Source organism: Ptychodera flava, chromosome 22 (assembly GCF_041260155.1).
Source record: "Ptychodera flava strain L36383 chromosome 22, AS_Pfla_20210202, whole genome shotgun sequence".
In the NCBI taxonomy this organism is placed as follows: domain Eukaryota; kingdom Metazoa; phylum Hemichordata; class Enteropneusta; family Ptychoderidae; genus Ptychodera; species Ptychodera flava.
In genome coordinates, this window is record NC_091949.1 from 266,866 (window position 1) to 411,044 (window position 144,179).

Genomic DNA, 144,179 nt, shown 5'->3' on the forward strand with positions numbered 1-144,179 from the left:
TATCAAAGAACAGTGCAATAGCAAATTCCATGTCGTTCTCCACAACCTGGATGAAACACAGTGGACCAGCGCGATTTTTCGTTCCTGTTGGCAACCCTGGAAAGTTTAATCCATATGATATCAGTGGAAAGACAATAGGTTTGTCCGGAATCGAATTTGAACATTTGTGCTACATATTGTCAACACCGTTTAACACATTTTACTTACTGATGAACATACATACATACATACATACATACATACATACATACATACATACATACATACATACATACATACATACGGACGTGTAGAAATGTCAAGTTATTTAGTTACTCTTTGCTTCCAATTGTTTCTGAGTCAGCTGTGTTGTACATTATTGTACTCAACATTCCATCGATCAATCTGTCCTGTTTCTACACATCAGTGTGATGAAATGAAGCCAAGGAATGCATCCATGATTTTCAATCTAAATTAAATCCATACACTTTGGTTATCCGTATATCGGCAAGTAATAATACAAATATTTTACCGCCTCAAGGTTTCCTTAACGGTTGGTACAGTAATCCTCGATGTCTCCTTGCCAGTAAAGCGAATGGAACTGAAATAATCACATCGGAACAGATGCAGTTCTTCGGTGATAAGGAGGAACTGTTGTCTAAACTAAAAGGGATGTGGTACAAATATCACTTCAACTCGAATAAAATGTAGTTTAACTGAAAAAGAATTAAACTTTTATTTGGTAAGTTTCTATTAAGGTAGAATACGCCTCGGGGACACCTATTCGGACTCTCAAACTTTTACAATTATTTTCTGATCTACCACCTGTGGGGGGTTCATTTTAACGCTCTTGGAGAAAGAAAAATTTTCACCGTCTTAGTTTTACGAAAATCCAAAATTTAATTTTTCCCCCCAAAGTTAACACAGGGATAGCGGCCATTTTGGATTTCAAGAATGGCAAAATATTGGGAAATTTGTTTCGCTAGTTCAAAAAATTTGCACGGTGACCCCTGATTTTTATTTTTGATTTGGTAAGAGAATGGTTGAAACTTTCGTTTAGGAAAGTTTGAGCAATTTTAGTTTAAGTCTTTCACCATCGAGGCGCATACTACCTTAAGGAAAACCACAGGGCTGCCCTCAGAAATTTGACGACAAATAACAACTTGAAAATGATGCCTACTTCCGATCGATTTAATATGATAAATGTAAGCTTATAATTGGCTGAACCACTAGAGAATGTATACTTTGCTGTACATTCTATATGAAATTCAAGTCAACTTACATTTTATATACAGTTAGAGTATACGTTTGATAATGCGTTTATGGTCAAGTGACTCAAAACTTGAGATAGATACAATTGAGGCAATGCCAAGTCGATTCAAACAAAGTCTTCCTCAACCGGGCTATATCAACACTCAGCTGTCCAGCTTAGCATTTGAATGAATTTTATAGAGTGCGTACTTGATGTCTACATGATAGATTCACCGTGAACAGACATGGAAAATCGATTAAGTTTGCTAGTCCTATCTAGCAAATAGTGTTTGAGAACTTTTTAAATTTTCATCAGAGTTTCGGTTTCTCACTTAGAATATCGTCGCCAGACCCCTTTATTTCAATTTGGAGGACCAAGTTCTTTCTGTTTTGTTGTTGTAAAGATTGATGCTGCCTTTGTACTGTTGTGGCCTGAAACCGATGTTGATGATGAATATGCAGGCATGCTAAGTGGGACGCCAGCTGGACTCGAGCCTATCGGCGATGTTGTCAGTTGTGTCGATGGCCTGCAAGTTGGGGCGCGGAAGGACAGTGAACTGGTGACGTGGTTTGATAGCGCCTTCAGGAGACTAAAAGAGACTGGTAAATACGCCAAGCTTTGTAAGAAGGCCCAGCTTGAACACGGTGAGAGTCCACAGTGTTCCAAAGATATTGCCCGCTCATGTACTTCACAGTACTGTTTTCCGATGCGGTTTTATGTCATGACTAAAACGAAGGGCAGACAATGGAATAAAGGTTTTAATTTGATATTCTATCGGACTTTCTTCGTAATGCTTTTAAAGAAGCATTGACGTTCCTGATTTACACTACTCTGCCATATTTATTTTCTCTTTCCTTTTTTCCATGCTCAGGAGCAAAAGGACGAATCGACCGCGTACTATAAGAAGAGAGAGACGAAGTTTTCCTCAGCATCGATTGCGTCGAGAAATCAAAAGTGCAAACGGACATGAAGATCAGAGCTTCCGTTAACGCAAAATTCTGCGTATTTCGCGCATAATTACTCTGCAGTATAAACGCAAAGTAAATTGACGCTTGCGTAATCCGATACGCATTAAAAAAAACGCAGTCTCCGTAACAACGACATGAGTACACGTTATTTCCCTCCAATGCGCAGTTTGTCCGTGACTAAAAATGAAATGTTTGCTTATAAAAAATGTTGATGATTTTGCAATATTTTGTCCAACATTCTATCAATTATGTAGCATCAATTGTTTCCTTCAAGGCTGTACCAATAAAAATATAAGATGTTCAATAGAGTTCGTCGTTATAATGTTCTTTTTTCCGTTACGCCCAATGCAAACCTTTAAACCCTGAGGATCTCCGCGTCGAATATCAACAATTTTAGGATAATTTCACGCGGACTTAGAAATAATATTTCTATGGCGGTCTGCACGCCTCTTCACAACAAGTATAATGCGCTCTTTCCGAATATTGCAAAGTTGGCTATAATTGCAGCCGTGATTTCAGTCTCATCTGTCCCATGTGAGCATGGGTTCAGTACCCAAAACATGATTACAACATCGAAACGTAGTTGTCTAAGTGAAGATGTCATAAACGATCGATCTGATGGGGATAACCAATAAGCAGTCATGATTAGCAAACGACTAATTATTGAGTAATTTGTTTAATCCAGCGCTGCAAATAAGCAGTATTAAACCGCACTTCCGGTTGGAACTTTTCAAGGGACATAATCGGTCTTTGTTATCTTTTTATGCTATCAAGAAAACTTAGATACTTGCATATAGTCACTCAAGGTACACAGTGACGATGGTACGTAACTGCAAATTTATCCAATGATGAATGCGTGCCCTTTGGACAAAATTTATTTTTTCCCTTTTCTTTTGAAGTGTTGGGTAGTGACCGATGTCCGACATGCTGTTTTATTGAATATTATATATGAACCCGTGTCTTCATTAAAAATAACACTAATTCCTACCCCGTTGGTGTTTTAGCCCCGTACACCGAAGTGAATCTGGCTTACTCCTACTCCCTTGGATCCAACCTTGACCCCTCCCCAGGCTGAAGAATTTGACCAGTCCCTACGTAGGCCCTACCCTCCCCAGGCTGAAGAATTTGACCAGTCCCTACGTAGGCCCTGCCCTCACTGAGTGTTATGTTCAAGACAATTAGCCTCTCATCGAAAGTAGTCGCTTTTTCCACCAGCGAAGGTAAAAGTGGAAAGGTGCCATGTAAAAATTTGAAGGTTTCATATCGTTAGGCTGCTTATCGTTTGGCGTGGTTGTACAGTTAATCACCCCCATGTGGGGTTGATAACGGAGTATGTCCATTACAATGTGCGCGTGGCAATATAGCGACAGTCAGTGTCCATTACCACTCGCGTGGCAGCAGACAGTGCAGTCATTGCCACGCCACTGGTAATAAGCGATTAAGGTCTTGCCACGCAATGCGCGAGGTGGAACAAAAATAGATCTCTAAACATACCCGCCGGAAAATCAACTTTTAAGGTGAATGTCGATTGTGTCTATTTGCATCGTCATGACTTGCAATGAAACTTCATGTACAAAGGTATGATGTTGCATTCGCAGTTTTGATTTTGGATTTACTGAACCTCTACTCGGTACTAGAAATTACACTAGTAACGCTGTTCGGCCTTCGGCCACACACTTTGATCCCGGGCCTTCGGTCGACTATCCGAGCAACGCTGCACGCACCTGTGCCTTTACTTACACCATGGAGCTAGAAACACTACAGTCCAGCTCCTGCAAGGCGATTCCCGTATACTGTACATGTCCAGCTGGGTAAATACCATAACCAATTCATATAACTCAACTTTAAATCATTGCATAGAGCATTACATATATTTCTTACAAAAATTGTTTGACGCATTTCAAGTTTCCTTCGGCGAAACAGCGCCAGCTTGTCAGTTCATACATTAACTTTCTATGTTTTCAGTAGCTCCCCGTCTTTTTCATATTCGTATATGGTCTGATCTGCTCTCAATGAACGCAGAAATAGTATTGTGTCACGTGCTTGCAGCGAAGTCGCACTTTGTACAATCAGACAGCTGAAAGACACACACAAATAACTGTGTGACATCTAAGTTAGTAGTCTTTCCTTGATTCTCTCTTTCGTTCTGCTCTCCTTTCTGCTCGATGTACTTAGTAGGTCAGGCCACTTCTGATCAGACTTTGAACCACTGTCGCCTGTGTCGCCTGCTGTGCGACTAGGCGCACCATAGACGTGTGTATTCGTATATAAACACGTATTAACATTCACGAATGCACACGGTCTTGTCTCCGCCTTTTCTTCGTTGTTCTACATTTGGAAAAGAAAAAAGCCTTTGGTAAGGAGACAATAAGAAAGTCCTTATGCGATTTTGAAGCAGGCAAAACGAAACGAGCTCTTAAACCCCCCCCCCCCCCGCCCCACCAGGAATTACGTTTGTTATTTGTCAGCTTTAATTATTGACGATCCCTAACATCCGGTGGCACAACTGACACGATTACACACTGTTACAACTTGCCGATCAGTTTTCTTTCATCTACTTAAAATATATGATATCCGTCATATCTTTGGAATCATGCCAGAAAATCATCCATTCCATACAATACTATCAGCAAAACTCGACTATAAAAATGCACTTCTATATGGCCTTCCAGCAAGCTACATCAGACCATTGCAGCACGCCCAAAACACTGCGACTGGAATAGTTAGTCAATGAAAGAAGATTGACCAAATAATAAGAAAGAAATTCACTGGTTACCCATTCAATACAGTATTCAATACAAACTAGTACTCACAATATACAAAGCTCCAATGATCTTGCTCGGAGATACTTAAGTGATCTCATTCAAATGAAAATATCACCACGCTTACTTCGCTCATCTGAAATTGCTCCTCTATGTCCGTAAATGCAGAGATTAAATTTATGGAGAATGTGCTTTCTCACGAGCTGCTCCACTCCTCTGGAATAAACTACCATTTGAAATAAGGACACTTCCTACGGTCAACATGCTGAAAAAACGTCTGAAAACCCATCTTCTCTCAAGATCATTCTGAAATTACCACAGTTGTTCCCAATTGTTGATTTTTCTATTATTTGATAGACTGTTTTTTTATTGACCTTTACTAGATTGTTTACTTTCTGATATTTTTATGTTATTTTTTATTTCAATATGCTATTTATTGAGCCTTTTCCTTTTGCTTAGTTTCCCTTTCTACAGATGATTTTAATGTACAGCGCCATTGAACAATTTTATTGGATTCTTGCGCTTTATAAATTTTCTTGATTGATTGATTGATTGATTGATTGATGAGGACGATCCATCAAGAAAAGATAATTTGCCAATAAATTCTATCATCGGGAAAATAGACACACCCAACTTGCTCAGTTTGATTTGAAGTTGTAGGCCCTTCACCGAATTATCAGTCACGTGATCACGCGAACACGTAAAAGCCAAGTAGCTTTACAATGGTGGTCCAGGATCCCTGTTTTTTGATTAGTGGGTGAGTTTCAGTATAACATTTGCTTTATCGCCCTTTTTACAAATTGATAAAAAAACTGTTACTCACCTTTTGTGTAAGTAAAGGAAATTTGGAACCGCCTATCCAATTGGATTGAGTATCTGGAGTCGGACGCAGTCCTATTCTTCGGACCAAAAGTTTGTATAATCTCATCTTGAAAGTGATCCAACGTTTACAACTATATCTAACTTCTATTGTCTGCCCAGTATTTTAGCGCAGGCTTTGAGTTGGATTCTCTCACAGCCCTTCTCTGACTTGGTACACTCTGGTGTATGTGGCTAATGTAGCTCAGCTCAGTATTAGCTGTACAGCCACGAGGCGGCTGAGCTAGGCCGGCTTGTGCTGAGCCAGGCTATACAAGAGCGTAGTCAGCGAGGGCCTACGAGAGAGTATAACTTTGTCAATTGAGCATATCAGCATTCCTCTCTAACCTACATAAAAATAATAGCTTGGTAAGAGTTGTAGCACAACATAATTCTTAAGTAGCAATATTGTTCTAGCATTCTAAACTGAACACAACGAGTCCTCCCTTAAGGAGGTTATGAAACATGATGGACCTGCACTTAACTTGGCTGGAGAAAAGTACACGTAAAATGGAAGTACATCATTTTAATTTTTCTGTACAGAGATAATAAAGTTGTCTTGAATCTTGAATCTTGAATCTTGAAATAACATGTGTTCTCTTATTGAATTTGTAATTGTATCATTTGGCAAAGAAATCGATATTAAAATAGCATTCTATTCGAATTTTTGTCAGTTACACCGCATAGTTTGGTCAAGCTACTAACTACTATGATCACAGACGGAGAGAAAAAAGCACCATGGGCGAGTCATGTGGCGGATTAGTATTGTCCGAATTTAGAAAGCTATATAACAACTGTCACAGTTCATAAATACTGTAAAGCATTATCACGGATACGATGTTCCAGTAACCAGCTTGCTATTGAATCAGGTCGTATCAAGGGCCTCGATCGCACAGAGCGACTCTGCGAAATTTCCCCTGAATATTGTTGAGGACGAATTTCATTTTTTTTCGAATGTCCATTCTTTCAAAATTTAAGAGAGAAACTTCTGCCATGTTGCGCGAGTAAAAATCAAAGTCAACAAACCCTCAAAAGGCTTTTTACTACTAAAGATAGCGAAACTCTTTGTAATTTAGCGAAGTTTATTTATAAAGCATTTGAACTAAGGAAAGAAGCTATGAAAGTGTAAGACCAATACTTATTTTCTTTTCCTCTTTTCCTTAGCTTACATTGTAATACATTTGGTGTAATCAAGATATGTATTAACATTTTCTGTCATATGTTCAAAGCAATGGGTGGGTGGCCTGAAAGCTAATAGTAACTAACTGAATTAATACTAGTTGCCAATTCAAAAGTTTAGGCGTGGGATTAAAACCTTCATTGTTATTGTCAAGTAATTTCAGCGAACAACAGTTGCAATTTTTCTTAATTTTTTCTTTTTGCAACTTTCTTTTGGTAATGGAGCTATTTAAATTGTTTTTCTGCATTTAAAATTACAAAATCCATCAATTGCTGACTTCCTCGCCTAAGATCGTAGGGTCCGTGTCTGAGATCTCAATGCATGCTGGGCATATTGTCGCCCTCAATGCAATAATTTACATAATTAATCGATCGATGGACCCAGCGACTATCGATTGACCATAGTAGCTACCGCGCTGCTGAGCGTGGCCAAGATGTAAATTGATGTAGAGTCCTCAAGTTATCTCCCATCAGCAGATCGGAGGTGACATCAATACTGTGTTATTAAACCGTGACATTATTCGGCCAACCATTTTTGGTCCGTGGCTAACGGCGACCAAGTAAAATTATAGTATTTCCTGATATCTACTAACTCGATTTTAGACGTAGTTTTAATTCAGATATTGCATGTTATGGTACTCGCCGTTCAGAATTCGACGCGATTTTCGGATTTGGTTTTGTCGTTATGATCTCGAATTTCAATTTTTTAATTGAGAAATCAAAATCAGAAAAACAGAAACGAACAACGTTAAATTTTACACGGGTGCTAGGGAGTCACGCAATAGATTGTCTCATTTGCATATCAACAGTGTCGCGAAGATCAGAGAAAAGCGATCCTAATTACTGTAATGTCTTATACTGGGCCTATATATTACCTTTCAATGAGTCAGCAAAAATTGAATTGCGGAAATGCCTATTGATGTGTGGGACTGGCACGGTTCTACGGGGATTTTAAAATCTTCCCCGACGCAGTTGACGCCCCTGCTGATAGAAGCTTAAAGAAAGTCTCGTACTGCTTCTGAGTGGCCAAACTAAGTCTTGACAGAACGGATGTATGTTGTCTAGTATCGGGAATAACGCGACGAATGTGCTCGATAAAGGTTTGGCAATACCGACCACTAAATTGCCAAGGACTAGAAAGTCGGGCGGCGAGAATAGGCGACAGGTGTATCCGATAAAGAGCTGACAATTTTCCGTCATAAAGACTGTGAATAAGGATGTCAGGCGGCGGGGGCAAGGTACAGGTGTCCGGAAAAAGACTAACAATCTTCGGTACCACAAGTACGGGTATATGAATGGCGGATGGGGGCGATTGGACGACAGGTGTGCTAGTAAAAGGGGCGACAAATTTCCCCTACTTAAAGTGCGACGATTGGAATTGCATTAAATGAGCTGCCGAGGACAGGTATGCAAAGAAAGATGTTGAAAATTCGTCGTACAAAAAGCGCGTAGATTGGAATAGCTGTCTACGGGCGGCAGACCACATGTGTGCCCGCAAAAGGGTCGTCATTTTCCGTACCAAAGAATATGTATTGAGATAGTGGTGGAAATTACCGGCCGAAGGAATATTTGCCGCAAGACTAGGACCAATTTCAGTGAAAAACTGGTTAAATTTCTCTACTATATTGGCTTTACCTGTCAGGAGCGTGTCATCGTCACCCTTTAAATGTTTAGGGGAGGAAAGTTTATTACTATTATTGTTAAGAATTTCATTAATAGTCTTCCATGTTTTGTTCGTGTTACTGGAGTCAATAAGAAATTTGGTACAGTAATAACGCTTTTTTGCTATCTTTAGTAACTTTGTAAGCATGTTGCGATAAACTCTGTAGTTATTGTTGATGTCAACATTCTTAGGTGATCTTTTCAATTTAGTGAATAGCTTGTGCTTTGTCTTTATTGAAATAGACAACCCTTTGTCAACCAAGTTTAGACATTGGTTTATGCTTGATTTTGTACTGACGGACAGGGGCATGGTTTGACGAAATGCTGCAAAAGAGATCGCAAAATGCCTTATAGGCATCATTGGGATCGGCACACTCATAAACTGGTTCCCAACTAGTACTATTCAAATCGGAGAGAAAGCTTCCCGATCATAGTGAGAAAAGTCAGATTTGAAGAAAGAGGCATCATTAGAAAAGCTATGCTTGAAATTTTCAATAGCTGCAAAGATTGGAAAATGGTCACTGATGTCAGTGTGAATACAGCCACAGTCAATAAAATTGTCTGTTATGTTAGTTATCACATGATCAATTACGGTCGCTGAATTCGTAGAATCTCTAGTTGGATGTTCAATTGTCTGAACAAAGTTGTATGTGTTTAACATAGAGTTGTAGTCAGCAACAGGGCTAGTATTCATACTGACGTCAATGTTGATGTCTCCTAGAATAACGCAACTTTGTTTTTTGAAGACAAATATGCAAGACATTTGTCGAAACTATCGAGAAATTCTGCAGAGGAGTGTTCGGTTTTCTATACACAACACCAACAACCATCTGTTTACCATTGGTGAATGTTTCTATGAACAGCGACTCACAATTAGCAATTTCTAAGTTGTTAATGTGTGAAAAGGACAAAGACTTGTGAATGTATAATGCAACTCCCCCACCTTGTGAATATTCACGATTACAAGTGATAAGTTGGTAGGGTTGAATGTTGAAAAGTGAACAATCGGAGTCCTTACGTAACCATGTTTCAGACAAAGCAACAACGGAGAAAGTATGATTCAAAATGCTCAGGAACGAAACGAGATCATCATAGTGTTTTCCCAATGATCGTACATTTACATGAAGAGCTGAGAAAGATTGATATGGAATAGTATCAGTTTTTACTGTCGAGAAAACATTGTTTCTATATTTACCTTGGTTAAAGTCATCGACAGATATTGAAGTGCAACTGGATTTAACAACAGAGTCCTGTGTAGTCGAGTCCATAAATGAAAAAAGCGAGCGTTCTCAAGTCAAGCGGCTAATAGCTTGCAACGACGATATGATGATCGCATCTGAGGTGTCATCCTTTCGCGTGTATATCTTCCCATTATTGGTCCAAATATACCTCCACTTTAGGTGTTTACGTCTGTCGTTAACTTGATGGAAGAGTCGCTTCACCGATGGACTTAGATTTTCGTTAATAAAGATGCTATTCGTTGCGTTGTCGTCAAGATGTAGGTGGGTTGGTGTTTTGCCTTGAAGGTTTCTTCTTGAGTAATACAACGTATTTCTAACTGAACGTCTTACAAATTTGACGATGATAGGCGGTGGAAGCTGTCGTTCACGTTGTTGTGAATGACGTCTTGGAAGACGGTGACTGATGTCAATATCGGATGACGTTACGTCGACTCCAATGGCAGCTGCGATCTTGATTACAATATTGTCTGTGTCTTCGTTGTTATGCTGAGGAATACCATGTATTTCTAAGTTATTTCTCCGGCTGTACTGCTGAAGTTCGTTTAATTCGTCCTTGGTATTGCCCAGATCTCTATGTGCTGCTGTCAATTGATCACGAAGAGCCGCGTTCTCTTCCTTTGTATTTGCAATCTCGGTTTTCAGTTCTTTCATTTCTTCTTTCATTTGTTCAAAAAACGTATTCATAAAGTCAACTGACTTCTGTAGCTCGGTTAGGCGTTCTTCCACACAGGGGATCTTGTCGATTTTTTCCCTGAAGGCTGTCAGCGCTTTCATAATATCGGCAAGCTGGCATTGTAGGTCTTTGTCTTCTCCATGAATGGGTACAGCAGGATTGGGATTTGAAGTTCCCGCGTCAGCCATCTTGCTGCGCTTGGAATCTGGGCTGGCTTCACTACACGAACTTACATAGCGGTTTTTCTGCTTACTGCCTTTCCTTTTCGTCATGTGGGACTCTTGTAGAGGTTAGTAGGGTTCAACGAGGCATACAAGTAAGTTAGCCATGTGTTTGTGACTTTCACTCTCGAAAAATAAGAATGTAAAGCCGGAGCCCCAGAGGTGACGGTCCGCACTCTGCAACGTCACACTTTAAAGTTTGGCAACACCGACCACTAAATTTGGCGAGGAAAGTCGGGCGGCGGGAATTTTTGTGACACGTGTATGGAGCTGACAATTTTCCGCACATAAGTGCGTGAATAAGAATGTCAGCGGCGACCAGGGTACCGACCACAAACATTGGCTAGGATTAGAACATCGGACGGCGGGAATTGGTGACAGGTGTATCCGATAAAGAACAGACAATTTTCCGTACATTAGAAGGTGACTAAAGCTTGCGGGGCGGTACCAGGGTAACTGATTGTCCGGTAAAAGCCTGACAATCTTCGGTACCAAAAGCACGGGTATATGAATGTCTGATGGCGTCGATAGGGCGACAGGTGCGCTAATCAAAGGGGCGACTAATTTCCGTACTTAAAGTGCGACGATTGGAACTGCATTCAATGGGCTGCCAGACACAGGTATGCCAGAAAAGATGTTGAAAATTCGCCGTACAAAAAGCGCGAGGATAGGAATTGCTGTCAACGGACAGCAGACCACATGTGCCCGCAAAAGGGTCGATAATTTCCGTACCAAAGAATGTGGATTGGAATGGCTTTCAGCGGGCAGTTAGAGAAAGTTTTACCCAAAAAAGGATTGGCAATCTGCCATACCTTAGGTCCGTGAAATTGAATGACTCTGAGCGGGCAGTTTGCGATAAGTTGCCCGGTAAACAGCTGACTATCTTCCCTACCTACAGTGCGGAAATTTCAATGGTCATAAACCGGCAGAAGCTGACAATTATGCGGCTGCATGTAGTACTACCAATCTCCGGTCAGAAAAGTGAATAAAGACAAAAATGTAAAAATTTTATTCTGCGTCTACATTTGCCACAAATGGAAATATCTATACCTGCCAAACATTAATTTAGATTGAGTTTCTTTTTTAAACGAAATTTACCTTTCAGTGAGCCCGCAAACATTAAAAGGCGGAAATGCCTATTGATGTAGTTCTACGGGGATTTAAATCTCTTTCCGGAAGCAGTTGACGGTCGTGCTGATAGAAGCTTAAGAAAGTCTCGTACTGCTGAACGTGTCATTCATCGAAATTTGATCCAATTTTAATGAAAATGGTCAAGTGAACCGATGAAATCATGAAATTTACCCATATTTCGACTTTCATTCTCTGATTTCAGGGTGATAAAATGGTTGGCCACGGATTGTTATTGACTTGAAAATTCATTTATTGAATTATCTGGCCAGTGGCATCGAATTCAAATTCAATAATTTGTTCAAGAAAAGCTGAGTTATTCTACGCACATGAAGAAGACAGAGCACGCTTTACCGTTTTCTGAAACAACAGAATTTAACAATTGGTTTTGACTTCGTCTCGAAAGCTGCGTGACACTGATGATTTTCCAAAAGACTCTTTGAGGTTGACGACGGCTCCAGATGTTTACATCAAGGTAGGCTCAACGTCAACATAAACATCTGTAATCTTTCAATGGCTCGATGCGGTCAGAGCAAAATGTATCTTTTATATTCATCTGCCCAATACCTTCTTATTAAGTCACGGCTACCTTCCTTTACATTTATACACGGTTTTGTCAATTTCTAAGATGATGTGTGAAGTGATTATATGAATTTATGTTGCAGTTATATTCGCGCGTTTCTTGGCAAGGTATCCTATACTGTTTTCTGCATACCGATAAATAAACGCGTGTATATCCATTCATATTCGTTTATTTCAATAACAACTCTGCTCTTGTATGTCGAGACAAAGGAGTAGTGTGATGTCTCTTGGCGTGATCCTGTTACTTTTGTTCAATTAATATGCGATTTTGGGGAGACTGGCTTTTCTGCATGCTACAGTGAAAAGGAAAAACTTATTCCTTCAATATTCCGCTATTAGAGTAAAATATACTAACAGTTGTGACAGAAACGATAACCTTTCTGATATCGATTTTGACAGCAGACATTTTCACAAGTTTAAATAATGTCTTCAGGTAGAACGCGCCTCGAGGACAGATATTCTGACTCTCAAACGTTTACAATATTCTTTTAGCCTACAACTTGTTGCTTGCGTAATAATAAAGTTTTCACCGGCTTAGTTTTGTGAAAACGAGAATCTTATTTCCCTAACTGAGATGACACAGTGATGACAGCCATTTTGAATTTCAAATATCGGTAAGTATTGGGCGCGTTGTTTCTCTAGTATTGAAATTTGTACGGTAAACCCCGATTGATATTATTGATTTTGAAAGTAACTGGTTGAAAGTTTGTTCAAAGAAAGTTTGAGCAAAGTTTGAATCTTTCATATTCGAGGCGCGAACAACCTTGAAATTAGCTTTAAGCACTGATACATGCTAATTCTGTTGCGTGGTTCCTCGGGACGACATCATGTCACGTGGTTTTTCCCCGGAACGACATCATGTAACGAGATTCGTTGTCCGGATTAAATATGTCGGGGTTTTTATTAAAAGACGATATTCAAGGGAAACAACTTGGAGAGAAAAAAACATGGTCACGTGACCATGTTAACCCATGGGTCGCCATACCGAGCACACCTGAATTAAACAACATTGCAGTATTTCAAGACATTGTCAGATTTGATTGAAATGTGGTAAACTTGTTGCTTTTGTTTAATTGCGACAGATCGTAATATGAGAAGTGTTGACAGACATAGTAAAATTGCATACATTTGAGAAAAGATTAAAGTTCAACTTCTTAACTTAAAATATTTGTATTTTTTCTGTGTATTCAGAAAGAGTAATTAGCAGTCAGCATTAGAGACACATTGCCTCAAACAAAATAATTTAACATATCCAATTAAAATGTACATGAACTGTAAAAAAATTGCAGGATATTTTAAGTTTTGAAGAAACACATTGTTAAAGTTTAATTATAAATTAGTGTTTGTTTCACGATCTTGTATGCTATTTCACATAACCTTTTTTTGATAATTTTTTGTTTTGCGGTTGAAATATTATTTGCAGTTATATTATTGGGAAAATATAGTCTATTAGTCACTGGACGGCCGAAATCTCTAGATTTGTTCACATTTCGTTTCTACATCCCAAGAAATGTATTGTTGCTAACTTTCAAGTCATTTCGATTAGAACTTTCTAAAACTTGATCGATAGCCACTCTGAAATATTAAAGTCTTAGATCTAGTCTCCCATATGCCTTAACATACCCACGTATGAATTGCTTTAAAGTCAGGGAGTTTATCACGTCGGTTGTGCAGCTCTATTAGATGTAACTTTTGGTTGATTTACCATTATATTTGTACTGCTTTTAAAAAGTGTCTTTATCCACTCTGAAAATCATGCCGAAATGCAGAGCGTTCATCTTGTATATATAATATAGAAATAACGTTTATTTATGGGCAAGGGCGAGAGGAAAGCGAAAAATTAACGGGCGAGGCTTGCCGAGCCCGTTAATTTGGCTTTCCTCGAGCCCGCGCTCATAAATAAACGTCAATGGTCAGTGCGGAGTCTGTTATTTCCATTATATTATCAACGAACCGGAGAAAATCGTCAAAATTTGCGAAAATTTTCGGAGCGAACGACAACTGGGCCCCAGAAGTGAGCAATACGCGACGCGCTGTCACGCGCGCTGTAAAATATTGGCACATCTGGAAATATTTTCCGAAAAAAGTATCTCAACCTGGCCCACAAGTGCTCCATTTTATTTTGTATATTGATTATGATAATTTTTTTTTTACGTTTTGGCTGTAAAGTTACGATACTTTGAGTTGTTATTCTTATTATTCATATTCACGGGCATATAAACAGACCATTACTGTGTATTTGTGGTCAGTCACGTGGTTCAGCTCAACCAATCAAAATGCGACAGGCAGGGCATGGTAATATAATGCATAATTATAGTTTTATAACACGCCACATGCTCATTCCCTGTTGCTATTCGCCAGAATACGTCACGTGACGAGAAAATAGCTATGTCTCGTCCCCACTGAGAGTGATGTCAGAGGGTATGTTTGAAAACACTATTTCCCCTGCGAAATAGTTTTTGCCCAAATTTGGAAAAGTGCAAAGACTACTTCTCAGGGAAATAGTGAACATAGTACTTGACTATACGCATAGTCGTCTGCAGCTTTGAAGCAATGGTGGGTGACAAAAACGTGACGAGCACCCGGGATGCGCGACGAGCCTCTCTCTAAACAACAAGATTCTCCTTTTCAACAGTGTAGGAACTTGAATAGCTCATCGAAGACAGAGATTCAAGTACAACCAAGGAAGTTGCTAGGTATGCTGACGATATTTTTGTGAAAACATTGGTACTACTGTTGAGAAATCACCAAGAAAACTTGTGACAATGGATTGTTGCGGAGCGTAATATCAAAACACATTAAAAACTATAACATAAAGCAATATGAGCATGTTGTGTGTTATAAAACAACTCTAACTTTGTCTTTATTCGGGCTATATCACAGTTTATTATCCCTTGTGGCCGTGCGTTACCAGAAAAACATCGGTATACCCCGTCGGTCGGCCTCGGGGAATAGCGGTGTGTTTCTAGTAACGCACGTACGGCCTCTAAGGGGGGGGGGGTAATACACGGGGGCGCTATAGCCCTAGGTTAGTAAAATGGTTTTTTTAGCATCATAGTATTCCTTGTGACCACCTAATAGGTCTTTTAAAGCGGACAACTGAATTTAAGTCCGGACCAGGAGATTGATTCACAAAAAACTGCATCAGTAACGAAACATTGAGTCAGCAAGATTTTTATACACTGTTCTGCGACGTACGGTAAGGCGAGTAATATGGAAATAGACTCGTTTTATAAAATAAAAAAAACTGGATCAGTTCACAATTTTCAAGAAGACAATTTAGACATGTCATCGTTCACACATAAGGCGTCAAAAAACTGTGAAAATGCCAACAATTGAACCGATGAAACTACTGGTCCTGGTCGGGATATACTTCAGGAATACAGTATAACCTGTCCTAAATCACATGCCAGTAGTGGGGATATTTGTGAACATTTTTGGAAGGGTTTCACTGCTGTAATTGCTGTTCTTGTTGTTCGTGGCGCGCGTCATTAGAGATGTCTGTAACTTTGGTTTCCGTGTCTTCTCAGGAATGCGTCTTAAACGTTCTCACCGGTTTACAATTTCCATCCTCCTTGATTTTCTTAGTTCTACAAGGGTCACCGATTTCAATACCTGGACCACTATACATGTGTAACATTTTCATTCTTAATGCTCAGTTCACTTCACAGCCTTTCACACAATTCAAAATCCAAAGGGCAATATAATTGTGGTGTCTCTTCAGTTCCAACAACAACCACTTCATCATTACTGTTACTTTCTCCATTACTTATATTGCAAACACAGTCAGATTCAATATTCACATTAATTCCAGTCACTTTAAACTGTTCTTTTGTACCAACACCCATAGAAACAGCTAAATTACAGCAATGTTCATACACTACCTCAATACTGTTCAATGGTATCAGTCCACTTGTGCCTTCAGGTGTAACCAAGCCATTTGAGTCTCTTGAGTGACAGTCAAATGCATAGTAGATATTATATTTCTTCAATACAGCAAATACAGCTGCTCCAAAATTAACAAAACACGCATCATATTATGTTAATGTCATTGCTAATGCATTGTACAAAGACATCACAAAATTGTCTACATTGACATCTTGACCTTTATACCTGTGACAGATTCTCCAAGACTTGACTTAAACTGTGTGTCAAACAACTCAATAGACAGTGGTAGTTCTGTGACTAAAAGATAAACATCCATCACTGTTGGTGACTGCTGCACACAACCATACAATTCATTACCTGTTTGCAGTATTGTATCCATATCGCATGTATTCCACATTTGCACATTTTTTATTTAACTGTACTGTACAGAAACATAGCAATTAGCAACACACTGCCTCCCACTGTTCTCACCAAATTGAGCATGACTTTGGTTAAAACTGCCCTGCACTAAATCTGAGCATTCGATCTGTATGTTTACCTTCTCCCTGTCAATCGTTTTATCAACTTTAATGTCACTTTCATTCACTCTCACTTCATATTCAGTATAACTTGCAATTTTCATTGCCATACTACTCATTCCATGTTATTTCCTTCCTTATATGAAATAGGTCTTTCCCATGTACTTACATTGTCAATTATAAATAGCTTTTCTTCTCCTTGATCATTAGGCATTATCTTCCTGTGCAACGCAACAACATCAATGTTACCAACATCATCAATGCAATATCTCCTATGTGTTCGTCATCCTCCTTTGAATCCATAGCTACAGTATTACAATTGTCATTAGAATCTGCAGAAAAACTATTGTCATTCATGGCATCAATAATTATAATGTCATTTCCAAGTTCATCTTCAGTTTCATTCATGGCATGCTACTTTCAGTGTTATTTTCAAGTTCATTTGCAATGTATTTGAGTCCTGAAGGACAACATTTCCAGAGCTATTCTCCAAGTTATTCATGTCCCGAAGGACAATATTTCCAGATTCGTTTTCCGAGTTATTTAGGTCCCGAAGGACATTTAGGTCCCGAATGACTGTATGATCTTGGTCAAACAGGTCTGATTGGCCCTGATTGACAATTCCAGTGGTTGGTGGGACACGACCCAAAGCCAACCTCTTCTTCAGTGCATCGCTGCTCTTCCAATTTTTCTTGCGAGACATCTGAAAGATATTTCAACATAATATTAGCATGACAACACACAACAAAACCTATAATTAGCTATTGATACTGCCAAATGCCTTTCTTGACTGTGATCGCTTTTGTATAATCAACATCTGCACCAAGTGTCATCATATTTCAATTGCAGTCATTCAGGATATATCTAATTACCGATCCCTAATAGGATAGTATAATGCATCTTTACAGTTGGTATAATTACTTTTCAGATCAGAGCACCATCAAGGGATGTCAAACAATTGGACATTGAAGTTTCCATAACAGCATCATAAGGAAAATGGCACATTTAGTTCATTGTCTACTTTCACCGTATTGTGACAGAAGTATAGCCTAACAATGCAGACATAAATATGACCCTTTGTACAAGAGTTATATTCACTCATACTTTATTCTACAAGGACGCGTTCTTAATTTTTTTACATATGTACAACAAATTATATGTCTTAGGACTTAATGTCGTCTTCAAGATTACCATGCTACCATAATGCCTTGCAGACAATAGGTGTAGACGGTCAGTGTCTGTGTCAAGCAGGGACAGATGTGTGTAAACCCACAAGACTGTCGCATAAACTAGACAACTCATACAATCTCAACTGCTCCACGTCATTTCACTAGTAAAACACAAATATAGCGTCTAACATACACACAGAAAAGCCTGTACTGAACTCTTCACAGTGTTTGATTTTATTCTTTGAAAAAAATAAGATCCCAAAGAGACAACAAACAATTTTAGAATAAATAATACTGACATTCATATTGCTGACAAGTGTTGCTTTTATTCCCATACCACCCTCTTTCTTTAAGCTATGGCCAGTAGTTTGTGTAAATGCATGATTCATATTTTTGAAGCTACACATGTAACCTAAACATGTACGCCAAACGTGTATGACTATACACTGTAAAAGTCTGCACATTTGACATTTTAGACGCATTAGCGTTTAATAAAATGTGACTTGAGATCCTAAAATGATATACACGTTAAACATTTTGACATGTTAAGTCTGTACAGAATTTGCTCTATATAAAATGTATTAGTGTGATGTCACAGGTAACAGGGCAGTGTACTTCATCAGTTTCCATTCAATAACACAGCACTGCACATACACTGAGCTGTTTGTTTGTTTGTTTGTTTTTTCCTGGTTCCCCTGTGATCGTATGTCTGCATTAGTCAGGGGTATGATTTGTGCGTCACGACGGTGCGGTATACTGGGTGTCGCAACTGTGTTTGCTATTGTTGTTGAAGCAGTTGATGTGGTTTTTTTTGAAAATGGTTTACGAATATAAATCAACAAAACTGTAGAATAGCGGTTTGATATATTGCAAAAATACTATCGTCAGTGGAATGTAGTTTCATTTTGTTGGGACGTACGTGTACGTACCATCGTGTGCGGACGGAGGCTTTGTTACCATGTGGGTGTCGTATCCTGTTTGTTTTTGCTGGCAAAAATCAATGCACCATTGAATTAGTTGATGACACAGATTTTTGTTGAACTCCTTTAAATTTTCCCTAGAATTTGTGATTTTCATATTGCCATTACAGGAACTAAAGTTCCCCGGTAGTGTATTGTGGTAGGTGGAGGGGATATGAGCGATGGCGACGCTGTAAAGCTAGGAATGTGGCCGCGGTTATGACATACTACGTGACTGTACGTATGTCGTGTTTGGCGATGTATTATAATTCGTTTATGTCTCAATGTCTCATCTATATATATTATATATATATATATATATATATATATATATATATATATATATATATATATATATATATATATAAGACAGACAGACAGGCAGACAGAGGAAATGACACAATGTTTTCTATAGTGTCTGTGTTATTTCAGGTATCGGAAAGTTTAAGTGTTTTGTTATCAAATTTGATAAACATTGTGAATTTATAACCATTTAATATTTATCTCATTTGATTTGACAGCAAACCAGTAGCAATACTGTGGAAAATAGGCAAACATCCTGCTATACACCTGGAAGTTGTTGTGATAACACCATTGAAGTAAGTATTATATTTGTCAAGTATAGAAGTGTAATTTTTATAAGTGTATTTATTATTTGATCATCAATCAGTGAATCTTTTTGAATAAAAACAAGCGTTCAGTGAGTGGTTACTTGATAAAATGTAAATAAGTGCCCTATCAGCAATGTGAGAATAAACCGTGTGATTTTCATTGACTAAAACTATTGTTACATTGAATCTTGGGACTTTTAAACTGTTTTTCAAAACTTGTGATAGACATTTGAAACTTTATGAATGTCTGACTCTGATGAACAATGAATGTGAACATTGCTCTGATCATATTTGAGTGTTTGTTTTGCCTGTGAGAGTGCATGTTTATTGTGTGTGCTAGCTAAGGACCAGGTCATGTATAAAAGGGCACCCTCATGACTTACTTGTTTATTGGAACAATTTATAGTTGATGTGGATTTAGTTAAAGAATAACGTTGGCACAATTCCGCGCTATGTGATTTGGTATGGTAGACCGGGGTTAAAAACCCCAAAATACAAACAACTTTTCATATGTTAGGTATACATTTTTTTATCTTTGCATAGATTTACAATTTTTTACTTTTCACAATTTTTTGACACTTTCAGAGGTTTGTTGAATCCCTTGGTGGAGATAAGATGAAAGAGGTTTTGAAGAGTATCCTTGGCCAACATCCAGGCATTGCAGCATCTGTCATTGAACTAAGTCAGTCTACCAGTAGCATGCAGTATGACACTCCTAACATGGTGTAGGTGTCAGAGATGTCGACCTACGCCTACAGCAAGAGAAATGATCTGCTGTGGACATAGGTCATGCATCACAATGACACCAGGTTGTCGTCTAGTCTGTGGAACAGGAGAGGTGTTGCGTACAGCCATTGCAAGTCGGTCATATGATTTCGTTTGTACTCCCATATATGACAATCGTTCCATGCGACATGCAGGCTACTGTCAGTATGTCGTGGGAGTATGGGCGACTAGGAAGAGGAAATCGTGTTGTGTGCCCGTCTTGCGTTGTTTGGATGATTAGGGACAAATTCCCATCCGGGGACGGTTAATATACAGGATTCCGGGATTCAAGAGGGGTGAAATTTAATTCTAATCAAACAAGGGTTTCAATATATTTTAGCTGTTAACTTTGATGATTTTGCAGCATAAGCTTATTTTCCCTCTGTATTAAATTTTTTGTAAAAATCCCTGAAACTTTGTGGAAATACCTAAAATTCAATATTAATTAAACAGTGCAATTACAAGTTAAAGATAAGGCTTTCAATATATTGTGGAAGATTTCAATTTATCTATAGGATCAAGTGTATTACATATATACTGAAATTAGCTCCTTATTAGATAAGATTTTTATTGTACAGCATAAATAGAAGTGAATAGTACATATTTATTTCGTATCAAGTGGATTTATTAATAATCGTTATTTATTTACTTGTTTTAAAATTAAAAAGTATGGTGTTACATTATCATGTTGTCTTGTCTGAATACTATACTGATTTGACCTAAAAATCTATGCAATTATTGCTAACTTGCATTTCTTGTACATGCCAAGATTATAAATTTGATTCCAAAAATAAATGCATAATTTTCTGTCTTCAAAAATAACATAAGTGACCTCAATATTATTTATTATGCGGCAATCAGCATATTTCATATGGCATAAATATAGAGACAGTTGACAAATAAACCACTTGTCTAATACAATGTGTAAAAAATCCTGTTAATAACACGGCCAGCGCTACATCTGTAGCTTGATAATTTCTCGCAGACATAAAATATGGATACTCTTATATAACAAATTTTATCAGCACTCTAAAAGATGTAATTGTAAAGTACTCCTAAGTGAAGCTAAATTTTTATTTCGGTCACTTGACCTGTGCCATCTAATGACTACATATTTCATCAAAGTTACAACAATTTAACTCTGCATACTATTTTTCAAGTAAAGCAATCAAAACTTTTTAAGGTTTCCTTCACTAGAAGCAGATCATTTCTCAGGCCATTGTGAAGGAATTATGTGTGAAAAAAGATTTAGAGAAGAAGATTTTTAAAGTATTATTTTCCACATTTCTCAATGACCTTTGAACTGTGCTATACTATGCAGCTAAGCTATGGCAATGGCTTATTCTGACCAATGTAAGAGTCCGGGAGGGTTATTGTTAATGAACATTGACCCGTAGAGGACCAAATTCTATTCTAAAATTTTGGGATGCCCTCTGACCTTTGACCCTGGAAAAAATACTGCACCTCATTAAACCTCAAATATACATATATATGTGCATAATTCAGTAACCACAAGTGCTACCTGCTTCATATTTGGTATAATGGGAGACTTTATGATGGCACATCCTCTACTTCATTAAATGTGCACATATCTACTTCTGGGCTTACCAATAGAGATAGGGGTCTGTTTTTGGTATGTAAGTATAACTATGGACTGCAATATTTTTGACAAAATGTCACATCACCCTGATGACCTTTGACCTTAAATATACATATATGTCCATAACTCAGTAACCGCAAGTGCCTAACCCTTCATATTTGGTATGATTGGAGAGCTTATGGCAGCATATCTTGTACCTCATTAAATATGTGCATATCTAATTCTAGACCAACCAATTGATATCGGGTCTGATTTTTTGTACATAGCAATGACTGTGGTATACTAATTTTTTGAGAAAATGTGACATGACCTGAATGACCTTTGACCTCAAATATACATATCCGGTATATCTCCATAACTCAGTGGAAAAAAGTACTACAGCCTTCATATTTTGTATGATGTAAGACCTTGTGGTGCCACATCCTGTGCCTCATCAATTATGTGCATATCTAACTATGGGCTAGCCAATACACCAGATGTCTGATTTTGGTACACATGTATAAATTTGGGGAAAAAAATCTTTTTACCACAATATCCAACAGGCCCGCACTACCTTTCATCATCAATATGCCTGTAAATGCCTATTAATAATACATGCGGATAATAGTTGTCATGTGACATCGGTGACCTCTGGCCTCATATATGCATATATGCCTAAAAATAAGTAGCCGTAACTTCTACACCCTTCATAGTCAGTAGTGAGGGACCTTATTACACCACCACCTGTACTTCACTAATTATGTGCATTTCTCATTTTGTGCTAGCCGATAAAGCTGCAGGTCTCATTTTTGGTAAACATGGATAAAGTTTTGAACATGTTTTTGTCATAATCCTTAAGAGACCCACACAATCTTTGACCTCGATTCATGAAATGTTCCTATCAATCAGTAACGAAATTAAAAGTGCGACAAACTTTTAATTTCATTGTTTGTAGCACCCATCAGCATTGGAGTTTTATCATTGCATGTACCACCACTATTTTGTGGTTCAAGATGACCTCATTGCCTTTTTGTCATTTTCATTGTATGAAATGATACAGGATATATTCCTTGGATCTGGTAATTTTCATAGATACCTTGAATGATAATGATTATTGGACCTGATTTGATGTCTATTATAATTCGAGTGTTATCCTTATCATCCTGGTACCTTTTGCCAGTGTTTGCAACTGCTTGGGCCCCGCCAACGCTGCTTGCGGATTTAATTTTTAGTCCTTTGGGCCTTTGGCCCAAAGTACTAATGTGATGACGCGGCCTCTGTTGTTGCATACAGTGGGCCGTATGCTGTGGACGCAGGTATCTCAGAAACGCTTCAGTAACTTTTTCTGAAATTTGGTCTGGTGGTCACTTTGGCATGTATCTCAAACGGTCTTTTTTCTTTTTTTGATTGAATCATTTTAAAGTCACTTTTTTAGCTTTTTTGTGAAAACCACTATTTTCAATTTTTCCTCAAAACCACTGATTTGATTATTGTGATATTTGGCATGGGTGTTCGTATAGTTGAAATGCCGTCAGAAATGTTCAAAATTTGGTGATACATGCCTTGTATTATTTTTAAACAATATTTTTATCCATTTTTATTTTATATTTACTTGATTTTGACTCGCTTTCGTTAAAGCTACCGTCTGCGCATGCGCACAACTCTAGGACAAAATCTGAGTTGAGAATCGAATCAGACGCCATCATGTTTCTCGGTGTGGGCACATTTTTTACTTTGTGAACGTTTCACTGTGCATTTCAATATATTCTATAGTTATGACGTTGACAGTGATGCACTTTTGCGGCTGTCGTGTATTTTTTGGTACGAAAGGCGCCTTTGATCGACTGAAGAATGATGGTACCGGCAGGCATATCAGTTCTAATGAGGAAGTAATCCAATGGCCCGCATAGGTCAGGGACTCACTTAGGGGAGAACCACTTGATTTGTGGGGGGGGGGGGTATGGAGGATTTTGAGAAAAAAAATTGTCACCAGGTGAAATAAAAGAAAAAAATAAGCCTGTAATGGCTTGAGAAAAAAAATTCTCATAACAGACAGAAATAAATAAAAAAGGAATTGTCATAATGTAGTTGAAATGAGCAAAATTTTGGAAATTCATTCTCACGTGTTCTTTGCTAGCATGCTGCCATAGGCAGCGCAAATGTTTTTACCACAAGCAATTCTCATGTGGTTTTTTTTTCCCAGCACTTATGATATAGCATTCACTACTTTACACCTCAGTGCACTCGATGTTTTCCTTCCCTTTTCTGACCCAAGAAATCATATTTCTGGATTTCTGTTGCAATATCTCAATGGTACAGGCAATATCTAGATGGGACTATTTGACTTCTGTACATTGTGAAAATTTAAAACACAAGACAGGAGTCAATAACTAGTGTAAAAACCAATATATTATTCTCTCAACATAAATATGTTAGAAAGATTACAAGTTGTCAAAGAAAAATTGAGGAACAACAAATATAATGAAATACAATGTGTGAGCCTTGTTTCTCTGACCACAAAAGATAACATCTCCCCTGAGAACTTAAAAGGAATTGACTGTTATAAAGAAAAGCAGGTATAGTACTGATCACTGTTGATTTGCCAAAAAAGTGTTCTTAATTTAAAGTTGTATATATACTAGACTTTCCATTTTGTTTTCATTCGTTGGAATGTAAAATGAATATATAAAACCATCCTGTGATATGTGAAACACTGGCTTAAATTTGAAAAATTGCACTGCTACTCCATTTGATAAAAAATTGATGCAGGTGTGACAGTTGAAATTAAAAATGCTGTCTCTCTGACAAAAAAGTTCCCATACCCACTTCCTGCATACCCCCCCCCCCCCCGAAATCAAATGGGTCTCTCCTTAATTTGCGCATGCGCATATAACAAGTTAGCGTTGTTTTGCAAGGACCAGCTCCTGGGAAGGACTTTGAAAAATCAAACCGACGCTGTCTTGTTTCTCGGTCTTGTGCGAATTTTGACGTTTTGAAGCTTTTAGCATTTATTTGATGATGTTTTGTAAATATGAAGTTCACGGTGATTGTATTTTTGTTGCTGTCATGTATTTTTTTGGCACGAAACGCTCCTTCGTTACCGGCGAATCCATTGCTTTAGCGAGGCAATCCCACCGGCGGCCAGTTAGTAATAGCTGGGTGAGAGCGAGAGAATTCGCTCTGTCCTTCTACCTCCATGTCATAACAAACTAGCGTCGTTTTATGTTGATGTACTGTCCTTTCGACACAGCGATAACTTTAAGTTTTCTGTTGCTTATTTTGGGTAATTTCGACAGTTGTGCATTGATTTTGACATCATTGTTGAGGACAGTGTGTGCTTTAGACTGTCGACAGTCCTCGTGCCTTCTTTTGACCGGATCCGGAGTCACTTGCGGTAGTAATCCAACGTAGGCGATCGAGCGCCGAAGGCGCAAGGTCGAGTGCCGAAGGCACGAGCTTGTATAAATACCGAAAGCTACGCGAGACCAAGCAGTACAAGCGACTGGCGAGAGTCTATGTGTGCTTATGTTGACCGATCTACGCGCACTTCAGAATCACGGCATAATCCGACATGGTAATTTGGCATGATCATCAGATCATACATGATCCGAGATTGCACTTTAGCAAGGTCACGATAACTAATGTTGTTTGTTTCACTGTGGTTTAATACCTATAGGGCCTATTTCCACTAAAAGACTATTACATTAGAATTTCCTCCTGGCTACTTTGAAATCGTGCACTGGCATGCATGTAGTTGTCAACATCACTATGCTTGAATGTAGTAGACTCTTACTATGAATATATCGACTGTCACTGCATATTGCATATGTGTGCAAGTCACTCCATATCATATCAAAAAATGTAGTATTGCGACGTTTGAGCTGCCACAAGCCAGAATTTACAGTTTATGAGAAAGTTATCTTACATGTAAAACTCAGTTCTACTGTGAACAAAATGCAAGTTATGTTGCTTAACTATGGTGAATAACATAATATTTTGTACCTATCACCGTGTCAGAAAATCAGAAGGAAACAACCACTCAGACAAACTCTGGTCAGGATGATACTGTCCAATTTTAATATGTCTCTCGGCACACACTAGATACTCATGACTGTAAAACAACATTTCCATATAATTGTATATTCAGTTTTTATATTTAGTTTGCTTTTCACCATATTCTATGTCCTTCCCTGCACTACATAATTCAAAATTAAATATTGTTTTTGGCCTATACATACTTGAGGGGTAAGCTTATTTAGTCTCATACATTAAAGATGCACTGTTGACCTTCAGAGTCAAAACTTTTTATCATTGTATTGTAGATAGGTGTACACTCCAAATACTAAGTACAAGTGTGGTGAGTGTAACAAGCAAATGTTTTTTAGTCAATGGCCCAAATTTATTTTCTATTTGATGGACAATAAATACATGTGTAATCAATGCCAACATTCCAGTTTAAGGATGTACGATCGGAAAAAGTAAAAGTAATGTCAATTTTTTCAAATGAGGTTTTTTGAATACCTACATATGAGAGTAGTCCAAAACTTGGAAAAAAAGATGGGGTCACCGCGCTTGTTTTTTTAAAAAATGACATTAAAAATTCGCAGTTTTTCACAAAATCACTAAAAATCAATAAAACAGGTCATCATTTTCATATTTATATCATGATTGCATTTTTCACGTTTACACTTTCAACAAATAAAGAAATTATAAACTTAAGCTACTTTGAAGGTTTTACTTACATTAAAATTGAGTTAAAAAGTCATGATATTTAGTTTTTAACCAAAATTGCAACAAATATGCCCCAAATTTTAGACATGGGAGAGGGTTATTTATTAATTATTAATAGTTTCTACTAATGTCAATTTTCTCAAACTTTGCCAAAATATAGCTCTTTTTGTGAATTTTTCAAAACCACATTTTGTTTAGTAGGTCACCGAGCTCGATTTTTCATAATTTTGCAAAATCTAACTAGGATTTATAGGTTCTGGCGATAAACCATGCTCTCCCGGATTCGTCGCGCGAGGGCGCTCTTCGAATGCTGATGACCTGCAATGGCTACCTGCAGTGGCCTTGTCCAGGTATGGTGATGATTAATAAAGCCTACCTGTAAACGTTAATGAGAGGGAAATGACAGAACATAGCAAAGACTTTTAGGTTCTTCAATTTTTTAGAGTTAATATATTAATACAGCACACAAACAATCACGTAAATTTATTGCCGTGACGCTTATCGGTGGGGATTAGGCTGACTTCGCTGCAGGCTAAGTTTTCACACACTAGGCCTACGTGGAGCCAGGAGCCGAGGCCGTGAACTTGGCGTTTCCCAAATACACGATGACAATCGTAAAGGCAAGCCCACAACTGACACAAGTGTCAAGATTTTCGGCTAGTACACTCAAATCGACAATGCGACGGCCATTCTTCCATTCTCCGGTAGGTCTACTAGCGACACTATCATTGAGATTATAGGCCTAACCACTACCTCATCTTTTATTGCGAATCAGACGTCACACTTCTTTCTGACTTACGCTGTACAGGCTACGGTCATGTTGCATTTTTTTTATCATTTTGCTGAATTCTCGTACCTTCCAGCGTGTTTTGAGGGCACGCTGAACATTTTCTCGTCGCGATTTTCCTTGAACTGCAGACGACGCAAAAACGTTCGGAACGTCACTATGCGCGCGTGGTTACTATGGATACATTTCTGCGCGGAAATCGGCGCAGTACGCTAACATTTTTCCGATCGTACATCCTTAAGTAATTTGGTTTAGATTAGCCATTGTCCATAATATATTACAATAGTTTGTGGCTAAATTTTCTCCCCTTCTGTATCATATAAGTTCACCGTTTCCTGTTTTAGATATTGTTGATCCTATTGAGTTCCATCTCTTATTCTTGATTCACTTTCACATTAACTTTCATTTATGTCCAAACAATTTGACTTTTTGCCAGATTTCACATTTATGGCAAATAATAAACAGTAAGGAGGCACAAAGGACGTCGGTGCCCCCGGGCCCCATGTTGTTGTTATCACAGTAATTTTTACTCAGACTGAAAATGACAAAATTGTCCCAAAAACACATCATTATTATTTTCTACATCATATTATCACGCTACTATGATGGTATCTAGAAGAACCTAGAAATCAAATTGCAAATATGACATTAAAGGGATACAGAATAGCTAAGCGTACCCTGCTAGCATGCTACACTCATCAGGATTGGTCCCAAAATTGTCTAAATATTGTATGAAATGATACAGGAATCACTGTAGTAAGTCAAAGCCGGGAATGCTGTCGCTAAAGTATTTCCACTAGCAATTTTCAAGAAATAAATTTGACCAACATGTCAAAAATTGCCCCTAAAATTTTATATTGCTAATTTTGTCATACTTCCAACAATTCGGATAGGTAACACCCTTAAAGAACATCAAATCGAAATTTTAAAGCGATTGGGCAAGCTGTTTCTGAGAATTTTTACCCCAAAATACGACCAAAATCACCAAAATAAATAATGTACTCTATATATATAAAATTCTCAAAATGTGACAAATCGGAAAAGCCACATTCATGCAGTGAAACCTGTCTAAAACGAACCTGTCTTTACTGAAAACATACATGTCTATTCTGGACAGCTTTTAAAGTCACTTTCACATAGAACACTATGATTAATGGATCTCTATAAACCAGATACCTCTTTATACTGAACAGTTTTCTCATTCCCTTCTGTTTTCAGTTTAGACAGGTTTTACAGTATTTTGAAATCTTGATATCTGTTCACTGACTATTCAATGTGTCTGCACAGGAGGGATGGGTTGAATGTATGGCGCAATGTGGCAAGGATCTTCCTGAGAAAGAACTGTTGGTTGTTTTATACCCTTTTGGTCTATTCTACGTTTATGCAATACGAGCGCAGTGATGACAGGCAAATATGAGTAGGTCTACTTCTCCTTGACTGGTACTGCTGTCCATCTATTGGATCTCTTGCTGTATTTTCTTGCATTGTGCAGTTCACCGGATGTAGTTGTTGCTTGTTTTCTATGTAAGTGATGGTTATGGTCAATAGCTGCAAGTAGGACCCGAGCTTTCATATTTTCAAATCTGAAAAGAATAACAATAGAATCATCAACCTCCAAAAAATAAATGATTTTGAAAAACATGACAAGTTAATAGGCCACATTCTAGTCATTGACGTGTGGCAGAAATGATAAAGCAATATGATGTTTTTTATGTAATTTTTTTTAATTACGATGGAATGTGATAGATATTTTCCATTTTTTAAAACCAGTAAATGAAAAAATGCAAAAAAGTGTTGATGCAGGCAAGGACCAGAAACAATTTTTTTGGATTAATTCACCGACTGTCATATACAATAGAAGTCAGCATGTATTAAAACTGTGTTACGGAACATCCATTTTGAAAGTCTTGAGACACCAATGGTATTCTGTTCTTATGTGTTACAGGCAAATAAAATGTTCATATTTTTGTTATATCCAAGTGTGTTTGAACTACAAGATTAATATCAACAATAAATAGTATTATTCACAGGACAAATAAGGTTTTTGTTAAAGATTGAATATGGACTTGCTTTGAAACTTACTTGTATGATGTTCACGTTGAGGCATACATGAGTAATGTGTTATGAAAGGATTCTAGGTGTCCCGTGTGCCTGTTGAGAAATATTCAAAAATATCAGAAAATGGCTATTTCAATTTTTAAAAAATACGCCAATGACATGGTGTTGCTCACATTTGATCGGAATTGGTACATACATGGGTACCAAAGATCAACAATGAATGTTCTTTCTATCTGTTCAGTGCAGCAAAATTCTACTTTCAAATTGATGTTTTGACAACGATTTCTGCACAGCACAACCAAAATAACAAGAATAACTGAAGCAAACAAGTCATCGTTGATGACACAGTCCCCACTTGTTAATGGGTACTTTGTAATTATAAGTCCTCAGAGAGGATAGAGTCCTCTTAATATAATTAGGTCTGTGATAAAAATACTTTGATACAGATGGCGCTCAATGGCCAAGAACGAGTTCCATGGTGGTGAAAACATAAAAACCAATGTAGGCCACCATCCTAATTACAAAAGGTCATTATATGAGTCAATTAGGAATTACACCCATTTTCAGTATTAGATAGCGAAGCTGCCGCAGTGAACTGCAATAAAACTGCTTACACTAATTAGTTTCAGCTGTAGCCGTGGCCACTTTGTTGTTGAACAAGGCTACTTGATACAGACAAAAAGTCTGCTTGTACAAAGGCAAAACTAGCTCTGTCTGAGGCTCGGGTTGTAAATGAGAGTGCTCAAGATTAAGATACAATGTAACATTACTATGCACTGGTCCATGTACAAATCTTTTTTATTTCAACTTCCCCAGACAAACTATCTGCGTGGGACATACAATGTTGTTGACTTTGCCAGCTAGCTACAGCTGAAACTAATTAGTTTGAGCAGTTTTATTGCAGTTCACTGCAGTGTCTTCGCTATCTTTTACTGAAATGGTAATAATCGACAGGATGTTGCCAAACATTTTTGCATACTATTCTAACACTTACAGATCATCACCGGTACCATATTTCATAAAGTTTGATGCAGTATTTACAACACTACAAGATCCATATTTGTATCAAGTTTCATCAAATTTGACGCAGTATTTGTCGATATATCACTCAAATTAGGAAAGTTCATTACATATGAAATTACAAATTAATTAAAATGACACTGATAAATGTGTTTTTCACCGTTCAAGCCATGTGAACTTCACATCTGTACAAAGTTTCATGAAATTTGACGCAGTATTTCTTGACATATCAGCCTAATTACGAAAATTCAGTGATTGACATGATACTGCTACAATGCCTTGAAACAAATTGATGTGCATATGTATGAAATAGGTCAATGTCCTTGTACCAACTTTGAATGACACTGGTGGAAGTATGTCTGAGTTATGGCTCTGTACATGAAAAAATCTTTACAAAATCGCCGCCACGCAGCCATATTTGATCTTACTGTCTAAAAAATCACCATGCATATGTATGACATAAGTCAATGTCCATGTACCAACTTTGAATAAAGTCTGTTGAGACTTGCCAGAGTTATGGCTCTCGACATGAAAAAAACATAACAAAATGGCCACTATGCGGCCATATTGGATCATATTGTGAAAAAAATTGACATACATATGTATAATATTAGTCAATGTCCTTGTACCAATTTTGAATAAAATCGGTTTAAGCATGTCTGAGTTATGGCTCTATATATGAAACATAGGGCCTATGTCCTTGAAGCTACTATAGACATGGATACAAAATTAAGTATTCCTGACTGTATGAAATTATGTCACTTAACTTAGGTCATCACAGGGACCTGCATACCAAATATTAGCTGTCATGCCAGTGGTTTTGCAAAAACGAGTGACCTAACAGTCGACAGAGCTCTGCTATGTTATGTAGAGAATAACTTTTTGCGATACATGTATTGATGAGGAAGGTGGATATCTTTGATAGCTCATTTCAGGATGGCCTCACCAAAAATGGCAAATAGGATAGAAAATATGTAAAACAGGAAATGGTGAACTTATATAATGCAGAACGGGAGAAAAATTTAGCAACAAATTATTGTACCATAAGTGGACAATGGCTAATCTAAACCAAATTACTTAAACTGGATTGTTGGCATTGATTATACTCATGCAAGGCTCGAAATTAACTTTTTTCCCTGGTAGTCCACTTGGCTACCATTTTCTGAAGTTGGTAGCCCAGTGACAAGGTCTGGTAGCCAATGCATAAATGAAGAATTTTTTGTAAGGGATTGTTTTATTTATATCTAGACGATGAAAGATTTATTTTTCATGATTATATCCAGGAAAGTTACACTAGAGCCGTGTTGATCTTGACTGATACCAATATTGTCAAGGGTAGCACAGTTTCAGCTTTCGAAGACAACAGTCTCCTTCATCAGATGTACTTGCAGAATCGACAAAGAAGCACAAGGCAAAATGCATTGTGGGTAATGGACAATGCCAAAGGAAAGTGTCAAAGTAAATCAAAGGGTTCGAGCAAAGGTGTGAAAATACTGTATGTTGAGTGAGGACAATGGTAGGAACAACTGGGGCAAATCACAGCCTACATATTTATTTGTAATGTGTTAAAAATCTGTAATCTCGATTGAGTGCTTCTTTGACGCAATCGAAATTTTGTATGATTTTGCGTTCTTTAGTCTCTCTTCGGATGGTGCTTTTACCATGGATCTTTCACAGTACGGCCACACGGAAATCATTGATAGAATGTCCAGCTAGGTAAAAGTGTTGAGCAACATGCAGGTTTATATATTGTGTTGCTCTGTTTGTCAAACTTGTGATTGCATGCTGATGCGTTTCCGCAGTGGCTGTCATGTTCGGCCAATGTATACAGCAGATGGACGTTCAGGTGATGCATAGATGACGTTGGTGGAGTCACAGTCATATGATCCATTGATGTTGAAAGTCTTCTGATTGGGTCCGACTACAATGGTGGCGGTATTGATGAGAGGGCACAGTTTGTATTTGGTTTCATTACAGGGTGTTGTTCCATGAAATTGGATGGTCGTAGGGAATTTACTGGTAACAATGCGTTGTTTGAGGTTCGGAGGCTGCCTGTAAGCTATGATCATTTTTGCTGGGAAGACTGTTGTCTTCAAAAGCAAATGTTGCAGTAAAACAGTTGATCGACAGTGTGCTAGCTCTACAAAGATATTTACATCTAAATCATCCTTCTGTACAATTTATACCAAGAACAACCGATCAGGATGATGTTGAAAATTACTTCAGTCTACAGCGAGCAAAAATAAGCGGAGGTACAGTTGAACAGTACATGGATTGCAACAGCACATTAAGTACATTGTTTCTAATTAAAGCAGAAGAAAGTGATCTGAGACGAGAATACTTTGGATGTTACAATAAAGCTGCTCTTCCCAACTTTGTTTTAGTACCTCTACAGGGAAAGACCAATCACTTGGCTCGGATCACATAACATCACACAGCAAACTGTGGTCAACTGCAGATGATTCCAACACATCTATCCAACACCATCATCAAAGTCTGTCCACTTGTTCCACAGTAATGCTCAGCAACTTCAACTGCTCCGTCAAGCCCGTCTGATAATTAAAATTATTCTAAGACTACCAAAAGTTCACATTCAATTTTATCACCATACTTTGTCAGCAATCAATCTAAGTACCAACCGAAACAGTCTCCTGGAATTTCTAACCCATCTAGATTACAAACTCTGTACCCATTACTACAATGGCCCATCTTGGAGGAATGCAACATATAAAGAGTCAATGGAATTGATGAAGAAAGATAGAGATATTAAACAATGGTGGGAAAAACTGCTGAACTCGGCAAATGTGACACCATCTTCAAACGATCACTGTGAAAGTAGCATACAGTTACTATGAAGGTTTGTGAACAAATTTGCACAAAGAACATGTGTTACCTACCTTGCTAATGACGGTATGAACCCAACACTGAAAAGTACTGTGATCAGGAAACATCTGAAGGAGACCAGCATGGCAGTTGGAGAGATTCCCAGTGCAGATGATATGTATTTTAACTGTGGTGTTAAAGGACACTGGTCAAAACAATGCAAAGAGAAGGAGAAACATGAATCAGAGCTGATTAAACTTCAAAGACGTTACCTATGTGGAGAGCTAGGTCACCTGAGAAAAATGTGTCCAAAGATGCACAACATATCTGACAAGGTAATTCATTCCCAATACGTGTATATGTAGTTCTTTTCAATCTATTCTTACTCTGTACTAATGTAATTAATGAATTTGGAATGAATCTCTGTGTGAGTTCCCATCTTAAATCCTTAAACATGAGATTCTTCATACGTTCATGCATACAAGTCATGAACATTATTGAAAATAATCACATCTAGGCATTCTGACCAAAGTATATATATATATATATATATATATATATATATATATATATATATATATATATATATATATATATATATATATATATATATATATACCACATGACTGAGCTACTAATAACTTCTCGTTCTTGAATTGATGTGAAGCTGGTGACCTCCACACCCTTACATTGTTTCCTTATATATTTGTAATATGTTCAATCTATATGCATATATGTATTTAACAATAGTTATTAAAAAAAATTCAGAATCATGGGACTCCGGTGGCTCAAATATTACAACTTCCGTCATTAAAAGCTGAAGAACTTATAGGGGCGAATGATGATGGAGAACCTGACATGGCCACAAAAGACAGCAGATCCTTCAAACAATGTTCCCCTGAATGGTTTGAAGCAAGAAGACACAGTACTAGGGATTTCCCATAATACATAATGATTTGTACCAACGTAGATTCCCCTGTAAAGTCTACCATGTCTCCCATGTGTAGCCAATTCCTGGACCGTTGTAAACATTCTGAAAACATACTTTTAAAAACACCTTTCTTCTCAATTCCCATTTCAAAGGATTAAGAAAATTGTGCTTGATTGAGAGAAGAGAAAGGATTTTTGTAAATTTTCCCCCGATTGTGTCCTCAGCCGTACAGAATAAAGTGATGGAAAGTAGGGAGACTAGTTGCACCTGTTTTATGAAACAAAGGGATATTGATTTTTTCCAAACAGAAAAGACAAAAGAAATTTACATGCTAACTCTTTTTCAGAGAATGACCCCTTCAGTTGGTCATAACTTGCTTCCCAAAACTGTGACATTTGTAGTACCTGCAGAATGTGACTTTTATGGTTATTTAATGGTTTCTTTGAAATTTATACTACAATATTTCAACGTACTTTTAATAAATATAATTAATCAATTATCGTGAGATCTCACATTGCTTTTATACAGAACTGAAGAAGTTATAAGAAAACTAACGTCGTTGGTACAAATCAAACAGCATTGATGTGGGTAATTTATTGTACCGTGGAAGAGATCATGTAACTGGAAGCACTGCTGCTACTGCATTGGGTAAATGATTTATGTATAAAATAATTATTTAAAATTCAATCTCAGAGTTTGACAGAACTTCATGTTCTCTGCAGATGATCTGTTCCATACAGAAGTTTTTTTGTGTGGAATGAACAGTGTATTCTACCACTGCATTTTCACAGATGAACCAAAAATACAGCAGAACACTCAGCTCCACAATTGAAAATAGCTTCAAGATTTTCTATCGGTGTTATTTAATGAAACTAATAATGGCTATCATTATACATCTGCCATCGAAAACAATAGAATCAAATGTTCCATAAAAACAAATACTGAATGCGCGTTCCATAATATTTTTTAAACAATTTCTAGGCATCTGTGTTTCCTTTGAATTCAGAGAACGTTTGAAATTGTCAAAAACTAAGAATTTCTTCAATTAGTTAAAATTGCAAAATGATTAATTATATGGTTATTACGAAAATACAGCAAAATGTGTACAAAGACAATTAACGCAGCATATTGCCCAACGCATGCATGCAGTGGAGGGAGATACGCTGCGCTAATTGTCTTTGTACATATTTTGCTGTATTTTCATAACAACCTCATATCTTTTATACTAATTTATTTATGTATATGTAACCATCAGACACTTACCTGACATCAATTCTCTTGAACCTGTTACTGTAAATGTAACATGGTATTTCCATCTAACCACTGTTTTGGTTCCGTTTTTCCATAGGCTGGAGAGGAAAAAAATCAGATAAATGAGATGTACGACAGTCTGAGGAAGAACAAAGATACGCATATAACACCAAATGCAGCCATGAAGTGGGGGAGGATGTGCGAAGAATCTGCTGCTGTCACATACACCCACTTCATGAATGTTTTGAAATTTGTACAAACAGGATTTGGGTTAATGATTCTAATGACTGGTTAGGAGCTTCTCCTGATGGTATAGCCAATGATGAAGTAGTTATTGAAATCAAATGTCCATACACAAATGGTAAACTATTTCCATATAAAAACATTCCTGTACATTATATTCCACAAGCTCAATTAGAAATGTATGTGACAAACACAGATGTATGCCATTTTGTTTGTTGGTCTCCTAAAAAATCTAACATTTACAAGGTGAAGAGAAATGAAAGTTTTATCCAACTACTATTAGAGAGTCTAAAACTTTCTGGGATAGTGCCAAAAGTGGAGAACCTGTAAATTTGACAAAACAGAGTGCTTTACTTAAACTGCAAACAAAACAAATTGTCAAAGAGAGTGAATTTATGGGGCCCCTCATTCAGAACAGCAGACATTGCTAATCACAAGCACTTCTATGACTTCTGTAATACGGATGTGCACATGAGACAACCTGAAAATTCCAACATAGTTAAATTGGCTGTAGCTTCAGGTTTCCAGTCATACTTATATGATTCGGGAGGTATTGGCAACTCTGATTATTTTATTGATACTTTCTTGGAAAGTATGTACAATGTATTATGCCGACAATCCAAAAAAATTCAAACCACTTCACACCAAAGAGAAGTCATGTCAACATTCATGAAATCCTTAATTCTCAGCTTAGAAAGAAAGTATCACGATAGCAAAATGTTACTTTGGCACTATCTACAGAATCACACAAAGGAAGGTAAAGCAGCATTTCAGATTGGCAACATGGCTCCTATTGCTACCATTTTTAAAAAGTTCTATGAAAATATGGGTGACAATGAAAGACACACGTTTTTCTTGAAAACGTCATTATATACACTACATGATTGAAGTATTTTTACCAGTACGCGCGGTTTCCTATCGTACGTTCGATCGGTACGCGTAGCGTCTTTATCACGTGATAACCAGACGTCGCGTACGTGTAGCACAGACGTTCCGAACGTCAAACAACATTATTACACCTCACGTATTATCCAGGTACTGTGATTGGCTGAGCCTTACTCACGTGATATAGAACGAAAAGTGATAGAACATGGCTTAGGTGATATAGCCCTGTCGCGTGCGCTGATATAGCCCTGTCGCGTGCACTGATATAGCCCGCTACCACGTTCTGGAATACCGCGCGTCGTTTCGGCGCGTACGCGTACCACATCATCGATCGCGTACATTTGCTCGGTATTTTCTGTAAAGCAATAGCTTTTGAAAAGATAAAAGAAATTAGCTCGACCTGAAGTAGATGATATTTAGTAAATTAAACGAGAAAAGCTTTAACAACACTATCTTTGATTTTTAGGGGTTATTACACGAAGTTTGGGCGATACCGCGTCGTATTCGAGTGATGTGTCCGTATTTTGACGAGTTGCGCAGCAACGAGTCAAAATACGGACACATCACGAGAATACGACGTGGTATCGCCCTAACTTCGTGTAATAACCCCTTTATCATACATGCATGCTTTGGTTATGACTGTTTTCCTACAGACGCTCCGAAATTAGCAACGAAATCAACTTGAAATCGACCTTGCTTCCTCCAGGCTGTACTTATAAAAAGTTGGTTGCTAAGGAGTGATGACAACCGTATCACTTCTTGATATTATTCCGCTATTGGGCCATTCCACTGCAAAGGAGGATTTATGGAGCACTTTTACAGCAAACAATTTAAATATTACGATGTCGACACAGGTTTTCACAATTTGAAGAAGATTTATTTTTAGTTTAAAATGACGGTGGATGTAAAACATAGGCGGGAATCCACAAAATGGGTGTGTTTTTGTGTTTTAATACATAACCTCATCCCTGCGTGAAAGTTATGAAGCCGCCAAAATCGGGTCAAAATACTCGCGCCACGCTCAAACTCTTATCGTGTATGAACAGCTGAGAGCACAGAGCAAGCAGCTCTGCGACATCTATGAATGCATATACAGTGGATATAAAACCCGTACCAGTCAGTTTATCTCGAAGAATTATACATGTTCCCAGACGTCAAATATGCCGAATTTACCATCTCAGTAAGCGGATTAGTGAAAACATGAAGTGAGTACACTGTAAGCTGTAGTGTCGTAACTCGTTCGTGATTTTGTTGCTGTACGAATAAAAGTACATTTCAAAGGTATTTCCGTCGTCTGCTCGTATATTTTCCTTCCTGGCTTGCCTAAATAGAACTAAACTTCCTTTGACAACCGAAGCGAAAGTTTGACTTTCCCTAAATGGCACATTGTATCTGAAACCCGCACCGCATCGGTGCCACCAGATACGATCATGACCTGTGAACTGACAGGTACAAATCGGAAATATCATGTGCACCTTCAACTTTGTCTGTCGCGAGTATTTTCAGTGCGGTTGGATTTTCGTGGTTCATTTACGACTGTAAACGATGTAATTCACCGCCCAGATTAAGCTCATCAACAGGAAACTTGTCTTAAACCGATTCTATCATGATGCTCTGTCAACCGATATCTTTACGTGTAATGATACTTCCATGGTGTAAATATTCAGCAGCTTAGACGACACGAAAACACTGCACCGTGCACCGCCACAGGACCGGCCGTGAATTGACAGGTGTCGGCAAATTATACAAATTTTCAATACGTTTGTTTGTATGTTTTTGGTACAACTGTACTTGTGCCTAGGGCAATGCCCATGAAGTGACTGCAAACAACAGAATTTTGACCATAATCATAATGACGTTTCGGATTGTCATTTGTCCTATTCGCTCAGCTGTTTTATATGTACATATACCAACGAAGGTCATGCATACAGCAAAGGTCACGCGTCCGCGTCACTGTAAGTAGTTCGGTTACATTGAAAATATAATTCGTATTTTCACTAGTTAAAATATGGGCTCATATCCGTACCGTCTGAACAATAGAAGAATGGCAATACAGGCATAGCATGTATGATAATAGACGTTACTTCAACTTCATGTAGCGTTGCGATCGAGCAACACATAGAACGTTTCACTGTGGCGAGTCTCCATCGACGGCACACAGTCCATGTAGCCGACAATGAGATGCAAATGATATGCGGTCAAGGTCTCCTCAACTAACTTTCAGCTGGTTCTTCACTTTCTACTATTTTTATATTGTTTTTTACAAAGGCACAGACTTATTCTACCTGCAACTTAAAACTGATAGCGATTTTGTAGCTCATTCTTTACTATTTTTCATAGTTTTTGGTAGCCGGTAACAGACACTTCGTGTTCGTGTCGGCTACATGGACGATCTGCCCGATCGACACTTGACTGCATTCTAAGCAAAGTTTCAAAAACAAAAGTGTTTGTTCGGTGTAATAAAATTAATAACACACGCCAGCACGGGCATGATCACGATTTGTTGCCTGCCCTCGGGCTGGTGCTCATGACGATAATATTGATGATACCCTCGCCTTCGGCTCGGGCATCATCAATATTACCGTCATGAGCACCATCCCTTGGGCGGGCAACAAATCGTGATCTTGCCCTTGCTGGCGTGTGTTATTATTTAACTTCTATATACACATTACGTGTATTATCATATACCAATGACTGTGTCCGTGTCTCCTCTGACGCGTCGTGACGTGGAACGTAAAACATCAGTCTGATACGGCACGTTATACGTCATCAATTGTTGTTTATTTCCGGGGACTTTTTTCCCAAAATTGCGACCTCTGAATCCGCAGAAATATTAATGTGATGATTTGAAATGGATATGCTTACGGCAACTACTGTTGACAATTTCCCTTTGCCATAACTGGTAATAAAATTTAATTTAAAACTGACAGTCAAGCTTAATGCCATTAAATTGGAAAGCACCAAGAAATTACCTTGTATCATAAGATTGTACCTATTAGACCTCCCTAGGTGGTTTCTTTTGAACCATAATTGTGTACTTAAAGGGTCTTCATTTATGACATCACATAAGATGACCCAGATTTGACCTTTCAGAAAAATCTCAAGTTTTTCTCCTTTTCCCTTGTATTCTAACTCTGCTTGTGAAAGTTTCCTTTGATATAATGGTTTTTACTATCAAACTGAGTAATTGCAGGCCAAATTTTGATTCAAGCAAAGTAGGTAAAACTTGGACTAAGAAGGACGGCCGGTACGCGGGACTCACATAGGCAAATTTAAGCCAGGCCTCAGTCTATTCATGGTCGTCCATGATGTATTGTAGCACGGTCCGTCCATGAGGGACCGTGATTGCAGTATCGAACAGCAACAATGTTTGCTTCACGTACCAGGGAATTTGTAACTTTGTAGAAAGGAGAGTAAAGTGTTTCAATACATTGTAACTTTGTAGGGAGGAGGGTAAATTGTTTCAACACCTTACAGCATTTTATTGTAAGATGTAGTTTTCTGTTGAGGAGGCATTGTGACATGATTTCATGAGAAGAAAATAATTGAATTTCTCATTTTTTTTATTTCGTTTGTTAATAAAAAGTCATTTTAATGTTTTTAGATGCCTTTAAAATTTCAAAACCCGCTAAAAGCGACTATTTGGCCAAAATTCAAACAAAAAACACGAAAACCAAGCTCAAATCATGGGCTATTTCTGTATGAATACTCTCAGTCTCTACTCTCGCAGATGCACGATTTTTGCACCCAAATTTTTCACTCATTTTCGTTGGTATGACTTTGAAACTCCAGAAAGCGATTGAATAGAAAGGGTTACCTTGAATTATTGAGATTTTTGCTGATAATTTGCCAAATTAAATGAGAAAAAACACTATGAAAATTTCCACACGCTTACACACTGAGTGTTTCAGAGGCCTTTCATGTTCGTGTGGTACAACATGTGATCATGGAGGTAGTAGGAGACTGAGGTTTCTTGCACGGTCGCGCCAATGAAATGGGAAGCTGAAATTTTCGCTCGTAATTTTGCAAATGAAATCGTAAATCCACTCAAAACTTCGTATTTTTTTTACATATTTGAAACCCATGAGGAACGTAATTCATTCTCCCCTGCACAGTAAAAAGGAGATCGAAACGACATGCATGTCAGACAAAGACCAGACGCACGCAAGATGTCCATCCACATCCACCAATCTCGTAATTTACACTGACAGAACAAAAACAATTTGATCGAGCATGGACGTTCTAACGTAAATGCATCATTGTCTATGGCATTTTCATGTAAGCCAATACACTCACACGTACGCTCTAAGTTCAATTATAATGTCAATGCAACACGATGCTATTTTCGCTGATAGTGAGTGTGCAGCGTGAATGGTATGCTATGGTCATGAGATAACATTGATCACGTGGTGTGACAAAAAAGTTTTACGGAAGTTGTTGACGGAAATGACGTCAATTTTGCCTCTCCCAACTCTATAAGCTTCCTCAGTTACGTAACTTCGTCGCTAAAAATTGAAAGTGAAGAAATTACTGTTTTTAGTAGGCATATTTTCCTTGAAATACATGACCGTGTAAAGAATATATGCTAAAAGTGTTTAAGAGTAAATTTCTTTTCAAAAAATAATTTAATCTGTGACCAAAGGATTTTTATTCTTTGAGTTTACAAATTCAAACATTGCATTTTGTTCAATCATCTTGTTCAGTGCAAAATTTATAAAATGACTGAAAAATAAAAAAAATTGGCAGAATTACAGTCTTTGTGATGTAAAATTATGGGTTGACATCACGATAATTGTTAATCTGTTCAAAGTACTACTATACTATAATTAAAAAAAGAAAAGTTCATGCAGAAACGGTAACATATATTGTCCGCAATGTAGTGTTAATTTTGACTTTACATCAAAATATGCCTTTGCTGGATACCAAATATACAGGGCGAAATATTAAAATCAGCCATGTTAAGCAAAATCCACACAACAGCATTGATCCTTTTCTAATTTGATTTGCTTTGCTTATGTTATCCTTGTATGACAGTCGGTACAATATGGAACTTGAACACAACACAGTGATTAAGTATGCTGTAAATGAAATGGTGTGGCTGCATCCAGATGCAGCAATAGGAGTGCCTTTGTCTCTCACCCCTCATTTCCAACCTGTCCCATCCCTGAAAAAATAGTTTGGTCTTATATTTATAATATTAATAATTTCTGTATTTGTTAAAATGTGCGCATCTCAAAAACTTTTGATCATAAACATTTTCATTGTTTTTTATAGCTGACCAGTCAGTTAACCTGTTTATTTTGAATATTTGCGCATTTTTCCTCAGTATTTGACATTTTCAGAATACCTTCTTATTCAATTTGTCATTTTCTAAAAGTTAAAATGCTCCTTTGTGTGGTCAAGCTTTCCACAAGCATCAAATGTGGTACTTCATATAGGAAGGTCTGCCTCTAGAGGGCGGGCATCATGAACAGTGTTTGTTAGTTATTTCCTCCACATAAACTTCTGATTGTACTGTAAGCATTGAACATGGCCGACGTCCGTATTATTTTCCTGTCTAAAACTTTCACTCATTTTCGTTCATATGACTCTGAAACTCAGGAAACGATTGGGAAGAAAAGAGTTATCTTGAAATATTGAGGTACTCGCCGATATTTTGCAAAATTTAATGAGAAAAAATGCAAGGAAAACGCCGACAGGCTTACACAATAACCGTTTTCAGACTCAGAGGCATAGGCCTATGATCATCTGCAGATTATGCAACAGGCCCATATCACGTGAGGCCATGAGGAGATATCCACGCAACTCAGTACCAAACACTAGCGCACACAGAGTGAGCAAACACAAAGTGAGTACCCCTAACGTCAGCTCAGTAGTCTGTAATAGATCGTAGTCAACTAAGAACCTTGGAGAAAGGCTTAACACTGTGGCTATGCCGCTAAGTCCCTTTTGATTTTTGTCACAGCTCAAAATCGTTCTCCTGCACCTCAACCTGAACCATGAACACCCCACCAGTTTATGATATGACCCATCACAATAGCATGACGTCACAGATCTTGACAGACGGAAGTATTGACAGACGGAAGTAGTTGACACCAGCATACTGGTTTTTCAACTCTAATACCTTCTCTGTCTATAAATAGACACGAGAAGGTAAAAAACAAGGGTTGCCCTGAGGGAGCATATAAGCTTCTCACATTTTTGGAGGAACAATATTCATTTCCAAAGTGTGCTGGAAATATTGGGGTCAAAAGAACTATGCCCAAGAAGCTTCTTCAACCATCAAAAGATGTATACGAAGTTGTGACAGTTGCCTTGGCTGAAGAGCTTACAAGTACTAAAGCTGATCTGAGGAAGCAAACAGAGAGAGCTCAAGAAAAAGATGAAGAAATGCATGGAATGCTGGATGCCCTATCCACTGAGCTGAAAGAAAGCCAAGAATCTGAGCAGCTTGTTTCTGAGGAGCTCACACTAAGAAGCGGCAAGATCTCAAAAGAGTGCATGCCCGTGAGGAATATTGGCGGGGTAAATACCAGAAATTAGAAGTAGAGACAAATATAGACCATAAAGAAGGAGAAATAAAGTCACTGAAATCTAAAATCAAAGAACTGCAAAAACAGATATCGGAGCTGGAAGTTCAAGTTGATGCCCTAAGTGACAAAACGATTGAGTTGTATGATGAAACGTGTGGCCAGTACAAGCATGATTTGCAAGTCTGCATACTATATACTTTGTTGGACCACCATGTCTCCAGTAAAAATGTTGGCCCAGTCATAGAGGCATGCCTGAAGCTTGCTGGCAAGACAGCAAATCGCATTCCATCAACAACAACAGTAAACAACATGAACATCCAGCGCCTTTGGTTAGCCCAAAATCAACCTGCAGAAACATATGCACCACAACAACACACTACAATGCACACCGATGAAACGACAAAATATGGAGATCACTATGGTGCTTTTGCAGGTCGGGATCAACAAGGCACATACTATTGTCTTGGCCTGCGTGAAATGCCAACAAAATCTGCAAGCGATACACTGGACACACTAAAGGCAATACTGAGTGACATTGACAGAAGATCTACCGACACACAATCTGATATAGGAAAAAAAATATTATGCCACATTTCCAACACAATGAGCGATCGTGCTGCAATGGAAAAAAAATTTATTATAATAATGAGCTCCTCGATCAGTACCGTCAAGAGGTTTTGACAAACCACACTATGGCCAACTAGAAGAAGAGGACAGGAATTACGTCGACCATCTGTCCAATTTCTTTTGTGGTTTACACAGTCAAGTGCACATGGCCGAAACTTCAAGAAGTGTTTTCAGCCACCTTGAAAAAGAGCAGTTTGATGGCCACCCTCCATACAGCAATGATTACACCAGTGAGCCGGGCACTTTGGCATTGGTGAGGATGGCATGCAAGGCATTCTCTCGAGGTGGCGATGAAAAATCGGGGTGCCACCGTCCCTTTACTACATATCTCAAATCAAGTGGTTTTCTTCAGTCACACAATTTGCTTTCTGTTCCTCTGGTACCATACCGTGGAAATCATTTTAATATAATTCTGTTTGCAAATGCTGGCCATGTATTTTTTTTAGTTAATGAAATCGTCCAATTTCTCACCATTCAACCCACTAATAGATTCACAGAGTCTGTTTTGAGCCATTGCAATGAGTAATGTTATGTTAGTGGCTGCAGAGCACTTGGATTACTGTCCAAATTTGTGACAACACCATTATGGAATCTGATGGAGAATGCTGAAATCCATATACTGAAGATGAACACGTACTACCTTCGGTAGTGCTATTTCTCGAAGATGCAGCCCACAACATCGAGCAATTCATGAGTGGTGAGATGGTGCCATTTGAAGAGGTTCCCATAAACAAAGACCCGATCTACACACCACTAACAACATCCAGTGAAACATATGATGTGGAAACCCGCCATGTGGAAACCTCGGCCATTTTGGGAACACTCCTGCCAGCCCTTCCCAAGATGCTGTGCACAGAATTTAAAGACCATTTACCAGGAGGAGTGTTTGCAGAATGCATAGAAGACATGCACAACCACATGGCTAGCGTCGACAAGCACAACAAGTATGTTGAGAGAGTCTTTGGCTGTATGTATCAGCTACTCTGATTTAAGCCGAACATCAGCGTCTAGCTGCTGAAGCTTATACCATGTTTGTGATGAATTGAACTCATCAGTGGCTCTTGGCACATGAGGATGCTAATGCTCAAAAGCTGGTGGCAGCAGCTCGTCGAGGTGTGAAGTCACTGCGTGCTGACTTTGCAAAGCGCAAGGAAGAAATTGCTGAACGAAGATCACAGCAATTAATCAACCAACTGACCAAAAAAAAAAGAGCAGCAGCAGCGAGAGTTGGCAAGTTTGGAAAAACAAACAAGTGACATCATATCATGTGGTCTGTGGCAAAGAGCTTCACAATGAGAAATCAAAGTTTAAAAATGTTGTCAAATATTGAAACACTGGGTACATGCCAGACCATATATGTGTATTTTAGCTATCCTACAGAGTTTTATGATAAGTTATTGTTGAATAGACAAGGAGTTGCACAGTGAGCTTTCGTAGAATATGGCCAAAGTCAGAGATAGAATGATGTGTCCTTCAGAATTTTACTGTTTAGAGAGAAATAATAAAAATCTTAGCTCGACTACCCTTTGCCTTTTATGATTTGGGCAACGATAAGGTTTCTGCTTCCATTTTTGTATTTTTACTTGATAATCCATAAATTATTATTTCAATAGTTGGGGAAATAATTTTTTAATTTTATAAAATACATTTTAATTAAATCATTCATGTGTTACATTGATTAGACATTGGAAGGATGTTCTTCCACTTGTTGTTGAACCTAAGCTTGTTTGTTAGATACTGAAAGTTACATTAAATAAAACACTGTTAAACTTATAATTGTTTTCCTATTCCTTCATTTCAACAGATTAGCTAGACAGTAGAATAAAACGTGTAGTAATTATGGCTAGTAAGGGAGATGATCATGCAGGAACATATGAAGACCTCTTACAGAAGTCAGTTGGTGAACTGAGACATTTCTTGTCAATGAGAGGCATCAGTACAACAGGTTCAAAGCCAGAATTAGTGGCCAGAGCCTTTGTTGCTACTGAAGAGCGTGTTCATCTGAAACTTTCTGAACTGGAACAGAAGGAAAAACTACAGAAAGTGTATTCATGCCGAATCAAAGAGCTTGACATAGTTGATCCGAATACTATATTAGATGAAATGTGGATGGATGATGTTACAAAATGGCCAACGATTGACTTGTCATGCATATTTTCATTTATTTTAGAAAAAAAAGAGTTTGACCAAACATACATAGGGAAGTACAAGACTTACAAACCCTATTCTTATTTTTCAAGTGGATTTGTTGGTCCAATTTATCATCACTTCATATCAAATGATAGAGTAACAGTCATATCATCTGTAGTACCATCACAGCGTGTAAGAGATCAGCTGTGGTAGGTTTGGCTTGTCTTGCGCACAAGTGGAGAAATTCTTGGTGGATGGTGTGGTTGTACTGCTGGCTACTCACAGGCATGCAACCATATCATGGCAATTCTTTATAAACTGGAACACGCATCCATTATGAATTTTAATGACCCTTCCTCTACAGATTTGCCTTGCATGTGGAATCACAAAACTTTTAAAGAACTAAAGCCCCCAAAAAAATCAGTTCGATGATAATCAGACAAAGTCACCGAATCAAAGCCGGTGATGCAATAAATATCAACTCAGAATATAAAAGTAAGTTTGATCCCAGGCGAGAAGGTGAAAGAAATGTGACAGATGAACAGGTCTCATCACTTCTAGCAAAATGGAAACTTGTTTAACCAAATGCAGTCGCTTATAAAGCTTTCCCAAAGTCTGTAAACTTAAGCAGTAACTTACCACCATCAATTCAAATTCAAGCTGAAAAATATGCGGGTGATCATGACGGGGATGAGATAACCTTGGTCGATGGTTTCATTGAAAAACTGTCATTGAGTGTAACTGGTGATACAGTAATCACCATTAAAAAGGGTACTGTTAATCAATCAACAAGTGTAGATTGGCATGAACAGAGAGTTGGCAGGTTGACCTCATCATTTTTCCACGATATACACACCAAAGTTGAAGCTCTTTCAAAAAACCCAGGCAAGCCCTATACAATAACAAAGTTACTCTCCCGGGTTTTAGACTCACAATCACTTGACCATATTCCTTCTATTCAATGGGGCCAAGAACATGAAACTGACGCAAAATTAGCTCTGGAGTGTGAAATGACAGGACGGCATCATAAGTTCAAGATAAAAAATGTTGGCCTGGTCGTTGATGAAAGCATACCATATCTTGCTGCCTCGCCGGATGGTATTGCTGTTTGTAAATGTTGCTCTAAAGCCTGTGTTGAATTAAAGTGTCCCTATTCACTCAGAAATAAAAGCATTGATGAAGGGTGGGATGAAACACAGTTCCTGGAAAGAGGGGTGAATCAACTCCAGCTGAAAAAATCTCATAAATACTACACTCAAGTACAAGGACAAATGGCAATTACTAAATGCCAAAAGTGTTTCTTTTTGGTTTGGTCACCCATAGGAAAGCCACATACAGAGGAAATAAATTTCGATATAAAATTCTGGGAGAGCCCGGGTTAGATTAAATCTTTGTACTTTTTTTAAATCACATATGGCAAGAGTCCTTTTAGGTATAAGAGAAATATTTTATTGTCCCATTTGTAACAAAGTAATATTAGAAGGAGGTGAATTTGAAGATTCAAAGGAAAATAGTGTGCAACAGGGAATGCATGACATGTCTATTGTGGTATCATTGGGGATGTTGTGGAATGATTGAAATCAAAGATGATGATGATTGGGTATGTGACAATTGTAAGAAACTGCAGACTACTAGTGTTTTCCTTTATGAGAAACTTTTAAAAGTTTGTTTGAGTATTATCTCTAATATTAAATCACTTTCGTATAAAATTGTAGTTATGTACATATACAATGAATTTCCTACCACAAAAAAAACATTGTAACTGGAACCTCTGTTTCATTACATAAAATCTAAGGAAAAATATTTTGCCTCCCTGAACTTACAGTAACTATCGTATGTAAGTTTTGATATAATTTATTACTCTGCATATAGAATATAACTAATTATATTATGGTATAAATTTAAACTCATCAGTATTTACTAAGCACAAGTTGCCCCAATATTTTGGGATAGGATATGATATCTTCACAAGGTATTCTTGATCACTGTAAACTATTAATAGATATGTATTCCAATCATTGAGTATTTACCCAAGTAAGCTGATAGAGTAGGTATGTCAAAACATATTTCTAATTTTCGCACACAGGTTCCAACAGTTTTTAAAAGATTACTTAAAGATGTATATCAAAGATCTACTGCACAGTACCGGTATGTGATGCTACCCACAATTCCCTTTGATTTGTTTACTCAGACATTTTTCCTCATTCAATTCTATCAATTTCCAAAGAATTTGAAACTTAAAATTTAATTTCAAGATTATTTGGTAAAAATATGCTCTAAAATTATGTTTTGATTATGATTATGATTACATATATGTTTAAAATTCAAGTGTAAATTGAATAAGAAGTTGATGTTTGAAGATGCTTAAAGTTGTACACTTGTCAAGGTAAAGTTATCAACAACTGAGATGGTCTCATCATACTACCTCTCAGACATGCAAATTTCCTTTGTCATCATGAACACTTAAAAAAATCAATTCCCTTTCTTTTGCCAAACACAGATGTGACTTATTGTGTGGACCGAGCTGTTCTGTGCACATCAGAATTTTGCAATAAGTGATCTTTGTGTGTACTGATCATGGAGAATAGAGGGTAGTCTCACTCACTAACTGTGTACAGCTTAGCAAGATGTGAATACTACATTCTGCTTTGTTGTTTTGACACCAAGCCTTTTAGGATTATCTCTGTATTTGCAATAAATTACAGAATCTCAGAAATTTAAATGTTTTCAGTGTATAACTTGAGTCTCAATTCCATAATCAGTAGTAAACTCAGGTTTCATTTATAGTTGTGCTTGTCAGAGAATTGTACCGGGATCTATTTACAGTTAATTACATGAATACAGAAATGCAAACCACATGATAATCCAAATACATGTAACTGAAACGATTGCAATAAACAATTCATGGTATTTACTAAGTTGCCAATGTCCAAGTTCCACAAAGCATATGGTAGATGTTATTCAGAGTATAAACACCATTCTCATGAATTAGTGTGAAAAAGCCAGTTGTTATAATAGCCTAGCATCTTCATGTGACAGAGTACATATAGTTGGCTTACAGGTTATATTTTAACCAAGCATCAATATCACATCAAGGTATACTCATAGTTGGCTTACATGTTATATTGTAAGCAAGCATCAATATCACATCAAAGTATACACATAGTTGGCTAACAGGTTATATTGTACCCAAGCATCAATATCACATCAAGGTATACTCATAGTTGGCTTACATGTTATATTGTAACCAAGCATCAATATCACATCAAAGTATACACATAGTTGGCTAACAGGTTATATTGTACCCAAGCATCAATATCACATCAAGGTATACTCATAATTGGCTTACAGGTTATAGTATACACATAGTTGGCTTACATGTTATATTGTAACCAAGCATCAATATCACATCAAAGTATACACATAGTTGGCTAACAGGTTATATTGTAACCAAGCATCAATATCACATCAAGGTATACTCATAGTTGGTTTACAGGTTATTAAAGTGGTCATGTATGATCTTGTGTATCACTCACACAATGGCTCAAGAAGGTTGCAAAGAGCACAGCAAGTTTTCATGATATCATTAGTAATAGGCAATAAACTCACAGGTAATTCATTTGTCAAAATACGAAAATGTTTAATTCTACTGATGGCCTGTTCAACATATATACGTACATTTGCTATTCTTGAAGTTTCAGTGACAGCTGTGCTGGTCATGGGTAGGTTTGCAGTAGTGCTAGGTGGAATTGCCAACTTTACCTGCTTTATCATCAAGTCATCATGTATTTTAAATCCTCTGTCGGCTAACAACTGGTCATATGGGTCTAACAATGTGTAAAAATTGCTATTCTGTACAATGAATTTATCAGAGGCCCTACCCCCATAACACTCAGAGATAAATGATATCAATCAATTGGGTGAAATGCCAACTAAAAATTTTACAGTGCAATATGGTGTTTATACTCTGACCAAAATTTTGCTTGCAGCTTGAGACATGATGGTCTCTCTACAAATATTTCAGTACAATCAATGATGCATCTCACCTTGGGGTAGAAACGTCGAAAACATGCTGGTAGATTATCCCATACTGCTTGTTTTGAAGGCCATATAATTAACCACCCAAGTTCCCTACTCATTAATTTAACCCATGTAATAAAAATAGAACTCACCAACCCATCAGAAATTTGAAAACGAAACGAAGATCAGGTATTAGTAATGCCAAACGAAGACGCATCATGACCAAAAGTAATTCTTGGGGCAAAGTAAGTTTTCTTGATGGACCTGGCCTATTGAAATAAACTTCGGATGTGGAATATCTTGATGGTGTTTCTTTCACCGTTGGTTTTTCCCCCTTCCAATATTGTATATGTGCTGCCTTTGGGAGTAAATGATCGAAAATGGGAGGTATGTACGACCCCAAATGAATAAGAAATACGAGTGATTCTGAGACTCTCAGTTCATAGAAGAGTCAAAGTGCGATCACGTTTGCGACTGTAATTGAGACTCGCATTTCGCTCGGGGATGTATATTTGCGAGTGAATTTGAGACCGTGTCTGAGACTCTCATTTAACGTACAAACAGCAAGTGCGACTGTTCTTGCTACTGACATGTGACTGACTCACTTCCTGACGTAATGTGGAAGGTCCGTCGTTCGCGTGGCATCGGCACACGCTGGAGAACCTGCCAGCTCAAAAGTTCACCCTTGTTCAGCTCAAAAGACATGACGAATATCGTTTCACAACAGTCTGAACGGACGGGTGGGATCTGATCGAAGCTAAAATGTAACCGAGCTTTTATAGAAAATACTCATCTATTCATTTTTATTTTATAATATACATACTTTCCTAAAACAACATGCAAGTTAACACCTTTTGGCGAATCCAAAGATCAGTTTTGCCAGGGACTGAGTGTTCGGCAAAACACAAACATGAAGGCATTAGTTACGTAGGGTAGTGACTGCGTTTCACAAGTTTTGATAGTTTTCGTGATTTGCAATTGTCTCAGACGTGTCGGAATTGCGGTGATTATTTGAGTTACTTTCCATCAAAGACGAGTGGGGTGCGGGATTGCTGGATAACAAAGGTCTGTAAGATGTCAATCAAAAAAGGACGCGATACAGGTGTGAATCGGTAAACGTTTGCGATGTAAACATGTTAGATACGGCACAGCATTGTAATTAGATGGAACGACCGCAGTGCAGACCCGCAAGCACAGGCGCTCTGTAGCTTGGTAGTCTGCTAAATAGATCGATTCTCGGCTCGATCTATCGATCCCGTAGTCGATATGCCCACGACTGCAACCTAAACACTCATTTAGGTTGCAGTGCGGGCATGTCGACTACGGGATCGATAGATCGAGCCGAAAATCGATCTATTTAGCAGACTACCCAGTTCGAGCGCCTGTGCCCGCTGGTATGTCACTCAAGCCATAGCGCGTTCTTGCGTAGACGCTGTACCTAGAAACGCCGCCATTTCTAATCGTTTCTTCCACAGAACTGTCATGAAAAGTTCAGATTCAAGTTCTTTTAGATTTTGCTGTCGTGAAAAGTATTATTATTATCGCCTTGCCGTTTTAAAAGAGTTTTGAGGACCTAAACGACATCGTGTGTTGCTCCACTGCCATGGAATCCGATGTCAAGGAAAAGCGGTGACTTTTTCAAGTTGAATGAAATTTCCTTTCTGTTTGCATTATTAGTCAATTAATCGAAATACTTTTGTTCACAATTGATTAAACTATAGACAGTGGACTGTCTCGATTCTCCCGTCTATGAATCGATATTCACTGACTCATTCTTTCTCTTCTTTGTCGATCGATGACAGTAATTTCATCTTCAATACTATGTCCACAGTCGCTCGAGAGTTATTCAGCTCTGGGACTAGTCGCCCCATAGACGAGTATACAGAAGCGAGAAATACCTCGCTTCTGTATACTCGTCTATGGGGCGACTAGTCCCAGAGCTGAATAACTCTCGAGCGACTGTGCTATGTCCTCATTCTACAGATGATATCCAAACCTATATTGTCATTTATTTCTGACCAACGTACAAAAACTTGGTCCGATCGCCAAAGCACATATCTGACGAGATGTTTTGCGAAACAGTGAATAAATACATTGGATGAACAGCCGTACTCTATGCATTAGAGGATATCCATGTTGCAGCCTCTCCGAAAAAAATACCCGGGGATGTTTAGGCAGTAACAAAGGCGATGACTCAGTTAGTTGAATAAAAAAACTTTTCGTACATCATATTTTTATCTAAGCGAACATTTGTCGGTTTGATGAGCGACAGTACGCAGATCGCCCATATAAAACTAGTCAAAACAATTCTGCGACAATGATGGTGCCTCGTCGTGAATGTCCTTGAACCCGTAGCCGCAACCATTGTTTTTTTTAATGTGTTAAGGGGTTGATGATTGGTAGAATTCATGTATCAAAATTTGATGACACACGTGATTGAATCCTGTTATTGTTAGGCAATTGACGGTGTGTAGGGACGGCTACAGCCCACGGACCATGCATGACAGTATCAGCAGTACGAAGTACATTGCATGCTTTCTGAGAATGAACAGCTTGTTTCCATAGCTACCATGCGAAATCCGGCTTTGACAAATGTTCCTGTCCTGTCGGACGATAACTTTCGAGCTGCGTAGCTACTGTTGAGGTTCAGATATCCGAATCAATCGTGTTCGAAAGGCTTATCGATTTACAGAAAATACTAAACTTTTGTTATTAGTTAGATGAAACGTTTGCCGACGGGAACGTCATCGAGTCATACTCATTTACATATCACTTCCCAGTTCAGGCGATCTCGCTTTGTGGGTCCATTGACAAGTGAGAAAGTGCTAATTTTGACTGAGGTTAATGGATGACGTACATTTTCTTTGAGCCTCCCGGGCCTTCCATATGAAAAATATGCGCTCAATCAGTGATTGGCTTAAGCTGATACACGTCATTCTCGCACTAACAACGGTTATTGGAATAGTTCAAGAGTTATACACACCTATCCTTTTCATGCCCTCCGAAAGAGTACTAGTATTTAAGCTCATGTACTCCAAAAAGCCACTTTTGGAAAACGACTAGCTGACAGCTGATGACAAAACGCACTCAATGTGATTTCACGCTTCCTTGGTACTCTTTATACAATATTTTTTGTTAAAGTAAAATGAAAGACGAAAAAAGCTCCGTGAACTGACGATAGATTTCCGAACATCTGATGAGGTGAAATCTACTCAAATTGGCGGATCAATCGGAGCAAAGAGAATATGGTATTTCCCATTTGATCTCCGAAACGTCATCGTGGAGTTTCTCACAGAAATGAAATTTTGTTTGTTTCATCGTTCGTGCTCGATAGCTGTCGACGCGACTGCAGCTGTTCGACGCGACACGAAATTTGCAAATTCGTCGATGTATGAATTATTCGAACTATTATGGAAATCAACAGCAAAATGAGCAAGTGTTTCAATATGTTTCGAATTACAAAGCAAGCTGGACATCATGAAGTCAAAAAGTAATACGAAATTTTCAAATGAATGTGAAACTTCATGAAGGTCAAAGGTAAAAGTATATCATGACTGGGCGTGACGTTGAAGGTTCGATAAACAGTATGGCATCAACAATAGCCGATACGGCGTGTGCGTATCTGACGTTAGTCCAGTCTTTCTCTATTTTCGCTAGTTTTATGTCTTAGTACCCATTTATCGGTTTTATTCGCCATATTTTATCAATATTCTCAATGTGTTATATAAATACACCAGCTAAATCGATTGTAAGAACTGACTTACCTTTCCGTAATCATAGGCCTTACTCTCTATACCACGGTCCTCCAGGGACCGTGTCTATACGGTGCGTCATGCAACCGCGTAGTTCGAATATACATGATTGATAAAGAGTATTTGTTTTATTGACCTTTATTTTCCATAATATACAGTAAGATGAGAAATGAAGGGGAAAGAAGCTGAGGTAAGGCATACGTCGATGTCGACACGTCGTACTCCGTGATCATTTTTTTCAAGGACCTGTGTGCACGGTCCTTCCACAAACCGTGGTCTGGTGTCTCGATTGCTACTTGTTCTAGTCTCAGCGCCAGTCGCACTTGTCATGTGAAAGGTAATTGAGAGTCTCAGGTACAGTCTCAGATCAAGTCGCATTTACTGTTTACTGTAATGAATGAGAGTCTCAGATATAATCGCAAATGAGGTCGCATTTAGTATCTTCTTCAATTTGAGAGTCTCATATTCAGTCTCACTTCCTGTTTATAAGGGGTCGTAGATACCTGAAAATGGCCTCAAAAGCAGCACAGTTCTTCAGGCCAGAATAAAAATGCACATCGGCATCTCTGATAATTTGTTCTGATGCTGTACTTATTTTTATTCCTGTGTCATCGATGTCCACATTGTCTGATGGTATATCAACATTGGTATTTCCTTGGGTGTTATTGTTGTTGTTAATACTGGTGGCGGTACATTTTTCCAACACTCTGCGCTTCCTGGGGGATGACTGGTACTGTGACATATTGGTTGTGAGGAATAGTGTTGGAAACGGGTTTTCCTTGGTTGGCTGCCCTTCTACAAAATGGTTGGAACATACACGCATACCTGGACCAGGCTTAAAGTCCACCCTTCCTCTACCTACTCTAGCAACCCACTGTCTACATAGATCTTCATTTGAGGGGAAGTTATGAAATCTTAATGACCCAACATGACTACGCTTGCTTTGCCTGTTAGGGTATCTTCTGTCGTTATTACAACCCTGAATGCAGCAACGGTCTCCACCTGGCATGATGACAACTATTAACAGAAAGAAATTTAAAAAGAGATCAAGCTACACCCAACATAACCTGGTTTTTTTAGATTTGAGGCTTGAGTGGGAATCACAGATATGAAAGGAAATCACAGATATGATCATAAAATCTTTGAAATCCATATACTACACATGACTTTCATCCAAGCTTGATAAACTTCGGATCTACGCCAACCACAGACAACGGAAAAAGAGCACCAACGAAGCATGGGCAGTCTGAGTTTAATCTTCAAGTTCAATCAATGGTGAAATAGTGACTTCATGAGCTACACTACGGTACCATACCGTACGAAAAGTCCGTTGCTAGGAAGATAACTACGTAGAAATCTTTTACTATTGAAATTGTAATTCCTAAATAAAAAGAAGATGATAGGTACCTTTGTTCAGTATCACAAATACATGCAGTGTATCGCAAGTTCATCACAGACTACATGGTATAAAGGTAGTCTCGCTTGAGTTGCCAGAAATCTGACAGCTGGCCGTAATAGGCGATCACCTTTCGCGGTCACAAACAAACGGAAAATATACATGCATAAAAATTACGAATCATTAGATGAAAAATGTATAAAGTACAGCCAACTACCAATTATTTGATGTAAATCGCAAAAAAAAATACGCAAAGCGAAAAAAGTTATCAGCGGCAAACGGGCGATATACTTCCGGGTTTTCACAATGACAACAATAAAGAGAGCCGCAAGCGACCGTGTCCGCCATTTGCCCCCTGTCCAATATGGCGTCGATAACCGTGAAAGGGTCCATTGGACCGGGAGACACGCTGAGTCTCAAGCTTCCATAGTGTTAGAATGATATTTAGCAATAGTTTGACAACAAATGGAATTCTTTCACCTTGAGATAGTGACTAGAATGGCATTTCCATGCCATGGATTAAGATCTAGCTGCTGTCATGATCTGCTGGCTCAAAGAGTTTGTCTTTTTCAGATGACTGTGATTACAAGAGATGCAGTTACTGAATGACTGGTAAACTATTGTGTTCCTGTTGTGTTGCCTGATTGTCTACGGAGAGCTAGGGAATTGTTCAACTGTCAGTATCAGTTTGCCATGGGATCCATTACAGTGCCAGGATTAGAATACCCAAATCCAAAGGGAGGACTGTCTGAAAGAGTCTATTGCTATAGCAACGGGACAGACTTCAGACTGAAACCCTATATAACAGCCATTGCACAACTATATGAACATCAGCTAAATAAGTGAAAGCAGCAGTGATTGTATAAAAACAAGAACTTACTATAATTATGCTTAATGAAATTCGTTTGAGTGTGTGCCTTTAAATGCTTTCCAGTGACTATATTGTTGGTTTGATCTGATCATTGTGAACCAGTTTCATTTTTACTTTCTTTATGATTATCATCAGTAGTAGAACTATTAGTTGAAGTGAAATAAATCTCAACACAAACTGTTATGCAAATTGTAAGACAATCATTCTTTCCTGTGTTTGTTGTTTGGATAATATGAACCAGCGTCCAGGGTAGTGTTGGCTGGCTAATTAATTGACAGTCCAACTCTGGGTTACACTAAAAGATGCCTTTGCAAAACTTAATCTTCCTTTTGTAACCTTAGGGACCGTCTCAGATTGTCGCAGAAGTTCAAGAAACGAAATTTCTTCGTTTAGATCAAAACCCCCTCCCCCCTCCCCCTACAGGAAACTTCAAAAGTGCGAAATGTTCATGTCTGCCTGAGAGTACGATGGTGCATTCTGCTATAGCTACTATAGACGTATTCCCCTTGCCACATTACAATTAAAGTAATCGATCAGATTTGAGTACTAACAGGGCATTTTACCGCATAACAGTTTCATTTTATCTTACTTTCCCTTTTTGAATCTCTTGTGCTGTTCTTTGTCTTTGTGAACACGCAATTTGTACTTGGTAGGGGCAGTAAATAAGCGAGAAACTTTGACAAGGTGGCCCAGGCATGTTCAATCATATTGAAACGACTATGACCAGGTGCATAACTTTGGTTAGAGCAGATGCTTATAAATAGCACATTTTTAAAAAGATTATACTTTTTGTCTATGTATATAATTTGATGAATGAAATGTTTAGAATACAATGTTCCTATCGGTAAATTGTGTTTGGGGCACAAGCGAAATGGACAAATTTGTTGGCACAAGTGTGCAGTTTTTCTTTAATTTAAAATAAACACACGAAAACTTGTGATCACAAAATAAAAGTGCGAAAGTGAAGTTCACTAATTGAATGGAGGTAAAACCCCCTCCCCCCTAAACGAATAAATTTCGCTTTTTGAACTTCTGCGACAATCTGAGACGGTCCCTTACCTGTGTCAACAAAACTGGACTCTGTTCACTGAAAGTAGTCTCTGTCAAGAAAACCACACGGATTGCAAAGAATGAACCACTGGCACTGATGCTTGAATGCTGTCTTCTAGTTTCTACCATTCTGAGTTGCCGATTTGGTACACAGGGATAGTCAAGACAGAACATCATTGAGCTCAATCACTACCAGGGCTTGTTACAGTTCATGTTTCATTGACACTGACAGATTGTGTTGGATTGGTCAGATCCTGTTCAAAGAAGATGACAGAGACAGCCACTTAATATTATTACAATACTGCAAAACTATAATTCAAAATACTACAGACGGTATACATCCTCACTCCCCTATCTAACTACTCTGTGATTGGCATTAGGATTATGACCATCATGCAGTGTGGGATTGACTGCCAAAAATCTCTGTGATGTGCTGTGTGACACAAGCTATCCAAACCTGGTAACATAACGCAATGATATCAGGTTAGGTTTCGACACAGACTGATTTACTGAGTTTTCAATGGTTTTGGAATAGTTTGCTGTGTCACTCTCACTCTTTGTCTGTGAGGGCCAGAAGCTTTGACAAGATGAATTTTTAACTACCTTTTGATTTTCATGTTAATCACAGGCTCATGTTCTACTCTCCAAAGAATGTTGAAACTCCATTATTTTTAACTTCCCAACACTAGCATCTATAAGCAAAAAATGCAGTTATTATTGTTTATAGTTGAATTAAAGTCCAGATGAGAATTCACTTTTCAACAATAATGTGATGCAATCTAAATATGTATAGGCTAGATTAACCTGCTGAAAACTTTACATCTCCATATGCTTTGGAAACAACTATAAGAAACTGGTTGACATTAAAAAACAAGATATAGATACTAGCCCTTCATACCAGGAAACAGAATCAAGCATAAACCACTGACATCATACCACTCTCTGTACTTTTTATATGCTGTTTTACATGCTTCTGATTATGTTTACCCGGCAGCAATAGGTTGCAAAAGGTCACCATTATGTGCAATGCTTTCAAGAGGGAAGGTAGAGCTTGCTTATAGTTTGGCACATGAGTAATATTAGGGCAGACAATTTCACTAATAATAACAAATGTGCAATTTGGGCGTTAGGGCACTCACCCTTAAATCAGGTAGAGGTGTGCCCTGGACTATGAAAAACAAACTCTTCAACTTTTCTTTAAGGTAGTATGTGCCTCAAAAGTGAAAGACTTAAACTTTTGCTTAAACTTTCCTCTATGAAACTTTTGACCTTTCGCTCACCAAATCAAGAATAACAAGTCATCGTGATGACACAGTCCCCACTTGTTAATGGGTATATTTTGATTACAGGTCCTCAGAGAGGAAGTCCTCTTCATTAGGTCTGTGATAAAAATACTTTTGAATGAATTCGCTTGATACATGTCTGAGTTATGGTTCAGGACATGAAAAAAATCGTAACAAAATGGTCGCACACTGGCCATATTGGATCGCATCACAAAACAAATTGATGTGCATAGCTATGACATTGGTCGATGTCCTTGTACCAACTTTGAATAAAATTGGTCGAAACATGCGGATATGCCTGAGAAATGGCTCTGTACATGAAAAAATCATAATAAAATGGCCGCCTGGCGGCCATATTGGATCGTATCACAAAACAGACTGACATGCATATGTATGACATTTGTCAATAAGCTTGTACCAACTTTGAAAAATACCGTCAATGAAGCTGTACCTTCTCTAATGTGTGGCCAGGTCAGGTAATTGGTTGTTGGCATGGAGTTGTTGGTAAATAGTTAATGATGTAGGGGCATGAGGTGGGATATGGACCCAAAGAACCCAAAAGATGATTAAATACATCAATCAAAAAAATTCTAAGCTACAGTATAAACTGCCTAAAGATAGTTCAATGTGGGAAAAAGTTAAATAATTCAGAAATAAGAATTCACAGTCCAAAATGGTAATGACGCACTTCCTTACTGACCTGAGTGCATGTGAAATACACAACCTGGCATCTGTAAATTAAATGTATACCAAGTGATCATTTTAAGTCACTTTTAACTGTTTTAATGGATTTTCCAAAGAGTCCTGTGAAAATGATGAAAAACGCTTATCTGGTCTTGTGTTTGTATAACCTCATGGCTGATAATTGTCATAGTATTGAAAAAAATTGAAAGTGAAGAAATTACTGTTTTTAATAGGCATATTTTCCTTGAAATACATGACCGTGTAAAGAATATATGCTAAAAGTGTTTAAGAGTAAATTTCTTTTCAAAAAATAATTTAATCTGTGACCAAAGGATTTTTATTCTTTGAGTTTACAAATTCAAACATTGCAATTTGTTCAATCATCTTGTGCAGTGCAAAATTTATAAAATGACTGAAAAACAAAAAAAAATTGGCAGAATTACAGTCTTTGTGATGCAAAATTATGGGTTGACATCACGATAACTGTTATCTGTTTGAAGTACTAATATACTATAATTTAAAAAAGAAAAGTTCATGCAGAAACGGTAAAATATATTGTCAGCAATGTAGTGTTAATTTTGACTTTACATCAAATATGCCTTTGCTGGATACCAAATATATAGGGCGAAATATTAAAATCAGCCATGTTCAGCAAAATCCACACAACAGCATTGATCCTTTTCTAATTTGATTTGATTTGCTCATGTTATCCTTGTCTGACAGTCAGTACAATATGGAACTTGAACACAACACAGTGAATAAGTATGCTGTAAATGAAATGGTGTGGCTGCATCCACATGCAGCAATAGGTGCCTTTGTCTCTCACCCCTCATTTCCAACCTGTCCCATCCCTGAAAAAATAGTTTGGTCTTATATTTGTAATGTTAATAATTTCTGTATTTGTTAAAATGTGAGCATCTCAAAAACTTTTGATCATAAACATTTTAATTGTTTTTTATAGCTGACCAGTCAGTTAACCTGTTTATTTTGAATATTTGCGCATTTTTCCTCAGTATTTGACATTTTCTGAATACCTTCTTTTTCAGTTTGTCATTTTCTAAAAGTTTAAATGCTCCTTTGTGTGGTCAAGCTTTCCACAAGCATCAAATGTGGTACTTCATATAGGAGGGTCTGCCTCTAGAGGAAGGGCATCATGAATAGTGTTTGTTGGTTAATTCCTCCACGTAAACTTCTGATTGTACTGTAAACATTGAACATGGCCGACGTCCGATTTTCCTGTCTAAACTTTCACTCATTTTCGTTCATATGACTCTGAAACTCCAGGAAACGATTGGGAAGAACGGGTTATCTTGAAATATTGAGGTACTCGCCGATATTTTGCAAAATTAAATGAGAAAAAATGCAAGGAAAATGCCGACAGGCTTTCACAATGACAGTTTTCAGACTCGGAGGCATATGATCATCTCTGCAGATTATGCAACAGGCCAAGATCACGTGAGGCCATGAGGGGATATCCACGCAACTCAGTACCAAACACTAGCGCTCACAGAGTGAGCAAACACAAAGTGAGTACCCCTAACGTCAGCTCAGTAGTCTGCAATAGATTGTAGTCAACTAAGAAACCTTGGAGAAAGGCTTAACACTGTGGCTATGCCGATAAGTCCATTTTCATTTTTGTCATAGCTCAAAATCGTTCTCCCACACCTCAACCTGAGCCATGAACACCCCCACCAGTTTATGATATGACCCATCACAATGGCATGACGTCAACGGATCTTGACAGACGGAAGTCTTGACAGACGGAAGTACTTGACAGCAGCATACTGGTTTTCAACTCTAATACCTTCTCTGTCTATAAATAGACACGAGAAGGTAATAAAATCGGTTAAGATGTGCCTGAGTTATGGCTCTGTACATGAAAAAATCGTAATAAAATGGCCGCACAGTGGCCATTTTGGATCGTATCACAAAACAAATTGCCGTGCACAGCTATGACATTTGTCAATAAGCTTGTACCAACTTTGAATAAAATCGGTCGAAACATGCCTGAGTAATGGCTCTGTACATGAAAAAATCGTAATAAAATGGCCGCCTGGTGGCCATATTGAATCGTATCACAAAACAAATTGATGTGCATATCTATGACATTGGTCAATGTCCTTGTACCAACTCTGAATAAAATCAGTCGAAACATGCCTGAGTAATGGCTCTGTACATGAAAAAATCGTAATAAAATGGCCGCCTGGCGGCCATATTGAATTGTATCACAAAACAAATTGACGTGCATATCTATGACATTGGTCAATGTCCTTGTACCAACTCTGAATAAAATCAGTCGAAACATGCCAGAGTTATGGCTCTGTACATGAAAAAATCGTAATAAAATGGCCGCCTGGCGGCCATATTGAATCGTATCACAAAACAAATTGACGTGCATATCTATGACATTGGTCAATGTCCTTGTACCAGCTCTGAATAAAATCAGTCGAAACATGCCTGAGTAATGGCTCTGTACATGAAAAAATCGTAATAAAATGGCCGCCTGGCGGTCATATTGGATCCTATCACAAAACAAATTGACGTGCATCTGTATGACATTGGCCAATGTCCTTGTACCAACTTTGAATAAAATCGGTTGGAACATGCCTGAGTTATGGCTCTGTACATGAAAAAATCGTAATAAAATGGCCGCCTGGCGGCCATATTGGATCGTATCACAAAACAAATTGACGTGCATCTGTATGACATATGAAGTAATCCTTGTACCAAGTTTGAATGAAATCGCTCCTGGGCATCTCAGAGATATCTGCGTGAACGGACGGACGGACGCACGCACGCACGCACGGACGCACGCACGGACATGACCAAACCTATAAGTCCCCCTGGACGGTGTCCGTGGGGACTAAAAATCAGGGGTCATCGTGCAAAGTTTGGTACCACATAACCAAATTACCTAAAATTTATGGATATTTGAAATTCAAAATGGCCAACATCCATGTGTTAATGGAGAAAAATAAAACTAATATGGTGAAACATTTTCTTACACCAAGAGCTTTAAAATGAGGCCCCCCCCCCAACAAGCGGTTGATCAGAAAAGAGATGTAATTTGAGAGCCTAAATATCTGTGCATGAGACACGTTGTACCTAAAGTCTTGGATAATACATGTAAGTCTACATTTAAGTCCAAATAATGGCAATATAACTTTACATTTTCTACACAATTTTGGGTCAACATCATCCTTGAGGAACAACAGGGGTCAAAAGTCAGCATTTTATCAACATTTCCTTGGTCAATAAGTGCACTATTATGTTACATATAGACATTGATCTACAACTCAAACATGAGGTAAAAAGTGGAGTTTCAAATCTGCTTTACAAAATCACATACCCTTTCTGTGGCATTACCCTCCCGTTGGTGTGCAATGAGTAGCACAAAGTATCCAACTACACACTTAATATTTTTGGAAATTGGTTAATGGAACTGCTGGTAAACTTTGACCCTTTGGAAACACCCTTAAATGGGAGTTGATGCAGGGGTTTTGAAGAGACACACATGCAGACTGGAAACAATTTTTTCATCTTTTGGCCTGTTGGGTGAATTTGTTGCACTATTATGTTACATATAGACATTGATCTACAACTCAAACATAATATCTTGCCAAATCATGGGAAATATGTAATGGCTGTAAAATTGTAAACCAATTACAATTCCCTTACTGAAATTTTAGGCCTCCCGCAAACTGTTACTGCAAATTTGCCGCAAGCTTTGCAGTAAATTTGCAGCAAACTATTTGCCGCAAATATGCGGGTGGTTCATTTTTCAGATGCAAATTAGGTTTCTTGTGAACTTGCTGCAAATATGCAGCAAACTCTCTGCCGCAACGTTGCTGCAAACTCTTTGCAGCAAATTTGCGGCACAATCCTTGCAGCAAACTTGCGGCAAATTAATTTGAATGTTACTGAAAATTTGCCGCAAACTCCATACAGCAAATTATTTTATTTGCGCTGACCATTGTTTCTCGTGAAACTGGTATTTCAGAGTTTAGTTGGATAAAACACATCTTTTGCTGTCCACACTCGGCCAATATATAAATATTATTTATCCAACTTAACTCTGAAATACCAGTTTCACGAGAAACAATGGTCAGCGCAAATAAAGTTATTATAAACAAAAAGATGACAGAGAAAAAAAGGTTAAATTCAATTGTGGTACAATTTATTTTATATGCCATGTTCATTTCATGCCACATAAGTGTCATGATCATGTCAAGATTTTCTTTTGACTTGAGAAGTTTCATGTAACATTTACATTACTGTCAAAGGCTGCGATTTGGCTTTCTGCTCTCTGAATTTCTTGTCCCTTTAGTGTAACCAGCAATGGATTCTGAAAAATATAAATCGTTCAGGGAAGAGTGTAAGTCTTTACCGTTTGACCAAACATTGTAAATTTCATGAAAGCAATCGATAATTATTTGAAAATGAGACAAAATCAAGTGAAAAATTGAAGCAGAAAATGCATAAATATTCATGATCGAAATTAAATTAATAATGATTAAAATGTCCGACAGCGGACAACTCGCTGTATGTTGTTTACATACACGACGGCGACAATCTGCAAAAATCTCAGCACTTACTGTAACTGTTGTGAAACGAAAGTGAATTCAGTATGAATCAGTACTCAACGAAAATTTATCTTTCGGTAAAGATTGCAATACAACGATTACAGAACATAATTATAGCGATCGATGTACAGACGAACGGTACATTGACTTACATTTCTGAACGGCTCGCAGACGCTGGACGATTCCCGGTCCGGTTGCAGGTCTCACCGTGCTGTGTGTAAATACCGTACTCAGAATATAGTCGGCATCTTTACTGCCGCTCGCGTTCACAAATTTAGAACTCCGCCTGTCCCTAGGACTGTATACACGTTTTTGCAACTATGTGATATCATTTGGCTGGCGATTCCATAGAAAGATCACGAAATTGTCCACTAGAAAATTCCCTGCTCACAAGTACGCAGCCGACACTGGCCGATGGTACTAAAATCTAACTTCGCGCCGATCAAGCCTCATGACGATAACGGAAGTGTGATCTATAAATCATTACGCGATTGATAATGTAGTCCCGTTTTTAAATGCTGGAATTGACTCTACATCTGCACCAATCCGTTATATTTCATACTTAATATAGCATTTAATTTATTAGTTTAATGAAAATGGTTATTTTTATCATAGAAAGACTAAAAAGAGAGTAAAAATTCTTTCAGCACGAAGAATCAATATCAATGCGCGAACTGACCTTGATGAACCGTGACCGGAGATTGTAAACATGTCGGCTGCTCGCAGCTGATACACAGGACGTGTTGGACGTTGGTGAAGCGGCGCTTTGAATTTTCGTATAGCGACTCGGGATGGAGTGTAATCCTAAATCTCAAATTTGTGCTCGGCAATACAACTCTAACGCTGAAAACATGGACAAAAGCCTTTTACCTCGACCCATGTTATCAGAAGGCGAGATTTTGTCAGCGGCATCGATGGGACAGACTGTAAGCTGCAGTGCATTGTACGTACCGTATACATGTACTATATTGATGGGATGAATAGCTTGGAGCACAGCCACTACTCTGCTTGGAGGTAGTAGCGGAAACATTACTGTACAGATTTGCAGTAACAAAAGTCTACGACGTGTCCTTACAGATCATCATCAAACGCACATTTCGTTCGAAACTGTTTGCATTTTGGTATCATTCGCAGAAAATACAGGGTGTAACTTGCAAGACAGACAAGTCCCTGTTTCAAAAATTTGTTTCCCTAAAAATTCAGTTTTCGATCCAACCATAATTTACCCAACCGGATTGTCAAAGGGTACTTTTATTACATCATGTCACTACAGTATATACTATAGATGCACTCTACATCCATGCAATGCTTTCACCAGCATAACTGAAGCTGTTCATTATCTAGCATTACCAGTTATTATAATTTAAAAAGTGGATTGTCTGTTATGAAATAAAGGAACATAAAATATAAATGAAAGATCAATTTTATGTTGCTTACACATGACTGGTCACGAAGTGCAACAGTACTCAGTGTGTAGTGTGTACTCCCTGGTAATGAAATAGTGGGAAATATGTCAATCATGTGTTGCTGCATATTTGCAGCAATAATCTGGTTTGCCGCAAATTTGCAGCAACTTAGTCGTTTACCGCAAATTTGCTGCAAACTGACTTAAGGGTTTGCAGGAGGGTCACATCTACCTGCAAACTTCTGCAACTCCTTCCTGCAAGCTATATGCTTGCTGCATATTTGCAGCAAACTTACGGCAAATTTGCAGTAGAAATAATTTTCGGTAAGGGAACTCACCAGATTTTGTTGTCTTGTAAGAAGCCACCATAATTATGCAAGTAACCATGACATCAACGCTGTACAGATACCTGCTATCATAATTGTTATTTTGGTAGTTGCATGAAAACAGTAACAGTCACCATTCTGGCAGGGATTGGTCAGGCTGCATGGACAGACAACTATAATATCCTATGCAGAAAAACAAAATATACAGAAATGGATGAGCCTTAACGGATATACAGTATTTCACAGATATTCTCGGAGCTCCTTTCAGTAAATGAATACAGAGTTCACTGGAGACCTTTTGTTCCTACAACCCTTTTCTAGATGTGCACGGTTTAAACTAAATCCACAGATTTTAATTGCACAATTTGATCTGATAGATGGATTTTCAAATTTCAAAAAATACTCTGTAAGCAAAGGAGGGAATTATACATGAACTGGGAGTTATACTCAGATGAATGCTGAAGTAAAGATGGGAGCCATATAAAAATTACAAAAAAAGAAACCTTTTCCTGTTTTTTTTTGTTGTGGCATAAATGTTTTTTTCAAGTCATCCAGTCAATTCCAGACTAATAATTGTCAATTAATCATTGTTCTTCACCAACATCACAAAAATATCCCCCTGATGCCCCTATTGGTAACATTAGTTTTTCCAAGGACATGAACAGACAATTCTCAGAAACTTACCTATACAGGTTGTTGGAGTCCAGCAACATGAACATAGACATTGGTAGTGTGTACCTAAAACTGGCAGGTAGAAATCTCCACTCAGTTAAGGACTGTACAGCACTGATTGATCTTTGTCAAATGCAAAAATAACTTCATTATACTTCTAAATTTGTGTAATTGCATTTCAAAAGTGAACAGAAGTCAGGTCAGACAGAATAAAAAATACATCGGCTCGGAAGGTGAAAATTGATAAGATTGAAGATTTAAATTATAAATAGCAGCTAAAAAATCTGAAACTGAGGGTATTTTGAAGCTGATTGGCTGTTTTGAAATGATTCATATGATCAATGGTATTCATACACCTCAACCATACATATGGATGATATTCTCTATCAACCAATCAGCTGAAGCTTCCACGATGCTGCTCATTGCAAGAAAAATAGTATCCCTTGAATTTCCTCAGTAAGACAAAAGAGGCAATTGGCAAATGTTTCTAAAGTTTTTATAAACCTATTAAATAACGTACTCAATGACTTTGTCATCACAAGTACATACATAATGCCATGTAGGGCTCGAAATTAGCGGTAGTCCAGCGTCCACAGACTACCAACTTTTCCCTGGCGCTACCAAAATCCATGAAATGGTAGCCCACAGTCGGACTACCAAAGCCTGGGACATGAAATACTTGGCGTGCGATGTCCGTCACTTTTGGACGAGCTAAATGCAGTCAACATGCAGTTTCATTTGTTTGAAGCAATTATCCTTTCATCTGTGAAGAGTTTTTTATGGTGACTATTACAATTTTCACTGCTATGTTGTTTTCACAAGATGCAGAGCGTTTGATACTAGAATGTTGAGTTGCTTTTCCGTGTGCAGTCTTTGTATGCCAGTTCACACCATGCTGTTGATCGGCAGCATACAAGACGTACTTGTGTCAAGTTTGGGGGTTTTGATGCTGAAATTTCACAAAACTGTCACTTCTGTATCCAGATATTGTGTAATCAGTTTGATTTGAAATAGTAACACTGTGTCAGTTAAGCTTGGCTGAGTTCCGCTGTCTTTTTTATCCATGGATGTCGATCGGTATCGATGTGTTACGTTCTGTACAGAGAGACTGGGGTGTAACAAGGCATGCCAGTTCATAAAGATCATGAGAATATTTTTTTCTGTTTTTCTTTACTCAAGTTACAATTTCTTTGGATATGTAAGCCGATTTTGAAAGTGATAGAAAGTGTTAAAACGTACATACATTAGCATAAATTAAGCGTTTGTGACACATAACATGGGGTTTCTCGAGTTGAAGCCCATAGTTTTACAGTTATTTTGTGTTGCTGAACCGGGGCTTATACTTGGACGAGTACAGTATCCCTTAACTAAAATATTCATGGACTACCAGCCATTGTCACAGGGCTACCAACTTCAGAAAATGGTAGCCCAAGTGGACTACCATGGTAAAAAGTTAATTTCGAGCCCTGCCATGACATGCACTGAAACACTTTCAATTCTTTTCCTGACAAACCTACTCTGCAACATAAACTTGATAACCCAATTGCTGAAAGATATTTTTATAATACATCAGTAACCAGAGCTGTTATATTTGACATATTTTGAGCATCTGCAAGTGGTGATGAAGGATACTTCTTTCACTCTCCTTTGGTCTGTTTGGTTGCTGACAACTTTAAACACCACTGAGCAGTTTCGTTTGATATTTTTTCATTGAAAATCATTCAATTTGGTGAGTATCAGTTCAAATACCATGCAATGAAGTCACAATGTACCACTTTTCTTAAAAAGATTATCCTTACTTGACAGAATTTTGTCAAGTGTATGGACACTGGCATTAAAGTTTTTGCAAGGTCACGTCCATTGGTTTTCAATTTGAAAGAAAGTTGGTGGAAATGGTCGACATGACTAAGGGACTGTGGATATGCAAACATGCACTTACCGGTACAATAAATAAGGACATCTAAAGAGACAGAGAGTACAGCCACTGCAAATTTGAACACAGGTTCCTTGGTTACTGTATGACTGGAGTAGAATGGCTTGACAGCTGTGGGGAAAGACAAATTTGTTGAACAAGTTTAAATTACATAGATTCAACGTTTCTTGAATTGAGATATGAATCTCCTAAATAACACTTATAGAAATGGTCACATACGACAAAAACTTGATCACTGTGAGTTTGAATGTCTATCCCTAAATTGTCAAGCAAGCTTGAAAAGCTCAGCATGTGCATGCACACGTGTGAACACATCACAATGCGGAGGGTTTGTGACACATGATACTACAGTCAAGGAAAAAGGGGCATAACTATTTTTTTCTGTCTTTGCAATTGTCTTTCTGTGTTGCAGCTCTCCAGACATGTGTACACAGTGTGAACTCTGTAAAAAAAGGCTAGGATGTAGGAATGGACAAAACACCGTACACCATTTTCACACCATTTGGTTGACATGCGTCAGTCACTGAGACACTGGCATACCTGGTATAAAGCCATTATTTCAGCAAGGTGGACATCGACTCAGACACTGTGTACAGTCACTGAGATACTGGCAAGTAAGACCAGCATGATAACAATTTTACTTTGTTTTGCTAGTCTAAAGTGGGCTGTGAAAATAAATGAGAGTATACATCTCAAAACACTGCACGTACCGGTACTGTAGTTACAAAATTTGCATTCTGTTGTACAGGTACATAGACAAATTTTTGATGAATCACCCTTAGAATTGTGATATTCTGAGCAGTGACATTCCAACAAAGGAGGCACAATAAAAACTCTTGTTGAGGTGATTCAAATGCTATATTTTCTAATTGACAACATATTTATCAAGTTTGCTGGCATGACATTCAGGCAAACCGTAGGCATTCCCATGGGCACAAACTGCGCCCCACTTCTTGCAGACTTATTTTTGTATTCTTATGAAGCAGAGTTCATGCAATCACTTCAGAAATCTGGGTGTAAAAGGATTGCCAAGCGATTTAACAACACCCACAGATACGGTATATTGATGACCTCATCAGTTTAAACAATCCTGGTATATCCAATTATATACACCACATCTACCCAGATGATTTAGAAATAAAAGAAACAACTGAAAGTGTGGACTCGGCATCATACCTAGATGTATTGTTTGAAATTAGACATAATACACTATATACTAAGCTGTATGACAAAAGAGACGATTTCAATTTTGAAATCATAAACTTTCCCTTTTTGTCGAGCAATATACCATCATCTCCAGCTTATGGTGTGTATATTTCACAACTCCTCAGATACAGTAGAGCATGCCATTCATATGAAGACTATTAGCTCAAAAGTTAGTGAGGCAAGGATTCTCAGAAAGTAGATTAGTGAAATCATTTAAGAAGTTCTACGGTAGATACGGAGATGTTGTATCAAAATATGACCTGTCTGTTTCTCAAATGATGAGTGACAGCATACCAAATTTTGACTCACAAAAGTAATTTGGTGAATTCACCAAATAACAGGGGATTTGTTGCTTTGGGTCAATCTTGACTGGTGCAGCTAGCTGGCAGGGTACGCTTACCCATTCCGGACACCTGGTACCACCACTATTTTGTGGTTCAAGATGACCCCATTGCCTTTGTCATCATCTATATGTTCCTTGGACCTGGTAAATTTCCCAGTTTACCTTGAATGATAACGATTATTGGACCTGATTTGATGTCTATTGCAAAGAGCTGGTGTGCACTTACATATAGATATATACAGCACTAAAGAAATACCAAAATTCAGTGTTCTGCCAAGCTTTTGCATCAGTGGGGTCTGAGGGCCCATGGAAGCTCAAAAAGTGGGTCGCTGTTGAAAGAAGGGGGGGTCATTCTCAAGACAATTATACACTTTATTACGTGCCATACCCGTGTTGTTGTTTCGAAGTTCGAACTCGCAGATTCCATGAGTGCTGCGGTTTTATGGTCCTACCTACAGTCTACAAGGCGAGTACTCGTTCGGAAATTCATGTTGTCTCGGGTCATCGTATTTCGTTTATTATTATGCTTTATGCATACTTTGCCAGTCATCTGGTTGTTTTTGGCATCGTAGTGGAGCCAGCTGAAATCACGTAACCATTTTTCATGAAGACGTCGAACATGCCTGCGTGACAATTTCAAAACTTGTGTATGATTTTATTTGCGTAAAGTGTATTCAAAATGCGTACGGCTAAGGAATCAGTATCTGAAGTGAGTTGAGCATGCAGTCTTTTCTGTAGAACTTGGAGGGTTTCCTGTAATGCGCATGCTCTATTAATAAAAAACAACAACCTGGGGGGCTTCAAGGTGCAGCTGAACGCTTGCTTCCCATGCCGTGATCAGGTGATGCAAGTCCCGTATATGATCATTGAGCAGCCCAATGAGTTCATGTTCAAAGAAAAGACCTTCTGACTGTGAAATTAGTGTTTTCAAAGGGCCAACAAAAAGCAGATACTGTTCAAAGTCCAGCGGGACCTCTCAAGAATGCAACCCGACAGATTCTAAATGGTCATCCGTAAACACTTTCCAAATAACATGCGACGTAATGACCATTAACTGTATTGTGTTACCAACAACGTAGACTCGATCGATTCTCGAATTTTTTGCATCTGTCGTGCCATTGTCTGTACAGAACTGATTGACGTGACGTTTTGTGATGATGAAATACAATGTTGCATAAAGTGCTACGGTCTGCTAAAATCTAAAATGTTGCAATATCATGATGCAATATCATGATGTTGCAATATCATGATGATAAACACAGGTATCCGGAGTTGCCGGTGTACATGCATAGAATCTCTCTCTATGCATGTACACCGGCAACTCCGGACACCTGTGATGATAAATGTCACTTGCAAGCAGGTGCATATGTTCTAAATTTTGTCCTGCATTGAATCACATTCAGGCAATACAGTGCATGCAGTGCGGCAAGTACGTCATTTCATGGGGCGGCATTTCTCAATGCGTATACGCAGTCATGATTTTTTTTGCGTATTTCAGAACAATTTTGCGTAAAATACGCAGGATTTTGCGTTAACGGAAACACTGGCCTGCCTCAATGAAAGCTGAGTTTCCGATGCATGGCTGCTCAATGTTTTGAGACTGCTCTGTTTCTGACTGATGCGTTTCCAATGTGGATGGCAGCGGCCTGCATTGGTTTTCAGTTTCCGAGGATGTAAACAGCTGAGACACGATGTCATGTTCGATCGTATTGTCTTCACTTGTCCGGTTGTTGGATTTGCCTTTTTAGGGCGGAATTGGTCCAAAGAAACTAAGAATTGTTCTGCCTCGGTGTTTTGATTTATTCACGGAAGCAATTTTCCATTCCAGAAAGTACTGTGAGGCATTGAATTTACAGTAACAAAGACACTGACTGGCTGACTTGAATCTAGCCAATGAAAACCTAGTTCACGATTATGCAAATAAAAAATCACTAAAGGTTGCTATGGAAGCAACACGTCTCATGTTCTCACGAGCAGCATCATGCACGCATGAGCAGCGTGGAATGTCTACTTCCGCGTTTGGCCTTTCGCGTATAGTACGTAAATAAGTGTATTTTTTTTACCGAAAGTTTAGAGGGACTGATGGCGCGCTGCGCCTTGCGGACCCGATGATTGATTTTTTGGGGGTCTTCAATTTTATTTTTGTGGCAATGGCGCAAGGCCGCGGCCTCGGCAGAACACTGAAAATTGTTAAACAGAAGGATAGTCCTGTCGGCATCTGTTTGACTTTCTTGTTGATAAACACTTCCTCTTCCTAGAAATTGGTGATGAATATCAAGCAAATGTAAAATAAATTCAGCATTTGAATTTTGATGCATGTTCACAGTTCACCTGTTTTGTAACTTTCCAAGACTTTGTCAAATAAAAATGGTTATGTCCCTTTCTTGCTTTATCCGCAGTCACCAGCCTTGGTACAGCCACCATTTTAAAATTTTGGATATGAACAAGGGATGTTGGGATATGCTTCAAGCATAGCAACAGACCAATTGTATGGATCTGATATGTACAGCCATAGATGGAAAGACCCCTATCTTTAAGGTTTCTGCTCTAATTTAAAACTCTGCAATATAACTTTTTAATCATTTGTAAACTTTGTAAAAATTGTATTCCAAAAACTACCTTTAGTATTATTTATGTTTACTCAATGTATCAGTAAACTTTAAGACATTGCAATGATGGAGGGAGGACTGTCACTAACAAGTGGCATCAGTTTGTCCAGCATGACAGGCATATCTGCAATCATACTCTATTGTATCATATCAAATCTATACAATATTTCCCATCAACCATGGAGTGAAAACACTGTCTTTGTAAAGTTTGTATGGCATATCTCTATGTTAAATTTTCAGTACAAGACTATTATATGATTATGCTGAACTTTTTGAGAGATTTCCCTCAAATATTCCTACAAAAAATATCCATTAGAAAAAAATGTGATGACTCAGCATTTTTACCTGCAGTTTTTTCATTAAACTGCCCCTAAATTAATAATTTTTAACAGTAATGATTTTTTCTTGAATCCCCACATAAATTTGTTTGTACAAATAAAAATCTTAATTTAGGAAATTAGCATTGCCATTTCAATACTTGCAGATTGTTTTGAGAAACTTGCCCAAATTTTCATAGCCCTAAGAAGTTTATGTTACTCCCACCTTAAACTATTTTCAAATATGTGTCTCTGCATATTAGTCATGCCAGCGGCTTACTGACTACGCATGCGCATATTCATAATATACTATGGAAGTAACCAGAAGTGTACCCTACTTTCATGGGCGCCGCCATGTTTTTTGAGTACTTTTAAATAAACAAATACGAAACGTGCAAATTTTTAGTTTATAACATGCCATTTATAAACTACCGGTATCTCTCTTTTATTAGCCAGTATTATTATCCACCTTGTTGCTGATAAAAAATATTGTTAATATCACGCCTAAAAAATAGAAAAAGGGAGAAAACTGTCTTGCATATGAACGAGGGCATACGCAAAGAATGCTGGGATTGAATAATAGAAAAGCACCCTCTCTGTCAATAACTAGATACAAAAATTACCAGTTTTTAGACAGACCGCTATAGTTTTCAGCTTGCAAGTGGAAGGTGGGCAGTGTACCGGTAGTTACCATTGGGATGATAATGATGGCACAATACATCCCTTGTTAAAAACAATAGGCTCTCATCATGGTAAAAATTGCAAATTTTCGTCCAACAATTTTACACATTACAGAAAATGTATACCTGGCATTGATATGCATATTTGACCTACAATATGTTTCCTATCTGCTGGAGAAGAGAAACCTGCTGTGGATGCAGGAGGGCCAAGTCGAGAATTCTTTTACCTGGTCCTTAACAGTATTCAGAGCAATACAGAAGAGCCTTTATTTGAGGGAAAAAAGGACAATTGTTGCCAAAAAGCAAACAGACAGTGATCAATCATGAGTCATTTGAACTAGTGGGAAACATTCTGACTCACTCAGTACTACATGGTGGCAATGGTCTTACTGACATTGCCTAACCAATTCAAGAATATATCGTTTCTGGTGATATTGACAAGGCAGCCAGTAAGGTGGAAATGGAGGATGTTGTCGATCTGGAGTTGCAAGAAACCTTGCAAAAGGTGAGGCATTGTTTGATATCTGAGTACCCATACCTTTTCGTTTATTTTCATTACCTTACACTACAGGCAAACTGCGCTCAATATTGATCACTGAGGGCGCGTCAAAATGAATTATTCATGAGGTGCTTTCAACAGGCGTTCTGCTGCACAGAGGTGCACAATCGCTCCACGTTGCATGTCAATGCCTGTAATTATTCACGTTAGCATCGAGAATCACCTGCATATTGGGAACTATATTATCAACAAACTCAATTCTTTTCAAAATTGTACTTTTGATTCAGAATTTTATTTAAAATTGATGTGAAGTTATTATGCCCCCGAGTAGCTAGCTGAGGGATTAGGTAGCCAATTAATGTATAATTATGTTAAAAAATTACAAGTTAGGTAAAAATAATGATCAATTTCAAAATTTGAAAACCATAACGTGGACATTATAATGAAAATACATTCTACCTCATTTAATTTTTTTCACCAGAGAGTAAAATGAAAATTTTGATCCAGAGTTTTTTTGGCTTAGGACCTGAAATAATATTTCACACCGTTGGGTTCAAAACTACATAGAAAACAATGGGTCATTCAGCTGTATGTCATCTCTGCCGGTACTAGACAAATCGCTCGGTTCAAAATTTTCATTTCTGTATAAAATATAAAAACTTCACACTAATAATATTAGAATGTTACACCACAATCGTATGGTTTTTGATTTTCAAAATTCTTTTCCTGTTTTCCAATATTTGCACATTTCGTCAATGTGCAGTGCGATCCGTTTACCCAGTAACCGATGTAAACAAATGGTTGCTATACGTGCGTGATCCGATGCTTGCCAATTAAGCCCGTTAATTTGGCTTTCCTCTCGCCCGCGGCCATAAATAAATGTTAATTGTCTGCGCAGAGTCTATTATTTCAATTATATTATCAACGAACCCGTGAAACCGTCAAAATTTACGAAAATTTCCTGTGCGAACGACAACAGGGCCCCAGAACCTGTCAGTGAGTTGTGTGCACGCTGCAAAAATTTTGCAAATCTGGAGATTTTTTGAATAAAAGCGTCTAAACTTGCGCCACAAATGCTCCATTTTATTTTGTGGTTGATTATGATCTTTATACATTGAATCACAATTTTCGTTTTGGCAATAAAGTTACTGTGTTTATATTCATATTCACGGGCATGAAAACAAACCATACAGTAACTGTGTATTGTGGGCAGTCACAATGGACAGGGCATGGTAATAATATAATTTAGGATTATGTGCCAAACAGCAAAAAATACATTGTGAGCAGCAGCAATTGTCTTCAGGAATAGGCGTACATGTAGCTACCAAAGTCAGGGGTAGATTCAACTTAGCAGAATGGCCCAGAGAAAAGAAAAATACATCATTAATCTTACAGCAGAAATTAAAAGACACAAACTCAAGTTTAGAGGTAGCTAGAAAACTACTGGAAAATGCTAAAGATAGGCAGATGAGGATAGATAGGAAATTAAATACCCTTAAAGAACAAGAAAGTAAAAAGTTGAGGAGATACATTTAATTAGAAGCATATTTAATCACATATAGGCAAGGTGACAGTTAGGAATGCAGTCCCATCTAATTTCATGTTATTTGTGATTAACAAGTGCCTCAACATTTTTGTCATTTGATATTTTTACAGAGAAAGAGAATAGAAGACATCCATGACCTGTATGAAACAACATCTAAGGCTACCTTGCTGGACAACAATGAAAGCGAAAGCTTGATGCAGTCAAGAACACAGCAATACAAAAGACGAAAATTGACTTTACAGTGTGCAGAGTTGATTCATGGGGTGACAAATCTCCATCTGCCCTTGACAGAACCGCGACCCAACCAATACAGCATCAGATGCTGCATTGAATGGGTTATATTATGGTACACTTTGATATCATAAGCCTCTCAAGGACAGATGAAGACATTTATGAAGAATTCAAACAAGGTCATGTCAAATGTAATACTGTCACTTTTGAAAAAAGCATGTGTCTGTTCTTGAAAATGACAAAATCAATATCACAAGGAGTGTCAAAACAATGTATGTAAATGAAAAACGGATCTTAATTTCATTTAACAAAAATTTAAACGTCCTGGTGTTGAACAATTAATTTTGAATTCAATGCCACAGTTATTGCCCTACACAAGTGTTGTAAGCTTTATCAATCAGCTTTATATGGGGCATTTGAACCAGTTGTTGTTGACGGCAAACAGGTATGTCTAAACGAAAGTTAACAGATGTGTTACTGAAACTTGCAAACCTGTACTTGAAAACAGCAGAAAAAAATGAAAATCTATTAAACTGGTTTGGCCGAGGAAATTGTTTTCAAGTAGCCCTTGGGTCTGATGGTGCCCATTTGGTAGGTATAATGAAGCTACAGCTTGGCTTGTGAGTATATTGAATGTGGGCACCGAGTAGCAAGCCCTGATGACAACTTTGTCCTTCTGGGGCAAATTTAAAGGAGGATCACAACTACATGCTAGAGTTTGCCAAGACACACTGAAATGGAAACCTTGAAGCCCATAAATACCAACTGTTGGGTCGATAAACTTTCACTTAACTTCCTTTTGACATGAAGGGGTAATAGCCACCTTCTCTGGTGAATTAAGCAATTCAGCGACATATTTTTCATCCTTTGCAAATGTGTCATCTTCAAACATGGATACTATCAATGGCTAATGTAGGGAAAAAAGGTAAATGGCAGAAGTGGGTTTATGAGAGGAGAAACAAATGATGTAAAGGCAGTGGAGAAATTAAAGAGTACTGTAAACACATCTCTGAAACCTAAATCAGTATGTTCAAAAGTTACCCAGTTTATAGCCCGTAAACAGAGTAGACAAGAATATCACCCATCCCTTGACAAATTCATTGATCACGCTAAAATTGAGCCATTACATATAAAAAAATAATAAGTGGCAATATTATTTTACATTACTTCTGACAGATGCAGTGCCATTCACTGACAGCAAAGTACTGGAAGGTGGGCTCACATTGAGAGCTTTACGAAATGATTCTGTTCTCTACAAATTCTTGTATGCATTGAAATATGTAGTGAGGGCTGGCAAATTATTCAATAAAATTATGAAAATTATAAAAGAAGAAAGCCCCAAAAACACTTAATCAACTTGACTTCAGATTTACCAGAGAAGAGTCCAAGAAGTTGTGTAGAAATTACATGAATTTGTTGTCAGCATTTTGTGAATGACATCACAGGATATGTGTTCTTGCTTATGTGGGAAACCTCTTGAGAAATATTACATCTCATTAGTAGATTTAATATCAACGATGGTGATATTCTAGTGTTGAAAGATAAATGAAGGCTATTCTTTAATGCCTTTTCATTGTTCTTGAATGTAAATTCAATAGTGTGGCATTTAGGGTACATACGGTAGTACCAATGCATACAGAGGAAGCAGTTTAAGCAGGGGTTGGCAATAAATACAATGGAAGGTAGAGAATCAAAACACCAATGTCTTGGACTGTATGCAGAAAATGCAACACCAAAAACAGGTGGCAGCTTGTCTTCCGGCATGAGTTTGTTTTTCTATATTGGCTTAGATTGCATGACAGTTCACATGATAACTACAGGAGAAGCCTTGTACTTGATTATGAAACTAAAAAAAAGGGAAAAATACATTCAAAAACACTGCACTGAAGATCCAACCTACTGTATTTGCGGGAACAGAAAAGATGAACAAAATGAAAAATGTGAAATTTGCATGCACTGGCTCATGTCAGAAATTGCTTGTGATAAGGGAAAAATATCCTTGAAATTAAAAAAGCAAGTCAAATAAATTCTGTGCTGTACCTGTTTGGATATCTGTACCATGGTGTATAGTATCTGTGTATATATAGCTTTACATTTTCATGTTAAAAAAATTAATTGATCACAGGAGCAGAAATGTGAAAACTGTGTAATGTTTTATTCAGGCAGGATTTAATAGTGCTATGTTAACAGTAATTCACTGAAAAAAAACATGTTTTCATTTTTCATTTTTGACTATGCTGGCAAAGTGGTAATATTGTAAACAAGTTTTATTCTCTCTGAAAATTTAAACAGCAATAATGTAGTGCTAGCTTTCTATTTGTCAAACAGATTGTAACATTTATGTTTTGCAGTAAAAGGAAATCAATCAGAAAATGCATGGTAATAGTAGTTGCATTTTAACTATTTTATTGCCTTGATTAACAATGATTTGAATTTTCATTAAGTTTTTAATGTAAGCCCAATACCTCATATCACAGAATTCCAGTTGTTTGTCAACATTGAATGTAAAAATGACAAAAAGTCTGTGGTACACAGACTGTGTCTTTCAGACAGTGTCAGTCAGAGTGGACATCACCTAATGTTCTTGATTATAAATTGTGTTGGGGAACGCCATGCTTGTTTCAGTAGCCAAAAATAAATGTGACAGTGATACCTAATAAGAAAGGGGTGATCCTCGTCTACAACTACTTGCAGTTTCCCTATTGCTACTCTTTTACAAAAGACCTCCGCGGACTGAATGTTGACGCCTTCTAACTTTGCCCTTGTTATCAAGTACTTAGCCTTCCCTATCATTGAAATTCGCAGTGTTGAACTGGAGGATGTAGTGTTTGCTAATGCACGCCCATCAAATTATGTTGTAGCATATTAGTCTCTACCAGGGAAAATACCTCGATTGGAACATTCCTAGAGAAGTGACACAACCAAGGTGACCTTACACTTGGATTGGTTTGAAGTTGGTTGATCACAAGCTGATTCCACTTCAACATTTCACGGGCGTACATGGTGTGAACATTGGCAAGATATGCATCTCCTGCTTGGGCCCACATATTTCTGAACCATTGACTTAGCTATTGTTTGGAGCTCAGAGAAGGTGTGCATAATTGCAACACATTTCGTCAACTTTTAGATTTTGCCACTTCACCTCCGTTTCAGCATTTTTTAGGGCCAATACAACGACATTGGAAAGATTTCTCCTGGGTGCTGCTATGCACAATTGTTGGTTGCTATGCACAATAAAGTAATTGGCGACTGATCAATGAGATCCCTATGTACACTGAACAGTTTAAAGGCCATTTTGCCCATAGTGTTAAGTATTTTAGACCTAGATGAAAGGCCAAACATACTTATGCAAGAGCATGTTTTGCTCTCATTTTTAACTCCAATATGAGTGACGCAGAGCTTTTCCTTAATAAGGCGGGGACTATGTCATTGACAATGATGTCATAAAAAGAGCTGCCTGCTGTGTTTCTAGAGCAACTGCAATAAATTTGATGAAACTTTGTAAACTGTCATTTTAAGGGTATATTTATTATAGTCAAGAGCACCCTTCCAGGTAAACAACCTTTTATAAGCCAACACACATAATATATCATAGATGATGATCATATTGTGCCATATGGCACAATATCATCATTATCCATGATACAGATTTTTAATTGCCCACATACATATGATAGGACAGATTTTCAATTGGTAACATATTTGAAACATGTCGTAGGAGAGTTCAGATTCAGAGCTATAACATGTAACTAACATGTTTCATTGAGCAGAATTGAGTTTCGGTGCTGCTGCCTGGATTTCAAGCCATTCATGTTACAAACATTGTATTGTTCATGTTTTCAATACACAACAAAAAGTTAAAATCAATATGGTCAGACACGTTTTGAAACTTGTAGCAAACATGTATATGTCACATAAATGTTTCTTACTAGTATGAAACAATGTAAATGGGTATCATTTCGGTAAGGGTGTACTTTTTCAAATGCACGGGCACATCGTGGAAGTACCGGTACATGTACCGGTAACTAAAGATCGATTCTTTCAGTGTGGTCATATTTTATTGATTTAAAGGTTTGAAGAAACAACAATACACTGACTGATATGATCAAGTTCAACAAATATTACCACATCAACTTGTCACCATGATCGTGACACAAGATTTTCATTTCATAATTACTCACAAGCCTGTGACGTTTTTACAGTTCAAACAGCGGCAGATAAACATAAATTTATTTGACATCGATTACGAAAACATACAAATATTGGCAGCGAAAAAAGGAACTGCGGGCTCACACGCTGCCTTTCACCATGCCATGGTACTAGACGTGTGCATGACAGCTGCGGCGGAAGAGCGCAGCATCCTCCAGCTGACCCAGCATGTACCACAGTCTTTCCATGGGCATTGATCTCGATACTGAAAATTTATGGCAATTGAAATGCACACATGGAAAAACCCTGTTTGTATGGTCTATTGGAAAATTAACGATACCTTCCAAGCTGATTCAGTCATTCATATTATCTGGGTCAGCGAAAACACCTATGAGTTGATGTTTTAATATTAGCGCCTACGTAATTTGATGAAGCTCACGTGACTGAATCCGATATTGTGATTGGTAATCTCGTTACAAAAGTATCCAACATCTTGACAAATCGATTTTATGAATGAAGTGCTGGTCTTGGCGATGGCTCGCCCATTCATGGGCAGTGAAAACGTAATATTCTATCACAAGGAATTTTAGATGGCTCAAATATATGCAGATTGTTGGTATATTTGGCCTTGCTTCGTTAGTAGTAAGTGTAAAAGATTGTTCGTGTGATAAAGCTGTAATTCAGTAATGCGTAGAAATTATGATGTGTGTGTTGTTAGGGGGGGGGATACCAAACATTTGCAAAACAACTTAAGGTTAGGAGTCATGGGCTTTCCACCATTCTAACAATGTGTTTGAAAAACATTTATTCGGAATCTTTGAAAAGATAAAAAATTCAAGTAAAAATTTTAGCAATCAAAAAAGGAGGCTGGTATAAAACGTTACACAATTTTGAGTTTTCAATATTGTAATAAGGTTTTTGCTACTGCATTTATGTATGTTTTAGTCATACTTATTAGGCGGACGTGATGATGATGATGACAATAAGAATAGCAACTGTGCAACAACAAAAACAACAACAACAACAACAACAACAACAATAATAATAATTGATTTGTTTTGTTTTAAATGTGTTTTTGTTGTGTATCATTAGTTGGGTATACACATACATGTACTTAAGATACCAATAGGGCTGAGGGAGAAGTCTCAGAAAAATAAGTGTATTGGCTAGCTGGGGCTTCTCATTGAAAGTGCAGCCACCTTGAAAATTATATACAGATTGACCTGTTTTGTTGCAAATTTAGTGACTGTACTTAGCACTTACATAAATAAATACATGAAACGAAAACAAATTTTACACAATGAACTACTCCTGCGACCCGCACCTAGAAAGTGGAACTGCCAACTACATACCAACACCTTCGCCACCTGGGTGCTGATGAGCATTCTGTATGCCGGGAGCTAGAATTCTTCAGTGTATGATGACCGCTTAGAGGCGCGAAACTCAAAGTCATAACTCGGTTACTTTGTCACTCCAGTCAACCCTGAAGATGTTGATTATAATCCAGGACCCACAACAGATAATAGCCTAAGTGATGGACCTGATCAACATGAACAGAATAAGCTCGAAGTGTGTGTAGTTAGTAACTTTCCGATTTATTTTTCGGATTTTCAAGTCTACTGTATTCAGTGCTATAAATCATGGCACAAACATTGCCTAGATCAACAGCTGGTTGAAGGTAATGACGCAACAATTCTCAAATGGTATTGTGACACATGCCTTGACTTTGAACCACCTGACCATGTGACAAATACCAGTGCCTCTCATTGTTCTCTCATCACACCTCATAATTCACCAAAAGGAATATCGATCTGCACTTGGAATGTGAGGAGCATTTGCAACCACTTTGACGAACTCAAATGCATTTTGTTAGAATCAAAGCTAAAAGTTTGCGGCATCACCGAAACTTGGCTGAACGATAGTTACAGCGATGGTACCTACAGTATCCCGGGTTATACTCTCATTAGGAGAGATCGTCCCATAAGATCTGGCGGAGGTGTTGCTATGTATGTGTTATCTAACCTTTAATACAAAGAACGTGAAGATCTTCAATCAAACAACATCGAAGACCTGTGGATACAAATACGTCTCACTAATTCAAAGCCAATCCTATTATGTACTGTGTACAGACCTCCAGATTCTGCTTCGTCATGGTTTTCCACTTTTGAATCAACCTTGGATCGTGCATGTAGTGAAGATGTTGAAACAATCATCATGGGTGATCTCAACATTGACACTTTAACTGACAGTAGTAACTGCAATCAATGGAATTCACTTTGCAATTCCTTTGGTCTGGTGAACATGATCAAATCACCTACAAGAATAACAAATAATACCAGCACTTGTATCGATCATACCGTATATGGACAACACACCCAGAGAGAGTTCTCACTAGTGGTGTGTCATGTACTGGTCTCAGCGATCATTATCCTGTTTACATCAAAAGACAAAGTTCAAATAATTCTGAGCCTAAAACAAAACATACCATAAAATATAGATGCACAAAACATTTTGACCCGGACTCATTTTGTAAAGATTTAGCAGAGGTCCCGTGGTCAGTCATCAATAGTTCGGATGATATTACTGATATGCTTGACACGTGGAATAAATTATTTCTCAGTATTGTAGATAAACATGCGCCAATTAGAGAAAAACGTGTCAAATATCCAACAGTTCCAGAATGGTGGAATGAGGATATAGATTTAGCAATTAAAATTAGAGATAAATACAAAAAGGGTAAATCACATGATTTATATAAACGTTGGAGAAACGAAGTTACATATTTAATTAGAATGGCAAAAAGGAGTTTTACAACAGTATGCTTGACAAGTATTCGAATGATTTCTGGAAGTTTTTTAAACATTTTTATCCCAAATCAAATTCAAAGAATCCACTTTTCTTACCAGTGAGGGCATTGAAATATTGGAACATAAAGACATGGCCAATGCTTTCAATAACTTTTTCACAAATATAGCGTCCAAGTATATAAAACAAATCAATTACAATTGTGATAGTTTTATGCACAAATTAAAAGATTTTACATCAAAGAACCTGCCACAGAATAAAGAGTTCAACATACCTGTGTTGGATGAATCAGAAGTTTTGAAATTTCTTACTGGTATTAATTGCAAGAAATCCACTGGTTTAGACGGTATAAGTGCACGCTTTTTAAAGATTGGAGCCAATCAGATTACTCCAAGCCTCACAGTACTTTTTAACTATGCAATTACATCAAGTTCCTTTCCACAACAATGGAAATCTGCCAAAGTTACACCTTTATTCAAAAAAGGTGCAATCGATAATGTCTCAAACTACAGACCAATTTCAGTTTTACCTGTTCTTTCTAAGCTATTGGAAAGATATGTGCACACCCATTTTTATGATTTTCTCTCTTGTCACAACTTATTGTCCAACAATCAATCTGTTTTTCGTAAGCTTCATTCCTGTCATACAGCTCTTACTTACCTTACAAATTTATGGTATCAAGAAATTGACAAAGGCAACCATATTGGGCTTTTGTTGATAGACTTCAGGAAAACATTTGACCTTGTTAATCACAATATATTGCTGCGAAAACTGAAACTTTACGGGTGTTCCGACAAAACTCTTCATTTCCTTACATCATATTTAACAAATAGATCCCAGTCAGTTAGCTTCAATGGAACCTTGAGTGATGCTCTTCCAATTAGTGTTGGAGTCCCTCAGGGCTCCATTCTAGGTTCTCTTTTCTTCCTGCTTTTTATTAATGATCTCCCCCTAGCTTTAGACAATTCAGAAATCAATATGTATGCTGACGACACAGCAGCACAGGCGGTTGGCCACAATATCCAAGAACTTGAAACTAAGCTCATTGGTGACATGGCATCCATTTTGAGCTGGTGTTGTAATAATAACATGTGTATAAACATAGAAAAGACCAAGGTGGCACTTGTAAGAAGTTTCAGCCAATATAGATTAAGTATTTACACATTCTATGAATGTGAGCAGGCACTGTGTCATTGGCGGAATTTTTGTCTTACTTTCATACTGTAACATGTAATTATATAATTTGTTAACAGGTGATAAAAACACTGAAAGCAGAACTGAAAAATTTTGAGTTTTCTGAAGTTGACGAGAACAAACATGGAAGAGGCTGTAGGGTATCAAAACCAAATCCTAGGTATGACAGTAATACCAACCCAGAGAAGGCAACTCAGAAGAAATCAAAAAAAGATGACAAAACAAGACAATCTAAAGCAAAGGGGGATCATCTCATTAGACAAGCCCAGCTGTCCAAGGAACGGAGGGAAAAGGCCCAGTCCAGAGCAGACACCATCTTCAACACCAACACCACAGGCAGTGTCATAAGTGATGCAATCAATACTGTTACCGAGGAACCGCAGTCAACATCAACATACCGGTACTCATACTTTGAGCATCCTGATTCACCCCAACCAATATCACAAATCCCTTGCCTTGAGTTGTCGCCCGTGAGAAGTCGACAAAATCCACAAAGTGCTTCTTTTTTAACCACGATTGGCCTGCGCACATCCCTACTTACAATCAATTTAAAGAAATTGATTTATTTATTTATTATTTATAATTTATTTATTTGTTTGGTGGTCAAACTTGACCACCAAACAAATAAATAAATTTCAAACCCTGACTAAAATTGTTAATCCGTGTGCAACCAGTTATCTGTGAGCAATAGGTGCTACAAAGTACCGGTATCTTTCCTGGCAAACTTACTTTAAAAATACCCCGTATCTTGACAGATGTGTTTTGGATTCCATGACATTAACAAATGACTATGAAAATGTTAAACTTGCAGTAATCATTTGCAGTGGACTTGGTTAGTCAAATTCAAGCATCTGAGCATATTATTTGATTGATATGGCCATATTTGGCTTGAGTGCCAAAACTTCAGTAAGTTGTTTTGCCTAAACTGCTTTTGATTCAAAAATCACTGTATTTTTTAAATATTATAAAAAGATACTGTTGATGAGGCTTTAACTAACACGAAGATTCAATATCAATGCGTGAACTGAACTTGATGAACTGTGACCTCAGAGTGTAAACATATCGGCTGCTCGCTGGATGTTGGCGAAGTAGCGTATTGGATTTTCGTACAGCGGTCAGGATGGAGTGTGAAAAACCCCAAATTTGTGCTCAGCAATATAACTCTAACGCTGAAAACATGAATAATGCCAACTTATGAAGGAAATTTTGCATGTGTAGTTTGAAGCAAATGTACATGCAAAATAATATCCTGCATGGAATTTGTGGCAAATTTGCAGTAACATTCAAATTAATACCTACTCCTGGTAGCTGTCCTGCAAGATGCAACAATTTTCTGTGAAGTTCCTGCACAGTCTTTCAGGTACTCTGTAGTTCAAAGGGCTAGCATTTAACTGCTATTGTGCAAACACAGGCTTCCACATTTCCAACACAAAGTCACTGCAGTTACTGTTTTCACCATTTCTTGCACTATATATGTGCTCAGTGCAGCTAATTTGTATGCGAAAGAATCACCTTACAGCAAAGCTGCTGCAACTTGTAATGTTGCACAGTTCCTGCACAAAGCTGCCGCACAGTTACTGTTTCCATCAATCATTTCTTGTGCCTGTGCAGCAGCAACTAATTTGCATACAAAAAAGTCGCCTTACAGTTGAGTTATAGTTATTGTCTGTTGCACTAGTGCCCCACCTGTGCAGGAACACACAGGTGCATTGCAATATCTACATGTATATACTGCACCGGTGCATTGCAATATCTATATACCGATACTGCACCGGTGTATTGCAATATCTACATATTACACTGCACAAGTGCAATATCCACACAAAACTCAACAAAATTTAGAACAGGTGGATGTTTATCACGCAGAGAACGACACAACAGAACAAAGATAATGACCAAGAGTAGTGTTGTAAAACATGGTAGCTCACTTGGGCTACCAATAGAAAAAAAAAAATTCGAGCCCTGACACTGCATATGTTGATAATACTGTACCCATCATTGAAAGCCAGGCCACTATCAGATTATGTTTATCTAGTCTGTTGAAATCCTAGATCCAAACTAGCTTCCAGCACTGCACCAAGTTGTCACACATCCCATGGTTCAAAATGAAATATTTTGCAGGATCACAGTTTCAGTTTCTCACTGGCACATTTAGACTTGCAGTTATCATGGTAAACTTGCAGTTATCGTGGTAAACTTGCAGTTATCATGGAGACACACAATATAAATACAAACCCACAGTGAAGAATCAAGGTTGTTGTTGACTGTCCTTTGAATGACATGCATTACTTTCAAGTTTCACAGACCTTGAAATAATGAATATGAAAAACAGAAGCCATATTTTAGCATCTACAAGTTGGGCAAGTATTGATAATATCAATTGCTACATGATAGATAAACTGATCAACTATTGACTACATAGACGGCTAAATGTATTACCATATACATTACAATATACTTGGAAGTTTTATGATGTCCGATAAATATCGATTAATTGAAAAATAGCGTCAATGACACTGTAGCTCCCATCCTGGACTATTTAGTGTTTGTTCTCTGGTCAGATATTTGAACATGTGTGAAAGGGATAAAGTGCATGAAGTGAAAATACTTAAATGAAATGTACTGGAGACAGTGAAATATGTTTAATGTAATTATTCAGAATATAAAATGGAAAAAATACAGAATTAGATATATCGAATACTGTGATACAACCACTAAATCAACAAGTCATTTACAATGACATAGTCCCACTTGTAATAGGAGTATTAGTCTTGATGGGGCAGGAAAATGTGGTCATTAAGAGTATCACTGGAGTGTATATGTTGAGATCTATGGGCACATAGGTCTATCTCGTTGTTCCCAATTTGAAACACATGAGGCATGTCTAAGTTATGGTTCTAAATCGGGAAAAAAAGATCAGACCTCTAGCAGTATTGGCCAGCCAAGAAATACATATGTGCATTATAAATGAGGTACAAGATGTGACATCTTAAGGTCTAATATCCTATCAAAATTGGAGGGTATAGAACTTGTGGTTACTGAGATATGCATATATATGTATAATCAAGGTCAAAGGTCATCGAGGTCACATGACATTTTGAAAAAAAAAATTATATTGCTAATTAATCCCTATATGCCAAAAAATCAGATCTCTAGCTCTATTCGCTTGCCCAGAATTAGATGTGTACATAATTAATGAGGTAAAGCGTGTGTTGTCATAAGGTCTCCCATCCTACTAAATACAAAGGACATAGCACTTGTGCTTACTTATTTATTGACATAAACATATATTTTAGGTAAAAGGTCATCAAGGTCACATGACATTAAGTCAAAAAATTTCTCTCCTATAGTAATCCCTATATACCAAAAATCAGACATCCAGCTCTATTGGCTCGCTCAGAATGAGATATGCGCATAATTATTGAGGTACAGTATGTGGCGTCATAAGGTGTCCAATCATACCAAACATGAAGGGTGTAGCACTTGTGGTTACCGAGTTACGGAAAAATATGTATATTTGAGGTCAAAGGTCACCGAGGTCACATGACATTTTGTCAAAAAAATTGTTTTGCTAAGTTATCCCTATATACCAAAAATCAGACCTCTAGCTCTATTGGCTCGCTCAAAATTAGATATGTGCATAATTAATGAGGTACAATATGTGGCGTCATAAGGTGTCCCATCATACCATACATGAAGGCTGTAGCACTTGTGGTTACTGAGTTATGGACAAATATGTATATTTGAGGTCAAAGGTCACCGAGGTCACGTGACATTTTGTTAAAAAAATTGTATTGCTAAGTTATCCCTATATACCAAAAATCAGACCTCTAGCTCTATTGGCTCGCTCAAAATTAGATATGCACATAATTAATGAGGTACAACATGTGGCGTCATAAGGTGTCCCATCATACCATACATGAAGGCTGTAGCACTTGTGGTTACTGAGTTATGGACAAATATGTATATTTGAGGTCAAAGGTCACCGAGGTCACGTGACATTTTGTCAAAAAAATTGTATTGCTAAGTTATCCCTATATACCAAAAATCAGACCTCCAGCTCTATTGGCTCGCTCAAAATTAGATATGCGCATAATTAATGAGGTACAATATGTGGCGTCATAAGGTGTCCCATCATACCATACATGAAGGGTGTAGCACTTGTGGTTACTGAGTTATGGACAAATATGTATATTTGAGGTCAAAGGTCACCGAGGTCACGTGACATTTTGTCAAAAAAAATTGTTTTGCTAAGTTATCCCTATATACCAAAAATCAGACCTCTAGCTCTATTGGCTCGCTCAAAATTAGATATGCGCATAATTAATGAGGTACAAAATGTGGCGTCATAAGGTGTCCCATCATACCATACATGAAGGCTGTAGCACTTGTGGTTACTGAGTTATGGACAAATATGTATATTTGAGGTCAAAGGTCACCGAGGTCACGTGACATTTTGTCAAAAAAATTGTTTTGCTAAGTTATCCCTATATACCAAAAATCAGACCTCTAGCTCTATTGGCTCGCTCAAAATTAGATATGTGCATAATTAATGAGGTACAATATGTGGCGTCATAAGCTGTCCCATCATACCATATATGAAGGGTGGTAGCCCTTGTGGTTACTGAGTTATGGAAAAATATGTATATTTGAGATCAAAGGTCATCAAGGTCACATGACATTTTGTCAAAATATCCGAGATATCTGCGTGAATGGATGGACTCACGGATGGACGAACAGACGGACATGACCCAATCTATAAGCTCGCTGGACTTCATCCGTGGGGACTAAAAATTGTGTCACTGCATCCTTTTTGCAATATGAATACGATGAGAAACTAAATTTTTATTTTTTGTGGCCTTATACATGGGAGTCTATGGAGATCTGCCTATACATGGGAGTCTATGGACGTGTAAACTAAAAATATGCAAATTTCACCACGATTTGCCCAAATTTGGGAAAGGTCACTCCTATGCACTTCCATACCAAGTTTCAAATCAATCGGACTGGTGGTTTCAGAGCAGGAGATTTTTTGACCAAAAATGGGAGAAAATTACAAAAAAAATCATGAAAAATAGCAAGTCCAAGATACTGACCCAAGATGCGCACAATCATTTCATGTCAGCCCAAAGTACTTACATGCTAATTTTTCATGTAATCTGCTCAATGGTTATTGAGTTTTTTCAATTTTGACTGTTTTTACATTTTTTCACTTAATTTGCATATTTTTGGCAATGACAACTTCATTTGAACAAAATCTCATCTACAGCCCATCATCCATGTACACACCAAATATCAAGATGAAATGTACAGCGCTTTTGGAGTTTTTGATGTTGACGGACAGACATACAGACATACAGACATACAGACACACAGACATACAGACATACATACATACAGACATTTTCCTAGCCTATAAGAATAGCTTCCATTGCCATATATACATATGGCTATGGGAGCTAATAATATATTCTAGGCCAGGTTGATGAAATGGCACTTTATATTTGAGGGAGGATATCAATCAGCAAGAAATTTAAAGGTCACAAGCTTTCATGACCTGTGCAAATGTGTATCCAAGTTTGTGTATATTCAGAGCAAATAAAAAGCATGCATGTACTGCATATATAAAGGTAGAAAAGGGATTTGTTTTTTGTATTTGCTTTGGTCTACCTAATTTCCCTGAGGGAAAGTAGTTTTGGTGGGAAGACATCATTGGTAGTTAGTTACATTCAATTATTTCTTGTGATCCACCTCTTCATTTTAAGTTGAAAATTCAATATGCGTATTTGTAGCAAATCGCAAACCTCAGAGTCAGATTTGGAAGAATTCTTCTTCATGTAGTAAATGGTTGTGAAAGGGAATATTTAGACAATGAGAGACAAAAATATTTTGTAATCTATTGACATTTGCACCAAACACTGTGACAATGATCATTGTGAAAATATTTCCACACTCAGTACATCAAAATAAATCCAGCTGATAACAGTTTAGCACCAGTGTAATGCTACAGTTGACAGTATTAATTCAAAAATAATGGTCAAATTTCCTTCAACAAACCCTTCAACATACGATATGTGAGTGCAGACTGTGTCAGACGAAAATCAAGCCAGACTACATTTGACAAAATATCCTGCCACACTGACTGCATTAAGGTTCCCAATGTAAATCTAGAAAAACACAATAATAGTGACAAACCATCAAAAGTTAAAAGGTGCAAATTTTAGTAAATAATATAGTACAGCAGACACTTTGTCGAATCTGAGATTCATCTGTATGGCATGTTTCAGTCTTCTTCAAAAATTGTCTGTCCTGGATGGTCATGACCTTCCTTGCTGAAAAGCTCCATTTATGTGAAACACTTCATCTGTGTGACATGATTAAATCTCTTTCTTCAAAATGATTATACAACTAGAATACTGTGAAACACCAGAAGTACAAACAAATCGCTGTCACTTTTGCTGTAATTTTATCAGAGATGACAAGTCTGCCAGAATGATCTTTTCCAATGCCATGGCCACCAAAGTTAAGAAAGCCCAATAAAAGTAACAAAATCAAAATAATAAAAGACTGAACAGCTTCTACCCTTGTTTTAATCATTGCCATTTGCTATATTTTAACTGAAAAGCTTTCAATTAGGAAGGACAGGGGTTTCATCAGCTACATCTCCGAGAAAATTGACAAACTGTAGACAACTTTCAAATGTAAACAAAGGAACAACAGTGCATCAGTGCATGACTTTGTTCAGTGAGCAGTGCTTTCTTGTCTTGTGATTGACTCACAACCCGATTAACCTAAAACAAACGCATCCAAGGTTGTCGTACGAAATTAACATATTTCTTGAGACGTTTGTTTCCTGAATTTTTCTTTGAAAATTGCCTCTTTCCAAACAGGTAACCTGCGTCAAGTTTTACTTTGAAAGTGTGAGTACTGTAGGCTAGGTCAAGTGGGCAACCACCGTGTTTCAAGTTTACCTCTTTACAATCATCACATCCGCTCTTTGAACTAGAATGGATGGAAAATTCAGAAAACGAAACGACAAAGTTTGAGGCAAAAAGTTTGCATTGCAGTAGAGCCAATGAACGTGCTCCAACCGTGCACAGTGCGCACAGCAACCCAATACTTAGGTAGGCACATACAGCGTAGGTTCAAACCACAGTCCCTCCACACACTCTCAAGTTGATCAGTCCCGTGGGACACTGTTTCTTTGTCAGGCACTAAAGCAGGGTTATTTTTAGCACAGACGGAACAAAAGACTCAACTTTTATAGCCACTTATTTCCGGCAATGGCTGGACCCAGTGCAAGTCCCCTATACCGGAAGTACAATGTTAATGATGTCAGAAAAAGTGATAGAGAGGGTGTACTGACATGGCAAAACAAGAAATCAGAAAACGAAGGAGATACACAAGTTACTTTTAGATGCTAGATGTTCCTTCTGCCGATTGGAAGTAAAATATTACTGAGATGTTGACGACTATCTCCGGATCAAGACGATGACGCGTTGTCCAAGACGATGTTTTCACAGCTTTCTCGACTCACACGGTAATACTAGTAACCGTGTCCAGAGTAACTGTGGTGTAGTGGGGAACACAACACTAGCGTCAGTTCACAGTCAAGCTTGACTGTCAAGCTTGAATCTAGCTGCAAAATTGTGAGGCGGTCGGTGAGTTTTGGTTTTTGCGACATCTACTGGTGAGCGATGTCGCAAAAACCAAAACTCACCGACCGCCTCACCGTAGAGCTACAATTTTGCAGCTAGCTTGACTCCTGCAGTACAGTAGCTCTAGGTTTTGGCTGGGTAGTTGGGCCGTCCGACCCAACTACACATACAAAACCTCGAGCTACTGTAGTACTGCAGCTAGACTGCATAAAACGTACACTCACCTAAAATGGGTGCCTGTTGCTTCAAAAAGTATTGCCTGAGAAAAGTGAGATGTCCATCAACCTCCAAGAATGATCGTATGTCTATACTTTCCAGTGTTGAAGCGCAGTGGCTAATCCGCGGCTTGTTGTTAGCAACTCAACATTGACAAGGTGTGAATGACGAGAGTCAAAGGTGTCAATACGAGAGTTACGACGACATGATCATGAACTTGTTCTCATTTTCAGAACGTCCGCGTACCCAGCATGCAAATTATCTGGTTCCCTGCCCCCTTTCTACCGCTGGCTGCGCTACACTCACGAAAAGGGACCCTTTTCGTAGGAAGGGGGCAGGGAACCAGACTACACTCACGTCGCCGGGCAAATTCACCTCTTTCTGAGGTGTCTGTGAGAGACTCTTTGTCTCTGTTTGTCTATCTGTCTTTCTGCCTGTTTTTCTCCTCTCGCTCTATCATATCCATCGAACATATGTGGACTACATAAATTCTCTATCCCTGAAGCTGACTGAGAATCAAAATACACAATTCATCAGTTCTGCACCAGGCCCTTTCACACATGTGCAAACATTCTCCATGTCACCATTGGTAGGGGATTCAGATTGAAAGCTAAAATACGATCATTTTATAAGCGCACGTAAAAACTGCATGCCTTTTTGGTGGATTAAATAAATGCCAGTCTATTACTTGGAGAAGTTTAAACGTTGCAATATCATTTTCTTGTGCTGTGGTACACTGATGTGCTGCCTAACTATCGTCTATTCTAAGCACAGGCGCTCCTTAGCTGGTTAGTCTGCTAAGTAGATCGATTTTCGGCACGATTTATCGATCCCGTAGTCGATATGCCCGCCACTGCAACCTAAATACTAACCTTATACTAAATATTTAGGTTGCAGTGGCGGGCATATCGACTACGGGATCGATAAATCGAGCCGAAAATCGATCTACTTAGCAGACTAACCAGCTAAGGAGCGCCTGTGATTCTAAGCCTGCATGTGTGTTGTGTCTAAACATCCATGGCGGTTACAATTAAGAGTTCTATCATTTTTCATAACTGTAAAGACCAAATGTAGACGTCAGGACTTGATAAATGTCGTTCCTAATTGGCCATAACGGCTTTTTGCCTTTTGCTTTTTTGCCTAGAATTAAAACAGCCATCAAAATTGGTGAGGCAGGGCATTGTACAGTGTACTTTTGTCAACTCAGTCCACGGTCCCTGTGGTAGAGGGATTGTGCACAGTCGTACATACCAGACTTTGGAGGTGATTGTCCACTTATTTTGAACACGGTCCCTCCACAAATTGAAGTATATAGCCTATTATGACTCATTTGTCAGGGTGTTATGGGTCAATTTGCGGATAGTCAAAATAAACAGTTGGCAGTTTGCCGATGGCCTACGATAATCTGAATCACAAACGTTCCAAATGAAACAGTTAACACAAAATTAAATCACATACAATCAAAAAAAGATCGCCCTTCAAATATATTTTGAACTACCTTCCCGTAGAGTCCAGAACATGATTTTATAAGGATACTAAATATTTTTCAGCCATTGGGAGAAAATGATCATCACGGCAATCTCCCATGGAATTGGTCAGCGATATTTAAGAAAGAAAAAAGATAATTGTCCAATCTCTAAATTACTTTTTGCAAGATTGAAGGCCAAAAAGCAATAAAAAATAACAACAAAGTCAAATGCAATAGAAGCCGTGAAACCATATTATTTTATATAGATCTTTTCCTTATGCCAAGAATATGGGTACAAACAGCCCTAATACTATGTGTAAAATTAACTTAGTAGTAGACAAAACGTGTTTGTTGTTCAATGGTTCCATGTTCAGTCGCCTGCCTATACGCAAGAAATGTTCTTTTTCTTGCACAAGGGCAGAATTTTAGAAGACAGGGGACTGGTCCATGGCAGGGATGAAGTTTTATACCATGACAGATGTAAGGCTACAAGTGGAGGTAATCATGCCGAGACTGAAACATTTATCAGATTTATTCGTTTATTTTTGTCAACCGAGCGTCCATTAGAGTTGATGACAAATAATGTCCCTTTAATTATTGGACCCACACGCGCCTGAAGAACAAATGCCTTCACCGTGTATCGAAACAAAAACTGTGACAGTGAGCCCAGCTCTAATCCCAGGGGTACTCCCATAGAAAAGGCGTGCCACCCGAACGAGTCATGGCACCCTAAACATGGGTCTAAGCATAGTCTAAGCTTGGGTCGATAACAAAGCAAATGTCCAATGCTGTAGGAGAACCTTCACATGCGACAGAATGTCACTAAATTAGGGTGAAAATTTCCCAAATCTGTCGAGCAAATCCCCAGCAATGGGTCATATTTTTGGAACACGGTCCCTCACAAATATTTTGTGGAGGGACCGTGTCCTGATACTAAGGCAGTACACGGACCTACTACCTTATGAGCTGCTAATGAGTTATTTGGTGAGGGCGATAAGTCCCTACAATGGTGATAGGCAGAACAAATTAATGAAGGGGATTAGGGAGGGCAATTAACAGATATGGAATGTTTTCTTTGAAACACTATACAGAGATAGCTAGACACAAGTAAGGCTTGTACATAGACCCTCCAATAATGAAAAAATGTTTAATACCTGTCATTTATTGATCATATTCATAACTTTTAGACGAATATTGCTTACTGTGCCTAGCCCTGCGTACGATGCTGTTTGTTCCCTGCGTATAGCGGGAGGCCGTATAACGCCGGGAACACACAGTATTGTACGCAGGGCTACACTTTGCCCCATATTTATCGCCAACTGGTAAAGCTGAAAATAACCAACCACTACCATCGAAGTTTTCATCACCTTTCTCTCATCCCAGAACGGAAATCTTGAAGTGTACACATCTCGAGAAAACAATGATGGCATCGTGCAATTCCGCGCATGGCACTTGAGTTGTACCTATTCTCTCCCATACCATGTGTATCAAAGTAATGATGTAGCAGTGAGATGACAGTGTCTGGTCCATGGCAACCTGTACCATTAACACCAATGGTATCACATTCGTCAAGCAAGTAGTTCACTTGCAGTGGTATTGCCTAATGAGGCGAATATTTGGACTTTCCTTGGTGTCTTGAAATAAATGGGCCCAACTTGTCTGGAGTGGTATGGTAGTGTTACCTGTTGAGCAAAGTCAAACGTATAATGAGATTTATACAAGTTTTGTGAACATGGTGGTAGTGGAGGCTGCCTCCTATTCTCTAGCTCATCATATTCAGACTTTGCTTCCTTACTTGAATCTCTGTATATGTCCCTTGCGTGTTGTGCTGTGTTTAAATGTTGTAAAAACTCTTGTATGGCTTCCTGTTTTTCATCCTCTGTAACTGCTCTACTTATTTTCTGTCTATGACCTTCACACATTGCACATACATCTGTTCTTCCAGGTGTCATAAACTTAATGTGAGGCAGACATGTCCTCCAAATATCTCTGAAGCTCCTATAGCCTACAATTCTCTCTACTCTACGTTGCTCACACTGCTGTTTATATTCACTGTGTACTTGTTTTTTGTCTAGTCGGCATGGTAAATAAATAGGTGGCTGTTCATCTCTACCTCTAGGTGCTGATGGCTGTGGTAATCCAAACAGTTCTGCATACTGCAGAATAAATTTGACTACTCTTTCAATGTCTACAAACTTCAATGCATGTTTTGGTTTTCTGCCTTTATTTCCATGTTCTCTAGGTTTCACTCCTTCCTTGCTGTAATGTTTCATTAAGTTTTTCATAACTCTCTCACTAGTATCATGGATAAAAAGGAAACAGCTTTTACAAACATCTTTCCCATCAAAAGAATAACTATAGGATTTTATCTTCCTCGGTGTTCCCTTTGTTGTCGTTTCTGAATTAAATTCAATTGCTTCTAACTTCGATAGTAACAATATATCCTTTTCAGTTTTTGTTAGTTCTCTCATAGTTAGTTTACAGTTGATTATTTCCTCATCTTCAAACTGTTGAATACACTGACTTCTACGGCTACACTGTTGCTTTGCTCTGTCTATGCTATCTGTCATCTGATCGTGAAACTCACCTTCCGTAACTTCAGCCTCACAACATTGCATATACACTTGTGTATACGATGTCACCGTCTCATCATCGTGATGAACAAAATTGTCAGTCATGTTTTCATCTTCTGTACTTGTTTCATCGATTGTGGTATCTGTCCCTGCAACATTTGTGTCATTGTTGATCAAAATTTCTTCCGGGTTTTCTTCCTCATCACTCGAACAGTCGCTGCTTGCATTAGCAGTATTCGTAGTCATTGTAAATTCATCGGCATTGTTCAACACGGCCATCAACACTTCATCGACTGAAAAATATTTCTGAGTCATGTTGACAAAATGATCCAGGCTGGGCCTTATATTTAAAACTGATCAGACAGCGATGAACTTTTAGGAGGGAATCGATGCCTCTGGGAGACTCCTTAGCGAAATCTGAGACTCAACTCTTCCTACGTACGTCGGCTGCAATACACTCATGTTGATAAACAACGCTGAAAATGGCGGCTAATCTACACCTATGATAATTTACCCTGTTCATAGAGTGCATATCATTACCCATAAGTCATTTAAACGGCCAAAATACAGGATCAATTCCACAAGACACCGCAATGCATGAGTGGAAATGAGTTGTTTTCATGCGGGAACTTTAAACGCGTTTTTCTATTATTATGCAAATTTGCCGAGAGGGCCCTTTTCTCATTCCACGGCCCATATTCTTTCTGGTTATAATTCTAGCATTTTTTGAATGAGTCCAGTGTTCTGATTTATTATTTGTACATTTCTCTCAAACATTAGATGACGAAGTTCTATCAAGCATTAAACAGCCTGATTCCTTCTCTAATGTCAATGTCACTTCAGATGCCACCAGAGAACACCATTTCTCACATTCCTGGGCGCTGTGAGTGCGGGATCGACAGTGTGGGAAAAATCGATCCCACACTCTCAGAAACCTTCCCACACTCTGCAGTAAATATTACACGAGCTCTGATTGGATGATATAGAGTCTGTTTGTTCTACGCGCAAAATGTTATCCAATGGCAAGACGAGTAACACACGGACCAGAACTACAAAGAAAGCAGGTCAAAGTACAGTGGCAGACGACAGACTTATCACGATTTTGGATAATGTTGTACGTGTCCAATGTGAATTTAAAGCATTTTGTGGTCATGTGAGAAAAAGAATCTCACACACCAAGGACCTGGGATCAGATTTCTCACACTCGTTGGGGATATTTTGTCTCACACGAGCCACAGGCGAGTGTGAGACAAAATATCCCCAACTCGTGTGAGAAATCTGATCCCAGGTCCTTGGGGGTGTGAGATTCTATTATTCCACTCAAAAATTTAATTTTTCGCCTTGCGAGAGGGGGCACAGCAGGACGGTTATCCCATGATGCAGTACGATATGTATGCTCGGAGATCGACATCGATGATGCTAGAGGGCGCTCTGAGAATGACGCCTTCACCTCAGGCGGTGGGTGCAATGAAAATGCCCTCTAGCGACAACCGGTTTTAACCAATCAAAAGAAAGTATTTATAGCTCGCCAGCCTGAAGTGTAGATATCAACCGCAGCAGCCAACAATTGAGAAAAGGTGAGTTTATTTTGCGAAATGTCATTAATTTGCTATATTTTTGGTATAATAACTCACAATAACAATTGCTTTATTTTGTTTTGTACAAGAATGTCAACGAGTTTTGGTCGTGGTATAAAAATTATCATTTATCGTCGATCGCCCAAAATTTGAGGGACATGTACTTCCGGTATCGTTTTCTTCAATTGAATACAGTTTTGTATAATTTAAAAAAAGGTTTAGTTGTTGAAATTGTATTAATTGAATTCAGAAAGGTTTAATTTACCTAATTTATAAACTAAACCAACTGAACCATCGCAATTATTTACGTGTTTCGACTATTGGTATACCGTGTGAATTGGCGGCAAATTAAAGATGGCGTCACCCGTACTGACAGCGAGGCACACTGTCACTGCACAAGAGAATGAGAATTCCTCCCAATTGGGAGTTTTTGAACAGGTGTTTTTGCTGACATGAGTTTCTTTTTTTTTTGATAAAATCTCCTGATCGCCCTGTAGTGTGTTTTGCGTCGAAAGTTTAATATTTTAACTTTTCTTGATGAATTTAACGTATTAGTAAAAATCGAGTCGATCTATGCTGCCAAAATACATTATTCATGTCGATGACCAGCTGCCTATGCAGTTTACCTATAAATCTCACTGATATTGAACAAAGTTTGAATAACTCGCAGAAAGCAGGGTGAACTTTTCGGGAACCATGGTAAACCTAACCTCAAATTTATTATTGAATATGCTGGTACACTTTTCTTCATGCGCAAATGTCTATTAAAGTGCACACAGCTAAAGTTCTCAATGTTTTCCCCATATCGGGAGAAAATCTCTTGATCGGAGGTGCTGTTTTTCTCCCAATTGGGAGGAATTTTCCCATTTGATCTAGTGTGCCTTGCTGACTGAGGTTACCCAGAAAATGACTGTTGCTATAAAACACGCATCTGGGCGTGCACACTTTCTATCGGATTGGGAACCCAATCTTGCTTTGTACAACTGTTCTGTTGGCTACATAGATTTGGATGTTACAGTGAGACAGAAACTGGATTTGTGTCGATGCGAATTACTGAACTGTTGGAAGTTATGTAGCTGAAATCCCTGTTATAGTATTTAGTAATAATAAATTTATAGTCATAATGTTTGCTAAAAAACATCAAGTTCTAATACATAACTCATTTTTCCTCAGAAATGTCAAGATTACATAGTGTTGCAACAAGCAGTCCGACACCCAGAAAAAACAAGAAGATAAAATGTACGGAGGGAGAGGAGACTACCGGTACTTCAACAAGTAGAAGACGATCACTATTCACAGAACACTTGGTAGGTAGTGCTTCTGTAGTGTTAATTGTTCACCCTTGTCAATATAATAAAAAATTAGGCAACTCTATAGAGAGTGTCTAGTGATTAAAGATTGCAACCAATGATTTTGCTAGCGGTACTGACGATCCAGTTGAGTTTTTTGTGATATTACCATACCAGACAGTAATGATAATGTCAAGACACTATCAATCAGTGATCAATGAAATTTAATCAACAATTTCTGACTAACACAGAATTTTTCAACCTCCTCAGATAGAAGATATGTTTCCTGCTTTTTTTAAAACTATGAAATCAGTATTCATTTCCCATTTCAAGTCATCAGATATTAAAGAAATAAAGGAATTAAAAAAAATTAACTATTTCCATTTTGAACTATTTATGACAAAGAGCATAAGTTCTTCTGAATTTTTTATGAAAGTCCACTATTACTTTGCTTGTTTATATGTCTATTTCTTGATATTATTTTGATAGGTGCCGCCGATAACCACGAAAAGAGCATGTAGGAAGTGGACCACTGATGAGGACAAAGCATTAGTCCAATATATAGCACTGTATCACAGCACAGACAGCAAGTCAGTGTGGCCAACAACACATGATATGGTGTTTTGGTCAAAATGTGCTGAGGCTATTAGTGCTGTTACCAAGTGTGAAATACGAGAGGGTATGCAATCATATTAATCATAATTTGTAAAAGTTTTTTTTCTGTGTATCCACAATACAGTCAATTCCAGCAATCATTATCATTCAAGGCAAGTAAATTACCAGGTCCAATAAACAGTAAAAACAAACAAACAAAAGATCACTGACAAAATCTGTACTGTTGTAGCGTCTCAATCTGACAGATGTTCCTATTTGCCAACATTGCATTTGCAGTGTCCCTAAGTGCTAATGTCTCAGTTTAAGTTTGCAACCAATTGGTGCAAAAGAGTAATGACAGATTTTCTTTTTTCAATTTTTTTCAGTGAAAGTTCTTTAGGGAGGCTGTTATGCCAAATGTTTTATTGGTAATTGGAAAAGAATGACTCTCCTCATAAACTGTCTGTAAGTATTGAATCCTCTCAGTATGTTATTTGCATTCACAGTAATATTTTTTTGTATTTAATACATTTCATTAGGTTTTCTCAAAAGTGTACAAGGTAATATTAATGTACCAAGGTGTACTTATAAATGTTTTTTATCAAATTCTCAACTTGATCAAAGTATGCATTGATTTTCCACTTATGACCAGTGATCTAGTAAATATATAAATTTCCACTCATGAATCAGAAAGATCTGCCTTCCATAAACATTAAAAGAAAAAAAATAAAATACAAGAGCCAGTCAATTTATCTTGAACAGATCTTGAGAAATGTATGGCTAGAGGGTGAAGTTAACATTTTGAAAAGTTTTTGTTATTTTTTTCCTCTCCTCATCAATGCAGTCAATATGTCAGGATTCCAAATCATGTTGTTCACATAGTGTGTGGCATGTCAGTAAATGAATTCGTGTTCAGGTGTAAATTCAATTGTCAAACAATAACAATCACTGAAACACAAACTCCAAAATCTGTATTGACAAAGTGCAGACAGAATTTAAATTTGGTTTTCCATAACAATGTATGTGATACAATGTAAAAATACTGGCAAATTGTCACTAATAGAATTACTTTGCTTGTCTTTTGTAGATCACTTATCTGGATAACAAGCCAGTGAAGGAAAATCACTGCCATGTACAGCCTGGAAAGGGTTTTGCAACCACATGTCTGCCATGCTGTATCAAATTACACACTACAAAACCATTGGGATCAGAACTGTTCCAGAGATTTAGAGCAACACAACTGGACCACAGTGATGGCATATACCGCCCCGGATCCACAGCTTTAAAGCCTGAGACGACTCCTGCAAAAAGTTTGTGAAACCAAAGTGTAGCTGTCGTGAAGCATGTGTGAAAAGTACACTTTTAACAATCCCATGAACACTGAATTTCCAGATTTTCACTTTATGACACATTTGCAGGAGAGTTTATTGCAACATCACAAGTTTGTACAATTACTCCTAGTGCTTCCAGACAACCTTGAGAACCTAGCTGCCTCTCATTGAAACAGCTCTTGGTAATTTTGTAGTTGGTAGTTGTCTCTAACCCTAGAAATTAAATGTGCCCAAAACAGAAAATGCTCCTATCTTAAATTTGAGCGGGGAATATACAGACTGAGAAAATCTCATTCTCAGGAAAATTTAGTGATTTCAGCTAAACAGTAGACTTGCTGACACTTATTGCCAATATTTATCAAATGACATGTAATTCTGTACCTATACTACAGACAGTGAAAGTATAATTAACATTGCATTGTAATTGGAGATATAGGTAATTAATTATCAAAACAGTGTAGTATGTTGTGTCATTTTATATGCTGCCTTTTGTTTTTCAAGTTGATTTAAAGGAATTTATTAAAATATGTTTTCACTAAAATATGTTGTGTACATGATCATATACAAGGGCTTAGAATCACTTGAAAAGACAATGATTAATTGGTGTGACAAAAAGGCAATTTGATGTAACGGGCTGGTATGGCTCTGTAACTTTCAATGATTTTTCACTATTTTTGTCCTTAAGGTCAACTGCAATTTCCTTTTTCTACTCCCTAAGCCATGTTGAGTTACACAGTGTCAAATTTGTAAATTCAACCTGTACATTGACAGACTGCGATATTAGTGTTTACAAATTAAGTGAACACTGGTCTGGATAAGGGTTAAAATGCAAACAATAACTGTGTAGTTTACAAATTCATGTATTGACCCTGTGTTGACGAGCTAAGTAATTGTTTCAATATGCTTCCAGGAGTTACACAAGAACTTATAACTGACATTCAAAACAAAAAAAGAAAAAAATCATCAAACTGGTCCTTGTGATTCTTGAACAAAGCAAAATGTAAAACACACATTGGCAAACACAGTTAACAGAAGACCAGTGTGAAGAAGACTTATTGAGTATTTCAGAAGGAAAGAAAAGAGAAAGAAAAATAAAACTTTGGGAAAATATACTTAAAAGCAATAAGTTACATTTCATAATACTTACCTGAGATAAATTACAACAGATGTAACCTTTACTTTTGATGATTTTTACAGTAATTTTATTCTGCCGTACAATTAGATTTTCTAGTTCTACCATATACAGCATGAATTGCCAAAATGAATGACTGAAATTAAATTTCTGAACAGAACTTGTATAAATGTATTGCGCTTTGCTATTGTTGAGGATTGAATTTCACTCTATTGTCAACGATATTGTAAGCTATCTACACTGTACCTGTAGGTTATGTTGAAAAGCCAAGCACTGGGCATTTCATCATGATGTATCATCTACAGAACAAGAAAGTGCAACTGTAACAAGTTAGTACAAAATTACTTTAAAAATCATCAAAAGTTACCACTACTGTACCTCAAAAGGAATAAACCTTCAGATAATATTGGCAGCACAAAGCTTTGAGAAGGGTTGCATATGACAACATTGGTCAAAGGTCAGAAGGTCAATGATTCATTGAAGGTTGGAAGGTCGAAGCTTCAACAATGGTTGATACGCTGAAGCTTCGAACAAGATCAGGAAATCAAAGCTGCAGTAAAGGTAGGTAGTTTGAAGATTTAACAAAGGTCAGAAAGAGGAAGCTTCGAAAGAGGTTGGAATGTTTAAGCTTCGACAAAGGTCAGAAAAAGGAAGCTTCGAAAGAGGTTGGTATGTGTGAAGCTTCGACAAAGGTCAGGAGGTCAAAGATTCAGCAAAGCTGGTCAGCAAAGCTTTCCTAAGGTTGGTTCATCAAAGCTTCAACAATTAGGCAAACCTTGGCTGAAGGTTAAAATTACGAATCTTCAAATAATCTTGGTACGCAAATTGGTATTCGAAGCTTGGGCGTGAAGCTTCGTCTGAGCTTTGAACAAGCTTTGCCAAAGGTGTTGCACAATCGCGTGTGTAGATAATTTTCATGGTAATAAAAAGTGCCAAAAAACCCTGAAATTTTAAACCACAAAACGGTTAATGGTTAATATAGAAACGTGGGGCAGTGAAATTGATCATTAATGATATTTGTGTTTTTCTGCCCAAAATACCTTGAAGAATGAAATTTTCAATATCACCTATTAATAAAAATTATTTCTGCATAATTATTTAATTGCTGTTTTAATTATTATCATTATTTTTCATAAAAATAAAAAAATAACAAAAGAAGGACAAAAATGAAAAAATAGAATAAACAAAAACAAACAAATAAACACTGAACAGTAGCGAAGTTAATAAGCAAAATCTGAGAGGACTATTTTGTCAATCTTTTTTTTTATGTTATATTTTTTCACTTTTTGTCCATTTTTTCTACTTTGTCAAAAAAATTGTCAGAAATTTTTGTGGTTTTTCTTGAGCCTCTGTGGTCAACATATACATGATATATACATGAAAGTGCTTCTCGACAACAGAATTTTCACAGGAAAATAGTCACAAAAATGTAAAACATGAATACGTAAGTCCATCTTACCGTTTATATTGCGTAACTCGGCAGTAAATCAGTGACGATCACAAAAATCAACAGCAATCTGATTAAAATCGAGCTGTAGTGATGTGCTCGGTATTTTCGCCCTTACCGTTGTGGTTGTTTACTTTCGCGTAGCCTCGCCTCACTACATCTGAACCTGTGTCATAGCAAATCTCGTTGAGCCATAGACCTTAAAAACGTTTTTAAGGTCTATGGTTGAGCACATCACTACAGCTCGATTTTAATCAGATTGAAATCAACAGGTGGTTTAATGCGGTTTGAATATACGCGCGACAACATGAAGAGCGCCAACCGGAAGTGAACGGCCTGACGACCGGTAACGTAATGAAAGGTTGTGAAAGAACCGGTGGTAATTGGTCGCTAGAGGGCGTTTACATTGCACCCACCGCCTGCCTTCACCTCAAAAAAAAGCGTAACCCTTAACCTTTTACAATATTTCATGTGCGTTAGTACACATCCTCGTTCACAGAAGAATTCACGCGAATGTCAGAAAAACGATATTTTAGCAGGTTTTTACCGTTTTTCAATAGCATTTATAGAAGTGGAGATATATTTAAAGAGATTTGGACCAATATTTTCTCATTTTTTGTCATTTTTGAGGGCAAAATTTGCCATCTCCTTCCTGGTTATTTATCACAGACCTCTGAAAGTTAACGGAGGTTGTAGCCACGCTGTTTCCGGTGAAAGGTATGGTCACACATTTTTTTCAGACCGATTTTGAGCAATTCTACGGTATTTTTTCGAAAAAAATGACACTTTTTCATAATTTTAGGTGGATAATGTTTTCAGGAAGACGATTATTTAAAAAACATGACCATAGTTTCGTTGTGCAACTCAATACGGTTCTATCGATATACAGCATGCCCATGTGCTCGCTATTAATAACAGAGGAGATGCGAGTTAAAAAAAACTTGTCGAAATGAAAATGATATTGCTGTTCTGCATGTCACGTTAAACGCACTGTTGTACTCAGCAGCTACAATATTGTATTTGTACGTGGTAAGATGCACCCGAGATTATAGCAGTATGTCCAGTAAGACATATATATCTGATCGTAATATAAAACTGCATGATTATTTCAATCAAAAACACTTTTTCGTGTGTTTATTACATTTTTTTGTGTGTCCACAAGAGGCATTATATTTCAGTGTATATGTTCATCATGTCGATCCATATTTTACTCGCATCCATGTACGGCAGGCATAATAGATGAAATTAGCAGCAAAGCAGCAAAGAAACTTGATACCCCTGGCTGTCTTTTTTCCCCTTCTTCATCATCAATCATTAGTTTACGATTATATAAGTATTGTTAGTTTATGTTACCATGTCTCTTCCCAGAAGTACTCCTCGAGTCTATGTGGCTCAGACTGCTAGTTCTGGGAATTCTTTTAATAATTTGGACACTCATGTTTTTTATGATTCGCCTTATGATTTACCTCTCAACTCAAGTTTTACTTTTGATTTGCTGTCTCACAGGTGTAGTCTATCCCGTTGCTCTTCTGAACCTGATTTGTCTCGACCTTTTTATAATTTACCCCCTGTTCCTCCCTCTTGTTCTTCACCTTCTGTTCTGTCTCGTTCATTTTCCCATCATTCTTTTTCTGATCCTTCTTTTTCTCAGTTTAAACCTGAATCCTTTTATTATTCGGACACTATCCCTCGACCTTTCCCTGCCCCCCCGTCATCTCCAGAACCATCACGCTCAGACTGCTGCCCAGTGTGTCATGAAAGATGGGAGACACACTACTGGCAGCATTATGGGTCTGAGTGGGAGATGTATGAGGAGATGGCAGCTGAAGCTTATAAGTGTCCGAAACATCCTTCTTTGAGTGACGGTCCATCTTACTCTTACCATCGGACTATACCTGAGAGCTCAGCCTCATCTGATTTAATTTATGTCTCAACTTTCCGGCCAGGGGGTAAACATGATAGCCAGGAGAATGATAGGTCGCTCACACCATCACCAACATTTTAGGCATTAGTGGTAGGTCTGATAAGCTATTGAGTGGCTAATAAGTTTTAGATTTTAAGTAGATGAGTGTAACATTTTAACTATAGTCCAGTGCATGTAGGCCTTACAGGTCCTGCAATAGTAATATCTCTGTAGGATGAGCAGAGGTTGTTAAATCTTTGCGATATACTGTCGCATTGTATCCCGATAACATTTTAAGATATGCAGGCATTATAATTATGCATGTTTAACTTTAGAAGAGATGCAGGGATTGATAAAAACACTGCTAATGTTGTTCCTGTTTTGTTTTGACTTAACATTGTTATCCAGTTGTTTGATATCTGCACATTCATTTGACAGTAATTTAAATTCTTTTCCTAAATGGAAATATATTACTTTTTGAAGTCTTCATGATAATATTTATAACAGAACAGAATTAGTATATTAAAATTGGCTGGTCTTGAGAGATTTTTCTTTTTTATCAGCATTTATAACATTCTTGTTAGCCTGTGTAGAATGTTTTTATTTGGTCTTTTGCATACTTCATGGAGAATCAGTTGTTCAAAGTATGTTTTACCTTCCCACAATTGTTTTTCAGATGCAACATCTGAAACACGATCCGCAGCACCACATTTCCAGTTCACTGTAGACTTAAAGGGGAAGCTACAGGGATGCAGCACAACATTTCGAGTTCTTTGTAGACTTAAAAGGGAAGCCACAGAGATACAGTACCACATTTCCAGTTCTCTGTAGACTTAAAAGGGAAGCTACAGAGATGCAGCACCACATTTCCAGTTCTTTGTAGACTTAGAAGCGAAATCACAGAGATGCAGCACCACATTTCCAGTTCTTTGTAGACTTAGAAGCGAAATCACAGAGATGCAGCATCACATTTCCAGTTCTTTGTAGACTTAGAAGCGAAATTACAGAGATGCAGCACCACATTTCCAGTTCTCTGTAGACTTAAAAGGGAAGCTACAGAAATGTAGCACCACATTTCAAGTTCTCTGTAGACTTAAAAGGGAAGCTACAGAGATGTAGCACCACATTTCCAGTTCCTTGTAGACTTAGAAGGGAAACCACAGAGGTACAGCTCCATATTTTAAGATCTCATAGACTTAAAAGAAGAGCCAGAGGGATAGAGTGCAACATGTCTAGTTCTCTATAGACTTACAAAATTCTCTAGGAGATTAATTTGATGCTCAAGACGTGGACTGTTTCAGAGAGATTTTATGATGTTATTTCTTGAAGATGAAATCTTGTACTGGTTTTAAAACTTTCATGTTGTAATGGAGTATGTTGAGAAACTGCACTCCTTAGGGTATTATAAAGCAAATCATATGTTGGAACTGAAGTGAATATATTAATGACACCAAAGAAAAGTTGTATAAACAGTAACTGTATAACAAGTATATAGTAGTGATAGTCCATTCATTGTCTAGTTTCAGGTTCATTAGAGATCACATTACTGTTGATCCATGGAGTTAAAAATGTTCTCTTCTACTACCATTGTTAGTTGCCCGCTACTATCATAGCGCCAGGAGCGCATCTAGTAACCCATGCTATATGGCAATCAGTGTGGAATATCTTGGTCATTACATGCTCACTGTGTTTCCAATATCATTATGAACGGCTTTGTTAGGTTTGCATATTTTTCCCTGTTTTATGAACATTAGTGTTGAACCATTGTACATGTATTTGTAGGGAAATTTGTGAAACCAACAAATTTATCTTGATATATTCAGAATTGTACGAACTGTCGTACAAAAGAGTAACATGTAGAGATTGTCAACCTGATGTATATAGCCATTCCCAAGATTTCCAAGTGTGTGTGTGTGTAAACAAGAAAAGTAAACTCATGAATTTTAATAGAGGTGATGAATGGCAAATTTGTCCAAATACACATGTCATTTAATTTTGTTTTGTCAAACAAGTTATAGTATTAAAACTTGATTGGTGTACTATTGTATATATTCTTGTCAGTTCGAATCAGCCATCTGACCAGAATTGTTTTGGCCCAATGTCCTCCACCAAGATGTCTCCTGATGTCCATTTTCATAGCCTGGTGGCTCTTCTCAATGCCACTGCTACTAAACAAATTTACATTCCCATCTCGCTCAAAGAGCTGAGGTACATGTGCAGAAATGTAATGCATGTAAAAGGAAATGTTAACATGGGGTAGATTTGAAATTATATGTCTGTACCAGGAGTCGCATTGTTTCCTGAACTCCTGGTGCAACATGTCAGAATTAGTAATTTGTATCCCAAGCTCTTTGTTCAGGTCATTAAAATTTGCCTTGTTAGAGGCCATTATTCTGTTCAAAGTCCTATACTTCCTTAGACATTCAATAATTGCATTTGAATGGCGCGTTTCACTCAGAAGCCTGCTAACAGCACTCAAAACCTCCTCATTAAGCATTTTAGAGCATGTAGGGCCATCATACCCACCACCATACTTTTTTACGATGCCTTTCTTTCGCAGAAGTTGTTGTAGTTTTGCGACTGTACCTGTTGGAATTTTAGCATGATACATATTATGTTCTAGCTGTTGTAATTGGTGTTGTAATTCTTTGTTCATTTTGTTTGTCTTTATTCTTTGTTGTTCAGTGACTTTGTCCTGTGATGTTGCTTTCTTACCAGCTTTATACTTTAGCATATCATTCATTTTGTTTATGAGTGAAGTGTATTTATCTTTGATATTCTGTTCTTGTAAATGTGCTCGTTTGTGTCTATGTAGTGCAACAGCGTCAGCCTCTGCTCCAGTTCTTGAGATCTTTTCTTCAATTTCTTTGAACTTTGATTGGACAACATGAAATTTTTCAGGGTCATTTATTTTCACTAGAGTAAGATCTGAAGCAGAAGCTGTCTTGTTTAAGATATTATTTATTGCAGAGAGTTTCTTCTGTTTAGATGTTAATATTTCCTGTTTTTCATTTTCTTTTGCAGCCTTGATCTCATTTGCTGTTAGTGGAGCTCTCTTATCATGGATTCTTGTTACATGATTAATCATACCTGACTTTGTTTTACAGGTGCACTTGCAAAGTGAACACGAGTACTGATTTGTTTTAGTTACTTCGCTTTTTTCTATGATTATGTAATTCATGCAAGAATCTATTTCCTTTTCAGATCGCTCAATACTTTCAAAGGTGAATGCTATTCTTGCTATATCTAGTTTCTCTTTAATCAGCAGATCTGTGTCTTCATACTTGGCATTTATTAAGTTTTCATCAAAGCTTTTGTTTTGCAAACCTACCTTTGTAATTTGTTCATCATTTAATTGTTTTTCATATGTTTCTAATTGTTCTTGATATGTTTCTGGCAAAACAGCCATTTTTTGCAGATATTCCAGGCGAAGATCCAGTTTCTGAGCTTCACCAAACAAAAGATCGATCATTTTTCCTACAGTCCTCAACTTTGCATGCAAGTGGTCAATGGTGTATTCTAACTGTGGATTATATAAAATGATAGGAATTCCAGTCTGTCCATTTTGTTTTGTATGTGCCCATGAAAGCATATCTTGATCTGTGATGGAAAGGGCCCATTCATGATTTGGGTTGAAGCATTGTTCAGATGTTATACAGCACAGATTGCAGAAATACTTTGTGCTTCTTCTGTGCAAAACAATGCTTTTATACTTTTCATCACCTTCCAATTTTCTCGCCAACTTCACTCCATTTAAACCACTTTTTTTCAGGTTTTCAGTGCTTTTAAGCACTGGGAGAACATCTGATTTCAGCAGCTCCTCACTTTCCGGGGCGTTTATTACAGCAAAGGGAATTCTGCTGAAATCAGATTGTGGATTTGGATCCTGCCAGATGATCGCCCCATCGTATTTTAGCTGCCTTACTGCACCTGATATGGCGAACACCTTGTAATTATGGCTTATTCCTTTTATGTCCTGGAAAGTGTCTCCACCCTCCCCAATGACCACTTCAACGTTTGCACATTCAGTGGGATCTGAAAGGTCTAATTTTAAATTGTATTCTCTGTTTATGAAACAGATATTTTCCCACAGAGCTCCTGCAATGTCCTCTACATACCAACCTTTTTTATTTCCACTTGCAGTTTCCCTCACTCGACTTTCAAAACGCTTGAGACTGTCTCTGATGGTAGTAAGTCTGGGAATTCTGCTGACATTTTCAGAGGTTCTGGTGGCCTTTTCTAGGCCATCATAATCCTGCCGGGATAGTCCTCCACCTAAGTGAACAAACATGTGTTCAGCTTCCTGCAGATTCCAGATCTCAATGTTGTCAGCAGAATTCCCAGTGTTGTTACCTGTTTTTTCCATTTTCTCAAGTGCTATTTTGAGGGAAACTGGAAGCAAATTTGATATTTCTTTCAGGAAGCTGTGGCTGTAGAGGGAGTTTACTATTTTTTGATCAGCTTTACACCTCAGTTGAAGTAAAGTTGCTTCATCATTTCCAGACAATTTCTCCCCTAGGAATTTGTGGCGAGCAAGAGTTTTAGTTACATATTGTCTGTTTGTAGTTTTTGATATTGAACTTCTTTTCCCAGAGAACAACACTGCTGTAGCTGCCTCAATGACTTCTTTATCATTATTATCCTTCAAGTTGGAAATTAAGAGTTTTATTGCAGCTTTAATTTGGTTATTTCCTCTCTTGGATATTTTGTCGACACACTCAACAAGTTCTTTAGCCACATCATGCCTTGCTTTTATCAACTTGAACTTATGAAAAAAATTTGACCTTGCCTGCAAGAATCCTCCAAAGGTTTCAGGAATAACTTTAAGCAGAAAGGCATCCCTACTTCCAATATCATAGAATCTCTTGCAGACGGATTTTAAAGAAAACAAACACTTGATTTTTTCAAGTTGAGTATTTTTGTTATCAGTTGGTTGCAACGTAACACACTCTAAAATAATGGTCTCAATAACATCATCAGGTAGATCTAAAAATCCAGATTTAGGTTGGGCAGGAATCTTGGCCTGGACACCTATTCTACCTGCAGCTACACAATGACGATGAACTTTTGATTTTTTTGGCATGACTGTATCTATCTAAACTAAATCTATCAATCTAACCATAGACTATGATCTAACCTAATCTATATATCAATCTAATCTAAATCTATCAATCTAATCTAATCTATTTATCTATCAATCTAACCTAATCTATTTATCTATCAGTCTAATCTATATCTATCAATCTAACCTAATCTATTTATCTATCAATCTAATCTAAATCTATCAATCTAACCTAATCTATTTATCTATCAATCTAATCTAAATCTATCTATCAATCTAATCTAAATCTATCAATCTAACCTATATAATCTATTCATCAATGTGATCTGAATCTATCCCTATACTGCTATCTATGTCTATCTAAGTGTAAGTGTGTTTAAATCTGTCTACATGTATATCTAAGTATGACTAAATCTGTGTCAATATGTATCTCTAGCTCTATGTCTAAATCTGTCTAAAATATCTATATCTATAAAACTAATGAGAAAAATCACTCTACCACATCAAGTTCTCTTGCAAATTTTTAGGGGATGAAAGTATATCTATGTATGTGTATATTTGTATGTTATCTCTATGTAAATCTGTCAAAAGCTGTGTATCTCTATGTATGAATATCTGTATCTGTCTAAATCTATCTCTAAACTAAGTCGCTCTACCTTTGTCTTTATCTATAATTAATGTGTCTATCTCTATATATATCTATTTCTACATGTACTGTCTCTGTCCCGTCACTTGTAAGCTTATAGTGTCTATTTCTACCTTGGTCTTGTGTCTCTGCGCGTATAGCTTTACCTATGCAGTGCAATGGTGCAAAATATGGCTGTTGTTCATTTACACTGACTATGAGAGTGGCTAGTGTTAGTGGTCGATTGTCGTTTCCCTTTGTCTTTCTTTTCACCTTCGATTTAGAAACTACTAGTTTTTGACAAATTCTTTTCAAATAAAAATCGAGGTACGAGGTATGCTGATTGCTAAATGAAACGTTTATTAGTTTTCTTAACGTTATCTAAGCTGAGCCCGGATTGACAACAAAAGTGAAGTTGATTTCGCGATCGAAATCGACCGAACAAGAAAAAACGATTCGTGGCTTCAATGCGGATGCCTAGCTTATAGTAGCTATGCGTGTACGTGGAGTACGAGTGCCGCTGTGAAGCTCATGCAGCACTGAAGACCCCAGCCAGCAAGTAGTAACGAAAACCATAGATACCCCTTCCCGATCTGAGCCAATATCCACAGGTAGTGTATACAGCTAGCTGGTAATTGTACAAAAAATGTTACGGTTTCGTTAGTGCGTATTGCATCTGTCTGACTGACAAAAAGCAAAGCTACATGCAGCGCTGCGCGCTGTGTTACACTTACACGAAGCTACTTGCCCCGGCAGAAAGTCGAATCTAGCCGGCGCCTGATAGAATTCAAAAATTTTACGAAATTATATCGACAGTGATAGAGTGGTAGCGACGATGTTTCTTTCGTATTTACTGCTTTTTGTAAGTGCAGTGTCTTTGGCAATGGCAATTTAATGTGAGCCGACTCGACGCGACTACATGGCATGGGACAGTGCGTGGAACGAACGCGCCCGCGTTTGCGGTCATTTTTCAGCATGCGCAATCAGACTAAAATATTTCAGTGTCTGCGCAATTCGATCTCCGAGCATACAAATCGTAATGCATCATGGGTACTTTGACGTGCCGTGGGGGGGCAGCCGCCTTTCGCGCTCTCCCCCCTCGTTCGCTACGTTCACTCGCCGCTCAGTTGCTTCACTCCCTCGTAGTCCACCCGTCTACTTTCTTAAATTACCCGGCTACTTTTAGATATAAGGACAACACTGTATTGGCCAGCCAAGAAATACATATGCGCATAATAAATGAAGTACAAGATGTGACATCTTAAGGTCTATTATCCTATCAAAGTTGAAGCGCAAAGAACTTCTGGTTACTGAGTTATGCATATATATCCATGATCAAGGTCAAAGGTCATCAAGGTCACGTGACATTTTGAAAAAAAAAAGTATTGCTAATTAATCCCTATATGCCAAAATTCAGACCTCTAGCTCTTATGGCTTGCCCATAATTATATATGTGCATAATTAGTGAAGTAAAGCATGTGTTGTCATAAGGTCTCCCATCCTACTAAATATAAAGGACATAGCACTTGTGTGTACTTATTTATTGACATAAAGGTGTATTTTAGGTAAAAGGTTATCGAGGTCACATGACATTTTGTCAAAAATTTCTATCCTATAGTTATCCTTATATACCAAAAATCAGACCTCTAGCTCTATTGGCTTGCTCAAAATTAGATATGCACATAATTAATGAGGTACAATATGTGGCGTCATAAGGTGTCCCATCATACCAAATATGAAGGGTGTAGCACTTGTGGTTACTGAGTTATGGACAAATATGTATATTTGAGGTCAAAGGTCACCGAGGTCACGTGAAATTTTGTCAAAAAAATTAAATTGCTGAGTTATCCCTATATACCAAAAATCAGACCTCTAGCTCTATTGGCTCGCTCAAAATTAGATATGTGCATAATTAATGAGGTACAATATGTGGCATCATAAGGTGTCCCATCAAACCATACATGAAGGGTGAAGCACTTGTGGTTAGGGATTGACCATTAGACCTTGGGAGGGGGGGGGTGGTCACAATGAAATTGTGAAAAATTTTTTTTTACTATTGTAAATTTCTGAATTTTTTTTTTCCAATTGAGATTAGCTGTGCAAATTTTTTTTTCAGAGTAAATTTTCAGATTTATAATTTTTTTTTCGTTCGTCGCTGTCTGAAGATAAAGAGGGCAAACATGTGGTGCCAAGCACCACAAGCGGCCACGCAAGCGGTCACTGGGAAGAGGTCAGGAGAGGGGTGTCCCCCTGCTGCTGTTGGAGCTTTTGAAAAATAGAGATTAAAATGGTGTTATTTGGTGGCACTTGGGGAGTATTTTTGCGGGGGAGGTCAGGAGAGGGTGTCCCCCTCCTGCCGTTGGAGCTTTTGAAAAATAGAGATTAAAATGGTGTTATTTGGTGGCACTTGGGGAGTATTTTTGCGGGGGGAGGTCAGGAGGGGGGTGTCCCCCTCCTGCTGTTGGAGCTTTTGAAAAATAGAGATTAAAATGGTGTTATTTGGTGGCACTTGGGGAGTATTTTTGTGGGGGGTGGTCAGGAGGGGGTGCCCCCCTCCTGCCGTTGGAGCTTTTGAAAAATAGAGATTAAATGGTGCTATTTGGTGGCACTTGGGGAGTATTTTTGTGGGGGGTGGTCAGGAGGGGGTGGTCAGGAATGTACACTATGTTAATCTCATCAAATGTGCACATTATTGTAGGCTTTCCAGCAGGGGTGGAATTGCAGTTTTTTGTGAACAAACATCAGTGTAAAGTCCAACAAGTCCTCTGTTTTTGCTTTACATAAATAACAAGAATACATTTCCTGGCTGCTGCATTATTTTCCTAAGTCCTGACAATTACCGACGGTGTCCACTTAGTCTCTCTTTGATGTTCATCTGGGTGTCTTGAGGCATTCTTGAATATTGAAAATTTCAAGTTAGTTTCAAGTTAGGACAAGGATGTGTGTTAATTGAGATAGTGCTGCCAAACTAGCTCCTGTTCATTGTGAAATATGAACCCCTTTGAATTGACCTGACTTAGATAAACAGTGTGACAGAATTGTATGCACACACAGTACGTATTTAATCCCATGATGCAACACGACTTGTATGCTCGGAGATCACCATCCTACCACCGAGGGCGCCATTACATATATGACTAATGCTGTGTCCAAAAATAGCCACGAGCTGAAAATTTAGGTCATAGGCGTATACATATTTGTTATCCTCGTTCGTAGTTACTTCTACGGGATAGTTCGGAAGGCGTACATTTTTAGGTTTTTTTTCCGGATCTTTATAGCATGATTCTATCCGAAGATTCATATTATTCAAAAATTGAAGTTGAGTTTCTATTTTTAGACCTTTTTTGGGAATTTTTTTGCTATCTTCTCTCTGGTTTTTGATCGACAATGCCTGGAAGAGTACGGAAGCCATTGCTATGCTTGCTCCGCGTAAACGTATGGTCTCAATTTTTGTTTGACTGATTTTTAAAAATTTCATCGCAAATTTTTGGTGAAAAATTAGATTTTTGATGATACTTTGCCTGTTTCTTGATGAGAAATGTTGATTTTCAAAAATTAAGACCATATCATCATTGTACGACTAAATACGATTCCAACGATATACTGCATGCCTATGTTGACCCCGAAATCGAGGGAGGAGATAGAGTTTGAAAAAAGACAGTCACATCGGAATGAAAAATGTATTTCGCCATGTTACAAATTTGGCTTTTGTAAGCACATGCACTGTACTCATGTTTGCGCTCACTTGTGTCGCTACTAAAATCCTATGTTACCATACCGTACCACAAGCACCGTCATACGCCGATGACTATAATGTGTATGTGCTCATGTAGATGATGTACAAGTCTTTAGTAAACCTGTTCGATTTTTCGATCGCACGAAGTTTGATTAAATGTTTATTTTTTCTTGATCCGTGAACTACCAGGGCTAGAGTAGAACAGGCAGGTACGTAGTTTTGCAAACTGTCGACATAGGCTGTTTCGTGGTTGCCGATACTCCCTGCTTTCCTGGTGACCATCATAACGTGCCATTACATTGTCAACCATGGTCGATGATGTTTTGACCATCAGTGACAATGACTGCTGACCATCATCCAAACTGACAATGTTTTGACAATCATCAACTGACGTTTACTCATTGTCACAACATGGTCTTCACATGGTCAAGAAAAAAAAAACGACAATGAAACATGGTCATATTATGGTCATCACATTGACAATGATTTGATGATGACTGACTGGTCATATGGTCACAGTCAAAACATGGTCATTAGATGGTCAGGGAAAGATTGTGACTATGAAACACAGTCATATCATCATCACCTCGTTGTAAATTATTTGACCATGTTTGATGGTCACAATCTTTCCCTAAACCGTCATGATGTGTGCAACTGATCTGATGCACATGTCATTTTATGTGGTACTACAGACTGTAGGAACTCTCACAACAGCTGCACGGATGCCAATGCAGGGAGGGAGACCTGTCAGCACCACTATCATTATGTATTCAGAAAAATGATTTTGCCAAAGTCGATAGATTTCTCATTCATCACAGCAGGATTACAGACAAACACATGACTTCACTCACAAGATTACAAAAAGTGAGTATTAAAAGTTTCCAAATGAACAATGAAATTTTTCATTTATTTTCCCACGACTGACAATCCAAAGTTTTAAACTTACAAGAACAGGCAGATTTTCACTTGTGGTTGTGCACAATTCAGCTGCTTTTAAAAGCATCAGTTTTTCAAGTATATACCGTAGTTTGGCGAACACCTCACCTTTAAGTTTCTGATGCCCACAGACAAGACATGAGGCAAGTCCCTAACCTGAGAGTTGAGTTTTGAGCTTACGTACACAAGATTTGAGAGTCTCTGTAATAATCAATCAAACTCTTCATATCGTCGACGATCTTGTTTTGCAAATCGTGGTTGGATCAACAGCTGAATTTTTACGAAAACAAAACAAATTGTCAAAACAGGAACATTTTTCTGTGTATATAAAAGGGAGAATTAGTGCTGTTACGGACGCAATGTACGTCCGTTCACCTCTTTCAAAATGAGTAACAATGACGGGTCGTAGACTTATATAATGTTACTGCAAATTTGTACCGTAAAAATTTCAATAGAACAGGACCTTTTACTGTTGAAACGTACACAAATGTCAATGCTTTCAATGTTTAGTATAAGCACAGTCCCTGAAGCTAAAGCATACGGTACATACAGACAGTCTGTGTCACTTGATCATCGATGCCACCAACAATATCTCGCCTTCAGAAGACGTGGATTGAGGTTACGGTTTTTATCCATGTTTTATGCGTCAGAGCTATATATATTACACTCCATCCTAAGCTGATCAGCCGAATGAAAATCCAACACGCAATGTCAAAGCGTGAGCCGAATCCGGCTGGTAGCAGCTGACATGTTTAGTCAGAGGTCACGGTTTACCAAGTTAAGGTCGCGCATTGATATTGAATCTTCGTGCTGAAAGAACTGTACACTCTTTTGACCATTTCGAATCATTAGTATAACCATTTTCATAATGTAATATAATAAATAAATTGCTATTTTGAGTTTGAATTGTACTGGATTAGGGCCGATAGAGAGTCAAACTCCAACGTTTAAAAACGGGACTACGTTATCAATCGCGTAATGATTTATTGATCTCACTTCCGTGAAGGTCATGAGGCTTGAACGGCGCGAAGTAAGATTTCTGTACCGTTGACTTGGTATTCGTGATCAGGACTTATCTGGCAGAAATTTTGGCGATCTTTGTATGGAATCACTAGCCGAAATACATCATAGTTTCGCAGAAATGTATATAGAGTACCAGGGACAGACAGAGTTCAAAATTTGTGAACGCGAAAAGCAGGTAAAGATGCCGACTATATTTTCCCAGTAACTTGTAACGGTACGTGCAGCACGGAGTGACCTGCAGCCGCGAACTGTCTATAGCGTCTGCGAGCCGTTCACAAATGCAGGTAAGTCGATATAACCATAGACCTTCTTTATACAAACCACAGTCCCTCTATCCAGAGGGACTGTGTACAAACGTACAACTGCACATTGCCATTACATTACATGTACTAAGTTTCGTTGAGTAATGATTCGTACGGAATTCACTTTCAATTCACAACAATGCTGGAAAATAGGGTATGGAAAATAAATGCGAGATTTTTACAGATCGTTTTAAATATTATTAATATATGATTATAAATGTTTATGCAGTTGGTGTCTGTGAGTTAGTTTTTCAGTTACTATTGTCTCATTTTCAACTAATAATGTTTATTGATTTCATTCATCAAATTGCAGTCAAACAGTAAAGACTCACACTATTTCCTGAACCATTCGTATTTTTCAGAATTCGTTGCTGGTACTGTGAAGGGATGAGAAATTCAGAGAAAAGAAGCTAAATCGCTGCCTTTGACAGTAATGTTAATTTCACATGAACCTTCTCAAGTCAAAGTTTTATGAAGACATATTTATGTGGCATGAAAAAAACATTGGCGTGTAAAATAAATCGTACCCTAAATTGAACTTAACGTTTTGTTTCTGTTTTATTTTTTACTACTGTTTCTTATGAAGCTAGTATTTCAGAAATACATCTGTGCTGATTTACAGTCTCCCTCAATATTTTTCAGGTGTCCATCTGTAAAATATGTTTTTCGCCATGTTTACACAGCTGATTTCACAACTCAGTGTACATATCTGAACTTTCAAAATGTTGAAAGTGTGGTACAAATGCACAAATTTTGCTGTCACTACAGCGTGCTGTATCTTTGGTGTCAGCATCACTAATTTACATATAATAATAATGTTCTTTGGTACATTGTTTCATGATGCTTCAGCTCTCTGAGTATTCTGCCAATACAAAGTTTTCGATTTCTCAACCCTAATATTAAGAGTTGGTCGAGTAGTCTACATGACAGAAATTAGATAAGGTATAAACATCTCTTTTAGGCTTTTTTCAGGCATGTGTCTTTTGGCTGTTATGCAATCTTTTCTCAAAATTCAACTTTTTAAATATGTATCAAAATGTATTCACAAATTCTCTGTTTATAAATTTTGTAAAGCTGTAGCTTTTGGTCTTTTTTCACGTCCTCTTGATTAAAACGAAGATTTATTGCATTTTGTCAACATCATTGAATATCTGTTGGTGCAGAAAATATATTTTGAGAAGGTTCTGAATGATCCAATCTACAAAAGACACTCGTTGTACCTTATTCTATTTGATTGAAAGAAATAGTAAATTTCACAAAGCATATATATTGTATAAAAGCTCTGATGAAAGAGAACATAGTCAACTACAGTACACATTAATTATTTGCACAGTAGTCACATGACTTACCTTTTAATGAACCTCCAAAAACTTTGTTAAAAACAAATTTACAAAAATAGAACAAAATTTCCTATTAAAAGTCTGTACACTTGCAAGCTGTTGTAATCGACACACATGTACTGTATTGGTCAGTAAATAGGTGACTATGATTCAGAATTATTTTTATTTTAAATAAAAGGTCATAATGTGAAACAAAAAATAGTAAAAATATCAAAAGTTACAGCTACTGTGGCTTTAAGTGAATATGTACATGTTAGCATTTATTACATTTATTCCTGTCAGTGGTCATTGCTTAAGGTTGCGTGTCAGGTTTGTTGAGTATTTTTCGTCAAAAAAGAGTTGAGGGACAAATTTTAAAAAGTGCGTTTGTCTTAATAGTTCTATGTGAAAGTATACACCTACAGACTTTGTCAGTTTAAACACTAAAGTTTGAACCGTCACTCACCACAGATAATCGGAATTGTGTAGACGTCAAAGTGTCTTTGTTTTTCTATACCATTTTTTGAAGTCAAGTGATCAGTGCACCAAAAAAGCAGCTGTCAGGTGACACTTAGGTGCAATTCACATTTTATTGCCAAAATCTAAGTCCAAAAATAGGTCTTTGCATGAGGGAACCCACAGGCTGCCTTAATTATCACTATATCCCTGCATAATTGTTGGGGTCATTATATGATCTTTGATATGTGTTTTATCAATGTTGACTATAATTGCACTCAATGCAATGTTACACATGATTAAATTGACTGAAATGAATTATTTACATTCAGTTTCTGTAGCTGTATAATGTTGACATTTATGCAGACGCCTTCAATGACCATGTTTTGACCATCACCCTGTTCTGACAATCACTGACCAGGTTTTGGCAATCAACAATATCCAAACAAGACCACTGGTCGGTGACCATGTTCTGACCGTCATAGACAATGTTCTGGCCACCAATTTGACCAGTGTCCTGACCATCAGTGACCATGTTCTGACCATCATTGACCATGTTCTGACAATCATTACCTATGTTCTGGCCATCATTGACCATGTTCTGACCATCATTACCCATGTTCTGACAATCATTACCTATGTTCTGGCCATCATTGACCATGTTCTGACCATCATTACCCATTGCTCTGGCCATCATTGACCATGTTCTGACCACCATCATTGCCTCCTCTGGTGACCATGTTCTGACCATCATTGACCATGTTTTGTCAATCATTGACCATGTTCTGGACATGTTCTGATTACTGTTGCAATGCAGCTTTTTTCACAATGACCATGGTCTGTCCATGTTCGTTGTGAACTTTAATTGGCAATGTTTTGACCATGATACGACAACGATTTCTTTTGACCATATTCTGACTATGATGTGACTATCATAATGCAGACCACCACTGACCATGTTCTGACAATGGTGTCAATTTAACAAACGTGTTCATTTCATGGTCAATCATGGTCAACTTGATAGTCAAAACATGGTCGAACATGGTCAATGACCATGGTTTGACAATGGTCAAACCATAGTCGACCATGTTCTGACCGTCATCCTTAAAGCCAGTCGTATAACAATAACAACAAACGCCAGCTGATAGGGGTATTTCATACAGAACTTCACGATCGCTTCAATTGAAAATTGCGACCGGTTATTTATATGCTCACAGTCGGTGTCAACAGATTTGCTGAATTTGAAGGGGTGCCGCATCAATTCATCATCAACAGTTCACCAACAATAAAAATGAGGGCATGAATACTGTTGTGAAAATGAGAAAGCACTTCCAGAAGTTTACAACCATTGGCGAGTTTGTTGTTGAAACAGCTAAAATTCTTCAGGAGCAGAAAACTCAAAAGGAGATGGCTATACTTAATCGGGGAAATTATTGTTTGGCACGGTCACTTGCAACTCTACAAAAGTCATCTCGAGAGTGGTCAAAAATGACAGAACCACAGAAGATACAACACCTAAAGAGATTACATCACTCAAGAATGGAAACTGAAAATGAAAGAGTTGAGAATTAAGGTTAACCAGATGGTAACTGCAGGACTGCAGATGTTTCGAGTTTCTGTAATATTGCGACATCGATGCCAAATGGGCCTACTGGTGTTCAAATACAGCAAATGGTGGCAAGTGCCAAAGAGATTTTGGATACCAAAGATTTCATCTCTATCCCACCAGCACCGAATAATAATACAGCAAGATTGGTCCACAGTAAAAGCAACCCTTACGGAAGATCAAAACTTGCCACAAGTTCGCATTCCTTATTTGTTACAAACTTGAAGAAGAATTAAGGAAAGAAGGTCAAGTTTGTGAAAGGAAAACTGTATATTAACAACAAGTTATACGAGAGACCATCGTAATGACTCTTTGCCTAAGAGAAGTTTTTTCAAACTTTACTATTAACTATCTTGCCGTAAACTATATTTTCTTTTATTGTCTGAAGATTTAAAATGACTGAGTGAAGTTTTGCTAGCTTGGTATGGCCTTTTTTCTCTGTGATGAAGCCATTGCGTTTGGACATCTTGACGTTGTTACTTACAGCATTGTGTCAGTATGCTACTTGCGTTTCACTCCAGGTGCAATGGCTAAATTCTCGCATTTTTCTCCCGTGCTTGTGTGAGGCGTTTTGTAAGGCTATTATCCTGGTTGGCTGGTTTTCATGTTCTAGATTCTTACATGTAAAGTGCTCAGGTGTAAGTATGATGTAAATGATGGGAAAATACCTTCCAAGGCGCTTCACATAAGCTGTTTTCTCTCTCGTGCCATGGATTTTGCTTCAGACAATATAGGGGCGTTGGGTAGCTTCCCTTCCTCTGGCTCAAGCGCACGTTTTTTCATCAGTTCTGTTGTGCGCTCCTCGCATTCCAGTGTTTTTTTGGGGGTTTTGCCTTTTTGGTTTTTGGGCTGCTTTGCACAACAAAGTAGCCTTTGTGTTTTGGACTTCGCTGTTGTAGGCGTTGTTCAGGTGCCTTGCTCTTGTTGCTCTTGTTCCCCCTTCGGCCTTTTGATGTCGGCCTTTGGGTTGTGTGGTTCCGTCTGGTCTTGTTTTTGTTTTGTTTTTTGTTTTTTTTTTCTCTCAAAATTTCGAGTTCTCCCGTTTTTTTTATATGCTGCTGCGGTTTTTTTTCGGTACTGTTACTGTCAGATGCATTACATTTTAGAGTAAAACATGCACTTATATGACAGAGAATATTGAGATTATCTCCTTTAATGCTAGGGGTTTAGGGGGATTTAGAAAAAGGAAAAGTCTCTTTCTTTGGTTAAAAAGAAACAAACCAAACATAGTCTTCCTTCAAGAAACCCACAGCAGTCCAAAGGATGAGCCCATTTGGCCTCGCCAATTTTCTGGCTATCACATTTTCTCTCACGGTTCTTCAAATAGTCGAGGAGTAGCTATTATTTTTCGAGATATAGACTTCTCAGTGAACAAAGTTAGTAAAGACACAGAGGGTAGAATTATCTTGGTTTCTGTTGATCTTTATGGGAAACCCTATCTCTTAATTAATCTTTATGCACCAAATGTTGAGAAAGACCATGTGTCTGTTCTTAACTCTTTGGTTAATATGATAAATGAGCTGGATATTGAACCTGATAGGGAAATAATTTGGGGTGGCGATTTTAATTTGGCTCCTGACATTGACCTGGATAGAAGTGGAGGTAATCCCACTGTCTGGAAAAGCTCTGCCTCTTTGTTGTCGCAAGTCTCCTTAAATTTTGATTTACTGGATATCTGGCGTGTGTGTAATCCTACTTTACGGCAGTATACGTGGCGTAGGTTGCGTCCTTCTTTAATCCAGAGTCGTCTCGATTATTTTTTAGTAAGCAGCTCCCTTCAACAGATAGTCTACAAGGCTGATATAATTCCTTCAGTCCTTTCTGACCACTCTGCCATTATGATTCAGTTGGGAGATAGTCGGGTTAAATTAGGTAGATCCTACTGGAAGTTCAATAATAGTTTTTTAATCTTGATTTTAAAATTATAAAATTGGTGCAAAATGCATTGCCAAACATTTAGAGAAAGTTTTACCAAGTGTTATTAATAAAACCCAGTCTGCTTTTACAAAAGGTCGCTCCATATAGGTGACTGTATTCGGGTTATTGAAGGTGTCATGGAGTACACAAAACAGTGTGATCTTCCCGGTATTCTTTTAGCCATAGATTTCGAAAAAGCCTTTGACAGCCTAGAGTGGGAATTCATGTTTGAATCTCTACGTACTTTTAATTTTGGTTCTTCTGTTATAAACTGGGTTAAGACATTCTATTCAAATCCTTCCAGCTGTGTCCTAAATCGTGGTATTAGTACAGGTCTTTTCAGTATTCAAAGAGGTGTACGACAGGGTGACCCTCTCTCACCCGCGCTTTTTGTCCTTAGTTTGGAAGCGCTTCTTGTTGGTATAAATCAAGACTCTAATATTAAAGGGATAAGTGTGTTAGGCGAGACCATAAAGAATTCTGCATTTGCAGATGACCTCACATGTTTCTTAGCTGATGAGAAATCTACCTTAAATCTTCTCTCTGTTCTTAAAAAGTTTCAGTTTGCTTCAGGTCTTAAAGTTAATTTTAGCAAAACGGAGGCATTGTGGTTGGGAAAGTGGAGGAACCGATCTGATCATCCCTTTGGTATCTCCTGGCCAAAACAACCACTTAAGATTGTGGGAATCCATTTTTCCTATGACACGGACAAAGTTTATAAGGAAAATATTACAGCCCCTTTGCAATCGATAATTTCGTTGATTAATTTGTGGAAAATGAGAGGACTTACATTGATTGACAAAGTGCAAATTATTAAAACTCTTGTTATTCCCAAATTCCTTTATGTCTTCAACATGATAAATATTAAAACTAGTGATCTGAAGTTAATTAATGGTATTATTCATAAATTTTTGTGGAATGGTCCAGATAGAGTGAGTAGGAATACTTTAATTGGTAACATAAGGGAAGGTGGCATCCACATGATTGACATTTTTTCATTGTATAAGGCATATAGAATTTAATGGATTCAACGTTATCTATCTGACTCTGTCAATCATCCATGGAAGCTCTTCTTTTCTTACTTTACAAAAGATATTGGAAATGAGTTAATTTTCCATTGTAACTATGATGTTAAAGTGTTGCCCATTTGGCTTCCAAAGTTCTATGAAAGTATGCTGTACTGTTGGCAGGAAATCAATCCGTTTTCCTCCACTCCTCCAGTGGAGCAGGTTATATGGAATAATGCAAATATTCTTATTGATAACAAATCTGTTTTTCATCCATATCTGTACAAAAAAGGTATTATTTATTTATCAGATATTTTTGGGAACAATTCTAAATTCAAAAATCAAGCTGTTTTTAAAGCTCTTGGTTGTAACTTAAACCATTTTATGTTTTGGTTGGGTATTCTCGATGCCATTCCATTGAAGTGGAAAAAATGTGACTCTGTGCTAGTAAGACCAGTATTGCCAATTGGAATCTTTCTCAAAACAAAGTTTGTTTGCTTATCTAGCTGCAAAGTAAGAGATATTAGAAAGCATTTTTCATCCAAATATTTCATACCAGCAAAATGTAAATTTTATTTCTCACATTTGTTCACCATTGATACAGAGGCATGGCCAGAAATATTTTCATTACCCTTTAAAGTGTCACTAGAATCCAAGTTACAAGACTTTCAATGGAAATTAGTACACAATTTGATTTATACAAACAGAAGACTGTACAAAATGAACCCTCCTCGTACAAAGAGTAGTCTTTGTAACTTTTGTGAACGAGTAGAAGAGACCTTGATGCATCTTTTTGTTGAATGTGAAAGTATCTAGTGTATTTGGAATGGTTTTGTTTTGTTATGGGGTGTTTCAACTGGAGCCCCACAGAAGCTATCCGCTAAACAAATTTTGCTGGGTGACACATCTTTTTCTAATCTTCTAAATCATTTGTTATTGATAGTAAAGAAAACAATTTTTGACTGTAAAATTAAGAAGATTATCCCTTCTTTAAGATGAGTTAAGTTAAATGTTAGAACTTCAAAGCAGACTGAACTTTACATTGCAAAAAGAAATGAGAGTTACAGAAAGTTTTTAGACAAATGGTCGAATTTTGAAGTATGACTCCATTGTCAGAAGAAGAAGCAAAATGTATGTGTATGTTTTCTTTTTCTTTTCTTTTCATCTAAGTCATCTGTTTTAAAAAGGGAAGAACTCGAAATAAAAAAATGTTAAAAAAACCCAAACTTGATACAAATTCTTACATCCAAACAAGCACCAATCTTGCTAGTCAGTTATATACACTTTGATTCAAAAATAGGCTAAGTTTGTAGCAAGTATGTGTTGAGAGTGTGATGAACATTGCACCACGTTTGCATGTTTTTGTTTGTATGGAGAGCCCTCCAAGCTTGGGGGTGCGGGGGGGGGGGGGGATTTTCATATCAATGGCATGGTAACTGTTGCCTTAGCAACAGCAGAAATACTGTTGCCCTGGTAAAATTTAGGGGATTTAGATGATTGTAATTCCTGACAATGTCTTTTTCACAGCAATGTTTACACAGCATGTGGTACATGACATTGTTGTGCTGCTTCTCCCAACTGTACTATATATACAAATGATTTTTCTAAACTGGCTTATAAATTTTAATTCCTTAGATACGTTTACCTTGTGAGCAGCAAATTTTAAAATTCACCTTAGAGTCATGTATCCAGATGCTAGATATTAACAATTGTGAAAAAGCTGACAGGATATCACTACATCCAACATACACTCATCCTAAAACGCATTCCACGTACTGTACTGTGATGTAATGCACTATACTGTAAAAAGAAAAAAACTTCTCAGGCAATAAATTGTTCATTAAAAAAAATAATGTATTGCTGTAGAACAGAACAAACTTTTCTATAATAAACATACAATAAAAGTACTTTCTCCATAAAATGAGCTGTAAAATATATGTACCGTATTCTTTATAAATATTGTTTGATACAAAATATAAAATGTTTTTAGGTTGATCTATCATATTAGACAATAAATGCAAAATGTTTGTAGAAAACATTAATATGTTGGAAACATAACCGCCAGTGTAGACAATGAAGTGAACAAGAAAATCTTTTGGTAAATTCTATCAGTTTAAAAACGCTTTTGCAAGATTATACAGATCTGTCATCCACAGTTAAACACAAGTCATCGTTGATGACACAGTCCCCACTTGTTAATGGGTACTTTGATTACAGGTCATCAGAGAGGATAGAGTCCTCTTCATTAGGTCTGTGATAAAAATACTTTTGAATAAATTCGCTTGATACATGTCTGAGCGGTAGTTCAGGACATGAAAGAATCGTAATAAAATGGCCACATGGCGGCCTTATTGGATCGTATCACAGAACAAATCTATGTGCATATGTATGACAGACATCCAGCTCTATGGGTTTGCTCAGAATTAGATATATGCATAATTAATGAGGTACAGTATGAAGCATCATAAGGTCTCCCATCATACCATATATGAAGGGTGTACCACTTGTGGTTCCTGAGTTATGGACAAATATGTATATTTGAGGTCAAAGGTCATCGAGGTCATGTGACATTTTGTCAAAATAATTGTATTGCTAAGTTATTCCTATATACCAAAAATCAGACCTCTAGCGCTATTGACTCGCTCAAAATTAGATATGCACATAACTAATGAGGTACAATATGTGGCGTCATAAGGTGTCCCATCATACCATATATGAAGGGTGTAGCACTTGTGGTTACTGAGTTATGGACAAATATGTATATTTGAGGTCAAAGGTCACCGAGGTCACATGACATTTTGTCAAAAAAATTGTATTGCTAAGTTATCCCTATATGCCAAAAATCAGACCTCAAGCTCTATTTGCTTGCTCAAAATTAGATATGCGAATAATTAATGAGGTACAATATGTGGCGTCATAAGCTGTTCCATCATACCATACATGAAGGGTGTAGCACTTGTGATTACTGAGTTATGGACAAATATGTATATTTGAGGGCAAAGGTCATCGAGGTCATGTGACATTTTGTCAAAATAATTGTATTGCTAAGTTATCCCTATATACCAAAAATCAGACCTCTAGCTCTATTTGCTTGCTCAAAATTAGATATGCACATAATTAATGAGGTACAATATGTGGCGTCATAAGGTGTCCCCCATCATACCAAATATGAAGGGTGTAGCACTTGTGGTTACTGAGTTATGGACAAATATGTATATTTGAGGTCAAAGGTCATCGAGGTCACATGACATTTTGTCAAAGTGTCTGAGATATCTGCGTGAACGGATGGACTAATGGATGGACTCACGGACTGACATGACCCAATCTATAAGCCCCCTGGACTTCATCTGTGGGGACTAAAAACTGTGTAACTGCATCCTTTTTGCAATATGAATACGATGAGAAACTAAATTTTTATTTTTCTTGGCCTTATACATGGGAGTCTATGGACTGCCTTATACATGGGAGTCTATGGACTGCCTTCTACAATGGAGTCTATGGACTGCCTTATACATGGAAGTCTATGGACTGCCTTATACATGGGAGTCTATGGACTGCCTTATACATGGGAGTCTATGGAGGTGGAAACTAAAAAGTCCTCTAACACGGCCAAATTTGATCGCATTGTGAAACAAATCAATGTGCATCTGTATGAGGTAGGGTACTATCCTTGTACCAAGTTTGAACGAAATCGCTCCAGGCGTCTCTGAGATATCTGCGTGAACGGACGGACGCACGCACGGACGCACGCACGCACGGACGCACGCACGGACATGACCAAACCTATAAGTCCCCCCGGACGGTGTCCGTGGGGACTAATAACAAATTTTAATAAGTTCTTGAAACAGTTAGTAAAAATAAATCAATATTGAATTTTGTGTAAGAAAAATATCCATTAAAAATTCTCAGTACTTTTGTTGATATTCATTTTGGCGTACATGTATGTTGTACGGCACTTACTAAGAAATAATTAAAACTGTTCCCTGAGAATGGAACTTACATTACAAAATAGTAAATTATGTTGTTTTAAAGAGCTCTGGCAAGATCATACAGATCACAAATTTTTAAAATGTATACCAAATAGAAACTGATTGGTGAAAAAATGTTATGTTAATTGCTCATATCTAAAGGATGAATCAAAAACCCGGCATTTCTGTCACATGTATACCATATTGTTGACAAATGAATTCATTTCAAATATTTTGAAATGCCTTTCCTGATAATGGAGTGTACATGGAAAACAAGAGATTTTTGACTACATGTTGAGTTTCAATCAAAAACAATATCCATTGCTACAAACAGGATTGAAACTGTGATGACCTTGACTTGATTTACTGTAACAGCTGCAGCGATATATAAGAAACATAGCAGTGAAACTTCGAAAAGCAAATAACTAAAAACCTCCAAATCCAACACTACTTGGAGAGAGTACCGTAACGGTAGTTCTGTCAAGTCCAAAAACATTTATTCCACCATTATAGGCATCGACAACTGAGACGACAATAAAACTGCATCATGTCTGATTTGCACTGTGTCTAAGTGTGTTTAATTCCTAGTATCCTACACACAGCATGCAGTAGAGTTGCTATCGACGTATTAGTACCAATGCAGTGATCTATATAGGGACTGAGATCCCTTCTTGTCGCCATATGTTCTAAACTTTGGTTTGAAACAGTTCTCTTTAGTGCGGAAAGTGTCAACGCAGCAAACTCTCAGTCGACGCCTCACAAAAAACCCGCAACTCAACGTGTCCAAGGCCATTGTTGTTGTTGTGATGGAATTTCCTCCTTTGCTATAGGAGCACCCTCTCTTGAGGTCTGTAGCAAGGTTAAAAGGAAACACAAAAACAGACAAGACACAATTACACACAAATAAAGAAAACAGGAGAACAGTTCAAATGGAAGCACTATTGTTCGAGTCTTTCAATCAGAGTGTTTCTTTCTGTGTGTAGGGCAAACAGTAACATCCGGGTTCTGTGCTCGAATGTCCTGGTGAATTCTGGGTGTGGGTTGTGAATGATCTTGGATGAGTCCAATATTAGCTGTGTCTTGAAGTCTGTGTTGTCTCTGGCAATCGAGATAATGTCATTATACATGTAGTTATGCTGTTGTAGAATTTGCTCCAATTTGCTCCATTGTTTTTCTCTGATGGCGTTTAGCTTGTAGCAGATTGCTATAAAATGCTCTATCCTCTGGTTCTTGAAAGCAGAGTTGACAGACAGCATTGACCTCATATTGATTGAACTTTGCCCTATTGGCCTTAAGGATGTAAGTTCCAGTTAGTAGTTTCGCTTTGATACAGGCTCGTTGTACATCTCTAGGACATGATGTTACAGATGACCAAACTTGATGAGGTTGAGATATCTTGCAAGCTGTAATGTTTAGATAGCGTAGTGACGATTTCCAATTCGCTTCATTGCGTAGTTGGTTTGTCCAGTAGGCGCTAATGTTTGATTTTACCAGTTTCTTGAGTGTATATTTGGATATAGGTTCAAGAAGCATCTCTATAGGGTTTGGTAAGTTATATTGGTTATGTATTGATTTGAGTTGTGCAAACCAGCTGTTTGATGGACTATTATTCAGTGCCAACTGTCTTCTGGCGAGTCTGTATTCAATAGTGTTCTGATTATGACATATGGAATTAAACAGTGAGATTATTTTCTTATTCCACTGCAAGTAAAACATCTACCATGTAAGTACAGTCACTCCAGGACTTCATACTATCCTCACCATGTTGCCAGCTTTAACATCCTGCTGAGATGTGGTGACATCGAATTAAATCCCGGACCCTGTGAAAGAAAAGCAAACTCATCTCTACGGCTATTCTATCAAAATACAAGAAGTATTGCCGGTCCTAATAAGCTTCCAAAATTTAACATCCAATTTTCTGACGCAGTGTTTGACTTGATCGTAATTACAGAAACTTGGTTGCACACTTCGGTTAACTGTAGTGAACTTCTGAACAGTCAATACTCTATTTTCCGCCGCGACCGTGACACATCAACTACCTGCAAGTCTCGTGGTGGTGGAGTACTCATTGCAGTCAGATCGGACATAGAAGCTCACCAATGTCCTGATGTTGATTCTAACAGTAATATTGAAATTATTTGGATCCAACTCAAGCTTTCAAACACCAATCTTTACCTCGGTGCTGTTTATATGCCGCCAAATTCCAACCTTCAGTCATACAACTTCTTTGATGACAGTATCGACCATATAAGTAACCTTTGTACGCCCAATGACTCAATCCTACTGCTAGGAGACTTCAATTTACCGGACATCTCTTGGGTTTCTGATGTGGAGCTGGACCACTTTGTTCCGAGTGCATGGTCCTCTGCATCGTCAGAGAGATTTATTGAGACTCTTAATGAACACAATCTCCACCAAGTAAACGGCCATCCCACCTGTAATGGACACACACTCGACCTGGTATGTTCAAGCTTCAACGAAATCTCCGTCGCACTTTGTGAATCTCTCATCCCATCGGACCACATTCCACTTGAATGTGACATTAATCTGGCAGTTCCGAAGCGGATTTCTTACAGTGATCATTGGGTTTACAACTACAAAAACGCAGACTTCAGTCACTTAAATACCACCATTTCCACACTTCCATGGTCTGCTTTTCTGAACAGCTCAAACATTGACGAAGATGTAGAACTTTTCTACGATATTTTACAATCAGCTATAGATGACACTGTTCCTAAAGTCCGCATAAAAAGAAGGAAGTTCCCTCAGTGGTTTGATGCTGACCTGATCTCCCTTGTTAGGGAGAAGGAAATCGCCAGACGCCAGTGTATAAACGTTCTAAGTCCCTTACCAACTACTCTGTTTTCTCGCGTTTGCGTGCCCAACTTAACCTAGCCAAGGACGTACGTTATCGGGAATATCTCTCAGATGTCCAGTCCTCCATCCACGATAACAGCAAACGCTTCTGGGGTTATGTGAAATCAAAACGCAAATTAACTCTGAATTCTTTGAACTTTGAATTTAACGGTAAGCATTCTAACTCCAGTTCCGAGGCTGCTCAAATGTTTGCAGATTTTTTTGCCTCTGTGTTCACTGAAAACAATGATCCTAATCTGCCCGAGCTTAATTATCCATGTTTTGGACAATTATCACATGTTAATATATGTCCGGACAGTATTAAGAAAGTCATCGCTTCTCTAGACTTGAACAAAGCAGTGGCCCGGACGGTATCTCCGCCTGCATCATTAAACACTGTACCGATGTTCTTGTTGTCCCCTCCAAATTTTATTCCAAAAATCCATTTGTCTTGGTCAGTTTCCTTCTCAGTTTAAACAGGCCAATGTTGTCCCCGTGTTTAAATCTGGTGGTCAATCAGCAGTTGAAAATTACCGCCCAATCTCCTTGTTGCCTCTTTTTGCTAAGATCTTCGAGGCAGTTATTGTTCCTCATATCTATCAACATATTAAACCAAATATTTCCATCGACCAGCACGGATTTGTTAAAAACAGATCCACTACAACTAACTTAGTGGATTATACAGATTTCATCTCTGTTTCACTGAACAATAAACAACAGGTAGATTCAATTTACACGGACTTCAGCAAGGCTTTTGACAGTGTCTGTCACACACTTCTCCTGTACAAAGCCGCCAAATTCGGTATATGTGGTAATCTGCACAGTTGGCTGGCTTCTTATCTTCATCTTAGACGACAGAGGGTAGTGTTTGGTAGTTGCTCGTCAAAATGGTACATTGCTTCGTCAGGTGTGCCCCAGGGTTCACTCTTGGGGCCACTACTTTTTGTTATGTTTATTAACGATATTTCACTGTTAGATATTTCTGCAAAGCTCAGCTTGTATGCCGACGATGCCAAGATCTATCGCACCATCACATCCCTCGCTGACTGTGTCATGTTACAGCAAGATCTTGACAAATTTGCACAATGGTGTAACAACTGGAAACTGTCACCTAATATCAGTAAATGTAAATTTATCAGTTTTACACTTAAGAAAAGAATCATTTCCTCTCTTGATTACTCCATCAATGGTACCCTCTTCAACGGGTCTCTGTTGTCAAGGATTTGGGCATTTACCTTACTTCCAACCTCAATTATTCTTTTCACATCAATAACATTTTTTCTAGAGCCTTCAAATCTCTTGGTTTTATTAAGCGTCTCTGCCAGCCATTCAATGACATTTCAGCAATTATTTCTCTGTATTTTGTTTATGTAAGATCTATTCTAGAGTATGGCTCTGTTGTGTGGTCACCCCACCAGCAGGGCCGGTCAGAAAAAATCGAGAGAGTACAAATTAAATTTGTGAAATACATTTGTCGCAAACTTAATGTTCACTGCAGTAAATCCAGCTACCCATTTTATTGCAGAATTCTGAACATTCCTAAGTTACACAATAGAAGACTAACCCTTGACATGTGCTTTTTGTACAAAATAATTCATTCACATTATGATGCTCCAGATATTCTAAATCAAATCTGCTTTTATGCCCCCAGTAGAAATTTACGCAGGAAACCCCTTTTTAAACCCTTTTAAATGTAATATAGATATTTTTTCTACGCTGTGTAGTTTTAAAACTATTTTATCCAGTCATTTTAACAGTTCTCCTTTTTGATACGTGTATGTTTTTTTTTTCAATTTAATGTATCGTGCTACTTTTATGGTTGTCTTGTATATTTGTCTTGTGTTTGTGTGACTTTTTTGTTTCGCAGATCTGTTAGTGGGTTTGCCCATTGATCTGTGTATCAAATAAAATAAAATAAAATAAAAAATAAATAAAATTATGTATGAAAGCTTGAACGGGTTGAGTTCCTAATAACAAATGTGTAGCAGAATCAGCGCATCTGGTCGGCAAATGTTGTAGTTGCTTCAATTTTTGAGTTTGGAAAGTCTCTAGTTTGGCTATGTCAGAATTACGAATGATAGAGTGTACATAACGAACATCAAGTGATCCACTGGTCGATGTATTTACAACTTACGTGACATCTCAGCGTCGAATGCAGGCAGTCTCCTTCAAACAATAGTTGTACTCTTGAATCTCTTCTTTGTTCCCTTAATCGTCCGATGAGAGAAATAATCGACAGTTTCTCCCTAAAACAGCATTTTAAAACGTAGCAATTACATTTGGCGGCTATCCTCACTCAGTATGCACTTGAATTCGAATGATGATGGCGTTGGCAAAATTGACCAATCAAGTGTCTTGCTTTACAACACGTGATGTTGTTAGGCCAAAGTTCGAATACATAATGATCTGTTTGACTTGTGACCTCGCCACTGTCATGCATCCCAGCGTCCGTTTCTCGTAAAAAAAACGAAGTACTTTTACTTTTAAGCCAACTTTAATTCTCTTGAAATCAATCACTTGAAGACATTTGGTGTCAGTGTACGTCCATGGTCTTCTGACATGTGCAATAATGCAAGTAACTATCATGATTAGCCTGGATTACCTTTCTATGGGTTCTGTGGCATTAATCATGGTCCCTCCAACGAGGGGATCATGCAGTAATGTAGGCCGGACTTGCTTTCTGGCGGGCACATGACAGGTACAGTACCAGAATCACATACAGCGAAAGAAAGCCAGCCGTGCAGAATGCCCAGTCGTGATGCCTGAAATTGTTGCAAGTTATTATGTCTACTAGTGGACGACCCAGTAAACAAAGCAACATGAAAGGCGCCGCATGATTTCACTGCTTTGGCAGAGACTGAGTAATTACATGGAGAAGTGGCCAGAGTAATTTTAATTAGGGGTGGTCAGGCCACATAAAATTTACAGATCTATTATTTTCGTGAAAACGAACAACTTCAGTGATGAATAAAACCACTGTATTTCATTCAGTCAGTGAATAGTAGTAATATCAAGCCAAGTTTTGCAAAGTTATCAGTAAACTTCAGTCATCAGTCATGAAGTGTAAAGTTTATTATAGTTGCTGACAACCCCTCCACATTTTTCGGCATAGCCAATCCAAACTTTCTCACCGCGCTGCACGAATTGTACGGCGGGAAATCACAAGCTTTCCGTACTGTTCTCATCGAAGATGGCATACCAAATTCAAGTCCGATACCGTAACAAAATTCGGCAGTTCTACCTGAGTAAACAAGTCGGATATGCAGAGTTTCATTCATGTTTGCGATCCAACGTCCCATCGTTGTGTGACGAAGATTTCCAAGTTCTGTACACAAACGATGAGGGATCACAGATAACTTTATCAGACAACGAGTTTGACATGAGTGACATGTACCGGTGCGCTGCTTCGGTGTCCAATGCTGAATATCTGAGGATAAAAATTGGAATTGTCGAGGGTTGTTCACCGGCCACAATCTGTGCCAGGAAAGGAAGTGAGGACAAAGGTGAGCATACACTGGAGCCGAAAAGACTCAGGTTCGATGAAACGCGGGTAAATGAAAGTGACGGAACGGCGGCTGAGACACAAGTTGAGTCAAACATTCCGGAAACTATCCCTGATTATGTCTCTCCTCAAGAACTTGACATACAGCTTAAGACAAGAGAGATGGACGAGTTAAAGGTTGAATTAGAATGTGTACAGAAAGCTATCGACGCGATTCAGACAGATATTCCTCAGGTACAGAGAGATCCTACTCGAAGACGATGTGGACTGTGTCACATGCAATCAAACCATACACGTGATAAATGTCCGAACGGCCGTTGTGTATCAGCGAAAGTGTGCGGTGACATAAACCATAGAGATCATATTGATGAACGAACAGAATTAAATAAGCTTGGAAAACAACGTGATGATTTACAAAAACAGATTGACAAAAAGTTGGCAGAGATTGACACGCGTAAGAAGTTATTTGACGCTGTAAACTCCAGTTTCGAACGGCAGATTGAGGCCAGTTTGATTAATTCAGACAAGAACCGCTACTTGGTGATGACGTCAATTGGAAGCCAGCCGCGCCGCTACCTCTTAAACGAAGATATAAGCATCCTGAAAGCTCATTTTCATGGTAAGGTCCCAGAAAATCTTACGAAGGAGAAAATGAAATTCCAGACGATTCTGCAAAGTTACCGTCAACGGCACCAGAAAAAGCGACACAATCCTGTGCGGGAGCTATTGGAAAACAACAGCAAATACAATGTTCGATTTCCAACATCGTCACCCAGAGTACAAAACGATCCAGAAGATAGTACAGTTGCGAAACCAACAGCAGAAACTGTGTGTACAGAAACTCCACGCGACGAAGTGACACCGAATCGATCAACACCAATGCCCATTGCAGCTACTAATAATACTATGATGGCCTATCAACACTATCCACAATGGATGTATCCGCTGCCATATTATTACTATGATACAACATCACTTTCCTCGACTCCAATACAACAGTTCTACTATCCCCACGTACCGGCAGCAACAGAGCAGCCACAGGCAAGCTCAGTGTTCACTCCAGATTGTCACCGTATGGATGCAAGTTTACCAGAAACCAACACGTTTGTTCCTTCTCTACCACCTGAGCGACAAGCATCACAGCAACCACCGCTGCCACCGTAACAAGCTCAAACAAGTATTTTCGTAAAGGCACTTCTCCAAGGAAATAAAACGTGCAGCCAACGGGGAGTGCATTACAAGTGTACATTTGCTTCATCGCATCACTGTCTATGGAACTATGCATCTCTGTGAACTCGCTTGTCATTCAAGTTGTTTTGAAAAAATATCTAATGTTCGTATTTGTTCAACATTTGAGCACGTCAGTTTGGTGTTTCTTGTTTCTGAATCTTTTTTCCCGTAAATGAGTTTATGCGAAAACGTGTTTGGAGCATATTTGATCATGAACGAACTCTTAAGTTTTTTTCTCTAGCCCGATTTACGCGAACTTATGTGGTTGGAACTTGAACTCCGTGGGTGGATTTCACTTTTTTTATTGATTTATCGTTCCATGCATTACATGTTATGAAAATTTATGACATGCCTGTAGTAATTTATTTCCAAAGGTGTATGTTCAGATATGTGTTCGTCTTTCTGCTTGCGTGTCTGTGTAGTCTAGAGGGATCTGCAGAGACTTTGAACACTTTATGACAATAAAAATCAATGGAGAGACCAGTGGATACATAGGTTTTCATAAAACTGTCTTCATTATATTTAATCGCAGCAAATTTCTAAAATCATTGAAATGTATCTTTAGAATACTTGAAAACAATCCAGAAAAGTATGAGACCCAATTGTCAGTACAATTATTACAAAATAACCCGAATATACGGAAGTTCTGTTTATATTACGCATTGTACTCGACACAGTGATTCATCCGTTGCTAGTCACATTGATTAATTCGAGAAAATAAAACACGCCTCTAGAGTGAAGTTCACTTGTTACTTCAATGGTGATTTTCGCCTAAAAATTTCGGATGTATCCGGTTGCTTGGAAATAGCCAGCTGTATCTGCTGGTGTGATATCGTGGATCGCGTCGTGTATGGCGAATGCCATGTTTTCATAGACAAGTGTTCTACGATCTGGCGCGAGCAGAGATTGTTTTATTTTGCTGAAGCAAAATTCAGCCGGGTTAAATTCTGGTGAGTACTTTGGGGTAAAAATATACTCTATTCCTTGTATGTTCAACCATTCAGCAAGTGTCATCGCCATATCACTATGATGATCGAAACGGGGCATTGTCAATTACTAGGTAATCGCCAACTTGTAACGCCGGGTAACCATCTTGAGAAACTGTGTTAACACATTGCTCTATGAAGTTTGTGAACGTGGCTGAATCCGAGGCACCATCAATTACCTGGCTGTGCACGACGCCGTTCAAACCTACCAGCAAATTGAGTGTCGAATTGGGTCTTTGATGGTAGCGAATAACTTCAACACAGCAATCTCCCCGAGGGCTGGTACCATACTTAGCATTACCAACGTTTGGAGTCTTGAATCCAGATTCATCCATAAACTTTAATCGATGTGGTTCGACTTCATGCAGCAAATCCATAAATGCCTGAGTGTACATTAAATTATCTTCGGTTAGTCGTTCTGTGGCAACTCTAGTGATTTTTTTACGTGTCCACTCTCCGCCAGAGAAATGTTTCCGTACGTAATTACTTATTGTCCGTACAGTTACTTGAGTTGGAGAAACTAAACTGAGCTCATCACGCATTTCACCGTAGGTTGCTGATGGCCTTTGACGTTTCATAACTTCGAGGAAAGCTATGTCTTGATGCAATAGTGCCCTTTGATTCACGCGTCGCTGTTTGGCAGTGTAATCACCTGTTGTGCAGTACCTCCACCATATCTTTCGTACACCGGAGTCAGACAGTCGGTATTTCTCTCCTATTTGCTTCAGTGAACCCCTCGGTACAACACCGTTGGCTGAATTTGCACCAAGCCGTTGCAAATCGTCCACGATGACTTTGCAAATGTCCTCACTCAAAGCTTTACCGTTTTTGTACCTTCTTTGGCGAGCGTTTGTTTGCATGCTTGTTTATGAAGAGAGACGTTATTAACAGCGTTTCCGTTACGATTTCAAAAGTTGTGTATGATTCTACGCAAGTGGGTTTTTATTGGGTAAAATGTATAAAAGCGTAGAATACTATGAAGTATCAAGGAAGGGGCTGTCAGTCGCCATGGAGGCTCGTAAATTTTAGATGAAGTTTACTGATGACTTTGCACAACTTAGCATAAAATTAGTATTTACTGACTGACATACAGTATTAAAATGTATTCATTTCTGAAAAGCTGTTCATCTCAACAAAGAGGACCTTTAAAAGTTAAGTGACTCGACCACCCCTGATTAAAAATCGCCCTGACCACTTTCACGTGTAATTACTCAATCACTGCCAAAAACAGTGAAATCATGCGGCGCCTTTCATGTTGATTTGTTTACTGGATCGTCCACTAGTAGACATAATAACTTGCAACAATTTCAGGCATCACGACTGGGCATTCTGCACGGCTGGCTTTCTTTCGCTGTAACTTGTAACCGTATTTTGCGGTATGCGGCAAACATGTGGTAACTGTGCGGTAGCATTGTTCTCTCCCGCAAGGTCTGCGGTATCTATTGTTTCATGCCCACTTCCCATTGTTTTATTGCCGCAAACACTGCGGCAACGCGTTTGCGGGAACTCACTGATGCCTCAAAACATGCGGCAACAGCAGTGCGGCAACACACTGACAACTCAAATGCTGCGGTAACACCTCGTTGCGATCGCATTCTATTGTTCTAAATGTTGAAACTTGTGCGGCAACTGAATGATTGACAGCTTTAAAACCACAGCTGAAGACTGTCCTACTAACCAAACATGAATGCTAATTTGAACTTCACGGTACGGTCAACTGTAGGCCTACACAGCAAGACAGGAAAGGTGATTTGGAGTCAACTTAGCATGCTATTCACAGTAATTGAGCACAAAATCGCCAAAATTGTAAAGGGAAATATAAATCATGTCTTTCTGTTTGGTATACAATACAATGAATAGCCTATCACTGTAAAATATTTCTCTGGCTGGGTGGGCCGGGTGCGGTATGTTGCGAGTTTGAATCCGATAGATAATTTAATAAATTTCTTAAATATGACATCACTGATCTAAGAGAGACGTGATGTCGAAGAGAAATTTATTCGATGATTGTGACCATCAGGTAAGTCACGGTCCGGTGGTAAGTTGATGCCACAACACATCGCAGAAGACATGTTTTCTATTTTTCAATGCAAGACGTGAATGCCGGTGAACTCGGAACTGATCACTGATCTGTACCAGTCATTTCAACTTTAGTGGTTGGTATATGCTCAAATACAGTTTTAAAATTTCCACAAGTATGATCCACGACTAAAAATGTAGAATTTTTGTTGAAATAAAGCTTTCCTCGTTTTCACTCATAAATTATCGTCAACCAATCATGACATCCGTTCCATAGCTTCATGATTGTATCATGCGAGGAGGTGAAAAATGACCATGTACTCCCTTGTGACGGCGTCAAAGTGTATGGAGATATTTTCTAGGACTAGTGGTGTAAAGTCTTCAATGACAGTAAATTACGAACAATAATTCTACAGACGCATTTATTTCTCTTCGGATGGGTGAAACCTCAGGCACCCATGCGATCTGCTTGATCGATCGTGAAACTAACAGGGAATGCATGAATGTGTAAAAACAACTGCTCATCAGTGTAGTGCACATGACTTTCCTATTTTACATCGTTTGTCCTAACCTTTGTCACTGTCATTCAACAATCTGTGGAGAGACTGTGCTCTAATACTATAGAAATATACCGCCATGGTAATATTTAGAACTGTCGTATCTCCTTATGTTTCTCGGTCGGACAAAGACGCCTCTATGACAGTACGGTCAGATAAGTGCCCGCAACCTAGTATAGAAAGAATTGTAGTCTATACACAACGATGTGGCTGTGGCATACGCAGCTACCCATGTTTGCGCTTTGAAATGCCCGATCGGACAGGTTTCGCAGTTTAAGGTATCGAGAGGGACCATCTTTGTTACAATTGGAAATAGATATTTTGGCAATTTTACTCAAGAAATTTAATGTGAATAAGTGGCGACTTTTACCTGTATGCAATAGACCTTGGTGTTCCGTTAACGGCAATCGAGAGCTGGGTACATACTGAGCCAAAAAAAGCAAAGTCTTGAATTTTAAAATTCACTTTTGTTTTCGCACAACGAGCCTTCAAAGCGTCAACTTTACGAGTTTTGCATAAATTATCAGCCCTTGTTCACGCTTGTCAAGCTGCAAGCTGTATCTTCACTTCCAGGCTTTTTACCGGAAGTTAAACTGGCTCCCAGTCGCCTGGCTTTTCTTGGAAGCTAAGTTCCAAAAAGTCATGGTAACTGCACAGCTGGCCAAGCCAGGCGATCATCCCGCGATCAATCCCAACAGCCCTACAACTCGGCGCGACGGTCTACTGATATTTAATCCTTCAATTTACTATATGTTTTGATATGCCCACAGACTTGGAGCCGGTCCGACTGGAAGTTTGAGAAACGGTCTTTCAGACTAAATATATTCATTACAGGTGAAAAATCTGGCGCCAGAATTGAAAAAGTTAGTGTTACTTTCGCCGAATAACAGTGTACACGACCCATATCTCCTTGTAATAACGCCACATCAGTTGAATTTTTTTGGATTGTTTGTCTTTTTTCGAGATTAAATTCAAACTGTAATTTCTTAGAACTACGTTACCTACCTGTTATGGACAAGGTCTGGTCTTTTCAAGTTTTAGTTTAGAACTGATCAAAATCCTATAAAATTGCATTTTCACTGCGATTTGCGGATGACTTTCTTTGTGACTTGGCAACGACATTTTTGCATACTCCTGCTTTTTACCACTTCGCAAAAATGGTATCACCCATCCAACGCTATATGTACGTGTATCGATCATTACAGAAAGAGAACGCTTAAAAAAACGACGCTCGCGGTCATGGGTTCAAGGACATTCACAAGGAGACATCCTCTTCGAGTTTGTCACGGATTACCAGTTTTGAAAACTTACAAAGCCAGTGTTCGAAATTCGTAGGCATTGCAACCACACATCAGGGCAGGTAACTTGAAAAAGTTGTCTTCCCGGGTAAAACTAACCCGTTCTGAGATGATTATACCTCGCAGATCAAATATAGTAAAATTTAAAAAACAAAAGAAATAAAACTACCAGCAACAGACACTGTGCTCTCCATTGGTTTTATGTTCTGTTAGAAAAATTACGAATTTGGGTAAAAAAGTAAACAGTGAGCACCAAATAAATCCACGTGAATGTTGCCCCGTCAATTTATTACATTTTAAACCACATGTCCTTTCTACTCAGGTCTTGAACAGGAGCGCTAGCGACAAGAAAATGAGAATCAACTTACATCTCAATAAAATTTGTTTGAAAACCTAGAACTTGCATTTTGTCCTTTACTTTTTTCACATACGACTTTACTTTTAGGTGACTTTATCCGACCGGGGAAAGATGACGAGATACGACAGTTTTAATATTACAATCGAGGTACACCTCTCTATTATATTACGAAGCACCGTTGCGTCTCTCTCCATGAGTTCGTGAAGGGACGGGTTATCAATGTTAGTTCAAAGTAAAGAAATTCTGGTGTGAGAAAGTCATGTCGATGTGATGTGCAGTGATGTTTTTAAAGACCTATACTGAGCAAGCTCCAGAAATAAATCTAAGATTAATTGCGCCCCTGAAGTATGTACGATTGCGTCGTTGTGTGCATTGTTACGTTGTACATGATTTTTGTGTATTCATTTCGGGAATTATCAAAGTCGGGAATGGAATATGCATGGTCATGAATGTCCGAGGCAGCTCATGAATGTGCACTTATAAAAGTACATGAACATTTGTTCTCCTAAGCACATGAAGACGCGACTTTGCACAAGTTTTAAATATCAGATAATTACAATCTAGTATCAAAGTTTGACATATCGACGTTTTCGGGACTGCGGTGAGATTTCACCACCACATTTTCACAGTTCTGGCCAAACCCGACTTCCAAGGACTGACTAGTTTCGATATTAGACGATACTAGATTCAGTCACACATTACACATTACCAGTAGAATTACGACATTGTCTTCGCTGCACTGTAACGTTTGCCGACAGTGACAAGGATAAGTTATCACCGTCCGAGCGTAAGAGCACTATGTCATTGTCACGTACTGTAAAGTGACAATTACATGATACATGTCAAGCAACTGACAAGGCAACCTTTTCAGAATACATTCTTCCACAAAATTCAGAGTATGTTGCGTCACCACTGAAAGCGTTGTTGACAGCCAACACGAGATTACATATCCATCGATATTGCCTTGGTTAAAATCGAACAGCAAAGTGGCGTAAAGCCTGCTTATGGTTCATTCCGCCTAAGGTAAATTTCACATTACAGCGATCTTGCTTCTGTCATGATCTCAAACAAGAGAAAAGGAAGAAGATTTAAACCTCTTTTGGTGAGTCATTTTTAGCGGATTCATTTTAGAAGAAATATTTATCACTGCGAAATTACTTTAATCACGTGCTTTAATCGACAATTATTGCCACTTTTATGACAACGTTATGTGATCAAGGTCATGCAGAGTCCAAAGGTCATGGCGGCCATGCTTTTGCAATATATGACGATGCGATCTACACTTTCTCGATAATCGATAATTTCGCGGGTAATTTATCTTACTTTTCGCCAACGTTTTCGACCTAACACGTTCCCTCCACGTGGAGGGACCGTGGACCTAACCATATGACATGCATTGCATTTACAACTGTCGCGTTATTTTACTCGAATGAGAATGACATCGTTGGGTTTTTAACAATACCGTAACAACTACGTGCTACCTCTCTCCACATGGTGCGGAATAAATGTGACTGTGAGACCGTATTTAGTATCGATTTGGCCCCTTGACAATCATCTGCTCGACAATTATGCCATGAACGAGTAACAACTTACAACTGCATAGACATGGGTTTTATTTCTCATCAACTAATCACTCTGTTTTATTGTGTAGCGTTTCTCTAACGCATAACGCAACTTCGGAATGATTATAAAGAAAGGAAAGACGAAAAATACAAGATCTTGGTTTTCGTAATTAATTTTATTCCCATGATAGCTGTCATTTCTTGGTCTTTTCATTCGATGCCTGTGTAAAAAGGACGAAAGTGGTAAAACAATAATACAGTGATCGAATAATAATGTATTTAATAAAAGTTTGTTGCCAGACTTCTAAATCGCAATTGCGACTTCATTCAGAATTAACAACGCAACTCTGAAAGTGACGAGCCATTCCCTATCTATATTTGGAAGTTCCTTTTTAAAATTTTAAATTTTTGTTTAGTATTCTGTATTTTCGATGGTCTTCATTTTGTTGCTATTGCAATCAATGATAAAGAAGACATAAAATGTCGTTTGCGGACATGACATGCTCATTGAAATTGCAGGAAAGCTGGGTAAAGCCTGCCTATGGTTGATTTCCGCCAGAGCAGAGGTAAATTTCGATTGGATTCAAACATGAATTCCATTTACAACTGTCGGGTTATTGTACTCAAATGGGAATTAAATCGTTACGTTTTGAACAATAGCTGATACATGTAACCTCTCTGAACGGTGCGGGATAAATGTGAGACCGTATTTAGTATTGATTCGGCCCGTTTTCCATCATCTGCTTGACATCTATGCCACGAACGAGAAACAACTTACAACTGCGTAGACATGAGTTTTTCGTAACAACGTACTCATCAACTAATCACTCTGTTTTATTGTGTAGCGTTCATCTAACGCATGACGCAACCTCAGAACATCATGAAAAAAGCAAGGAAAAGGAAAAGACGAAAAATGCAAGACCTGGGTTTTCGTAATAAATTTTATTTCCTATGCGAGCTGTGGTTTCTTGGTGTTTTTTAATCCTATGCCTATGTAAAAAGGCAGAGTCTATTGACACCCGGGTGTCAATAGCCATATAGAGCTTCTCCTGGCTATTGACACCCGGGTGTCAATAGCCAACCGGCCCTCCCCTTACAAAAAAGTCCTATTGGACTCCTATAGGAATCAGTCTGATAGGATTGTCCAATAGTATTTTGAGACAATGTCCTATGAGACAATCCCATAGTAGTCCAATAGGAATGCGACACCTGTCCTATGAGACAGTCCCACAGTAGTCCAATAGGAATGCGACACCTGTCCTATGAGACTGTCCCGTGGTAGTCCAATAGGAATGCGACACCTGTCCTACGAGACTGTCCCATAGTAGTCCAATAGGAACATTAGACATGTCCTATTGGAGATTCCTATGGTAGTCTAATAATAATATGTCCTATTAGACAGTCCTATGGTAAACCAATTGGAACATTAGAACGTTTCATTGAACTCAGCTTGTACATGTGTAGACATTGTTATTGTTGAGAAATGAATTCTTGTCTTGACAAGAATTAAAATGTAAACAATAACAATTTGCATTTTACACATACAGACGCTAAGAAGACAAGCTATATAGCGGGTATTTCAACGTTCATTAGGGAGCAAAGAAGAACTTGCAATGGATAGACTTTTGAACAAAGAAACTTTATTTCTATAATCAGAAAGAATGACAGGAAATTGAAGAGAAGTATAAAATATTATACAAAGCTGTATGTAACAATTATCTAATTAAACTATTATAGCTGAGACTACAGAAGCATATTACACATAGAAATTAAGTTCTGCCTTCATGAAATTTTTGAGTTGCAGTTTTATATGGCTCTTATTTTAGGTGATAAGTTCATTTGATGCTGCTATGTAATGTATCCAAAAGTTATGACACAAAACATTCAATTTCAGTATCATAATTTAATAATTCAATAGCCAAATGAGCTCTATCAGCATAGAAAGAATTCAGGTTTCATGATGGCAATACATGAGCAGAAATCATTGAGATATCAACTTCCTGTTTGTTATGTAACAGGGGGTCCAACCCCATTGTTCCATTGCTCCTTTGTCTCACATGAATATCAATGCATTTTGGACCATATGTATCCAATCATTAACTACATTACTACCTTGGCTACCTTGGTGAAGTTTAACTTCACTCCTGTTTATATTCTTTGTGTGGACTGAAATGCCATAGTCAACAAGCTAGAAGTCACACAATGGGCATACACTGATCATGAGCAGGCATTGTAGACAAAGGACTATTGTAAACCTGGCTATTGCCGTAACTATTCAGTCTTAAAAAGGAAAACACTGACATATAATAATCTGTCCTACCTAACTTTGTTGTACTGCAGTGATATAAAAGTTGTACAACACCCGGTTATGCTGCCACACAGTCATTTTTCAGAGCTACAACTGCCTTTTGTCGGTAATGGCTCCATGTAACATGTAACAAGATGGCGTCTTCATTAATAGTAATGATCATCATTAATATTCATAAGCTCATTAATATTAATGATTGTACAGTACATAATGATGTACTATCGCTATTGCATTATTATTATGCGTGATATACCCATGAATTACTGTTACCTACTGTATTTACTGTTCATAGCTGTTAATACTGTTAATTACTGTTATTATCAGTGATAATATGTATATACCCGTGAATTACTGTTACCTACTGTATCTACTGTTCATAGCTGTTAATACTGTTAATTACTGTTATTATCAGTGATAATATCTATATACCTGTGAATTACTGTTACCTACTGTATTTACTGTTCATAGCTGTTAATACTATTAATTACTGTTATTATCAGTGATAATATGTATATACCCGTGAATTACTGTTACCTACTGTATCTACTGTTCATAGCTGTTAATACTGTTAATTACTGTTATTATGAGTGATAATATGTATATACCGTGAATTACTGTTACCTACTGTATCTACTGTTCATAGCTGTTAATACTGTTAATTACTGTTATTATCAGTGATAATATGTATATACCTGTGAATTACTGTTACCTACTGTATCTACTGTTCATAGCTGTTAATACTGTTCATTACTGATAGTATCAGTGATATTATGTATATTCCCGTGAATTAC

General features: G+C 37.9%; 2 protein-coding genes and 3 long non-coding RNA genes across 8 annotated transcripts; 3 read left to right on the top strand and 2 right to left on the bottom strand.

Annotated features, from left to right (window-relative positions):
- Positions 1 to 1,232: 1,232 nt before the first annotated feature.
- LOC139122420 (uncharacterized) lies at positions 1,233 to 11,222 on the bottom strand. Its single transcript, XM_070687797.1, has 3 exons — positions 9,856 to 11,222; positions 5,785 to 6,167; positions 1,233 to 4,527 (listed from the first exon to the last, which is right to left on the bottom strand). The coding sequence occupies exon 1, from the start codon at positions 10,844 to 10,846 to the stop codon at positions 9,950 to 9,952; it is 897 nt and encodes a 298-aa protein (XP_070543898.1). The 5' UTR covers positions 10,847 to 11,222; the 3' UTR covers positions 1,233 to 4,527; positions 5,785 to 6,167; positions 9,856 to 9,949.
- LOC139122421 (uncharacterized) lies at positions 10,645 to 21,028 on the top strand. Of its 2 annotated transcripts, none has more exons than XR_011549455.1 (4): positions 10,645 to 10,890; positions 12,129 to 12,398; positions 19,561 to 19,638; positions 20,236 to 21,028. It is a non-coding gene; the product is annotated as an uncharacterized lncRNA (long non-coding RNA). The 2 variants fall into 2 exon arrangements; XR_011549456.1 differs by having other exon boundaries at positions 10,645 to 10,863.
- A 5,020-nt stretch (positions 21,029 to 26,048) lies between these two features.
- LOC139122431 (uncharacterized) lies at positions 26,049 to 95,964 on the bottom strand. Of its 3 annotated transcripts, XR_011549462.1 has the most exons (11): positions 95,497 to 95,964; positions 94,277 to 94,591; positions 67,995 to 68,099; positions 66,068 to 66,178; positions 65,396 to 65,566; positions 57,706 to 57,794; positions 57,112 to 57,356; positions 35,608 to 35,693; positions 33,488 to 33,618; positions 29,595 to 29,663; positions 26,049 to 29,095 (listed from the first exon to the last, which is right to left on the bottom strand). It is a non-coding gene; the product is annotated as an uncharacterized lncRNA (long non-coding RNA). The 3 variants fall into 3 exon arrangements; XR_011549463.1 differs by lacking the exons at positions 26,049 to 29,095; positions 29,595 to 29,663; positions 33,488 to 33,618; positions 35,608 to 35,693 and adding exons at positions 54,047 to 54,802; positions 55,193 to 55,311; XR_011549464.1 differs by lacking the exons at positions 26,049 to 29,095; positions 29,595 to 29,663; positions 33,488 to 33,618; positions 35,608 to 35,693 and adding an exon at positions 54,047 to 54,802.
- Positions 95,965 to 96,929: 965 nt separating this feature from the next.
- Positions 96,930 to 100,509, top strand: LOC139122422 (uncharacterized). Its single transcript, XM_070687798.1, has 5 exons — positions 96,930 to 97,059; positions 98,233 to 98,366; positions 98,838 to 99,027; positions 99,329 to 99,407; positions 100,030 to 100,509. The coding sequence occupies exons 2-4, from the start codon at positions 98,235 to 98,237 to the stop codon at positions 99,340 to 99,342; spliced, it is 336 nt and encodes a 111-aa protein (XP_070543899.1). The 5' UTR covers positions 96,930 to 97,059; positions 98,233 to 98,234; the 3' UTR covers positions 99,343 to 99,407; positions 100,030 to 100,509.
- A 15,771-nt stretch (positions 100,510 to 116,280) lies between these two features.
- Positions 116,281 to 116,982, top strand: LOC139122423 (uncharacterized). Its single transcript, XR_011549457.1, has 2 exons — positions 116,281 to 116,421; positions 116,802 to 116,982. It is a non-coding gene; the product is annotated as an uncharacterized lncRNA (long non-coding RNA).
- Positions 116,983 to 144,179: the final 27,197 nt, after the last annotated feature.

What these genes read in the sequence shown, in the direction of transcription:
- LOC139122422 (XM_070687798.1), top strand. Translation starts at nt 98,235, where the DNA reads ATGTCAAGATTACATAGTGTTGCAACAAGCAGTCCGACACCCAGAAAA. An exon ending in CACTATTCACAGAACACTTG is followed by an intron (nt 98,367 to 98,837) that starts GTAGGTAGTGCT and finishes TTATTTTGATAG; the next exon opens with GTGCCGCCGATAACCACGAA.
- LOC139122420 (XM_070687797.1), bottom strand. Translation starts at nt 10,846, where the DNA reads ATGACGAAAAGGAAAGGCAGTAAGCAGAAAAACCGCTATGTAAGTTCG.